The sequence below is a fragment of the Panthera uncia genome (genome assembly GCF_023721935.1).
Source record: "Panthera uncia isolate 11264 chromosome B3 unlocalized genomic scaffold, Puncia_PCG_1.0 HiC_scaffold_1, whole genome shotgun sequence".
NCBI lineage: Eukaryota > Metazoa > Chordata > Mammalia > Carnivora > Felidae > Panthera > Panthera uncia.
The window spans coordinates 99,493,580-99,599,746 of NW_026057582.1; the positions used below are offsets into that span (position 1 = coordinate 99,493,580).

At 42.1% G+C, this 106,167-nt stretch overlaps 1 protein-coding gene across 1 annotated transcript; it reads left to right on the forward strand.

The window, feature by feature from the left end:
- The first annotated feature begins 18,443 nt into the window (after positions 1–18,443).
- Positions 18,444–72,446, forward strand: FAM81A (family with sequence similarity 81 member A). Its single transcript, XM_049613718.1, has 8 exons — positions 18,444–18,550; positions 19,547–19,820; positions 42,197–42,315; positions 58,169–58,298; positions 59,798–59,904; positions 66,873–67,008; positions 68,589–68,784; positions 72,117–72,446. The coding sequence occupies exons 1-8, from the start codon at positions 18,531–18,533 to the stop codon at positions 72,239–72,241; spliced, it is 1,107 nt and encodes a 368-aa protein (XP_049469675.1). The 5' UTR covers positions 18,444–18,530; the 3' UTR covers positions 72,242–72,446.
- Positions 72,447–106,167: the final 33,721 nt, after the last annotated feature.

Below are 106,167 nucleotides of genomic sequence, written 5' to 3' on the forward strand. Positions count from 1 at the left end.
TGGGGGGCAGAGCGAGAGCTGCGCGTGGCCCATGTGACGTGTTGCCGGCGAGAGGGTTAACTGCATGCTGACGCGAGGGGATGAAGTTGGGCACAGAACGCAACTGGCATTGCATTTTTGCGGGGGCAGGGGGGGAGTTGCGTGCTAGCAAACCAACAGAAGCCGGGAGGGACTGTTGGTGGGAGCTGGGGTGGTGCACAGATTGCCAGGGGGTGGTGGTAAATCAGCCGTCCCACTAAGAGCTGAGTGACCTTGGACAGGTTAACCTCTCTGCCTCCCCCACCCCGCTCTCATTAAAACGGGCTTGGGCTCTTTGCAGTTCCACAGTGCTGTTGTGCCATTGTACTGTGAGCTGAGAAAGGGCCCCAAAGTATGGTTCTGCGGGTACAGGATGTACAGGACTTAATCATGTTTATTCTGTAAGAGATTTGCATTAATTGGCTCTCAAAGTGGCAAGGAATGTTATCGTTTTATGGAAGATTTTGGACAGAAAGCAGTGGGTGGTCCAGGGAGTGACTTGTCAGGATGCCCAGGTTAAAACCACTCGGGTGCGCTAAAAGTCATGAACAAAATCAGGGTTAATACTCCCAAGTTGTTCTTTCCTGTAGTTGATCTCATAGGAAACTTTGTATTTGAACAGGTAAAATCAAAACCCAATAGTGGCAGGCAGCAGCAAATTAAGTGAGTCATTTCTTCAGTGTGCACGAGGGGTGTGTGTGTGTGTGTGTGTGTGTGTGTGTGTGTGTGCGCGCGCGCGCGCGCGTGTGTGTGTGTGTGTGTGTGAGCGCGCGCGCGCGTCCCCGGCTGCGCTCGCGCTCTAATCTTAAAGTATGTCCGTGTTAGAAATTATTTCATAGGAGTAACCAGAAATAATGATAGAACCATTTGAATCCCCAAGAGTGCAGTTCCCTGGGAAGCACGGGCAAACATTTGCAGCTTGCTCTTTAAATAGGGAGTTGGGTTTGTGAAAGTAAATATGTTCTTTACTGAGGACCATCCCTAGGATTTGCACGTTGTGTCGGCCTTCGGGGCCCTGTCACGGAGTGTGTGTATGTGAGGAAGGTACTCCCGAGACCGAGTAGGCTGTGACATCTCTTCTATTTTTAGCATTGGCTGGTGCTAAAAAGATACTCAGGCTCTTTTTATATTCTCAGTCCATACACTTCCCTCTTCCAAAGGAGAGGGAAGGGAGGAAATGCCCTGTCCCTCTCATGGATCCTTGGGATTGCCCCTTCTGGCTTTCTGCTCCAAAGCTACCCTAAATATTCATTCCAGTCTGATTTCATCTGTATAAAAATGTGGCTTGGGAAGAAAAACATTTTTGGTGTTAATGAATAAGCTGCTGTGAGCTTGTTTACCTGACTGTTTAATAATCTTTAATGGTTTACATGTTAGAAATCTGATAGCATTCAGATAGAAAAATCCTTACTGCAAGAATTCAGCCACTAAGCCCTACAAATCCTTTCATGAATCACACTTCGTTACACTTGGAAATCTCATTAACAAACTATTCCACCTTCTCTGTCTGTAGGCCACTGACCTGTATGTCTCCAAAACCTGCCTTTCAGTCTCTTGTTTTCCACATCCTGCAGCCATACTCCTGTATTTTCGTTTTTCTGCAGCTGAGCCCATTTTCTGTCCCTCCCATAGCATCAGAGCCTGAGTGAACAATTTCTCTCAGAACAGCCCTCTCCTGTCACATCCGAGAGGGATTGGGTTTCCGGTTTCTCCGTGCCACTTCCAAACCATTAACCCATCACTAACAAAGTCTTCAGTTTAGGAGGCCGTTCTGTCTGCTTGTGCCCCGTGCCCTCCTTCTTCTGTTCTGGGTCAGTGCTTGCCAAACCCGGTGGTTCCCCAGAATCACCTGGAGTATGGTGAAAAATGTGGCTCTTTAGACTCCCTCAAACACACCAAATGAGAATCATCAAGACGGGCAAGACCTACAAATCCTTATTTTAAAAACAAACGCAGAAAGAAGAAGGAGGAGGAAGGAGGATGGGGAGAGAAAACAGAGTTCTGTGGGTGATTCTGATGTACACCCAGGTTTGGCAAGCCCTTCGCTTGATGCTACAAAAAAGTGACAGACAGACAAACATGAGCAACCAGCTTGGTTCTCTTCCCTACCTGTCTCTTGCCCGTGACTTTGGGGTTTATGTTGAGACTCTATTAATCCATTGACCTTGAAGTTCCTCAAGGTCTTCAACAGCAATTCCCCCGGCCTTAATTTCCACTTTATTTAAACCACTCACATTTTGCACTTGTCTAGTCTTGGGCATTTCTTCCTCCTTCAAAATCTGGACTTCAACTTGGACTTCAGCCCATTCAACTGATTCTTTCCACTTACTGCACAGGATTTTAGCCATTATTGAGGACTCTGGTTCCTTAATTGCTTGCTGTTCCAATTCCTTTATGGCTCCATTTCTCCAGTTGGAGTCTATATGTTGCCAGCCATTTCGGTTCTGTCTCGAATCCTGGAATCTTTATTCTTAACATATTGGGCTTCTCATATTCCCGTCCTCAGTCCAAAATCACCCTCATTATCTACTTTTTCTTCTCCCAGCCTGCCAAGTTATCCAGGAGAAAGTCACAAAGACCTATGGACCGGTTCCACTGCAAATTTATGCTGGCTCTAATTTCACCTAGGTCCTGCTTTTCTATGAAGAAAAAAAAAATCCATTTCTTATTAACTCTTGACCGCATTCCTTTAGAGGTTGTGCCAGATTTTCCCATTCCTTAAACTTCCAGTCAGTTTCCTTTCAGGAGATAGCCTTTTTTCACTAACAAGATCAACGATGTGCATACCCTGGGTTAGTGCCCTGTACCTCAATATAAGCTCCCACTGTACCCATCCTGCCACCCCAAACATTTTTCTTTACCCATCTTCGTTCTTCTTTATTTCCTCTTTCTCCGAGGGGGGAAAAATGTCTACAAGTCTCCTCCTCAAGATTAACTCACATACACTCCACACTCTGCATTTTCTGGACTTTTTTTCCCTTCCTTCTTGCCTCATGTGGAAACTTGCTCCATTTGTTACTCCCTTTCTTCAGTTTCTTGGGCCCCTCCTTGCTCTGCCCAACCCTCATCCGAGCATATAATCAGGTCATCCTCCTCATACCGAAAGAAACTGTGCTGGCGTCCCAGCTTTGTCCTAATAAAACTTTCTGTGATGATGGAAATATTTTGTATCTGTGTTGTCCAGGATGGTAGTCACTGAGCATATGAAATATGGCTAGTGTGACCGAGGAACTCAATTTCTAGTTTTTGTTAATTTTAAATTAATTTAAAGAGCACACGGGGCGATGGCTGCTGTATCTGGCAGGATAGTTGTGCGCCCTGCTGCTGTGTTAAACTATCCTAGGGGCTTCCCTCCTTTGACTGCCCGCTCACTGGTCTGGCCCCACCCTCACCTTTGTGCTGAAACTGCTTTGTCGTAGGGCTCCCGCAGAGGTGTCCTGGTTGCAGAGCTGAGGCCTTTACTCTGTCTTTCCCTCCTTGATCTGCCCTGCTGTCTGCTACCCAGATCTTTCTTTCTTTCCTTGTCTCCATGTCACTGGTTATCCACGAGCAACTCGAACCTCTTTTGTCTCCTGTTTCCTCCTGATTTCTGAATGTAGGATTTTTTTTTAATGTTTATTTTTGAGAGAGAGAGAGACAGCGCTAGCAGAGGAGGGGCAGAGGGAGAGACACACACACACAGAATCTGAAGCAGGGTCCAGGCTGTGAGCTGTCAGCACAGAGCCTGAGACAGGGCTCGAACCCACAGACTGCGAGATCATGACCTGAGCTGAAGTCAGAGGCTTAACCGACCGAGCCACCCAGGTGCCCCTGAATGTGAGATTCTGTCAGGTCCTGTTCTTGGTCGTTTTCTCTTCCTCTGCTGGCCTCCTGCCTTCTCTCTCTCCCAGAGTCAACTCCCCTCAGAGCCTATGTTAGTTGTCCATGGGTGGTTGACCTGTGCTTTACTGGGCACCACGATTCACTCGTATCCTGACTCGTATCCTGTCATTTTGTCCTCGCTCCGCCTCTGTGAGGCAGATACTCCTATCGTTCCTGTTAATATAGGTGGAGAACTTGAAGCAGAGAGAAATGAGAATAACCGAAGTAAGTGACTGGTTGTGAAGGAGCAGACCTGAGAGAGGAATTCTGGCAATCTGACCTTAGAGCCTGCTCTGACTGGGCTTTCCCAAGGCCCTCCAGCAGTCTTCAAATCTGCATTTCTAGTCTGCCTTCTCCCAAATTCCGTTCGGAATCTGATACCCAGAAGCCCGGCTATTTTGTCTGTAGCTTCCTTAACCATTTCCCCCTTTTTCACTTTTTATTTACAGAAAAGTTGCAAGAATAATTTGAATAATTCCCATCTTTAATTCAGATTCCATAAATATTAACTGTTGGCCACACTTGCTGTATCCTCCTCTTTCTCATTCTCTGTATATGCACATATGCACGCACGCACACATGCTCACTTACATATGTCATGTTTTTTTCAGAACCATTTCAGAGTTAAGTTGTAGACTTGATGCCCGTGTACCTACCTCCCCCAGTACTTCAGTGTATATTTCCAAAAAGAACAAGGACATTTTCTTGTACAATAAGCATAATACTCAATGATTATTAAGACATTATCATTGATTCTGTACTGTTATCTAATCTATAAACCTTACTCAAATGTCACCAATAGCTCTAATAATGTCTTTATAGTAAAAGAGGAGGGGAAAAAAATCTTTTCCTATGTTAGTTGTCATGCCTCTTTATTATTTTTTTAATTGTTTATTTTTGAGAGAGAGAGAAAGCAGGGGAAGAGCAGAGAGAGAGAGAGGAAGAGTATCCAAAGCAGACTCTGAGCTGACAGCACAGAGCCTGATATGGGGCTCGAACTCACAAACCGTGAGATCATGACCTGAGCCCAAGTCAGAAGCCTAACTGATTGAGTCACCTGGGTCCCCTGCCCCCCCACGCCTCTTTAATTTCCTTTCGTCCGGATGGTTCCTCACTTCTTTGTCTTTCATGACCTTGACCTTGACGCTTTGGAAGGGTACAGGCAGTTATTTTATAGAGTATCCTTTAACTTGGGTTTGCCTGGTGTTTCTCATGATGGATTTAGGGAGGCACCCATGAGACGACAGTGTGCCCCTCTCAGTGCATTCCTTCATGATCTCCATGCCTGTCACCATCCTCTGTAACCTGCTCTTGAGCGCTGGCGTTTTCCTAACTTTTCTCCCGTTCTGCACACTCCCACATCCAGGTGGTCATTGAGTGGTGAGGTGCTCCCTGCAGTCTCCCTCAGTTCATCACTTCCTTTCTGTTCCTACTGCCTCTCTCTTATTTTCGGAGTCGGCGCCTCTGCTCACCATCCCAGCGACCCTCCCAGCTTTTGCTTCCGCTGCGAACCAACAGAACCCACGTGCCAGGAGTTTTCAGTAGTCAGTGCTTCCTCTGCTTTGCCCTCCCTCTACCCTTGCCGATGCCGCCCTGTGTGTCCTTAACTCATCCCTTTGAGCGTCCGGCTCAAATGCTATACCTGACGGCCCGGGTCACATCCGTCCTGCCTTCTGCGTAGAAGCAACGCCTGGTGTGTACCACTTACGTGGCGTGTACCAGCTTCTCTCCTCTTGCGTGGCGGCCTGTTCTCTTTCCCTGTTGAATTGAAGCTTCTGAGTGTGGGGGCTGTGTCTTGCTCGGCACTGTGGAGGCTCAGTGAGTATTTGCTGACTGGATGAATTTCCTTGATTAAAATCATTTAGAAAAATGCTCAGGATGATCTTAGAGTTGTCTGCTAGCCTCTGGTACGTGCTGGCGGGTGTGAGCGAGACCCCATGCCTCACTCCAAGAGTCAGGTAGATGTGGGTTCAAAATCGGGCCTTTTACGAAGTGACGGGTGATTTGAAAAGGTGCTTCCATGTTGTAAGTGGAATAAGTAATTTTCCCCTGATGACACCTTAACTTTGGGTATATGTGTCAAGACAAAGACATGGCATATTTGATTTAAAAAAAAAAAAGAGTAGAGAAACCTAACATAGCATATTAAAAATGGCCCATCTAGTTCTTCACACCCCAAATGAGCAGCTGCGTGTGTGAGGAGTAGTTTCTCGGGCTCACATCCTGCCTTGGAGCCCTCGGACCACCTGTTTCTCTCCTCTTCATTGTCTAGCCGCCTCTCCTCCTCTGCTTACCCATTGGCACTGCCTCTCTGCCTTCACTCTTGCCCCTCTTCTCCCTTGTCTCTCTTCCTGCCTGTTCCCTTCTCTTAACAACTCTTCTGCTTTCTCATTCCTCTCTCTGTATGGATTATTCTTCTTTTTGGCTTATTGGATATGGTTTTATGTTCTATGCATTTTTAATATAAAAACAGGTGAGAAGAGATAAACAGGTTTTGTTTGTTTGTTTGTTTGTTTGTTTTACTACTTGCTGGTCTTCTATTGATCCCCCCTCACCCCCCATGGCTCAGTGGTTCTTGGTATTTTAAGAACATTGTTACCAGTTACAATAAAGCGGTTCATTGAGTCACTCATTGAGTTACCTTTTGGGTACACCAGGAGCGGTTACTGGGAATGTGCTGGTTGACAGACATCAAAAGGCCTGAATTTGTCAGTCTCTGTTAAGGCAGGATTGGCATTTGAAGTCAGTAATCAGATTTTATGGTGGTGAGTTGTTGGGATTGTTGGAAAGACATTATTCCTCCTCAAGGCGTGCCTGCGCTTGTTGGCTGGTGGTCAGCTTTTTTCTCATTCTTAAGAGAATGCTTTTGTGCAGATGACATCTTCTCTGGATAAAGTCGCTACAGAAGTGAAGGCAAGAGATTCTGTTGCTTAGCTGAGTGGGGCTTACATACAAAGCGTGTTTATGTGGGAGAGAATGTGTGGGGGTTGCTTTCACATTATGGAATTCTTAAAATTGTTTAACCGGGAAGATGTTATTCAGAAACCCCTGGTGCTTTCAGCTTGTTTTTTGTTTATTTCAGATTTCTTTTTTCCTCATTTTTAATTATCTCTGGAAGAGCTCAGGAGTCCTCCCCTGCCCTCTCTAAAATAGTTATAAAATTAATGCATTGAGCTCAAGTTGTTACTCCAAATAAAAGAGTCTCTCACAGACTCCTGTGTTCAGCAGATACGTCCAGCCCCCTCCCACCGTGTATGAGGAAAAGGGCAGAAGCTGGAGGCTGGATCTTTCTTCCGTGGCCAGATGCATAGCTTTTCGGTCAGAGATGCATATAGGCTAGAACCCAGAAGTCACAACTTGCATTCTGTCTACACAAGTGTACAAAGTCATGCCTTCCTCTCCATGGCCCTTGGTGCATCTGGGTGTGTAGGTAATTTAGTAGGTAGAAAGTTTACACCAGCTTTTAGTAATATTGTTTCTGTTCTAGCTGTTGCATTTGGCAGATTCCCTTTTTAACATTTGGTAATGTGTCTTCTCTAATGCTAAAAAGAAAAGTTGCCAAATATAGCTGTTGATCATAATAAAACACCCTAAAAGTAATATTAAGACACTTCTTTGTGGTGTAGGTACATGCATGTATGAGTGCCTGTGCACACTGTAGGGCAACCTACAGTGGAGTCAGCCAGGCTTACAGCTCGAAAGGGACCTTGAGTCAGCAATCGATATGTCATCGGGGCACAGCAACTCAATAATTGAAATGATGGGCCTTACCAAATTAGAAAAACAAACAAGTGAACAGATATTTATGAGTGTCTGTGAAGAGGTGCTGTGTTGGGCTTCCAGAATCTTTTGGCAGGATGTCCCTGCCAAAGTAGCTGCCCCAAAGTAGCTCAGTTGGGGAGACATAATCCCTGAAAAGTTCAACTAACAATAGAAGATTTAAATAGTATTTCAAAATAGCTGTTATTAATAGACGGGAACAGAAACCAATCTGTTTTTGCAATGTTTCTCCTAAAAACGTTCACATTGTTCTGAAGTATAGAGAATGGATTAAAGTCACGTTGGTGGCTATTCCTTGGGTTCTAGGGGTTCAGATGATTCCAGTCCATTTGTGAATCCATCTGGACCTGACAGAGGCCACATGTATGTTGCAGATTTACTGGATCTCTTCAGTTCTGTAGCAATCCCTGTCCTTGCTAGCAGCCACCATAAATGGTTTGAGCATTTTAAGGTTTTTTGTTTTGTTTTGTTTTGTTTTTGTTTTTTTATGGGTCAGAAATACAGCCATTCTTCACCTCTCTACGTTCAACAGAATTCTTCTTGTGAATTGTGCTAGAGTGGAAGGGAAAGAAAATAAGTCTTGCAAAGTGGAATCAAGGCCATTTCATAAAAGGCATTAGAAATAGTTGCCTTGGGACCTGCGGAGGTCCTCACGCTATCTCTGGAATCTAAGATTTTTGGAATGCTGTGCTGGTAGCTCCCACCAGTGGCAGCCACTGGACCTGGACACAATGCCTGATTGCCTACGTGAGGACAATCCAGGGCCTTGAGGAGGGCTTCAGTGAGGGCACTGGGCTCAGGCCTCATTATGTACACAGGAGAGAATGGGGCTTGGGTAACAATTCACAGCAAACTGGGAGTTGTTTGATGAGTGTAGAGTTTCAGTTCTGGAAGATGAAAAAGTTCTAGAGGACTGTTTTTTTTGTTTTTTAGTGTGTGTGTGCGCGTGTTTTACGTTTATTCATTCTAGAGAGAGAGAGAGAGAGAGAGAGCAGACAGGAAGACAGAGGATCCCAAGCAGGCTCTGCGCTCACACTCAGGGCTCTAACTCACAAACTGTGAGACCATGTCCTGAGCTGAAATCAAGAGTCGGACACTTAACCAGCTGAGCCACTCAGGTGCCCCTAGAGATCTGTTACACAACAGTGTGCATAAAGTTAACACTACGGTACTGCACATTTAAATTTTTTAAAGATGACAAATCTTGGGTTACGTGTTTTTAACCACAGTAAAAACAAAAAACAAAACAAAAAACCTCCAGCAAACTTATTTTTCTGAACCTTGGAATATCTGTTAAACCCAGAATCAGGCTTGTCTCTTGGTTTTGATGACTATAAATGGACAATTTCTGATTTTTTTGTTTTATTTTCTCTCTTTTGTTCATTCTTTTATTCCAGAAGTTGTTATTTAAATTTTTGTCACTGTGAAAATAGTGTACTTATTAAAGTGTTTTGAAAATAAGGAAAAGTGGAATATTATTTTGTATTTTAGAGAGAGAAAGGGTGCACAAACGTACCCAATGTCACTATTTATATTTTGGCTTGTTTCTTTACATTGTTTTAGAAAGTTTTTTTTTAATGTTTATTTTGAGAAAGAGAGAGAGAACACACGTGCTGGGTGTGGAGGGGCAGAGAGAGAGGGAGAGAGAGAATCCCCGACAGACTCTACATGGTCAGTGCAGAGCCCGATGCATTGCTTGAACCCACAAAGAGTGAGATCATGACCTGTGCCAAGATCAAGAGTCGGACACTCAACCAGGCACCCCTACATTGTTTTAAAAAATATTATTACTTTTAGTACTGAAGCCCTGCCACACTCCCCTCAGGACAGTTGAGGGATTTCTGGGTTGCTGGGGTAATGTAGAATTGGAAAGAAATGTGAAGGTATGTCAGGGAAGATTCACTTGCCCTTGACCTAAGGTATCCAGAAAGGCACATTTTGGTGGGAGGATGCCCAGTGTCTTAGGGGCTGTGTTGGGGGGTGGGGGGATGTTATAACATCCCCTTCTTTGGTGACTTACCCAAATTTCTCCCGGATGTATCTTATAACCATAATGCCATTTCCATCCCCCAAAGTGTTAGCCTAGTACATTTCTTGCAAGGATGGCTCATCTATCTGTTCTCCAAAACTCTGTCCAGTTTAGGGAGAGGGGAGCTGTCTACTAAGAAGAAGACAGGGCATGCTTACTTGTGTGGTTTCATTTTCTTTGCACATAACTTGGAGGCACTCCTTCAATCTGAGCCCTGTGGTTAATTTGTGGAAACCTCCTACCATTATCAGTGGTTTTTCTTTGGCTTTCTTTATCAATCTAATATTTTGGCTTTGAAATTAGTTGCACAACTCTCTTCCTCCTCTTTGTACTGAAAACAAATGATTTACCCAAACACCAGCTATTCACATCCCAGAACAATGCCAGCAACTTGGCACAGGGTGGATTGGGGCAGTGGTATTAAACGTAGCTGCAAGTCAAGGAAGTGCGCACTCATAGAAGCAGAGTCCCGTGGTCGGTCAGGTAGGAGAGGGCAGGAAGGCAGATAAGGATGGCCTCTGCACACAGTGGGGTGGTGGTTGTTGTGCCCTTGACTGCTCTACCCACCTCCACAGGCCCAGGGTCTGGTGAGCTCCTCATCTTGGGGAGGAGGAGGAGAAAGAGGGGTAGAACTTAAAAATATGAAAGTCCTCTAAACTCAAGTTAAAATGTTTGTACCATCTAAATTGTGGTGCAGTGGAGCCAACTTGTGGTTTCAGGCCCTGTTTATGGTTTTATATAGTATTATAAATCCTTTTTTCAAATCTTGTTCTTTTAACAAAAGTAACATTATAGCTAGCAAATAAATATTTTCCATGTTACTTCATAGTCTTTATAACCATTATTTTTTTATTTTTTAAAAGTCCAAGTTTTTTATTATTATTATTTATTTTAGAGAGAGAGAGGGCAGGCACACAAATGGGGGAGAGGGGCAGAGGGAGAGAGAGAGAGAATCCCAGGTAGGCTCCATGCTCAGTACAGAGACTGACACAGAGCTTGATCCCACGACCCTGGGACTGAGCCACCCAGGCGCCCTAAGCAACCATTATTTTAAATAACTATTGATATATTCTTGTGTGGATTTGCCATGTTTTAATTAACTACTGTTTTACTGTTGGACATTTAACCAATAGCCATCTATAGAAATACTAACATTTAGATACGATCACATACCAAGTATGGATAAAATGCTTTCGGGCTAGAGATTTGATAAAGATTAGTTACTGTTCTAATTTCATGGTCCTCAGAATGTCTAGGGCAAGATTGCATTCTGTGCATGCACTGAAGAGACTAACACTAGGACTTCCTTCTATCTCATGGTCTTTACATGTTTGTTTTTAAGCGGGGGTGGGAAGAAGTTATTTTCTTTTTTTAATGATGCAACGAAAAATTAAGTTTAAGAAGTAAAACATCAAAAACAATCATATATTTAAAGCCCTTTGTATCCCTGTGTCTGATCCCCTCTTTCTCTCACTCAGTGACAAATATGACTCTGACTTGGTGTCTGCCATTTCCATGCTCATTGTTAGATATAGATTCAGCATATTATTTGCAATATTTTAAATCTTAATAAAAAGGTCTTCATGGGGGCACCTGGGTGGCTCAGTCGGTTGAGCGTTGGACCAGCTCAGGTCATGATCTCGCAGTTTGTGGGTTCGAGCCCCGCGTTGGGCTTTGTGCTGACAGCTCAGAGCCTGGAGCCTGCTTCGGATTCTGTGTCTCCCCTTCTCTCTGCCCCTCCCATGCTCATGCTCTGTCTCTCTTTGTCTCTCAATAATAAATAAATGTTTACAAAAAAATTTTTTAATAAAAAAAAAAGGTCCTCATGCTGTCCATATCCTTCTTCAGCTGGTCTTTTTACTTAATATATTTGTGAGATTCATTCACACTGGGACGTGTAATTCAAACCCATTTATTTCCACAACTGGTGGTTCTTCCATTGCATGAATGTGTCATGGTTTATTCATCCACTTGCCTAATGATGGGTGTTCAATCCACTTCCCCCACCCCCACCACCTACTTTTTTGCTCTTAGAAACAATGCTACCTTAAGTAGTCTTGTTAGTGTCTCTTTGTGAACATGCTTGAGAAGTTTCTGAGGTATTTCTTAGCAGTGGAATCATCGGGTCATGGAGTTTGTGCATCGTCAGCTTTACTAGATGTTGAAGATTGCTTTCCAAAGTGGTGGTACTGATTCACACTCCCATTTGGTGTTCCTGTTTGTTTCGTATATATTCCTGTCAATCCTGGATCTTGCCACACTTGAGTTTTGCCAATATGATGGGGTGAAATGGTATCCCTTGTGATTTTATCTATTATGGCCAATTAGATTTATTTTATAATTTGCTTCCATTGGCCAGCACAGAGCCAATGTTATGAAAAAACTTGTTAAAGTTCTTATTCTTCATTGTTTTTTTGAGATTTTATGTATGTATGTATGTATGTATGTATGTATTTGTTTGTTTGTTTATTTATTTATTTATTTATTTATTTTTAAGTCTGCTCCATAGGCAGAGTGGAGCCCAACGTGGGGCTTGAACTGACAACCCTCAGATCAAGACCTGAGCTGAGATCAAGAGTCAGATGCTTAACAAACCGAGCCACCTAGGCGCCCCTTTTTGAGATTTTTTTTAAAGCAAAACAACCAGTTTGGAATTTGTTAAATGACTTAAAAGGTATATTATAAAATAAATAAATCTCTTCCCAGCGAGGAGAACCACACCCCGTGTGATTTGGTATCAGAATCCCAGGTGACTGCAGTTGCGGACTGAATACAGGTGACTGCCGCTTGACTGGTCTCCGCTGTGTTCTGTTCGTCAGGAGCAAGTCACAGGCCCCACCATACTCAAGGAGAGGGGATCACACAAATACGAACTTCAAGAGGCAGGGATCTTGGGGGCTACCTCACACATTAGTCTGTTCCCCACAATAGGTACCAGGTGGTGCTCATCATGTTTCGGGTTTAGATGTTCAGCTCTGCTACAGCAGTCAGAGACCATCCGATTTCAGGAGACAGACTTTGGTTCCCAGCGCCACGAGAAGAGTAGCTGACAGCGGGGCTCATGCTGCTTCCTGCACGTTCTCCTTTTACACACATCCACATGGGAAGCTAAATGATGTGTGTGGTTGAGTGTGGGCTCAGGGCAAGAAGAGTGAGCAGGAATATCTCAGTGGCTGATGTCGTTGGACCATGAGAACTTAAAACATCCCTCAGCGTTATAGAACTCTTCCTGCTGCTGCAGATTCTTAGGTTGTTGGGAACAGTGATGAATTTTGCCTCTTCACACTCTGCTTTTACTAGATATGCAATGTACACTATCCCCCTTTATGGTCGCACATTCATTCTCTAGTCAGGATATAATTCGGCTGATTAAATTCAACATTATGAAATGTCTTCATTTCTGTCATCTGACCTTGAGATTTGTCCGTCTAGCAAACAGTTCATCAGCCGTGTGCCAGGTGCTTGGGATACTGTGGACAATACAGCTCCTCATGGAGCCCACAGTATAGAGCCAAAGACTAACATTGAACTAGTAATCACAAGTGTGAGGACAGTTTGCCCTGTTTTAGTTGTGAGTTATCAGCAGTGTCTTGGATTGTTCTCACAGATCCACCGGTTTTTATCCCTTCTTGATTCTTTAGATTTTATTGTCTGAGTCTCACCTCAACCTGTTTTTAAAGTAGCTTGCACTCTGCCCCACTGACTTTTATACTACCTACATCATTTCATAAAACAAAGGAAAGGAAAATAAGAGACCAAAAAGTTGAACTGAATCATGATTTAAAATAACATTTCAAGGGCACCTGGGTGGCTCAGTTGGTTAAGCGTTGGACTCTTGGTTTCGGCTCAGGTCATGATTTCATGCTTTTGTGAGTTCGAGTCTGGCATTGGGCTCTGTACTGACTGCTCAGAGCCTGCTTGGGATTCTCTCTTTCCCTCCATCCCTCTCTCTCTGTGCCCCTACCCTGCTTATGTTGTCTCTGTCTCTCTCAAAAATAAATAAATAAATTAAAAAAAATATATAACTTTTCAGGGGTGCTTGGGTGGCTTAGTTTGTTCATGTCCAGCTCTTGATTTTGGTTCAGGTCATGATCCCAGAGTCACAGATCCAGCCCCATGTCTGGCTCTGCACTAAGTTTGGAGCCTGCTTAAGATTCTCTTTCTCTCTCTCTCTCTCTCTCTCTCTCTCTCTCTCTCTATCTCTCCCTCCCCCCGCCCCCCCCCGTGCCCCTCCCTGACTTGACTCACATGTGGGCAGTGAGTGCTGTCTCTAAAATTTTTTTAAAAAAATTAAAAAAAATAGTAAAGTGATACATTAACATCAGCACTTTCTGAGTGGTGGTTTTCACTTTATGCCTTTCTGTAGACCTTAAATTTTAATAGTCACAAAAAGCATTTTTCAGTTTAAGAAAAGGTGTTTCTTAAAATATTTCAAATTTCTCCATATGAAATATATGTATTGCAAACTGTTCTTTTCACATATGTGCCCTGGTTGAGAAAACACAAGTGACAGCATTGCTTCAGTCCAGCTGTAACCTCAGCACATGGTGAGGCCTGGAGGAATAGCATTGGCCAAATGAAAGAATTATAGCAGCTGCCTAATCATTTCCCCACTAGCCCCACATAGTAAACAATATCATATCTCCCTCCTTAAACAAATGAGTACTATTTGCTGAGCCATTTATATAAAGTTTTATTTTTAGCAATGGATGTATTTTCTATCAGATGTGCGTCAGCCAGGGAAGGGAAAGGAACCAGCCCTTACTGGAAGCGCATTCAGTGCCCTAAGGCCAGACAGCGTTCTGGATTCCCCATAATCCTTCAGTGGTTAATGCCTGGGGAGGAAGAGGAGGAGGCCCTAGGTTCCCTGCTCTGTTCTTTCCTGGCCACGTATGGTTGGGCCACTTGCTGAACATTTCTGTTTCCTTTGGTTAAATGGCGATAAGCGCAGCCCCTTCACGGACTCTGAGGATGAATTCAACTAATGCACATAAATGTGCTCCAGGAGTGCCTGATATGGGTAAACACTTGGTGAGAGTGAGCAGCTATTCTTTATGAGGTCTCTGGCCCAACAAGGTAAGGCCAGCCTGCTAAGATCGTATTGTTAGCGGAGAAGCCAGGATTCAAATAAGGGTTTTTCTGACCTCGGTGCCCGTGCTTTCCACGCTAGAGAATTTTGTCTGCGGTTGCACAAAGCAGAAGGAGGGAAGCACAGGCAGTAGGGGGAAGGAAAATGAGCAGCGAGAATGGGGAGTTAAGGAAAAGGAAAGGGCCAAGGAAATTGCAGGGAGAGCCCTGAGGGGTAAAAAAGGAAAAGAAAGTGGAGAAAGCCCAGGCAGAGCGGGGCCAGGAGAAGAGTGGGAATAGTAAGGAGGGAAGAAGCTCCTCCCCCAGGCCTCGCCCTTCCGGGCTGAGTTCTGGTCCAAGGGACCTCTCCCTTCTCTAGACCCTCCACCCCTCTGTAGCTTGCCTTTCCCCGTCCCAGCCCTCAGCCGCGCTGCCCGTCCCCACACTGCCCCCGGACAAAGTCTCAGGTCCTGAGGTGGGTTAGAGCTCTACTCCCTCCTACCCGTCTTTCTAGACACACCTTACGCTGTTCTCTGCTCTCTATCCTTTCCCTGTATTTTTAACTATAAGAAAATAGGCTTCCCCCCCTACCACCAGATTACAACCACTTTATTCATACATGCTTTGCCTATTTTTAAAAAAATTTCTGACACGCTGCACTTCAGTGCTGTATTTTAATAGTAAACTGAAAAACTAAATATTTTTATGATTAGAATTTAATTTTTCAGTAAAACCTGCCATTTTAACTTATAAAAATCATATATAATTTTACATTAAATGATACTGTAGGTATTTCTACCCAAAAAGAATCCTTGTAATCCCAAATAATTATTTTGGTTTAGATAATAGCGTTTCCCTTTACTCTTGTGTGAACAACCAAATGGTATAGGTATATTGCATATTTGGAGCGTTGCGATTTTACTTTTTCTTTTTTTTCTTGTTAATATTATTATTATTTTATTTTTAGAGAAAGAGTGTGAATTGGGGGAGAGGGGCAGAGGGAGGAGAGAGAGAGAGAGAGAGAGAGAGAGAGAATCTAAAGCAGGCTCCATGCTGAGCATGGAGCCTGATGTGGGGCTCGATCCCATGACCCTGGGATGACGATCTGAGCAGAAATCAAGAGTCAGATGCTCAACCGACTGAGCCCCTCAGGTGCCCCTGATTTTATGTTTTCTTATTTCTTTCACTTCTTTTTCTCTCTTGTTTATCTACCTGCCCCTTCCCCTAATTTCCCCAAGTTTTTTAAACTCATACTGGAGATTAATATTATTACAGCAAAACACAGCACAGTCAGAGCAGTATACAACCCGGATCTGCCCAATAATGTTGTAGACCCACTTGTGGTGCTAGAGTTCAGATTTATAAATGTGCAGAAACTGATGACCACAGGCAGATAAGCCAGAATTGACAATGGGAAGATCTGGAAATGATCTTTGGGAAGTTATTTAACCCTGTGACTTACTTATTTTTAATCTTTATTCATTTGCAATATAGATCCCATTGTTCTGGCAAAGGATCGTGATACTAACCAACCAAGAAAACTAACATAAACCAATTCCTACCATATGTCATGCAGAGGGCACCAGTTCTGAACGGACTCAGTGTGTGTTGTGAATTCATGCCATGTGACATTTCCCGTGGTAGAGAGTGCATAGTGCTTGGTAATAGGTTTATTCTGAAAAGCAATCTTAGACAATGAGTGGTGGATAGACTCTTTTTTTCAGAAATGTGGCTGGGTTTCTGTGGCTCAGGCAGGATAATTCCAGAGGGATGAAATGACCTTCAGAAAAGGAGATTCCAAAAGTCTCCATTTATTTGCAAATAATTATATGAAGTGGCTGTTTGGGATGCAGTCTCAGTAAAGAACTATGCTTTTTAACTAAAACATTCTCTAATGCCTTCATTGCTACAGTTTCTGACACTGGAATGCAAGTCATGCTCCCATTAACAGGCACGTATGGAATCTTCTAGGTCAGCTCTATGTCTATTATGATTTGAAATATGCCTTTAAGGAGCATGTAGTTTAAGGGAGATGAAATATTACATGGCTAAAAATAATAGGGTGTAATAAGTAGTATAAGACATACAGAATAAGTGCTGAAGAAATACAAACAAGGGAGCCATTTTATTGAATTGAGGGGCAGGCAGGTGAGGCCTAAAGGATGAATAGGAGTTTTCTAGGCAGGCAGGGATGAGAAGGGTGTTTGTGATATAGAGCTCATGGACAAAGGTATGAAGGCAGAAGAGTGCATGACATATTCACGGACCGTGGTGGGTGGCGTGGCATTGGGGGGGGCTGGCATTGGCTGGAGTGGCCCCATATGGAGCTGGGAGAGGGGCCTATGCCAGAGTGTTCCAAGAGCATAGAAAGTACGGGTGGTGTTGGAGTATTGAGGGAAGGTGTGGAACATTCTCTCTGTTCTCCACGTTGGGAAATCCTACTCATTTTCATTAGTTCCTCCCTGACCTGCTGCTACCCAGCAAACAGTAAGGCATCTTCTTTTTTCCTCCCTATGTGTTTTTCGTTCATAGCCATTTATCCCGTTGTTTCTCTGTAGGCTGTGAAACCCTTGAGGGGGAGGGTATTTTTGGTCTTACACATTTAGGTTACTCAGCTGCAAAACAGATGCCAAATAAATGTTTCGTAGGTTAGGCTATTCTGTAGATTAATATCTCAACTAAGGTATATTACAACTTTTAAATGGTAAAGATTCTATGATTCTAAATACTAACATCTTCCACACTGGCCTGATTTCATGTAATCTAAATGACAGATTATTATCTTGAGAACTGAAGAAGTCCTTTGGCATCATAACTTGTTTGGCATGAATCACTTTTTTCTTAAATGTAATTTCTTTAAATTCAAAGTTCTTTGTCTAGGAAAATGAATGTTCGCATTTTGAAACTCTAAAAATAACACACTGGGGAGATGATGCCAAAACAGTGGTTTCAATCACAAATGCTCTCTGAATCCAGCATCTAAATGAGAACTAATTACTGAATCAGATCATGGTTACTAGGCATTCATTGTGTTAAGGCAATTAACAGCAGTATTGAGAAACTCAAGTAAGAAAATATTTTAAAAACTCTCCAGTTTTGTTCAAATTTCTAATGTGCTGGGATGATCAACTGTTCCTTATATGCAAGGAATAATATGAATGATGATATCTTATTGTACAGTTTTAATAAATACCAGTCTTATTCTCTTAGTGGATAGATAGGTTCCCCAAGTCAGATCTGATTGATGTATTGTTTAAGATTGATTTAGAAATAAGTGCTTTTAATTTGCTATGGAGTTTACTAAATTTGCTGAGTTCACATTTACTAAGGTAGTTTCCTACCTTACATGATTGAAAAAGCCTGTTAAAGAAACTATCTTGTTTCCCTAAAAGGGGTTTCTCAAGCTTGACATGCAGGTACGGGATGAGGAAACTTCAGGAAAACCCACTTAACAGTCTTTGTTGATCTGTCTAGCAAGGCTTCGTAGTATTAATTTTGATTTTGCTTGATTCTTTTCTCCTTATTTAGAAGCATTTGCTGTTTATTCCGTATGTAAGATAGAAGACATTTAATAATACAACTGATTGGTGTGTTGGCATAATTTACGATCCACTTAGTAAGTTCATAATAAGCTTTAGACGTCATTTAAATTCCAGATATAAACTGTTAAATAATTTAATGCTTATTTTTTTCAACAGATGTGAATTATTAAAAAGAAAATGGCCCGATGGTGCCCTGTATTTCCTTCTCTCGTCACCGAGGAAAGGTATAATATATGGAAAATATGCATCTAAGGTATACTTTTCCTTTCCACCAATCCCATGAGGGCTGCTAGTGGGTGTGATGGTTATTATAAATGAAGGCTTGTGGCTGTTACATTACCCAAGGATGATTTTGTTCAAGGGCAATAGAAGTACAGTTGTGTTCCCTCTCCAGCTTCCGTATAGAATGCTGTTGGCTGCTCAGCGATAGTGAGACGTGAAGACCTCCTAATAGCCCTGCAGTACAGCTGTACTTCTGGTCACTGGTAAAACGCAACTGTGGAGGCCTGGAGACTAGTGTCCCACTAACCCTTTTAAATCAGAAGTTGCAGATTGGGGGGTCCATAGACCAGAACTGGCTCATGGAAGCGCATTGTTTGGCCTGCATTATCTTAAAATACTTTTTAAATGACTTGTTAACATTTAAAAGTCAGGTGATTTCACGTACAAGTCTGAATTTCCTGGCTATTCTTAAAATATGAGATGATCTGGAAAAATAGACCCACATCCCCAGATGGTTACTCATGGATGGGGCAGAACTGGGGCTGCCTTTAGTGGAGGAATGCCCTTTCCAGGTCTCCGCAGTCCTCTCCCTATCATATGTGATATGCATCATTCATTTATGTTACCTACTTAACCCTTGTAGGCCTTTGAGTTTGTTAGTATGTTAGAAAACTGCTGTAGGGGAATGGAGGAGGAGGGCATGTCAGGAGACTTGACTTCGATGATACAGCTTAGTCTTGATAACACACCTTCAACTGGGGAGACATCTCAGTGTGCCCAATTCCACCAGCCTCTTGATTTTGGTGGTCATGGAACCTACTACCAACACACTGAAGTGTCTGCGTATGATTGTTTAAAGTTTCCTGGCTCACAGGGAAAACTCTTTGGTGCAGAAACCCTCCCTCAAACCCTGTTTAGCTTGTAGGGATAACTAATTGGCATTTCCTTCTCTGGAAAGTCTTGAATCTGGCTTTGAAAATTACTTTTTCCCAATTAACAACCCTAGTAATATGGCTCCCTTGCACAGGCGAGTTAGAACCATGCCCCGACACAGCCAGTCCCTGACCATGGCACCCTACTCATCTGTAAGCCTAGTGGAACAACTGGAAGATAGAATCCTCTGCCACGAGAAAACAACCGCTGCCCTTGTGGAGCACGCCTTCCGGATTAAAGACGACATTGTCAGCAGTTTGCAGAAAATGCAAAACAAAGGGGGAGGTGACCGCCTGGCCAGGCTTTTCTTGGAGGAGCACATCAGAAACATCACTGCCATAGTGAAGCAACTCAATCGGGATATTGAGGTGAGTAAGGTGTGTGCAAGTCAGCGTGGCCGCGATCCTTCCCACAGACCTGCAGGGGCTCAGCAGGCGGAATTCTTGCCTGCCAGGCAGTAATGCATTCAGACCAAAGCTTTCGGGCTGTGTATTCTAGCGTTCGCCGAGGAAACCCGCTTGAGCAAATAGCCTAATTAAATTTATTTCAGTATTTGATAGCAGTTACTGTCAGTGTCATTTATGTTTAATCTAAATTTACCTTGCTGACTATGAAATCTCTTCGTTTTGTTCAGCTCTCAATGAAGAGACAGAAGAACTAGTCAAATAGTTTCCCTGTAAAACCCTTCATATTGTCAAAGACAGCTATTAAGTCAATTACTAGGCCAGTCTTTGCTGCTTCAGATTAAATGTTTCTAGGTCATAATGATTACATATAATTCAGTTTATTATTCATACAATTTATGCATTTGGATTGCTTCTCAGACTTCCCTTTTATTGCTTTATTTTTTTCTTTGAAATGAGCCCAATGAAAGGCCAGTAGTGGCTAAATTTTTAAAATTTGTAAATGTATTGCTATTTATTGAATAATCACAGGGACCACACAATTTAGTTCAGAAGCTTAAGATTGTTTAGGGCCTGAGTTTTCACATTGAACAGTGTTGCTATCCTTCACATGTAATTTTTAAATATATAAATAAAAGATATGTGGATAGATTAAGGAAAACCTTTGCTTCAAGTCATAGAGATTGTACCTGACTTATGCTTCCTGAAATTAAGCCTTATTTTTTTCCATGTCAGATTTGTGTTTATTTACTTTTTAATACTTTATTGATATATAATTTATAAGGCACAAAAATCCACCCAGTATGAGTGTACAATTCAGTATTTTTAGGAAATTTATACCGTTGTGCAACCATCAACCCAACTCAGTTGTAGAACATTTCCATCACCCTGAAAATTTCTTTTAAAAAAAATTTTTTTTAATGTTTATTTATTTTTAAGAGAGATACAGAGAGACTGAGTGCAAGCGAGGGAGGGGTGGAGAGAGAGGGAGACACAGAATCTGAAGCAGGCTCCAGGCTCCGAGCTGTCAGTATAGAGCCCAACGCAGGGCTCGAACTCACGAACCGAACCATGAGATCATGACCTGAGGCGAAGTCAGACGCTCAACCAAATGAGCCACCCAGGCGCCCCACCCTGAAAATTTTTATCAGTCTCTTTGCCGTCAATCCCTACTTGTACCCCAGGCCTGGGCAATCACTAAACTGTTTTCAGTCTCTATAAACGTGTCTCTTCTGGAAATTCCATATAAATGGAGTCTTATGATATGAAGTCTTTTGCAACTGGCTTTTTTCACTTAGCATAATCTTTCTGAGGTTCAGTCACGTTCTAGCATGTATCAGTGCAAGCATACATCAGAGATCTGGCAGGTGTGCTTCCAGATCACCGCAATAAAACGAATATAGCAATAAAGCAAGTCAAATGAATGTTTTGGTTTCCTAGTGCATACAAACGTTATGTTTACACTATCCTGTAATCTATTAAGTGTACAGTAGCATTATGTCAAGAAAATGTACATACCTTAATTTAAAAATGCTTTATCGTGGGGTGCCTGGGTGGCCCAGTCGGTTAAGCATCCGACTTCAGCTCGGGTCATGATCTCACAGTTCATGAGTTTGAACCCCGCATCAGGTTCTGCGCTGATAGCTCAGAGCCAGGAGCCTGCTTCGGATTCTGTGTCTCCCTCTCTCTCTGCCCCTCCCCCACTCGTGCTCTGCCTCTCCCTCTCTCAAAAATAAATAAACATTAAAAAAACATTAAAAATATTTTACTGCTAAAAAATGCCGACCGTCGTCTGAGCTTCCCATGAGTCGTAATCGTTTTGCCTCAGTGTTGATGGCTGCTGACTGATCAGGGTGGTGGTGGCTACAGTTGGGGTGCCTACAGCAATTTCTTAAAACAAGACAGTAATGAAGTTTGCTGCATTAATTGGCTCTTGTTTCATGAACAGTTTCTCTGTAGCATATGATGGTGTTTGATCCTCTTTTCCCCACAGTAGAACTTCTTTCAAAACTTTTATCAACTAGGTTTACGTAATATTCTAAATTTTTGTTGTCATTTTAACAATCTTCATAGCATCTTCACCAGGAGTAGATTCCATCTCAAGAAAAGACTTTCTTTGCTCACTCGTAAGAAGGAGCTCTTCACCTGTTGAAGTTTTATCATGAGATTGCAACAATTCAGTCCCATCTTCAGGCTCCACTTCAAATTCTCTTGCTATTTCCATATCTGTAGTTACCTTCTCCAATGCAGTCTTGAACCCCTCAAAGTCATCCACAAGGGTTAGAATCAACTTCTTCCAAGCTCCTGTTCTTGTTGATATTTTGATCTCTTCCCATGAATCACAAATGCTCTTAACAGCATGTAGAATGGTGAATGCTTTCCAGAGGGATTTCCAGAAGGAATCACTGTCTGTGGTAGCTCTAGCCTTATGAAATGTATTTCTTAAATAATGGAAGTACTCCTTGATCCTTTGGCTGCAGAACGGATTTTGTATGAGCAGGCATGAAAACAACATAAATCTCATTGTACATCTCCATCAGAGCTCTTGGATGACCAGATACACTGTCAATGAGCAGTAATATTTTGAGAGGAATCTTTTTTTTCTCAACAGCAGATCTCAACAATGGTCTCAAAATATTCAATAAACCATGTTGTGAACAGATGTGCTGTCATCCAGGCTTTGTTGTTCCATTTATAGAGCACAGACAGAGTAGACTTATAATTCTTAAGGGCCCGAGGATTTTCATAATGGTAAATGAGCATTGGCTTCGACTGAAAGTCACCAGCTGCATTACTAGCCCCTAACAGGGGGTGAAGCCTTGAAGCCAGGCACCGACTTCTCCTCTCCAGCTATGAAAATTTTAGATGGTGTCCTCTTTCAATATAAGGCTGTTTCATTTCCATTGAAAATCTGTTGTTCAGTATAGTCACCTTCATTCATTATCTTAGCTAGACCTTCTGGATAACCTGCTACAGCTTCTACATCAGTACTTGCTGCTTCACCTTGCACTTCTATGTTATGGAGACGGCTTCCTTCCTTAAACCTCATACACCAATCTCTGCTATCTTCAGACTCTTCTTCTGCAGCTTCCTCACCTCTCAGCCTTCACACAATTGGAGAGAGTTAGAGCCTTGCTCTGGGTTAGACTTTGGCTTAAGGGAATGCTGTGACTGGTTTGATCTTCTGTCCAGATGACTCACACTTTCTCCATATCAGTAACAAGCCCTTTGGCTTTCTTATCATTTGAGTGTTCATCGGAGTAGCACTTATAATTTCCTTCAAAAATTTCTCCTTTGCGTTCACAACCTGGCTAACCATTTGACACAAGAGGCCTAGCTTTTGGCCTGTCTTGGCTTTCCACATGCCTTCTTCACCAAGTTTCTTCATTTCTCCTTTTGATTTAATGTGAGAGACATGCGACTCTTCCTTTCACTTGAACACTTAGCGGCCATTGCAGGCTTATTCGTTGGTCTAATTTCAGTACTGTTGTGGCTCAAAGAATTGGGGGGCCCAAAGAGAGGGAGAGAGATGGAGGAATGGCTGGTTGGTGGAGCGGTCAGAACACACGCACATTTATCCGTTAAATTCACTGTCTTATATGGGTGCAGTTTGTGGCATGCCACAACAATTACTGTAGTAACGTCAAAGGTCGCCAGTCACGGATCACCATAAAAAGTATAATAATAATAATGACAAAGTTTGAAATATTGTGAGAATTACCAAAATATGACACAGAAGCATGAAGTGAGCAAATGCTGTTGGAGAAATGGCGCCAGTGGACTTGTTAAACACAGGGTTGCCACAAACCTTCAGTTTGTAGAAAACTGAAGTGTCTGGGAAGCACGATAAAACAAGGTATGCCTGTAGTTCATTTCCTTTTATGTCTGAGTGGTATCCTACTGTATGGATATGCCACATATTGCTTATCCATCCATTAATTGATGGACATTTGGATTGTCTCCAGGTTTTAGCTGCTGTGCACACTTGCTTATATAAGCCTGTGTGGACATGGTTTCATTTCTCTTGGGTAAATTACTAGGAGTAGAACTGCTGACTGACTCTTACAGTAAGCGTATATTTAACTTTTTAAAACATAGCCGAATAATTTTCCAAAGTGGCTCTACACATTTTACGATCTCATCAGCAATATATGAGACTTCTCGTTTCTCCAGATCCTTATCAACACTTGGTGTTCTCTCTCTCTTTGATTATAGTCATTATAATGGACGTGTAGCGGTGTCCCACTGTAGTTTTGATTTGCATTTCTTTAATGACTGAGGATGCTGAGCACCTTTTCAGGTGCTTATTGGTCATTTGTATGTCTTCTTTGGTGAAATGTCTCCTCGAGTCTTCTGCCCAGTCTTTAAAATTAATTTTTTTTAATTTTTTTTAACGTTTATTTTTATTTATTTTTTTTTATTTAAAAAAATTTTTTTAACGTTTATTTATTTTTGAGACAGAGAGAGAGACAGAGCATGAACGGGGGAGGGGCAGAGAGAGGGAGACACAGAATCGGAAACAGGCTCCAGGCTCTGAGCCATCAGCCCAGAGCCCGACGCGGGGCTTGAACTCACGGACCGTGAGATCGTGACCTGAGCTGAAGTCGGACGCTTAACCAACTGAGCCACCCAGGCGCCCCTTATTTTTATTTTTGAGACAGAGAGAGACAGAGCATGAACAGGGGAGGGGCAGAGAGAGAGAGAGACACAGAATTAGATACAGGCTCCAGGCTCTGAGCTGTCAGCACAAAGCCCGACGCGGGGCTCGAACTCACGGACCGTGAGATCGTGACCTGAGCCGAAGTTGGACACTTAACCGACCAAGCCCCTAAAATTAATTTTTTGATTGTGGTAAGATATTTACCATCTTAGCCATTAAGCATACAATTCGGTGGCATTAAGTACGTTCACTGTCTTGTATGCAATGATCGCCACTACCCATTTCCAAAACTTTTTAATCATCCCAAACAGAAACATCGTTTCCATGAAACAATAACTCCCAGTTCCACAGCCCTCTCGGCCACTGCTACCCTCTATTTTACTTTCTGTCTCTACGAATTTGCCTATCCTGGGTACACCATACAAGTGGGATCATACAGTATGTGTCCTTTTGTGTCTGGGTTATGTCACTTAGCTGAATGTTGTAGCAAATATTAGAAGCTATTTTTAAGTTGGGTTATTTGTCTAATTACTGAGTTGTAAGAAGTCTTAAGTTAGTCTAGCTTCAAGTCCCTTATCATACATGTGATTTGCAGAAATTTTCTCCCGTTCTCTGGCTTATGTTTTCATTTTCCTAATGGTGTCTTTTGAAGTGCAGCATTTTAAAAATTTTAATGAAGTCAGCTTACCAGTTTTTTTCTTTTATGGCTTGTAATTTTAGTGTTGTGTCTTAAGAACTGTCTTGCTTAACCCATGGTCACAAAGATTTTCTCCTATGTTTTCTTCTAAAGTTTTAGTTTTAATTCTTAACATTTAGGTCTGTGATCCATTTTGAGTTCATGTTTATGTAAAAAGTGAAATAAAGGTCTGAGTTAATTTTTTTCCCCATTTGGATGCTCAAGGAAAATTTTCCCATTTGTCCCTTTGTTGAAAATCAATTGACCATAAAACAAGGGTTTTTTCCTGGATTCTGTTGATCTCTATGTTTTTTGTATGCTAATACCACATTGCCCTAATTAATTTCTGGCTTTAGAATACATACTGAAATTAGATACTGGGGCACCTGAGTGGCTCAGTTGGTTAAGCATCTGACTCTGGATTTTGGCTCAGGTCATGATCTCATAGTTTGTGAGATCAAGCCCCATGCGGGGCTCTGCTCTGACAGCACAGAGCCTACTTGGGAGTCTCTCTCTCTCTCTCTCTCTCTCTCAAAAATAAATAAACATTTAAAAATATTTTTAAAATTTAAATATTTTAAAAAGTAGAAATCAGACACTATAAGTCCTCCAACTTTGTTTTCCTTTCCAAATCGTTTTGGCTTTTCTAGGTCCTTTGTGTTTTCATGTAAGTTTTAGGATCAGCTTGCTGTTTCTATAGAAAAGCCTACTGAGATTTTTTGGTAATTACATAATTATTGTAATTATTATATAATTATGAAAAAATTTAAATATGAAAGAGTTCTGTGTTACAAACTGATAAAAGTAAATCTCTAGGGGCACCTGGGTGGCTCAGTTCGTTGAGCATCCAACTCTTGATTTAGGCTCAGGTCATGATCCTAGAGTTGTGGGATCAAGCCCTATGTTGGGCTCTGTGTTGAGCGTGCAGCCTGCTTGGGATTCGCTCTCATTCTCCTTCTCTCTCTCTCTCTCTCTGTCTCTCTCTCTTTCTCTCCCCCTCCCCCATCCCTCTCTCCTGTTTGTGCTCTCTAAAATAAAACCAATAAAATAAAATAAAATAAAATGTAAACATCTGTCTTAGTTGCAAGCCTACTGAGACTTTGACAGAAGTTGCTTCGAATATATAGATCAATTTTGGGAGAATTGCCATCTTCACCATATTGAGTAATTCATTAATCATTTGAGAGAACCAACTCTTGGTTTTATTCATTTTTTTCTCTTCCTTTTCTGTTTTCTATTTAATTGATTTCAACTCTGTGTGATTTCCGTTTTTCCTGCTTGCTTTTATTAGGTTTGCTTTCCATTTTCTAGTTTCTTAAGGTGGATGCTTTGGTAATTGGTTTGAGATCTTTAGTCTTTTCTGATAATGGTGTTTAAAGTTATCCAGTGTCCTCCAGCTGCTTTAGCTGCTTCCCATGAATTTTGGTATGTTGTGTTTTTGTTTTCCTTCAGTTGAAAATTATTTTACTTTTAAGATTTTACTTTTAAGTAATCCCCACACCCAACATGGGGTTTGAACTCACAACCTCAGGACCAAGAGTCACGTGCTTTAACTGGCTGAGCCAGCCAGGCACCCCCAGTTGAAAATACTTAAAATTTTCACTTTATTTTTGTAACTTTATTTTTGGCTCATGTGTTACTTAGCAGTGTGTTGTTCAATTTCCAAATGTTTGGGGTTTCCCAAAATTTATTTCATGTGATGGAGCTCTTATTTAATTCCATGTGGGCAGAGAACATACTTTTTCTATCTTTGATCACTTTACATTTATTGAGACTCTTGTTCTATCAGTTATTTAAGTCTCCAACTCTTGTTGTTGAAAAATCTTTTTCTCCTTTCAACTCTGTTAGTTTTTGCTTCAAGTGTTTTGGGGTTCTGTTGCTCGGTACATATGCATTTATAATGATACATTGATCTTTTTATCTTTATAAAATGTTTCTCTCAACTTAACAGAAACCCATGGGGGAGGGGAAGGGAAAAAAAAAAAAAGAGGTTAGAGTGGGAGAGAGCCAAAGCATAAGAGACTCTTAAACTGAGAACAAACTGAGGGTTGATGGGGGATGGGAGGGAGGGAGGGTGGGTGATGGGTATTGAGGAGGGCACCTTTTGGGATGAGCACTGGGTGTTGTATGGAAACCAATTTGACAATAAATTTCATATATTGAAAAAAAATTTTTTTTAAATGTTTCTCTCTGTCTCTAGTAGTATTTCTCATCTTGAAGTCTGTTTTGTCTGATATTAGTATAACTATCTCAACTCTTTCATGGCTACTGTGTGCATATTTAATTTCGTTTTGTGATAATTCTCTCTTAGCTTATACCCAAGTAAGGTCCTGGTGTATCACATGGAAACCAACCTTCACTGTTCATTGAGATTCTCACATACCTATACTAAGGACAGGAATTCACTCAAAACTGTACCCTAATCAAAGTATATTTGTTTTCAGGGTTCTAAAATATCTACTCTTCTTATGATGTTTAAAGAAAAGGATTATGTATTTGTTATTCAGGGGATGTAGTGGATCTTTGCCGTTTTGGTGCGTGACGTCATCTGCTCCAATTTCTTCTGGTATACAGAAACTTGATTTCTTTCCGGTGTTTACCTTTCTTCCATCGGACACAGACTGGATGGCTGTTCATCAGTTGCCTTATCACCTTTTTTGCTAAAGAGCATTGGAACCAGTAACTCAGGCCAGAGAATTGAGTCTCTCACTCCCTGGAGCTTGAAACCTGAGCGGGGTGATTCAGAGTGGAAATGATTGGAGCGTCTTCCCCACAGCAGCTGTGTCTGCAGGATACTGGCCAGTGTTCCTGCTGCATGGACCCTAGGAAACACCTTTTATGTCCCCTTCAGTCTACGTCCCCAGCTGCCCTTTTGGTTGTCCTCTGTCCTCAGATCTCTCCTCTGATCCTTCCAGTAAATTCCATTTTTCCCCGAAGTTAAGCCAGAGGCAAGTTTCCATTGCCTGCAACCAAAGAACTCAAATGACATCAGAAGGGCATAGGAAGTTTAAAAGATCCATAGATGAATTTACATGTTTTTGGAAGGTGGTGTTTGTACTTAGAATGATCTTTCCAGTTTTATATTTGTGAGCTAAAGCAGTTTTATTCAACCCAGAAGCTGAATAACTTGCCAACCCCAAGTTGGTACCTTTACTAAATTGAAGAACCCCAACTTAAAGATTTCAACTTTGAAAAGGGTAGAGATCCATTAGGGGACTGATATCCCTGCTGTACCCAAATCTAGAGAGGGAGATAGATAAAATCAAAGTAATTGGGAATAAATGATTCTCACTGTTCCATCCCTTAACCAGTGGCAAAGAAGCATTTCATAAAAGAATACAAACACCCCTGTGTTTCATGTTAGAAAATATTATGACCTCTCCGTGCCTTTCCATGCCCAGCATGTCCCTGGAGGTACTCAGCTAGGTTCCCTTTGCCTGTGTGGGTAGTGGACAGACTGGAGCCTGGAGCCAACCTACTCTGGCGGTACTGTTCTCAGGAAAAGCATAGAGTGTAAGTAACTGTGCCCTTAGAAAACCCTGGACTTGGGGCGCCTGCCTGGCACAGTCAGTGGAGCATGTGTCTCTTGATCTCGCGGCTGTGAGTTCAAGCTCTATGTTGGGCATAGAGCTTACTTAAAAAAGTAAATAAAATTTAGGGGCGCCTGGGTGGCTCAGTTGGTTAAGCGGCCGACTTCAGCTCAGGTCACGATCTCGCGGTCCATGAGTTCGAGCCCCGCATCGGGCTCTGGGCTGATGGTTCAGATCCTGGAGCCTGCTTCCGATTCTGTGTCTCCCTCTCTCTCTGCCCCTCCCCCGTTCATGCTCTGTCTCTCTCTGTCTCAAAAATAAATAAAACGTTAAAAAAAAAAATTAAAAAAAAAAAAGTAAATAAAATTTAAACATTAAAAAAAAGAAAAGAAAGCCCTAGACTTAATTTTTGCCATCATGAAAGCTGATAGTGCTTTAGCTGCAACTATGGGGCCCAGGGAATAATTTCCTCTTTGGTAGCTGCTATGTACTAATCCAATGATCAGAACCACTTTAAAACATATAATTTCCAACCTCAGTGGAGCCCTCAGTCTTATTTAATAGTTTTTTTCTTGATAGGAAGACCTCCTTGCTACCTCCTCCTTTGCCTCTAATTTCCCTTCCCTTAGGTATCCTGAGCACCCAGCACTTACCAGCATTACCGCAGCATTTATGGAATAGGACTGGCATTGTTCCTTTACAAGTCTGTTTCCCCAATAGATTGTGAACTCCTCAAAAAGAAAGAAAGCTTGTCTTATTCATCTGTGCATTGTCCAGCACAGCGTGTGGAGCAAAATGCCATGAATGCTTATTAAGTGAACAAATGCCCAATTCATAGTGAAGCCGGTTGCAGATTTGCCGGTAGCATAAAGAGAAGAAGAGACCCTGAGGTCATCTGTACAGACTGCAACCTTCTCTGACGAGGGAGCCAAGGCTCAGGAAGTGAGGGGACTTTCAGATTTCAAGGCCAGTAAGTGGCAGCTCTGAGACTAAACTCAGATCGTTAAAATCCAAAAATACGCTCTTTTTCTTTTCTACTTCGCCTCTTGGAAGCTCTTCTAGAACTCTGGCCTTAGGTTGCCAACTCTCAAATGTGACAGGTCGTGCTTTTCAGCCATTCTTTGCTTTCTGAATATTTCTACCCTGTCAGGAAGAATTTCTTCATGAAAGTAGGTAATTCTAGCTTTAGTTCATACTGAGTTCTCTCCTGCCCCATCATTCCTTTGATGCAAGTTCATTAAACTGCTTAATTACAGTTATTAGCAAACATCCCTAGGAATCCAGTCATCATCAGTCATGTAGGATTTTGCTAATTGTTTTTAAGGTGTGTTTTTAAAATGTGATTTTTAACAATTTATAATGCAGTGAATTTTATTTTTTATTTATATATTTTAAACTATTTTATTTCTTTTTTTTTAATTTTTTAATGTTTATTTTTGAGAGAGAGAGAGAGAGAGAGAGAGAGAGACAGTGCGAGTGGGGGAGGGGCAGAGAGAGAGGGAGACACAGAATCTGAAACAGGCTCCAGGCTCTGAGCTGTCAACACAGAGTGTGACACAGGGCTCAAACCTACGGACCATGTGGCTCATGACCTGGGCCGAAGTTGGACGCTTAACCGACTAAGTCCCCCAGATGCTCAAACTATTTTTTTTTAATGTTTATTTATTTACTTAGAGAGTGAGAGAGACAGAGAGTGAGATTGGGGGAGAGTCAGAGAGGGGGAGAGAGATAGAATCCCAAGCAGGCTCCTGCTGTCAGCGCAGAGCCCAATGCAAGGCTGCTCGATCCCACGAACCATGAGATCATGACTCAAGCCAAAATTAAGAGTTGGATGCTCCATCAGCTGAGCCACCCAGGCTCCCTGCAATGCAATGAATTTTAAAGTAATTTCAATTTCGCTGCTTTTCCATCTGAAACACATTGTATATAATGATTATTCTTGCCTTAACCAGACAGCACTCTTTTCCATTTACATATATTTTTGGATTTGTGGTTTTGCAAATGAAAAGATGATTTCCGTTGTAGAGAGAAAGAACTGAATAAAATCTGATTCTGATAAAAATTTACTTTGCATGTATGAGCATTTACTTTTTATAACTGGTAATAACTATGTATCATTATAAAGTAACAGAAGGAAGTTTAGAAATTTAATAGACTCCAATATAAAACACTAATTACATGGTTTTACATATATTATGAGCCTGAGCGTGTTTACCCAAACACAACTAAAATTAGGATGCTTGATGAGATATCAGAATTGCCACATTGTAGCCAAAATTTGTTAAAGTAAAATCATGGTGTAGATTAAAATTTAAAAAGTACTAAAAAGAAGTCTTTATTTATAAGTACTATAAAATTGGGATGGTGGATATTATGCAAAGACAATATTTGCATATTTAAAGCAAAGAGGTGTGAAGATATTCAAAGTGTATTTAAATGATGTGAAGGATGTATTTTGGTTGTTTTTTTTTAAAGTAGGCTCTGTGCCCAATGTGGGGCTTGAACTCATGACCCCAAGATCAAGAGTCGCATGCTTTACTGACTGAGCCAGCTGGATACCCCTTGTCTGTAGGTTCTTAATGAATTTCTTCAGTGAATTGCCTGGTGTTAAAATTATTTGTATTACTGGTTTACGCTTGTTTTTCAGTTCAATAAATAAAAACTTACTGGGTATTCGTTTTATAAAAATCTGTCCCTGCAGATGATTTTGTGTCACAAAACTAAGGCTGTAGTAAAGTTCTCTCCAGGCTCCTGATAGAGCTAGTCAAATTGAGATACGTTAATACTATATCTTGGCAAATTTGCCTGGTTAAGTCTTTATGATTCTCTGTCATGTGGCTTTGAACACAGTATACAAAAAGAAAAGCAAAATGTGTTGTTAAACCTCTAGCCTGTGTGATCCTTAAGAGCTAGAACTAAGTCCTCATTTTTCTATTTTTAGCACCTACCACAGTGTCTGGCACAGAGTACAAGTTCAAAAAATGTTTCTTTTTAAAATTTTTTTATTTTAGAGAAAGAGAGAGTGTGAGTGGGGGAGAGGGGCAGAGGGAGAGAGAGAGAGAATCTCAGGCAGACTTCATGCTCAGCATGGAGCCCAACACAGGACCTGATCCCACAACCCCGGGATCCTGACCTGAGCCAAAATCAAGAGTTGGACGCTCAACAGGCTGAGCCACCCAGGTGTCCCTCAAAAAAAGTTTCATATTTAAAGGCTCTGGGGACCTTGACCCTTCCAGAACCCTGTAATTATTGCCCATATTTTATCAGTGGATTCTAATGTCAAAACAGATGACTCTTGTGTGCTGGTACATAGTAGGTGCTTGATAAATGTTGAAGGAAAGAATCTTTTGTTTTAATGTTTCCCCACCCATTGTCTCCACTGGCAATTTGCCTTACGATGTGGAGTATGTTATCAATTATTTATTCCACGGAAACATTCCACAAATAATCATCATCATTATAAATTTAGAAGAGGTAATGTGGTCAGTTATGAATTATACATGTCTGGATTATCTGTACTGTCTTTAAGCTTTTATCAATCCCTGGAGGCCAACTCCTGATAAGAAGTCCATGCCTTTTGTTGGTGGTAAGCTTCCCCTTCTATGACACTTTGATGGCTTGGGAAGTGGTTGAGACCCCCGTGTCCCCTAAGGGCTTTCACTGTGTCTTTGGCCTTTAGGGAGTCAGGCAGTGGGGTCTGCTACCTTGCTGGTTGGAATCTGCGGACCTACTCCTGGTTTCCATATGCTCAGGCTTCATGTCTGTCTGGCTTGGGGTGGCTCTGACCTAGTTAAGTTTTGGGAAACTGTATCAAGCCCTCACCTATTGACTCAATTACACATAATTTGCTAGTTTAATAATTTGCAAGTGGGGTATTGAAGAATTTTTTAAACTCAAGAGATGAGTGCAGAGTTGGGCCTTATCAGCATATCACAGCAGAGGTGAGGACAATCATGTTCATGTATACTTGGATGCACAAATGGGAACTTGGTTCAGTGTGCATCTAGCAGTGTCAGCAAAGAGAGTGTAGGCTGCCAGACTTCGTATATACATATCTTTAAAAGTTTATTTATTTATTTTGAGAGAGACAGACAGACAGAGAGAATCCCAAGTGGGCTTGGGAATCCCAAGTGTTAGTGCAGAGCCCAACACAGGGCTTGAACTCATGAACCGTGAGATCATGACCTGAGCCGACATCAAGAGTTGGCGCTCAACCAGCTGAGCCACCCAGATGCTCCAGACTTCATATATTTTATCTAAAAAGGGAATTCCAGCCTGAAGCTGAGTGATCTTGTCCAGTTGGAACAGGTGTCTCAGCAGAGGGACTTTGGTGATTATCATCTGTATTAGTCAGGGTTCTCCAGAAAAACAGAACCAACAGGATGTCCATCTATCTATCCATCCATCCATCCATCCATCCATCCATCTATTATAAGGTAATGGCTCACATGATTATGGAGGCTGAGAAGTCCTACCATCTGCCATCTGCAAGCTGAAGACCCAGGAAAGCCAGTGGTATAGTACTAAGTGCTGGGATCCAGAGAGCTGATAGTGTAGACTTTAGTTGAAGTCTGAAGGCTTGAGCACCAGCAGTGCTGAGGGCAGGAGAAGATGGACGTCCCAGCTCAGGCAGAATGTGAATGCCCTTTCTTCCTCCCTTTTTTTCCCCCTCCTTTCTATTCTACCATGGCTCTCAAGTTATGGGATAATGCCTACCCACTTTTGGGAGGGCATGTGCCAATTCAAATGCCTTTTGGAAACATCCTCACAGACACACCCAGAAATTATGTTTAACCAGCTATCTGGCTCAGTTAAGCTGACATATAATTAACCACCTCATTATCCATATTCATTTTGTTTTAAGTCTACCTGCCAGACGTGACTTGTCCTGTGTCTTGACTCTAGGGAGAGAAGACAGTGAATTGAATGCAATTTGAGTATTTGTTCAGTTCTGTTGATGGAGGTTTTTCAGTGTAAATTAACAAATTGGTGTTCTATTGTCTGCTCGTCTCTAATACATTTTAGCTTGTCTGGGTCCATCTTTGAGGACCTGATCACCTCTGGGCACTGGCTAAATCCAATCTCTAAGACTTGAATGTGAAAGACCAAATCCTGGAAAATGAAGCTAAATTAATTGGTCTCCAGTGGGATCCAGGCATTTTTAGAAGCACTGGGGCTACAGTAGTGACCCAGACATGCAAGGCCTTTACTCTTAGTTAGTCCTGCTGCACATTCTAGTAGGGTTTACAGCCAGTAAACACTAAGTAACCAAGGTAATTCCAGCCTCAGTCCAGTGTTCTGGTAAGATAAAATGAAGGAGAGTAATTGTAGGGCTATTTTAGGAAGAAGGTGGTTTAGGTGACATGTGAACTGAGACTTAAGTGACAGAAGGGGCCAGCTGATGGGGCGTCTGGGTGGCTCAGTCGGTTAGGTGTCCGACTCTTGATTTCGGCTCAGGTCATGATCTCTCTGTTTGTGGGATCAAGCCCTGCATCGGGCTGAATGCTGACAGCATGGAGCCTGCTTGGGACCCTGTCTCTCCTCCTTTCTGTGCCCCTTCCCTGCTCACATAAGCATGCGTTCTCTCACCCAAAATAAATAAATAAACCTTAAAAAAAAAAAAAAGAAGGGGCCAGCCGAACCAAGGTGGTGGTGTGGGAGGAGGAGACATACAGGGCAGAGAACATTACAGAGAGAGGAAGCTGCAGGTTCCAAAGTCACAAGCAGAAGGAAGCTTGGCATGTTTGAGGAGCAGAAAAAGGACCAGTGGGATTGGAGTGTCATGGAATGAGTGGGGGCAGGTGGGTGAGGTGTGTGGGAATAGGAACAGATTGTTAGCCTGGAAGGTTATGACGGGAAGTTTGGAGTTTAGAAATGGGTAACCATTATTTAATTTTAAGCAAAGGAATTTAATTCATACGCTTGGTGCTGGGGATACATCAGTGAATAAAACAGATACAAACCCTTGCCCTCCTGTTGCTTACAGACTGATTTGTGTTTCAAAATCACTCTGCTGCTACATGGGGAAGGGATTGTAGGGGAGCAAGAATGGAGGCAGGGAGATGGGTTCGTGGCTCCCATGGCAGTTCAGGGGCAAGGTGACTTGGATTTGGGGAGTCATGGTGGAGATGGGGAGAAGTAGATGGGTTGTGGATCTGTTCTGGAGGTAGACCCAACAGGACTTCCAGCACGTTGGAGGCAGAGAGACTTCGTGCATGACGTGGCAAGTTTCAGGGACCCATTGAATGTCCATATGGAAATGCCAAGAAGGCAGTTTGATATGAAGCTGGAACTCGGGGACGTTTTAAGTCCTAGTGTGCAGATGAAGCAGCCATGTAGAGAGATACTATCTTATGAGGCCCTGACCTGTTGCAGTTGGGCCCTTCTCCAGGTGATACTGGAGTTATACTTCGGTTTCCAAGTCCTCACAAATCTGGGAGGAGTTGGAGAAGGAGAAACAAGCAGAGCTGTTTCCGTCCTGGTTATTCCTGGCAATCCTAGCTTGTCTGGGGGGGCAAGGTCCAGGGGGCATGGGTCTCACCTTTGCAGACACAGCATGATACAGCACTGTGGGGCTTACACGGGGCACCATTTCCTACTATCTTTGGGAAGGGAGATTTTGTAAGCGTAGGCCATATTTTAGAAAAAATAAATGAAGACTTAGGACATCGCTTTTTCTTTCCTTTTTTTTTTTTTTTTTTTAAAGCTTTTTCTTAATTCTTTGAGAGAGAGAGAGAGAGACAGAATGCTGGGAAGGGACAGAAAGAGACAAAGACACAGAATCCAAAGCAGGCTCCAGGCTCTGAGCTGTCAGCACAGAGCCTAATGTGGGGCTTTAACCCACAAACTATGAGAGCCAAAGTCAGATGTCTAACTGACTGAGCCACCCAGGCACCCTGGGACATCACTTTTTCGAAGTGTCTCTTTGCTCTGTGAAACACGTTATTGTATGCTTTTAGGGCGTGCACTTGCCACCCTTTTTCTTGCTACTGCAGCTGAGCCTCCCTGAGGGCAGGCCTGGGGCACAGTATGTCGTGGCACACAGAAAAGAGTTTCTTGCATTGAATTGACAGTAATGGAGTGTCCATGATAGAGTGGGGGTGTAACCTTGTTAAAGTAAACATATCATTTTGCTACATTGTTCCGAAGTGACAATTAGGGAACATTACTGGCTGTACACAGGGTTTGCTTTTCTAAGACTTCATAGAATTCTCTAATACCCTCTGTTTTCTCATAACTTTTCAGTAGCATGAATTTTGCATTAAGTTTTGATGAAATGCTTTTCTGTATTATTCAAAGAAAGCACTTCTAATACAATCGCTTACCCATCTGCTTAAGAATTCTGAAAGTTAAATGGGCTTTTCTTACTTGTAAGCATTAAAACACACATACTCACACACACTTTTTTTGGTTATAAAAATAATGTAAGGCCTTTGTGGAAACTACAAAGAGGAAGCAAACATAATCCCACTCTAGAGAATAGCACAGCGTTAATATTCCAGTATTATTTTATATGTATCTTATACACAGCAGGAATCATGCTGTATATTTATTTTGTACCCTTTCTTTTTTCCATGATATTAAACTGTATACATTTTCTCTTATTTTTGTTTTATTATTTTTTAAATGTTTATTTATATTGAGAAAGAGAGAGAACCAGGGTGAGTGGGGGAGGGGCAGAGAGAGAGGGAGAGAGAATCCCAAGCAGGCTCTGCACTGCCAGCACAGAGCCTGACACGGGGCTTGATCCCACCTGCTGTGAGATCATGACCTGAGCTGAAATCAGTAGTCAGATGCTTAACCAACTGAGCCATCCAGGTGCCCCTTTTTCCCTTAGTTTTAGAAGCTCTCTGTGAACTTCTTCCTGGTTGTGTAATAATGTATAAAACCTTGGAAAATACTTGGTGTATCTTAATAGGAAGATATCTTTGTGAGTACATTGTTGCCATTTTTCTTATTTCCTTGATTAATTTTAATAGCTAGAGTTACTGGATCAAAGGTTATGAACATTGTGAATATATTTTGATGGATCGTGTTCCAGAAAGATGTATCAGGAAGGGTCAACTATGCCTTTTTAATTTTGAAATGCTATTTTAGTATTATAAATTTAATACATTTGCTTTTTTAATTGATGAAAATGGCATGACTTTTTAATTTTAAATAGACTTTATTAGAGGAAGTTTAAGTTCACAGCAAAATTGAGCAGAAAACACAGAGTTCCCAGATGCTCCCCTTCCCCAGGGTCTCCCATTATCAATATCCGTGCCATAGTATTGCATTATCATGGTATGACTTTTATTTTTCATTTCTTTGCTTACTAGAAAGACTGAACCTTTTAAAAATGGTGTGAATTATTTTTAGCACCTCTTTTGTGGGTTGCTCTTCATTTCATGTGCTTGGTAATGTCTTGATTGAGAGACAGCTCAGAGGAAATACGATTGGTTATAGCCTTTGTCATTTGTACAGCATCTGATGCAGTGTTTCTCCAGGAGTGCTCTGTGGACCTTGAACATCCGCTGTTCTGGGCCCATTCCCTAGCTTTGGCTCTCCGGGGGTGGGGCCCAGGGATCTGTGTATTTAACAAGCCACCTGGGGATTCTTATGCACCCTAAAGACGTTTAAGAACCCCTGGTCTTAAACCTTTTTATAAACAGAGGTTTGAAACATTACATAGAAAAATGGCCTACTCCTTTCTATAAACTATAACAAATAAGTGTTACTTCCTATTGAAAGAGAGAACACCAGCGCCTTTTCATCAGTGGGAGAGTGTCAGAACCAGATTAGTCAGATCTGAAGGTTTCTTACAAGAATGTGTTCAGATGACTAACATTTTGTCATTCACAGGTATTGTAACTGGTTTGCATTCTTCTTAACAGAGCGGGTTCATTCAGAAAAAGCTGGAAACTATAGCAGAGAACAGATAGGTCTAGCAGTTCCAAATTCCCTTCAGTGAAACATTCTTTTTACTGTCACTATCACTCCGTCTATAGTGGCTGCAACCAGGTTTCCAATGAGGAAAACACAAAATCCTATTTGCTAATTTCTCATTTTTACCAGGAAGTTTGAAAAATCCTAAAAAAATGTATGTAAGCTCAGTTGCCTGCATACTTGAAAAAGAATAGTTGAGAAAAGGCAGCACAAAAACAATTTATGTACATGTCTGTACACAAGCCTGTATGTTATGCTGTGCTCACTGCAAACGTGGCTCCCGTCTGTCACCGTGCAGTGCTATTACAGCATCATTGACTGTGTCCTTTTCTTCCTGTGACTTTTTCCATGACTGGAACCCTATACCTCCCACTCCCCTTCCCCTCGTTTTGCCCATCCTCCTGTCCCCTTCCACCGTGGCAGCCGTCCGTTTGTTCTTTATTTATGGGTCTATTTCTGCTTTTCGTTTGTTCATTTGTTTTGTTTTTCCACTGTAAAGGCTCAGTGAGAAGGAAGGCAGACAGCTATCTGCAAGCCAGGGAAAGGGCTCCCCTAGAACGTGACCGTGTTGGCACCCTGGTCCCGCACTTCCCAGCCTTAGAACTTCGAGAAATAGATGTTTGTTGTTTATAAGCTGCTCAGTCTGTGGCATTTTGTTCTTTTAGCCCCATCTGACTAAGACAGGACACTTAGGAGATCTGGGTGCAGCATAAAATTTCTTTCTTGAACTTAAACCAGAGGCAAGGATGGTTAACTTTTATGACTTGAATTAGTTGCCCACGAGACAAAGTAGAAGAGAGAGAAACATCAGAGCCAAATACGAAGAGAGAGAAACCGTGAGGGAAAAGATGGAAGACTCAGTGGGGACACAGATCTAGGGCACCCAGCATGTGAATAGTTGGAGTTCCAGAAGGAGACAAAGAAACAGATGGAGAACAAACAGTAGCTACATAGAAGAATCCTCTGAGACTACAGATTGAAAAATTCACTGAGTTCCAGGTAGAATTGAATTTTTTTTGAAGTCCACAGTTAGGTACATTCTGATAAAATTGAACTCCGACGTAGAAGAATAAAATCTTACAAGCTTCTAGGCATAAGGAGCCGAGAAACTTACAGAGGAAGAGGCACCAGACTTCCTATCAGCCTCGAAGTTCACTGGGAGGAGGGGCCTTGAGGTTAAGAATTCCATACCTTTCATTTGATCCCCAGCCTTTGGGGTAAGGGAAGGAGGGTTATCAACATGGCAGGGATTCAGAGAGTATGTTATCCAAGCGCCTGATCTGAGGAAAGTGTTAGAGAGTCTACACAGAGACCCTAAGATAGGGGGAAAGGAAAAGGAAGAAGGCAGAGGTCATCAATGATCCGTAGAAAAGACCTATGTTATTTCATGTAAGTAGAGGTTGAGGAATGCTTGAGACTGGGTAACAGAAGTACTGAAAAAAGGAGAAAAGATTATTGAAATAAAAGAGACATTTTACAAGCAAAAATTTTAGTTCCAGCCCAGTTAGAGGTACCAAGTTATTTTAGCAAAGCATAACTGGGGTGAGGGAAGGGCAAGAGGGGAGGAAAGTAAAATCCTTCCTGATAAACCACCTGCGTCGGAGGGTGAAGGAGGGTGGGCGTGAGGTGTGCTGAGTGTTTCATACCAAGGAGGGGGGAGCCGTGCAGGAACAGAGCCTGGAGTAGATGTGTGTGGTTATGGACATGGGGAAGGGAAGGGAGCCATTCATAGAATAGCGATGTCCAGGAACATTCCCCAGTCAACAAGGGGAGGGAGGACATTGGATGGTAACCTGGTTAAACCTATCAAAACAAGGAAAAGGAGCAAGGAAACAGCAACCAGAAGCAGCATAAATCATAAATATAAAGTGAGATGAAAGGTCAAATGTAAACACAAAGCAGTGTAGTGTCATGACAGAGAGAGCACAGTCTGTGGAGCCAGAGTTCCTAGTTCAGATCCCAGCTCAGTCACTTATTAACTGGCTTTGGACAAGCTACTTAATATCTCAGAGATTTCACCTCCTGTGAAATGGAGATAATAATAGTATCCACTTCGGAGGGTGTTGTGAGGATAAATGGGTTACTGTAGCTACAACACTCAGAACAGCGCGTGCTGTGCTAGACCAAGCAAGTATTTGCTTTATTATTTATAAAGTATAGTCACAGTGTTAATATTAGGTAAGATGAAACAACATTAAAAGCATTAAATCAGGGGCGCTTGGGTCGCTCAGTCGGTTAAGCGTCCGACTTCTGCTCAAGTCATGATCTCATGGTTCGTGAGTTTGAGCCCCACGTCGGGCTCTGTGCTGACAGCTCAGAGCCTGGAGCCTGCTTCAGATTCTGTGTCTTCTGCTCTCTCGGCCCCTCCCCCACTCATGTTCTGTCTGCCTGTCTGTCTCTCTCTCAAAAATAAATAAACATTTAAAAAAAGGCACTAAATCAGAAGCACTAAATTATTGTGTAATGGTTAAGGTCACTTGTATCACAAATCTGTATGTGTCAAATAAAATGGTGGCTAAATAAAATGAAAAGTGTTAAAAATGTAAGGAGAACTTGATGAAAATATTTTACAATGGAGGAATTCATAAAACCTCTTTCCCAGATGGAGCAATCTGCTAGACAAAAATAAATAAGATCTAGAGAAAATGAATACTGGAATCAGCAAACTCAATCTAACAGACGATATTGAACCTTTTGTTCCTTGAATAGTTTTTTTGCATGGAACATTTAGTAAACATGTGCTGCAAAGCATACCACAATACATTCAAAAAATTAAGTATATTCCAGACCATATTTTTGATCCCAAGCCAATAAAGTAGAAATAAATAATGAAAATGATGGGGCGCTTGCCTGGCTCAGTTGATAGAGCGTGCAACTCTTGATCTTAGGGTTGTGAGTTCAAGCCCCACATTGGGTGTAGAGATTACTTAGAAGTAAAATCTTAAAAAAGTAAATAAATAAATAAATAAATAAATAAATAAATAAATATGACCAAAACACTTAACTGCTTGAAAATGAGGAAACACAACTCTAAGTAATCCTTTAGATACCTAAATATCAAAAGATCAAAGAGGAACACAAAATGGAAATTAAAACTAATAAGGAAAGCACTTCACACTCAGTCTATGGACACAACAGATACTGTTCTAAAAAAAAAGTCTTTGTTATTGAGGAACTTAGTACTCCTATTTTAAAATTACTAAAAGAAAGAGTAAAACCAAAAGAAAAGCAAGAAAAATTAAAAAATACTTAAGCTGGCATTAAACAAATGAGAAATTTTAAATGGTTGAAAAGAAAAGGAGGTAAGGAATCAAGAGCTTTTTCTTTGCAAAGGGGAGAGAAGGTGGTGTTGGTGAGGGGAGTGTGAGGGACAGAATGACGGTGGAGGAAGGGAGGGCAGAAAGGAAGCCATGTGCGAAAGAATAAGGAAATATTCAGAAGGAACATTGGTCTCTTGCGACCTAGGACTCCGGTTCTCCTGTCTGTCTGTCTGTCTTTCTGACTGTCGTGCTTCAACTCATCTTCTTTGCAGAGTGGTTACAGGGAGGGTGGGTTTTGGGGCCAGGCTGCTCGGTCAGTCCTGACTGGTCACTTGCCGTCCGTGTGACTTTGGGTGCATCATTTCATCCTGAAACACCGGGGACCCCAAGAGTGTGGATTTGGTACATGCTCAGTAAACACCAGGGGTGTCCTCACCATCCCCACCGTTCCTTAGACCTTAGACTTGCCAGGATGGCTGCTCCGCCAGGCCACGCGGTGTTGGGGCACCTGCTCTCACTGAATGCCTTTCCACGAGACTCCGTTCTGCTATTCCAGCAGAAGTACTGTCATCAGATAAGTACCGTAAGAGGATCAGCATTTGCTGTCTTGGCTCTGTGCTAGGCATTGTAGGTGCTTTTTGCACACCGTGTCACGAAACATTTACTGTGCCCTTAAGAGTACAGTCACTTAACAGATGTAAGTTTCCTTAACAGAGAAGGAAAAGGAAGCTCAGAGGACTTGACACATTTGCCCAGGGTCATTCAGCTAGAGGAACTGAATTTGGACATGTTTGTCTGACACCCCCTGCCCAGCCCTGTCCTTGCTTGGTGTTGATTTATTACTTCCTGACCAATTTAGGGAGTCTTCGCCTAGAGCAATGACTATCAAAAAACAGCCTGGAGTGGTGGAAAGAGCTCTGAACTGTAAGAGCAAGAGTCCAGGGACCTAGTCCGAGCTTTGCCCTTTCTTGCAGCGTGGGGGGCCGGGGAGGTGGTGAGGGGCTCTGTCAAGTCATGTGGCATCCAAGTCTCAGTGCTTTTACTGGCAGATGAAGGGACTGTGTGTGTGTGTGTGTGTGTGTGTGTGTGTGTGTGTGTGAGATCTCTGAGGTCTCTCTAAGCATGTGTAAATACTTTCTGTACACGTGTATATATCAGGTGGCTGTCAAAAAGGAGCTCTTAGGAATGGAGTTAAATGTTCTTATTTTTATCAAAAATATAAAATGCTTTTGTGCCAGCATGTAAATTCTCAGAAGACCCTCTTAGTGGTTTTTTGTGTTGCCCAGGTACTCCAAGAGCAGATCCGGGCCCGGGACAACATCAGCTACGGAACTAATTCTGCCTTAAAGACTCTGGAGATGCGTCAGCTCTCCGGTTTGGGAGACCTTCGGGGGAGAGTGGCAAGGTAGGTGGTCAGGTGTTTGGGACTGTACTCACCGAAAGCTGTTTTTCATCAACTTCATTTTACAAAGTATATATTCACAAAGTCCCAAAGCAAATTCTTTGCGTTCTTCTAGTACATTCCCTCCTTTGCCCATAAAAATCTAAGGTAGAAGTTCCACCTGATTACGAGCATGCCACGATTTCTTATCTTGGAGTTGTGTTTGTGGAAGGAAATGATGGGAGGGCTCGGCTGACCTGTGTAATTTGGCCGGGTAATAATTATGTTTACTGTCTCCAGTAATACAAAGTTGAGACTTACATTTTGTATGTCTCTTTTAAAAATGTCATTTCCCTTGTAATTTATTTTTTTATTATCTTCTGAAAATTTTGGTCTGTGATAGATTGGAAATTTAGAGAAGATCTTTGACCTCAGGTAGTACAAAAGATGCTGTTCCGGCCCCTTTCTCCTGAAGGAGCGCTCCGTGCACCAGCACCATTGGAGTCACCCCAGAACTTGTTGGAAATGCACGATCTTTAAAATATTTATGGGCCTCTTCTGCCCTCTGCTGCTGTTAAGAGTCAAGCACAAGTCTACAAGGGGAGCTGTGGAGCCAGTAAACAATTCGAATCAGGCTGAGGTGAAAATGAGGCTGGTCTGTAAAGGGTGAGACGGAAGAAAGAACAGGAACACGGGATCCAAGACCTCTTTGGAGCAAAGGAGAGTAGTGTTGGGGGATCTGTGCAAGACCACACACGAAGGACCTTAGATGCTGGGCATGTGTGTTTCGGTCTGCTGGGTGAACATCAGTCTTATAGCAGATGGCCCCATAGAATGAATGGAGGCCTAGTTGCCACTCTTGTGTGGTTATCTCTTCTCATTCGGGTCAGCGCCAGTCTTCTTAGCGTGCCCTTTAGAGATGAACCCCCCACTGACCTCCTTATCTCTCTCGACCTTTGCACTGTACCTTTCGTCAGTAATCAGCTACTTGTTAGTCCCTGAATGGGTCATGCTCTGCCATCTCTGTGCCTTTGCACGTGCTTCTTCACCCACCATGCCTTTCCCCTTTCTTTTCTAACTTCTAATCAGACTTTCAAGTTCAGCTCAAATGTCACCTCCTCCAGGAAGTCTTCTCTGATACCCTACTCTCCTGAGCTCTCCAAGCATTCTGTTCTATTGAGTCTCTCTACTGTTTTCAGAGTACATTTTTATTTTTGTAACCTACATGCATAGAACAGTCTCTGGAGAGCAGTAGATTCTCAATACATATTTGTTTGGATGAATTAATGATCTAGAAAAATTACTGTAATAGGACTGAAAAACTTGACGTCTTTTTGTGGAGATTGGCTTAACAGAAAGCCCACTCTGTGAGACCTCCCAGAAGAGTGAGAAGTTAGAAGGGCTTCAGAGCTACAGGGCAGAATAGGGACTTGTGGAAGATTTTGAGGATCTGCCTATGCACTTTAGTTGCAGATGAAGATTACGTGAGGCCAGCTATGTACGAGGCTTAGCACAGGGCATGGCATGGAGTGAACACAGAGCAAGTGGGAGCGTTTGTGAATCTCAAGGGCAGTGGCAGCGACATTATCCTCATGAAACTGTTCTAATGACCAAATGGAGAAATGACTTTGAACTATTTTCAGGAATTTTACATTTTTCCTGTGCAGTTTCACATTCAGTTCTTTATGCAGTACGTTCCTTCCCTATAGCAAATACTTTTGCAATGAAACAATCACAAACGTTTGTTGTGAGCACCACCTATTTTCGCTTTGTTTTGTGGTTCTACTGGTCTTTCCCCTGGAATGCTAATAAGACTTTGTTGGAATAAACTTGTGTGGAAAAAAAAAAATCTTTGGCAAAGTTTTGGCTTTCTTGGATTGAATTGGAGGCGTATGAACGTGCTAAGTGATGGTCTTAAATTACTAGGTTGCTATATTATTTCAGGTTTTATTTTATAGTGTTTATGGATCCACCAGTGATGCCCTTGGTAGGAAGCTGGCCCTGATGCTCCCCCTTGTGCTTCTCTGTGGAGGTGGGGGGCACCCTCACCCCACTAAGAGTGGCATGCTCTGAACAGACTTTCTTAAAGAGTTTCCCATTTCTCCCTAAAGCAGAGCTCAGGGAGGCCAGCTTTCCTCTTCCTCCTGGAACAGTGGGTCCGTTATTTGGCCTGTCTTCTTCATTTTTCCCAGTGCTCAGCGGCCACTTCCATTCCTCCTTGAGGTCTGTTTTCATGGTGCCAGAGTTTTAAAGGAGAAATAGCTATATACTGATGCAGGTGTGCAAGTTCCCTCCAGGTAAGCAAGTCCAGGTGCAAAGGAAGAAAATGGATAAATTAGACATCATCAGCTTAAAAAATCTTTGGCTCTTTTAAATAATGCTGTTATGAACATTCACAGACAAATTTCTGTGTGGCCATATGTTTTCATTTCTCTTGGATATATATATATATACCTAGGAGTATAATTGTTGAGTAATGTGGTACTCTATATTTAACCTTTTGAGGAACAGAACAGCCAGACTGTTTTCCAAAGCGATTGCACCATTTACAACGCCACCGGCACTGCGCAAGGGCTCTGATCGCTCCACGTCCTCACCAACACTTACCTTTTTGATAGAGCCAACCTAATGGGTATGAAGTAACATCTTGTTTTTGATTTGCATTTCCCTAGTGACTAATGGTGCTGAACACCATTCAGTGGGCTTATTGGTCATTTGTAGATCTTTGGAGAGCTGTTTATGCAGATCCTTTGCCCATTTTTGATCTGGATTAATAGTCTTTTTATTATTGAGTTGCAGAAGATCTTTATATATTCTAGATTTAATTCACTACCAGATACCTGATTTGAAAAAGCTTTCCCCCGTTCTAAGGGTTTTCTTTTCATTTGACTGGGTCCAATTGGTTCTTTTAAAAAATGATTACTGTCTCTTTGTTGATATTCCCTATTTGATGAGACATTACCATTATACCTTCCTTTACTTTTTTTTACAGTTTTTATTTATTTATTTTGAGAGAGAAAGGCAGAGAGAATCCCAAGCATATCCGTGCTGTCAGCCCATAGCCCTGTGCGGGGCTCCAAGTCACAAACCATGAGATCATGACCTGAGCCGAAATCAAGAGTGAGAAGATCAATCACCTGAGCCACCCAGGCACCCCATACCTTCCTTTACTTTTTTAAATCATGTTTTCTCTATTTCTTTGGGCATCCAGTGTTTATAATGGCTGCCTTAAAGTCTGTGTCTTTTAAATCTGACATCTTTCCCTCTCACTGCCAGTTTCTTTTGCCTGCTTTTTTTCTGTGTTTAGTTCATATTTTCTGGTGTCTTTGCTGGATACTGGATACTGACAGCTCCTTCCCTCTGCTTGCTTTGGTTGGTTGTTTGTTCAGTGACTTGGCCGGATTGTTTAGAGATGTCTCTATCTCCGGCAGTATGAAGCATCTAGTGCACGGGTGCCCTGTGATGTCAGTGATCTTAGCAAGACTCTCTCTTTTCCCTGATCTTTTAAAAAATTTTTTTGACAGAGAGAGTGAGAGTGAGTGTGCTCACTTGCCAGGGAGGGGCAGAGGAAAAGAGGGAGAAAGGAGGCTCCACACCCAGCAGAACCTGACGTGGGGCTCGATCTCACAACTGTGAGACCATGACCTGAGCTGAAATCAAGCGTGGAACGCTTAACCGACTGCACCACCTGGGGGCCCCTCTTTCCTTGATCTTTTATTAAGCCGTCTGCCTCTACAGGTATCACGTCCAGATCTTCATCGCCATTAATTTCTGGCAGATTGCTGTACAGGGATTGTTTCTGACAATACCCTGGGACATAAATTGCTCTGGAGTCTGATTCAGTTAAATTATTGCCAGCCCTTAAAGGCTTAATTATGTATATATACAAGAATTATTATATGTATAGGTAATTATAACATGGAACATGAACAACTTAATGTTTTAAATGTCACTGCCTTTCTGGGAGCCTGGGTGTTAAGCAACCGACTCTTGATCTTGGCTCAGGTCATAACCTCGCGGTTCATGAGATCGAACCCCCCCTCAAGCTCTGTGTTGACAGTGTAGAGCTTGCTTGGGATTCTCTCTCTCTCTCTCTCTCTCTCTCTCTCTATCTCTCTCTCTCCCTCTCCCCCTCTCTTCCTCTCCCTCCCTCCCTCCCTCTCTCTCTCCCTCTCTGCCCCTTCCCCTTCTCATGCTCTCTTTCTCAATATAAACAAATAAACACTAACAAAATTTGTTTTTAAGATTTATTTTTGAGAGAGAGAGAGACAGAGACAGCATGACTGGGGGAGGGGGAGGAGCAGGAAGGGAGGGAGACATGGAATCTGAAGCAGGCTCCAGGCTCTGAACTATCAGCACAGAGCCCGACTCAGGGCTTGAACTCACAGATCGTGACCTGAGCCAAAGTCGGACACTTAATCAACTGAGGCACCCAGGTGCCCCTAGGTAAATATTTTTTTAAAATAATTAAAAAAAAATGTCACTGCCTTTGGTGTGCTATGCCACCATGTCATAAACTGTAAGAGATGTTTACTTTAAGCCTGTTGTCTGGTCAGGTCTGTGGCTAGACCTTTGGTACTCTGTTAATGAACTTCTGACCACCTCTTCGCCACTGATCTGGTAACCAGATGAAAAGTTATTCTGCCACACAATGGCTACAACCAAGAACTGCACCTGGGAGATAACAGTTATCCAAAGACCTGAAAAGGGAAATTTTGAAACGACTACATTATTGGTTCATTTATAACATAACAGGATAAAATAGGGCAACTTGTCAGATTGATTGCAAATTCTCGTTTAACTAAAGCTGTTGAGCCATGCACACAGCTATATTTAGAACTCTGAGGCTGTCTTTTATGAGTGTTTTTTTTTGAAAAGACAGGAACAGTGTCGTTGATTCAATATTAGCTGAGGTAGCAATATAGCTTCCCCCTTTTTTCTTATTTATTTATTTAGAAATAATTTGCAGGGTGCCTGGGTTTCTCAGTAGGTTAATCTGACTCGATTTTGGTTCTGGTCATGATCTCACAGTTCGTGAGATCAAGTCCTGTGTGGGGCTCTGTGCCAAAAGTGCAAAGTCTGCTTGGGATTTTCTCTGTCCCTCTCTCTCTGCCCCTCCCCCCTCTCAAAACAAACAAACAAACAATTTGAAACTTACAGAAAGTTTGCATGATTCACCAAGTGTTAACATTTCGTTCCATTTACTCAATTCTTTCTTTTTTTTTTTGTTTTTATTTATTTTTGAGAGATAGAGAACAGAGCATGAGGTGGGGAGGGACAGAGAGAGAGAGGGAGATACAGAATCCAAAGCAGGCTTCAAGCTCTGAGCTGTCAGCACAGAGCCCAACATGGGGCCTGAACCCGTGAACCAGCGAGATCATGACCTGAGCCAAAGTTGGGCACTTAATCAGCTGAGCCACCCAGGTGTCCCAGTTCTGTTCTTTCATATGTAATATTTTTATGCAGCATTTGAGAATAAGGATAACTTTGTTTTTAACATAAGAAAACCAGAGTTGATTTCTTTGTGTATGCTTTCTGATGGCAGGCTTTGGTATCTTACCTTGCAGGCCTCCCTGCCCTCCCCACCTGCTTTGTCCCCTAACTTATAAAGGTACGAAGATGAAGTGTGTGGTATTAAACAGTCAGAAACATTATGAAATATGTAAAGTAGAGAAAAAAATTAAGTTCACCAGCCCCTTGCTCTGTTTTATTCCTTACAGGTAACTAATATTAACAGCTTGATGTCTGTCCTTTCAGACTTTTTCATACATAGTTTTGAGGTAATAATTTATCATTGTAGTAACATGATGATTTGCAGCCTCACAATCAATTAACAATCACAACAGTCTGATTTTGATTTTACAAAGTATTACATATATTATTCTGCAACTGAAGTGTTCGCACATAACAGTACATTGTGGGCTTTCTTTGAGTATATGCATAGTTCTAGTATACTGCTTACTTGGGTATGGAGTATCCTGCTACAACTGTGTGCCATAATTTATTGTATTTAACTACTAGTTGATGTTAATGGAAATTTATGTTGTAGTATTTGTGTTTCCAAGTGAGAAATAATACTGAAGCCAAGCCAAAGCTAGGGAAAATCAGTGAGCCATGAACTTCAGGATAATTTCAAGATCTTTCTAAATAACTTTTTCAAACAGAGTCCATCCCTCAAACAGCTTTTCAAAGATAATGAAACTGGTCGGATGTAGTGATACCTGACAGTTCCTACCCAGTAAAAGCTGTGTTTGGACTGGAAAATAAAGCTTTTGTATAATATTTTTGTATTTCATGGTATGTTAAAACCCATGATATCCCCAAATAAGATTTAAATAATATTTTGCTAAACAGTTATGAACTCAAAAAAGAAAGGTCTTTATTTGGTGTTGGTTTTACCATCATTTGTGAAGTGAGGGATGATTTAAGACTAAAGGAAGTAGTATGAATCAAGTACTTTGCACTGTACAGTAATTTTCTGTGTATTCATCCATTCACAAATACATTCATCCGTTCACAATATCTGTTGGGCCTCTTCTACATGTAAGGCAATGAACGGGGCACTAGGGTTTTCGTGATGAAAAAGGCAAATGTCGTCCCTCTGTCTTGCTGTTTATATTCTGTCTAGGAGGGGACACAGATGTCAAACAACTTAATGCCAAATAGTTATTTAATTTCACTTGTTATTTGAATAATTTATTTGTAGATGTTTGGAGTTTTATTTTTTTAATATTTTTAAAGTTTATTTATTTCGAGAGAGAGAGAGCACGCGCGTGCACACACACAAGTGGGGGAGGGGCAGAGAAAGAGGAGGAGAGAGAATCCCAAGCAGATCAGGACAGTGCAGCACCCTATATGGAGTTTGAACTCATAAACCATGAGATCATGACCTTAGCTGAAGTCAAGAGTCAGGTTCTTAACTGACAGAGCCACCCAGGTGCCCTGATATTTGGGGTTTTCTATAGAAATCATATCATTTGCAAATAATGATAATTTTATTTCTTCTTTTCTGATCCTTGTATCCTTAGTCTCTCTTTCTTGTCATCTTACAATGGCAAACCCCTCCAATACCGTGTTAAGTAGATGTGATTGGCGGCATCTTTCTCTTGTTTTTTACTTCAATGAAATTATTCCATTGTTTTTCCATTTTGAATGATAATTGCTCGTGTTATTTTTTTTAACATAGATTTATCAGATTAAGTTTTCTTCAATTCCTAATTTACTAAGATTCTATGAATTTGTATTGGGTTTTCTCAAGTATTTTTTGCATCTGTTCAAATCTTTTGGTATCCTTCCCTTTTGATCTGTTAATGCATACTTAGCAAAATGGCTAGATATATTAATATACAAAAGTCAGTTTCCTTACTATTAAACAAAACATACCAAAATGAAGATACCATTTAAAATAAAAGCAGAGAATATAAAATAACTAGGCAGAAATCTAACAAAAATTGCTCAAGACCTCTAAAGGGAAATTTTTTTTTAAATTTGATTAAGAAATGATAAGAGGGGCACCTGGGTGGCTCAGTTGGTTAAGCATCCGACTTCGGTTCAGGTCACGATCTCATGGTCTGTGGGTTCGAGCCCCACGTTGGGCTCTGTGCTGACAGCTCAGAGCCTGGAGCCTGCTTCAGATTTTGTGTCTCCCTCTCTCTCTGACCCTCCCCCGTTCATGCTCTGTCTCTCTCTGTCTCAAAAATAAATAAACATTAAAAAAAATAATAAGAAGAAAACATAAGTAGAGATAGATATTATATTCAAGGGTAGGAAGTCTTAATATTTCTGAAGATATCAATTCTTTCAAATTAATTTTTAGAGTTAATGAAATTCCAGTTAATATCCTAACAGAGTTTTACATTGAACTTGATAAAATGACCTTAATGTTTATATGTAAGGGTTAAGAGTGAAAAATATCCGGTACACTTCTGAGGATGACCAGAGAGGGGAGAATTGCCCTACCCGATAGCAAGACTTGTTGTGAAACTCTATGTTATTGGCTTAGGGGTAGAGAAAGTGAAAATGGAATAAAATAGAGCATGCACAAATTGGACTGTGACCACATATGTGTGGGACCTTGGCACATGTCATAGATGGCATAGCAGATCAGTGGAGAAAGGAGGGATTGCTCATAAGTAAAGCTGAAAAATATATATTATACATATCAAAAAAGAGTAATTTCTTTTTACCTCCTACCAGATACAAAATCAGCTCTGGACGGGTAGAGGGCTTAAGTGCTAAAAATAAGACTTAAAAATTTTTAATAGAAAAATATAGATGAATATCTTTTAGATCTTTCGGTAGGGTAGAATTTCTTCTTGACATAAAAAGCATTGATGGATTTGGTTATATTATAATTTAAAACATTGCTCATCAAAAGACCCTTTAAAGAAGAAAATTAAATGTTACAAACTGAGGACGATATTGGCTGGTAAAGGGTTAGTGCTAAGAGCATTTAAAGATTTCCTGCAAGTTAATAAGAATAATGCAAACAACCCAGTGTAACAATGGGTGAGAGATATGAATGACATTTTACCAAAGCAGAAACATATGTGGTCAACAAACATGTAAAGAGATTTAACTTCAGTGGTTGATGTTGAAATGAAAATTCAAAACACAAAATATTTTTTTTTCACCCAGTTGATTGGCATCTGAAATGTCTGAAAATAAGCGTTAGAGAGGATGTGGCTTCTTACAGTCTCTTATTCCTTGCTAGTGGGAGTATAAATTAGTAGAATCTGATCTTACCTCCCAGTGCTGAACATTCACATACTCCATGATCCATCAGTTTCTGCCTGAGAGAAATTCTTGTATAAGGGGTCTTGTTAATAGCAGCATCATTCACAATAGAAAATACTGAAATAACCCAAAGTGCCCATCAATGATAGCATGAACAAATAAATTGTAACAAACAACAGAATATTATTCTATTGTCAAAATGAACCTCAGTGCTGTATGGCAATATGGATGAATCTTAGCAATATAATAGGTGGAAAAAATAAATACCAAAATATTGCATATGACATAATGTCTTTTTTTTATAAGTTTGTTTATTTAATTTGAGAGAGACAGAGAGCCAGTGGGGTAGGTGCAGAGAGAGGGAGAGAGAGAGAATCCCAAGCAGGCTCCACACTATCAGTGGTAGAGCCCGATATGGGGCTTGAACCCAAGAAACGTGAGATCATGACCCAAGCTGAAACCAAGAGTCAGACACTTAACCAACTGAGCCACCCAGGCGCCCCTGATATAATGTCTTTTGTAAAAGTTAAATTCAACTAAAACATGCATACATATACTTTTAAGAAATGCATGCTAAGGTTGTCTGGGTAGCTCAGTTGGTTAAGCATCTGGCTTTTGATTTTGGCTCAGGTCATGATCTCACAGTTGCAGAGATTGAGCCCCTTCCACGCTTTGCTCTGACAATGCAGATAGAGCCTGCTTAGGGTTCTCTCTCTCTCCCTCTCTTCTGTTCTGCCACATTCGCATTCCCCCTCTCTCTCTTGCTCAAAATAGACTTAAAATTAAAAAAAAGAAATAGCATGCCATCATATATATACACACGTATTTGCATATATATGTACTTACATACATGCATGTGTATATGCAATTAACTGTCTTTTAACATTTTATTTTATTTTATCTTAATTCCAGTACAGTTAACATACAGTGTTATTTAAGTTTCAAGTGTCAATATACTGATTCAACACTTCCAAACATCACCCAGGGCAAGTGCACTCCTTAATCCCCATCACCTATTTCATGCATCCCTCCACCCACCTCCCCTCTGGCAACCACCAGTTAAGAGTCTGTTTCTTGGCTTGCCATTAATCAATCGTCTTAATAGGAAAACAAGGGAATGATGACACAGGATTCAAAATGCTTACTTTCATGGGAGCCATTACTCAAAATAATTAACTGAACAAAGTGAGCCATGCTTGGGCCAGTGATGAGAGTATATTATGAAACAAGAGTATATTATGGAAGATATCCAAAATAATAACAATAATAAGTTTTAATCGCAAGTCAGTGAAAGATTTATGTGAAGATATCCAAAATAATAACAATAATAAATTTTAATCGCAAGTCAGTGAAAGATTTATGTGGGGCGTTCTCCAAGTATGTAACTGGTGTGTCTCATCTGGGTGCTCTGGGAAGGCTTCCTTAAGGATGTGACTTGCGTGCTTAGCTCTGAGGGTGGAATGGTAAGTACCCATGTGAAGAGGTCAGGGAAGAACATTCCAGACAGGAAACAACATGGGTCAGGCTTGAAGTGGGAAGGAGTGAGGTAAGTTCGAAGCCCTGGAATATAATCAGTGTGACTAGATGAAGAGGGGAAAAGGGACTGAGGTGTGTGAGATGTGGCTGAAAGTTAGATGGATAGGGAGCAACCCTTGGGGGGCATTTTAAAGGATTTTGGCCAGTATTCTAAAATAGTAGCAAGTTAAACAGCAGGCATTTATACAGATAAAGAATTGTACTTAGTTTGTTTTTTTTTTTTTTTGTTTTTTCTTTCCTGAAACTTTGTTTCTTTGGGGCTAATACCTAGATTGAAAGGCACATAGAAATATATTTATGTTTCAAAATTTGGGGCATATACTGCCAGGTTGCCCTCTAGAAAGCTTGTAAAATGTATTTTTCCACCAGTAGTATGTGATATAGCTTGATTCTACAAACTTTCTCCAACATTGGGCATTCACATTCAAAAAAGATTTCCAATACAGAAGAACAATGGCATAATTATTGCTTAATTGTATATATCGTACTATGAATATTGAAAATATTTAAATGCATATATGCAGTTTTGTCAGATTATTTAAAATATTTTTTAAAAATATTTTAAGTATTTAAGTCAATATTAAAAAAAAATTGTTCCATTAATTTTTTTCCTGTTACTTCTGAAAAGGATTATAGCATTTTAACAACATGACTGAGCTAAACAAGTTGTTCAGCCTCAAGTAAATGTGAGTTAGTACCAAGAAATGACTTTTATTTTTATTTTCTTGTTTTTAAAGAGGATGTTTATTTCTTTATTTTTTTAATGTTCATTTAATTTTGAGAGAGGGAGAGATAGAGCACAAGTGGAGGAGGGACAGAGAGAGAGAGAGAGAGAGAGAGAGAGAGGGAGACACAGAATCTAAAGCAGGCTCCAGGCTCCGAGCTCTCAGCATAGAGCCTGACACGGGGCTCAAGCCCACGAACCAGGAGATCATGACCTGAGCTGAAGTTGGACACTTAACTTACTGAGCCACCCAGGCGCCTCCCAAGAAATGATTTTTAAAAGACTGGAATAATTGATCTGGTAGCTTACTTTCTTCAGAGTCGACAATAACTTAAATTTACCAATAATTTTCTCAGTTTGCTCACCATTGTTTCTTGCATCCCACTCCTTCCTGTGGGTGCTCTTTTTTTCTAAAGATTTTATTTTATTTTTTAATGTTTATTTATTTTTGAGGAAGAGGGAGAACATATGCACAAAGGAGGCAGAGAAAGAATGGGAGACACAGAATCTGAAGCAGGCTGTAGGCTCTGAGCTGTCAGCACAGAGCCCAACGTGGGGCTTGAACTCACAAACTGAGATCATGACCTGAGCCAAAGTCAGACACTTAACCAACTAAGCCACCCAGGCACCCCTAAAGATTTTATTTTTAAGTAATCTCTACACCCATCGTGAGGCTCAAACTTACAAGATCAAGTGTCATGGTCTCTATTGACTGAGCCAGCCAGATGTCCCTGGGTGCTCTTTTCTTTTTGCTGAAGTACATGATTTAGTGACTCTTTCAGTATGGGTTTGTGGTCAATACATGTCTTTATCCTTGCATGTTTAAATCTGTGTCTGTCTTTATTTTGCCTTTATCCTGGGATGATAAGTTATTTTTCCTCACTCCTAAGATGTTTCTCCACCCTTCTGTCTCCTTGTTTTGGGGACTTCTCAATTCCTCTTTCACTGATGTTGGCATCTCTTTATTTGTCCTCCTTGTCTCTTACCTGTTTTTTCATGTTTCGCATCACTGTCTTTGCTTCCTTCTGTGTGAGCTCTTTGCTACTGTCTTCAAACTAACTGACCATCTTCAGTCAGGTCCAGTCTAGAATTTGTCAGGTCTGTGAAGACACTGTGTAGTTTACTTCCAGGATTTTCCATTTTTCTCTCATCCACTTGTTCTTCTTTTCCCTCTGCCTGTTTTTGTTTAATAATTCAGAGTTCTCGTTATAGATATTAATCTGTCTTCGATTTTTTTCAGTATCTTAAACATATTTATTTAAGAACTCATTTGGTCCAAGTTTTTAAAAATGTTTATTTATTTTTGAGAAAGAGGGTGGGGTGGGGCAGAGAGAGGGGAACAGAGGATCCGAAGCAGGCTCTGCGCTGACAGCAGAGAACATGAGACAGGGCTCGAACTCATGAACTGTGAGATCATGACCGGAGCTGAAGTCAACTGCTTAACCCGCTGAGCCACCCAGGTGCCCCTCATCCAGATTTTTGTTTGTTTTTTTTTTTGGTTTGTTTGTTTTTTGAGCTTTCCATAGCTGGTAGGGCCCCACACAGACCTCTGGTTTCAGTTACCCTGGTTCCTGTGTTCTGTCATGAGTGTGCTCCTGCGTGCTTCCTGAGTGGAGCCGGTTCTTGCCCCTCTTGCCGCGTGGGAACTAAAGCTTCTTCTCGCTTCTGCTGGTTTTCAGATATAGAGCCCTTCAAGCTCCCAGCACCGGCCGTAGCAAAATATACGCTTTGCTCCATCTCCTGCACCATCTGTCTGCTTTCTACTTTCCCCCATACTTTTTTTTCCCTCCCATTATTTTTTGTCCTTGTGGATTTATACCTTTTTAAAATTCATCTGGAGTCATCTTGATAGGTTTTCAGGAGGGAGCCAAAATAAGGGCACGTGTTCAGTCCACCATGTGTAACCGACAGACCAGGTAGTAGTTTTAATTTGCAACATTTTCGTGCAAAATGATTAGTAAATCAGTTAAATCTTATTGCTTATTAGAAAGCCTACAAAGCACTGGAATGCTCTTTAATCTTTATTCATGGCTTATATACTCTAGATCAATATTTTGTTTTTTAAGCTTGTTGCAAATATTTTGTATGACTTAGTCAGTGAGATTCTTTTCAGTGTCTGAGTCACTTAGGGAACAATTTAGAAAGCTCGTTGAGGCCTAAATGCAGATCTACATCTTAAAGAATTCATTTCTGGTGCTTTTAGGAAGATTGCAGACCGCTGATTTACTGAAACTGGGACCTGTCACTGGCTCTGTCTTCAGTCTATGTATTTATAATGACTTGTTCAGCAAGTTCCCAATCTTCTGAGCTGATTTGTCTGATTTGAGGGATAATGAACAAGAACAAAATGTCAGATAAAATCTCCACCAATAACAGAAGAAAATATACATGTAAGCTGAATAGGCTTTTTATAGTGGTGGCATAAGAATCTGTTTTTAAATTTCTGGATTGTATGGTATGTGTACTGAAGAAAAAAGTTCCCACTATGTCTTCATTTTGTATAATTAGTATGTGACACATAGTGGCCATTCTACAAATACTTATTGACTGAAAGAGTAAATTATGGAGTGGGGTTCCCACTGTCGCCTCTCTGCTTCTGCTACCTCTTGCCTTGAACCTGACCTAACTTTCATGACAGTGACTCTAACCCACATTTCTCTAGCTCTGGATTCCTTGTAGTCCAGCCTCATTTCTGCTTCATGGGGACCCCAGAGAAAGATGGTAGGATAGTGCATATTCCATAAAATTGGAACCCATTCCTTGTACATGGCCGTTGATGAAAATATTTTCCTTGTGTAATTATTTTTCTGATCAGAAAAATTATACATACTTATTGCGGGGAAGTTATACAATTTAGAAAAGAATGAAAAGTAAAATAAAAATCACACATGATCCAAAGATAGCTGGTTAATATTTTGCATGCTTCCTTGTAAAATTTTATATGGATATATGACTATATGCATCAAGGTTCGGTCAAGAAGACAGAAACCACTCTAAGTATTTTAGCAGGAAGGTATTTAATCCAGGAGGTTAGAGCTTGCATAGCCTTTGGCAGATTTAAGCAAGCAAAGTGAAGGAAACTGCTGTTGGCTTTCAGGAAAGTGGGATGTGCAAGAATCACAGAAAGGAGCCATTGAAAACATCAGCTGCCTATAACATGGGAGTGAGTGATTTGCAGGAGTGTGCCTAGAAGTGGCTGTAAACCTCACGTGTGCAGTTTATCCCATGTCTGCCCATCCCTTCCAGGGGAACATAAGGGCTTCTCTTCCACCTCTCTGTATAAGTAATTTACAGTTATTTACAACCAGCTGCCAAGGTTGTTTGGGAAGTAACAATTTTTGGGCCTCTGCTCCCTTGATACAGAGAACATTCACAAGGAGCACAAATGCTCTGTCAGTTTTGTTTCATTTTTTAATTTTTTTTAAATGTCTCTTTATTTTTGAGAGAGAGAGAGACAGAGCGTGAGCAGGGGAGGGGCAGAGAAAGAGGGAGACAGAATCTGAAGCAGGTTCTAGCCTCTGAGCTGTCAGCACAGAGCCCGACATGGGGCTCAAACTCACAAACCATGAGATCGTGACCTGAGCTGAAATCAGACGCCCAACCAACTGAGCCACTCAGGCACCCCAAAAATGCTGTGTCAGTTCTGAGCAATCCAAATATATGACTCGTTTCCTGTTGTCACCAATCCTCCAATATGTTTCTTCTGTGTCTCTCGCCATTAATCATGAACATCTGGCTATTTTTTATTCTAGGCAGATACATTGTTTGAACTTCTGCCAACTGTGGGGGTTTCCCTTCCTTAACACCCTTGAGATCCACTCCCTAGTGGGCTTTTAAGTGTCAGTAGTCTACTTCTGGAAGGTGTCGGCATATTGACACCTTTCGTAAACCAGGTCTGGCTTTTCCTCCGCTGGTCCACCTGGTCATCAGGAGCTCCTCAAGAGGCTGTATGTGTGAGTTAAAGGAAAGTTGGCAGAAGCAAGAGTATATGCCACAGGAGTGTGGGCTCATGCAGTGTACTTATGCCTTTGGGACCTATTTAAGCGTGATGTCTATGCTTTTCTTCCCCATGAAGATGGAGCACTGCTCATATGCCTCCCTTTATGGCTTGGTGCTCAGGATGGACTGGCCAGATTGCTTGGTCACTTAATGTCCCGTGCTCAGGAACGAATTTGCCACCAGGGCCCAGCAGCAAGCCAATGGCTACTTTTCAGAGCGGGATGATTGGGTTGGAACGGGGCTGACTTAGTTTCGTATTCCTAGGGAGCTATTCTGTGAATTTCCTACTAGGGCTCGACAGAGGCTTCGCACACGGCTTCTCTGCCACAGATACTTTGAGCACCATTGGCACTGCCAAGCTGTGAGGTCCAAGGGACTGAGCAGCCTACACTGCAGCTCAGACCCGCTGCACAGCCTTTTCGAGCTCTGGACCCCACTCAAAGCTGACTGTCTTGAGGCGATTTGGTAAAAGGTTAGGAGTAGTACTTTCAAATGTAGAAGGAATTGCCTTCACGATCCAAAGAAGGCCCAGAGAACTTAGAGGCGTGGAGGTGGCACTGAAGAGTGACAGACCCCGTCTGGCACACTGTATAGGCCTTCTGTAATTGGGCTCTTACTGCATGTACAGTTTTATACTCATGAGCATTGTAAAGCCTTTGCTCCTTTGATGGTGACATCCCTACTCTTATTAAGCAGCATCCCTGTGGTTTAACTTAAAACCCATAACGAGGGCAGCTCTCTATATTCATTTGAACCTCTGTGGAAAAGAATGAGTCAAAGTACAGTTTCTTTGAGTGGGGTTGTGTGTTTGAGTATGTCAAGGAGCTTCAGTGCTTGTTTTTAAACTTCACTCAGAGTTAGCTTTGTCGTTTGCCTGGACAGGTGTGACGCCAGCATAGCCAGACTCTCTGCAGAGCACAAAACGACTTATGAGGGGCTCCAGCACCTGAACAAAGAACAGCAAGCTGCCAAACTTATCTTGGAAACAAAAATCAAAGACGCAGAGGGGCAGGTATGGCCTACTTCAGGTAGCCTTTTAAAAGGAGGTAATTTGTTCTTAGCTAAGTAAGAATAACATGGTGATGAGAAACCAGCCGGGACGCCTAGCACATGCATATCTTTTCCTCACTTCTTCTTTCCCCCTGTTTCAGTGCAGTGGCCCTTCACGGGTACGGCAACCAAAGCGCCAAATTTTTTGGTAGAGTCCTAATTTTAAAGGTTCTTTTCCCTCATTCCTAAAACAATTAGTATATTCCAGAAATTCTAAATTATGGCTCCAAAACTACTTCGTGCATAGGTAAATGATCAGGCATTCTGTTATATGCCATGTCCCCATTTTTGGTTCAGGAAATAGTTACTGTCCTGGGACTCATGTTACGTGCTACCTCATCACATAGTCTTTGGTGGGAAAGGATTCAGACAAAGGTAGAGGTAGGCTGGCCGGTGAATTTTAGAGTACTCCACCTTGAAACACAGATCAGTTTTATAAAGCATAACTTTTGGCATTTCACCATTTGCTTTTTGGCCACTTAAAAGCTTCCCTTTGCCATCAAGGGGCCTGTCTTCTAGGATTTGCCCCACAGTATCTGCCCTACTTGCTGTTCTTCATGCAAAGAGGGACCATTCCAGTAAAAAGGGGCACCTGGTCAATTTGCTGGAGTAAAAATACTTGTGTTCAAAATACGTTCAGTAAAGATCTAAATCTGCTTATGTGAAGGACACAGATATTCTAAAGCCACCAAAAAACCCCCACAATAAAACAAAATTCCAATAGTTTTTTTTTTCGGTAATTCCAACAGAATTACCACAACAGAAAATAAATGCTCAGCAGATACTAAGCTTCTTGGTGGCCGAGCCAAGTCGGATGCATATAGAAATCTATAGAAGGAGACATACTTTTTTTTGTTCTGGATCTAATAAATACTTGTCCCATGAATCTGTGAGTGAGGAATATCGAACACCGTAATTCCTGAAGAAACTAAAGACATTTCATATAGGACGAGTTTCTATTAACTTTTAGTAGAAAGACCAGGGAAAGGGGTGGGTGGTGGGAACAAGGAGTAGGAGGGATGGAATTTACAAATTATATTTTCTGGTGACTTGACTTGATACGGAGGTAAATCTGGGACCTCAAAGGATTTTGCAAGTGATAAGAATTCCATTCTCTATGTCTAGCAGCCACATTAATGGTAGAAATCCCAAAGTAAACATAACTGTATTTTGTGCCAGCAGGTGGAAGTAGTGGTCCTGGGCAGAAACTAGGCTTGCTCATCAGAGAACTATAAAGTTAAGTACTCAGAGCGTCATGGATTTTGGCATCACTCCTGGTCTTGATTTCTGATGAGTGTGTATGATAGAAAATGGAAGTGGAAAGATGAAGTGAACTGCTAAAAGAATATATTAAATTATATTGAATCTTAATGTCATCGACTAGAATATAGCTTACCAGATGTTATCTGAAACTACCTCTAAAGATCATATGTGATATTACAAGCAAGGTTTCTTTCCCAGATTTCTCAGCTTTTGAACAGAGTGGACTTGTCGATATCAGAGCAAAGCACCAAACTGAAGATGTCCCACAGAGACAGTAACCACCAGCTGCAGCTTTTGGATACGAAGTAAGTAGTCAGCTTATAAACATTTTTTTTGGTTCGAGTTCTTGATAACCCTATTCACTAGGACAGTTTTTTTCCTTTTCATTTTTATTTATCACATAAAACAAACTGAAAACAATAATGGAAGTTAAGAGGAAAAGTTTCCTTGTAGCATGTTGCCACTTTACATTCCTTCTTATGGTTTTTAGTAGTTGGATAATTATCTATTCATCCAGTAGATATATAGTGAGCACTGGCCTAGTTGCTAAGGATCCAGAAATAAAGAAAAACAGACTCTGTTCCTATCCTTGTGGAGTTTATAGTCTAAGGAGTTGATGAGCATTAATCAAATAGTGACTTGAGTGAGTGTATGCCTTATTATTACTAATGGTTGCAATTGCTTTGAAGAAAAGGTGCATGGTTGTGGTAGGCTGAATGATGGTCCCCCAAAGATCACCATGGCCCAAGCCCTGTGAATATGTTACCTTATATGGCAAAAAGGGACTTTGCAGATGTGATTAAGGATTTTAAGATGGGTAGGTTACCTTGGATTACCTCGTAGACCCCATGTAATCCCTAGAGTGTCTGTAAGAGGGAGACAGGAGGGTCAGAGTCATGAGAGAAGGTCACGTGATAATGGAAAAAGAGACTGGAGCCTCAGAGATGCACTCTAAGGATGAGGAAGGGGCCACAGACCATGAAATACAGGTGGCCACTAGAAGCTGAAAGAGGCAAAGCAATGATTCTCCTCTGAGAGCTTCCGGAAGGAACCACTTCTGCTCACACTTCAATTTTAGCGCAGTGAAACTGATTTTAGACCTCTGACCTCCAGAACTATGAAAGAATAAACGCATTGTTTTAAGCCATCAAGTCTGTGGCAATTTGTCACCACAGCCACAGGAAACTAATACAACGAATGGTGCTATGAGGCCTGGTTGTGGGGCCTCCTTCCTGAGGAGGTGATGTTTGAAGTAAGAGCTGAAGAAGAAATGGGATTCACTAGGTGAAGAGTGAGGTAAGAACGTATAGGATGGAGGAGTATGGCATACAAGAAGCTGCAAGATGGCGAGGGTGGCTGGAAGAGAGATGGAGGGGAAGTGAGGCCTGGGGAGGAGGCAAGCCGGCAGCAGGGCCTTGTAGACCATACGCGGGGTTGTTGTCTCTGGCTGTAGTGCAGTAAGGACAGCCACTGAAGGGCTTGAGGCAGATGGGGTGATATAATAAGATTTATAGTTATTTTTAAATGGCCTTGGTGGCAATCAGAAAACAGTGGGGCACCACAGTAGCTCAGTTGGTTGAGTGTCGGACGTTGGCTCAGGTCACGATCGTGAGGTTCAGGAGTTCGAGCCTCACATTGGGCTTTTTGCTGTCAGCGCAGAGCCGGCTTCTGATCCTCTGTCCCTCTGTCTCTCTGCCTGTCCCTTGCTCATGTGTTCCTTCCCTCCCCCCCCCAAATAACTAAAAACATTAAAAAAAGAAAGAAAAAAAAAGAAAGTGAATCAAAAGGGACCAAAGCGTGGGGCGCCTGGGTGGCTCAGCTGGTTAAGCGTCCGACTTCAGCTCAGATCATGATCTAGCGCTCAGTGAGCTTAAGCCCTGTGTCAGGCTCTGTGTGGACAGCTCAGAGCCTGGAGCCTGTTTCAGATTCTGTGTCTCCAGAGACTCTCTCTCTGCCCCTCCCCTACTCACACTGTGTCTCTCTCTCTCTCAAAAATAAATAAAGATTAAAAATTTTTTAAAAAGTGGGGGGCAAAGCAGAGATGGGAACATCATCAGGTGGGGGCATTGCTGCAGTAGTGTAGGTGGGAGAGGTGTGCACTAGGGTGATTGTAAACTATCTAGTCAGCACCCTATGATGTGTTATACTTTCCCATTTTGTTATAGTAACACTTTGAACTGTACTTGCCCACAGTGAAACTCATCATCTGCCCTTCTACTCAGTCACAAAACCATACATCTTCTCCCATCATGAATCTTCATGAGCTTGGCATTTTCCTGCCTAAGCAGAGCCAGTCATCACTATATATGTTTGTGTGTGTGTGTGTGTGTGTGTGTGTGTGTATTTGACTTAATATATTGTTTAACAATGATTTTAGTGTGGAACTTTGTTAGAGACTTGTGGAGATTTTAAATTAATCATTCTCCTGGTTCTTATATCTTATCATCACCATATTTAATGTTGTGTCAAGGTTGTTGCTGAGTTAACAGGAATTCTCTTATGACAAGCATGTTTCTTTTTTCACTAATTGTCTGTATTATATAATCGTTGAGTTATGTCACCACTTCTCATAGATCCTACACGCTTGCCAAGTACAGAAAAATCTCTTCAATCCTCTTCCTTCCATCACAGAGGAAAAAATAAACATGTTGGTATTTTTTCCTATGTAAATTACTTCGTTAGGAGATATTACTAGTCAGCAGACACGAACATCTTTATTTTCCTTCCTACAGTTTCAAGTCTAGAAGTCTAGACACAAACGCTCTTCACAGAGGAGAGGGGACAAAGCCTGGGGCAGAAGGTCAGATTGATTACCCAAAGGGAAAACCCTGGTTGGGTGAACTAGGGAAAATGCCCTTTCCACAAAGAGAGCCTAAGGAAACTCACCTGTCTAAATCTTGGCTCTGGGTAGAGGGATAGAAGATATTCCTTGAAAATTCAGGACCATAATATAGCCTTTATTTATTTTACTTATTTATTTTCAGTAAGCTCTATACCCAACATGGAGCTTGAACCCATGACCCTGAGATCTACCAACTGAACCAGCCATGTGCCCCCACAATACAGCCTTCATATAAATTTAGAGCTAGAATTCACATTACCCAAGCAGCTTGAAGAAAACCACAGTGGACAGTTTAATCTTAGAATGATCCTGTTTTGGTGGTGGCTTAAGAAGCTGGAAGAAACAGATGTAAATACCCAGTCCTGAAGGCTTCCCAGATCTTCCCAGAACAGATCAAGTTCTAAGGAGCATGAATGTATAATCAAAAATTGTAAAACAATACAAACAAAAAAGTCACACATGTGGTAGAGTCAGGAGAAACAGAGAAAAGAGGAATTTGATGTCCAAATACTGCATATATAGGAATTATTGGATAAAATAAGTATACACGTACGTACATACATTTGTAAGTGATGTATATGTATGTGTGAGTATACACACACACACGCGCGTGCGCGCACACACATTTTGAAAGTATGACTAAGGAATGAGAGATTATTAAAAATGATCAGTCAGAATTGAAAACAACGAACTAGAACTTCCAGAAAATATAATAATCAAAAATAAAAGCTGTAACCTGTAGCCCTACCTGACTGGGGAGCCTGCATAGTGACCCCAGGTGACCTTGGAGCCCCCCTACATTACCTGGCTGTGGAGCCCAGCTTACAGCCTTGCTTAGCAAGTGGAGCCCAGACTGCTCCCACTTATTTGTTGAACACTGCCGGTAGCCTTGCCCAAGCAGAGAACCCAGCCAGTAACCCCTCCCCCAAACAGAAGCCCAGACAATGATTCCGCCTGATCTCAAAACCCAGCCACCAGCTTCACCCAACTGTGAGGTATAGCAGCTGGCGCCACCTGACCAGGAAGCCTGGCCAGGAACCTCACTCAACAGTGTGGCACAACCAGCAGCTTGCCCAGTCCTGGAGCAAGCCTGAGGCCCTGTCTGATGATGAAGCCAGCTGAACTTGGAGGCTAGCCAGTAGTAACACTTGGCTGGGAAGCATAGCTTGGGGGTCCCACTTGATTGGGTGCAATTGTGGAGCCCAGCCTGCAGCCCTTAATCATGGAGTCCAAACAGCAGCGAACTGCCCAGCCAGCGAACACAGTCTGAGACCTCAGCCGGCCAGAGGTAATTGCCCAGTGCAGTTAGTGGCTCTGTTTGATCGTGTAGTCTAGCCTAGCAGCCCCACTTGGCCAGGGCGCCCAGCCAGCGGCCCTGCTTGAATGCAGAGCCCAGCTTGTAGGCCCATCTGACTGGGGAGCCCAGGCAGCTGTTCCTCCCATCCCCTGACCTCAGAGCATAGGCAGAAGCCCTGCCCAACTAGAAACCTAACAGACATGTACAGAACTTTCCATCCAACAGTAGCAGAATACAAATTTCTCTTAAGTGCAAACAGAGTATTCTCCAGGATAGATCATATGTTAGGTTACAAAACAAGTCTTAATAAATTAAAGAAGATCAAAATCATATCAAGTACCTTTTGTGACCACAATAGCATGAAACTAGAAATCAATAATAGGAGGAAAATTGGAAAATTCACAAATATATGGAAATTAAACCACACATTCCTGAACAACAGATGGGCCAACGAAGATCAAAAGGGAAATTTAGAAAATCTTTAAATAAATGAAAATGGAAACACAAAGTATCAAAACTTATGGAATGCAGCCAAAGCAGTTTTATGAGGAAAGTTTACAATACTAAATGCCTACATTAAGAAAACAGAAAGATCTTGAATAAACAATCTAACTTTGTATCTCAAGGAATATGAGATACTCTTGAAATATATGAGATATCTTGAAAGATATGTTCTTTCTTTTAGAAAAAGAAGAACAGACAAAGCATAAAGACAGCAGAAGGAAGGAAATAAAAAAGATTGGACCAAAAATAAATAGAATCTAGAAAACAATAGAAAAACAACAACGGAAGGGGCATCTGGGTGGCACAGTAGGTTAAGTGTCTGTCTCTTGATTTCGGCTCAGGTCATGATCTCACAGTTTGTGAGTTCAAGCCCTGCATTGGGCTCTGCACTGATGGTGCAGAACCTGCTTGGGATTCTGTCTCCCTCTCTCTGCCCCTCCCTAGTTTGTGCGTGCTGTCTCTCTCAAAATAAATAAATAAACTTTTAAAAATGTTTAATAACAAGAAAGAAAAACAATGGGAAAAATTAATGAAACTAATTGTTGGGGATTTTTTGAAAGATAAACCACATTGACAAAACTTTAGGTAGACTAACCAAGAAAAAAAAGAAAGAACACTCAAATAAATAAAATTATAAATGAAATAGGAGTCATTATAACTGGTACCACAGAAATACAAAGAATCATAAAAGATTATTATAAACCATTAAATGCCAACAAATTCAATAACCCCCACCCCAAACCCCATTCTCAAACCCCTCCAAAGATTAAAGAGGAGGGAACACTTCCAAAATCATTTTATGAATCCAGCATCACCCAGATACCAAGGACAGGCCAACATCCCTGATAAACATAGATGTAAAAATTCTTAACAAAATGGTAGCAAACCAAATGCAACAGCAAGTTTAAAGGATCATACACCATGAGGGAATGGGATTTATCCCTGGGATGCAGGGATGGTTCAATATATGTAAATTAACAAATGTGATACACCACACTAACAGAATGAAGGATAAAAAAATCATATGATTATCTCAGTGTGGAAAAAAGCATTTGACAAAATTTGATACCTTTTTCTTGATACAGACTCAACAAATTGGGTATAAAATGTATCTCAACATAATAAAAGTCATATATGACAAACCCACAGCTAACATCTACTCAGCAGTAAAAAGCTGAAAGTTTCTCCTCTAAAATCAGGAACAAGGTGGGGGTGTTTACTCTCCCCACTTCTATTCAACACAGTGTTGGAGGTCCTGGCCAGGGCACTTAGGCAAGAAAAAGGAATAAAAGCACTCCAAATCAGAAAAAAAGAAGTAAATCTATTCCTCTTTGCAGATGGTATGATCTTATATGGAGAAACTCTAAAGACTACATCAGAATACTGCTAGAATAAGTGAATGCATTAAGCTGCAGCCTCTGTGGTCAGTCTTCCTGGTCAGGCAGGGCTGTAGGCTGAGCTCCACAGCTGGGAGGGGCTGCTGGCTTGCATTTCCTGCCCAGGAAGCTTTTTTAATAGTGGCAAGACACGGGCAGTTGTGATCCATTGCCCGACCTGGTCATATGGCCATACCTAGCTGCGAGAGAGGCTGGGAAATGTAGTCTCTGGCCAGGCAGCCATGTACCAAGTTCACATTTGAGGATTTCTTTCTTTCTTTTTTTTTAAATAATTTTTTATTATTTTATTTTATTTTATTTGAGAGAGAGAATGAGCAGGGGAGAGGGACAGGGGGGGGGGGGGGGGACAGGGAGAGAGAGAGAGAGAGAGAGAGAGAGAGAGAATGAACCTCAAGCAGGCTCCATGCTCAGCACGGAGCATGACATGGGGCTTGATACCACGACTCTGGGATCATGACTTGAGCTGAAATCAAGAGCCAAATGCTCAACTGATTGAGCCACCCAGGTGCGCCTCTCTGAGGATTTCTTAATAGGAAAGAAGAGGAAAACATGTAGCAGATGATTTAGGGTCTTCTACCACAGTGTCCATTTTATTATTACTATTATTTAAGTCATATGTTCTCTTCTGCTTTTATTCTATTTCATAATAAAACTAATACAAAAGTAATGAGATAGCAAGTGTGGAGTGAATTTTAATGTATTTGGAAAGGACAAGGACTGGAGGAATGGAGGTTAGGGTTTTTTTCTGTCGGTTTTCTTTTAGGAAATATCTGTATCCGGCAAGAGCAATTTGGAGAACATTTGAGAGAAGGGGCGCCAGGCTCCAGTCCTGGGAGATAACAGGGAGAGGGAGGAAGAGCCCAGGAAAAGAGAGGAGACTGGAAGGGTGCCAACATACTGTGTCCTCTGAGCCAGGAGCACTGGGGGCCTTATGAAGGCAAAGATGAGCACCGGGCGTGGCTGTGTGTCACTGTGTGACACCTCAACACCCACACCATCCGCCCTACACCAGTAGGAAGTGTTAGCAGGTGCTTATCTGTTGTGTCATCCTTCCTGGCACCCCATCCCCAATTTAGTGCTAAGGACAATTCTAAGGGAAGGTAAGCTTGTAATTCCGAGGGAGCCGAGGTTAATGCTGACATATTTGTGAGAAATTTGATAGCCAGAGACTGAGGTTATATGATGTAATTCAAAAATTTTTTTACATCTAACTTACTAACTTTCTTATTTTAGATTTAAAGGTACGATTGAGGAGCTCAGTAATGAGATTTTATCTGCACGGAATTGGTTGCAACAGGAACAAGAACGGATAGAAAAAGAACTTTTACAGAAAATCGATCAGCTTTCCTTGGTTGTTAAGGAAAACAGTGTAGGTATTGGTGTTTAGCACAATATAGTGAAGTTATTCAGTGGGGGCCTGCAATGTTTATGAATAATCCCTTGCAACTTAGTATTGACTTACGTAGCACCACATTAAGTTGTTCAGTTGTTTCTTGCCTTAGAATCCTTTCTTTGTACTCCTTATAAAGAGAGCACTTGGACTTGTTTTGGTTAATAAAGGCTAAATAGAAAATTTTAGTACTTTCAGCTAAGATGAATTTAAGTCAAGGCCTTAGTGAACCAAATTGTCCACCTGCATTTCTAAATAAAACTAACAGCTACGAACTTCATCCTATTTGGTTTAATTTCGTCTTCTGGAAAACACGACGTTGGCCGGGTTTCTCCCACCAGGCCCCGCCATCACACTACAACCACAGTATGCACACTCACGGTGCAACACGTCAACAAAATCTACTGTTTTCTTCTCCATTTTCCTTCTCTTTTTAGCCCATTCTCCCACAGAACTAAGGTTTGCAGAACTGCTCCATAAAACCATCAAGAAAGCCTTGCATGTAGAGTCTTCAAAGTCAGTAGGCTCTGAAACTGGTATTTGGCAGGCAAATCTTTTTGTGTTTTGGTCGTTTAGCCTGACCCTCTTCCTCTCCCTTCTCTTCTCTTGCACTGCTTCCTCCTATTGGACTTTGATGGAGCAGAAGCATCCGGTGCACTCTGCATCTCTGGCTCTGCTGGCTCTCAGTGTTGATCTGCTGAATTGCAGACCACATTGTATAACATCAAGAGAGCTAGGCTCATGCAATAGCCAACTGAAAGCTCAGTGTTTGTAGTCTTGGCCTCCAAGGCTCACCTGCAGATTCAGGTTCCCATAAAAACCAAGCACGCTGGAAAGAAAAGGAAAGACAATATTTAATATATCAAATACTTCTTTAAGTGTTCTCACATATATTATCAGATCTACTGATTGATTTGCTTAATTTCATACTACTACATTTGTAGGCTTCTGTGTCTTTGGATCACTATTTTTACACATGGATTGGTTAATAACTAATAGCAAACCTCAGGATAACGGTGGCTTTGATAGATGGCATCTTATTTCTCTTTCACATAAAAGATGTCTGGGTGTAGGGAGTGCAGCGCTGATGCGGTAGCTAATCAGTCCTCAGCAGCCTAGGATTCTTCTGGCTTACCTCTGCCAATTCTAGAGAGTGACCCTTGTTCTCATAGTTCAAGATGATGGCTAGTGCTCAAGCCATTACGTCTGAATTGCAGGAACAGAAGGAAAAAGGAAGGGGTGAGGCCATGTCTCAGCTGCCTTTTAGCTTTTCCTAGAAGCTGCCACATACATCTTGTTGGCCAGAACTTAATCTTATGGCTGCACTGAACTCAGGGGACTATATAAAATGTAGCCTTAATTCTGGGTGAGCTTACACCATGCTGAAAATTGGGGGTCTGTTAAGGAAACAGGGGAGAATGGATGTTTGAGTGAGCAACAAGCCACCTTTGCGATTCTGTTCCCTGCAGATTGTTGTTAAATGATACTAGGACTGATGCGAGTGCAGTACAGACTTTCCTTTTGGAGTAATCAGGTGCAATTCTTATCACGGATCTCAGGGAGCCAGTGAAAGGGACATGGAGAAGAAGCTGAGCCAGATGTCAGCCAGACTTGACAAAATAGAAGAGAGTCAGAAGAAGAATATGGAGGTGCAGAGAACAAAACAGGAAGAGGAGAAGGTTCATGGGCGCATCAGCAAGCTGGAGTTACAGATGAATGAGGACATGAAGGAAATGAAGGCAGAAGTTGACGCTGGTAGGCCAAAAAGAAAACAGCTCTCATGGTTTATTTTCACTATGATCTGAAAACCAGCTAATGCAACTACTGTGACCCCGGCTGATGGTAATAACGGTAAAATGTCCTTAGGTGATTTTCTGAGTAGCTGTGCTGTAGTGAACTAAAATGTTGTGTCACTTCCAAGTACATGGAAAGCCACCATGATGGACAGGCAAACCAACCAAAATTGCTCAGCTTGCAAATGTGCATTTTCTTTTCTTTCTTTCTTTCTTTCTTTCTTTCTTTCTTTCTTTTTTTTTTAATATTTATTCATTTTTGGGAGACAGAATGTGAGCAGGGGAGGGGCAGAGAGAGAGGGAGACACAGAATCTGAAGCAGACTCCAGGCTCCGAGGTGTCAGCACGGAGCCTGACGCGCAGCTCAAACTCAAGGACCGTGAGATCATGACCTGACCTGAAGTCAGACGCTTAACCGACTGAGCCACCCAGGCGTCCCTTGTGTGCGTTTTCTTTAATGCCATCTGAGGGCTCTTTTCTGTTTATAGCCACTGTCGGTGTGTCTCAGAAATAAACACATATCTTTGCGGGACTTTTGAAGGCTTCTTTTATTACTGCTGGCAGTATGCTACCACAGCAGCGAATGATTTTCTTCTGCTCACAAGTCAACAGGGCCCATTAATTCACACTTGTTCGGAAGAAACTGTTAAAGCTATATTCCACGTCTGAAGTATTATTGCATATAAAGGAGGGGCTAGACTTAGTTACTCTGTGAATTCAGGAATACAGACCTGGAACCAGTAAGTGAATTGGAAGTTACCTGAAGACAGATTTTAACTTAACACAGGGCAGAAATATCCTCAGGTAATGGGTTCTTTTTAAAAAAAGACACTGGTGGCTTGTGAGCCTGAGGGTTCTTTGCTGTTGAAAGTATTCAAGTGGAAGCTGGTTGGGTGTGGTTGGGAAAAAGAAGACAGTCTTACAATGCGATGAGGGGGGACTACATTATCTCCCAGCTGCCTCCAATTCCATGATTCCATAATTTTCCCCTGCGGAATCGTTCTACTTTGGCCACATGGGAATAAAAGTAGTTATCCCAAGAATAGTTTTGTTGTTACCACCAGAAGTTTTATCATTTTTTTTAAGTAGAAATCACAAATAAATTTATGAATTCAAGAACTTGTGAAGATAACAATGAATTTTCTTTCTTTTGTCTTTGGGGCTATTAGAATATGGTATTTGAATATTTCATCAGTGATTTTTTTATGTTTATTTATTTATTTTAAGAGTGAGAGAAAGCATGAGTGCAGGAGGGGCAAAGAGAGAGGGAAAGAGGGAGACTCTCAAGCAGGCTCTGTGCTGTCAGCGCAGAGCCCGACATGGGGCTCAAACTCACGAACTGTGAGATCATGACCTGAGCCGAAACCAAGAGTCAGATGCTTAACCAGCTGAGCCACCCAGGCGCCCCTCATCAGTGTTTACCTTTGCATCATTCTCTGGGTGGGTTTGTTATTATATATTCAACATGCCTCTGAGGTTGTTAAGATTTAGTAACTACTACTAAGAAAGGCATATGAGCTTTTTAAAAATAAAAATAATTTACTTTTTCTTATTCTAAAAACAATATGTTTCTTAATGGAAAATAAGAAAGTGCAAAATATTTTTTTAAATACTCATAACTTCTCTCACTCAGCTGTCATCTTTATATAAATCTTTCTATACATATGTGATATATATATGTGCTTTTTCAAATGGAAGCTCATGCTGATTTGTAACCTACTCTTTCATATGTTGTATCTTTCTAATAAGAACATTTTTAAAATAAGTAATATTTATTCCTTATATGACATTAATTGTAATATAGAGAAAATTTTTTGAGAAAATTCTAAACTTACTAATGAAAACAGGAGCTGTTAAACATTTATCTTAAAAACCCACATAAATATAGAATAATATGAAATGTGTTTTTGATGGAGAATTTTTTTCTTTTTTTTGCTTTTTCTTTTGAAATTATTTCAAATTTAGAAAAACAGTAAGAGTAGCCCAAAAACTCTATATAACCAGTTGTTAACATTTTGCAAATTTGCTTAATCTTATTGTGTGATATGAGTGTGTGTGTGTGTGTGTGTGTGTGTGTGTGTAAATATAATTTTTTTCCCTAAATAATTTGGGAGTAAGTTGCAGAAGTCATGATGCCTTTTTGCTCCTGTATTATTTCATTCTATATATCCTAAGAACAAGGACATTCTCTTAAATAACTATAATATAGTGTAATATGTTGTAGATTTTTTCAATATTCAGTTTTCAACTTTAACCATTGTTTCCTTTATAGAAGACCTTCCCTGGTCTAAGTTCTATTCCAGAATCATACAGCATAGTTAGTTATCATTTTTCTGTATTTACTGTCTTGAAGTGGATCAGTTTCTCAGTGATGTTGACATCATTAAAGAATACAGGCCAGTATTTTGTGGAATGTCAGTTTGAGTCTGTTTGCTTCCTCTTAATTAGATTCAGGTTGTGCATTTTATTATTTATTTATTTATGTATGTATGTGCATTTTAAAAAATGTTTATTTTTTTATTTTGAGAGAGTGCGTGTGCACATGCACGCAAGTGGGAAAACGGCAGAGAGAGAGGGAGAGAATCCCAAGCTCAACCCCATGAACCATTAGATCATGACCTGAGCTGAAATCGGTAGTTGGATAGTTAACCATCTGAGCCACCAAGGTGCCCCTCAGGTTGTGCCTTTTGGACAGATGATGCCACAGAAGCGGTGTGTCCTTCACTTCTCAGGGAACCTTATCAGGGGTACCTGGTGTTGGTTTCTCCCGGCATTGGTGACATTAGCTTTGATCCCTTGGTTATAGTGGTATCTGCCAGATTTCTCCACTATAATAGTTCCTTTCCCCCTTTGTAATTAAAAAGTAACCTGTAAGGGAGCGCCTGGGTGGCTCAGTCGGTTAAGCGTCCGACTTCAGCTCAGGTCACGATCTCGCGGTCCATGAGTTCGAGCCCCGCGTCGGGCTCTGGGCTGATGGCTCAGAGCCTGGAGCCTGTTTCTGATTCTGTGTCTCCCTCTCTCCCTGCCCCTCCCCCATTCGTGCTCTGTCTCTCTCTGTCCCAAAAATAAATAAACGTTAAAAAAAAATTAAAAAAATAAAAATAAAAAAAAAAGTAACCTGTAGGGAGATGCTCCCAAGCTATGTAACTGTCTTGTTTCCTATCAAACGTTTACTTCATTAGTTTTAGCATCTGTTGATAGCTTTTGCCCAAATCAACTATTACTATATGTTGTAGAACTTGACACACATGGTTTTTTAATATTAACTCTTGTGAAATTTACCTCTTCTTAAAGGGTTTACAGCCATCTATGAAAGTATAGGATCCCTCAGGCAAGTTCTTGAAGCCAAGATGAAGTTGGACAAGGACCAGCTGCAGAAGCAAATCCAACAGATGCAGAAGCCAGAAGGTCCCATGTGAAGGGGGCTGGGACAAGGACCTCAAATGTGGTTTTGCTCGTGGGGCTAGAGCTAGATACCTGTGTAGCCAGGCTGTCACTGCATTCGGGATTGTTCTATTCATGGCGTGCATGTGCCAAGAAATGTATTTTCATGGGTCTAAACGTTTACCTTGAATCTCAAAAACACTTTTTTTAAAAGTATGAAATACAACTTTTACCACTTTATTCCACTTCTCTAAATTCAATGGAATATCCTCCCTGCCCCTGGATTTTGAAAGGCTTTTATCCCCTTCATTTTATGAATGAAAAGACTTAACTTTCCTTCAATGCTTGATGCTCTAGCCAAGACTTTACTATTTTCAAAAATGTCATGGTGATTTTTTTAAAATTAAGAAACTAATGAATTATCACAGGAATGTTTCTCCTTACCCTAAATTAAGAGAATGTCCTGGTAGATTAGAATTCAACCTTTTAGTCCATATTTGGATTTTATGATTGTTATCTGTGCATTTCTTATAAGGTTATCTTCTTGTAAATCTTCTGTCTTTTGTAGAGACAAGGGATTTAACATTTGGAAACCCCCTTCATCATTTACATGATGAAAAAAGCTTAAAAATTGATAACTGCCATATACATTGCAGATTAAAATGGAAACTTAAGACAATTATCTAGATAATGCAAGGCACAATATCTACAGTGACCACCTAATTAAGCCAGGTTTTAATATTGAAAACTTTTTTCAGTTATCCACAGCCTGTATAGTGATAGCCATATATTTAATAATGGAATGGTGGTTGATAGTCTGTTTATTGCACAATTAATCGTTTGTTAATCATAATAGGATGTGAGAATTTTTCAGGCTTTATGATCTCCTCTCTAAATGTTTCCAAAATTGGCACAAAGTGCTAAGGTTTATATACACTTATTGTAACTGTATTCTTGTGCCTTGGTTTTACCACGTCAATGCACTGTATCCTATAAAAGTTTTACAGACAAAATAGAAGGCATGATAATACATCAGAATTATGATGTAAAAATGGGATCCTATGTAATTTTTAAATGTTCTGAAAATTTTATCACTGTTAAGACATTAGTCATTCAGTATTATTAATGGAATAGAAATTCATACTTTTGTATGGACAGAGAATCAAATTGATATTGCATTTATAACACTGTCAAGAACCTTTCATTTTGAGCAGCTTTGTAGAGGATGGGTGTTTTATCTTCAATCTCCATATTTGACTAGTCATTGAAAATTGGTGCCAGTGAAGTTGTTGACCCGTGGATGTAAAACCTGATGGTGAGACACACACTGTCCTAAACTGTGAGGGTGCCCAGGAAAAGGAAGACCATTCTTGAAAATTAAAAAAAAAAAAAATTGTGTTTTGTTGTTTGCCAAGGACTCAGGAAAATTAAAGCATTTTCTATTTTTAGGATAACTCATAAATGAATTATATAACTGGCTATTACTGTTTACCCATATAAAATATGCTGCTACACTACACAGTATTTTACCTTCTTTGGCTTGACAAAAAAATGTTTTTTTAATTGGACCTGAGGAATCATCTAAGGAATGTGTCATCCAACACGTATTTCCTTATTTTGTCACAAATCTTTGCATCTCTCTCTATAGGAAGACTATTTCCACTTGACAATGAAAAAAAAAAGGTTAGTGCTCATTTGCAACCAGAAAGTGAATTTCTTTCTGCGATAGAATAACCATATTTAGTACAGTTTCCCCTGTTTACGCACAAGCCACAACACAGAGAGTCACGTGTCCTCCAGTGTCTCTCTCCTCTGCGGTCTCTGAGGAGGAAGAGTCAGCACATGTGACACTTGGGAAGAGGGACGGGGGGCCAGCTGGACTCGGGTTGTGGGGTGACGTGAGCAGGCGACGGTTGGATGTCCGCTGGAATTGCTTGGGTGCTCCTGATGCTGCCAAGCTCAGGCCATGAGCTCCAGCAGGGTCCCCCACCCTGGCCACATGTTGGAATCACCCGCGGAGTTCAAAAAGCTATTGATGCCTGGGCTGCCCCCCGAGACCAATTAAGCCAGAACCTCTGGGACGAGGGAGGCAGACATCAGTAAGGTGTCAAAGGCCCCCGGGTGATTCAAAGGCCGCTGAGGTTGTAAGCCACTGAACTACAGTGTGCTCTTATGACCAAAGTTTAAATGAGGATCAGCTTCCGTGTTCTTTCCTTTACCAGAAATTTGCAATAAAAAGAATAAAATTTCCAAATAAATGTGGTGTATGATTTTTAAACTTAAAAGTTTTTTTAGAGTGAGGCAACCTACTGGGAACTGGAAAGTCACGGGGAGCTGCTCCGTCTGTGGGTCTTCAAGGCTGGAGTAATGCCAGCTGGCAGTTCCTACTGTGCATGTGTGCCTGTGCCGTGAACTTGGTGTGTGTTCACTCAGTTCATTATGGTGATGAGTTAAGGACTACTCACTTCCCCATTTTACAGATGAGAAAAATGGGTCACCTAAAGGTTGGGCAACTTGCCCCAAGTCCTGCAGCTGGTAAGTGGGATCCTCGATTTAAACCAGGCAGCCTCCTTCCACTCTCTGGGCACCTAACAAGTATACCACTGTCCCATCTCTAAAGATACAGCCTTGCTTCCCACATAGCTGACTTGCCAGCCCACCGACAGCAGCCCCATCTCTACATGACCTTACAGCTCCACCATCTGAGGCCCTTTGCTCTTTAATGCCCTAGTTCCAAGCACCCGAGAGAGGCACCTTACTAGCTTCACTTGGGTCCACTGGCTTCCTCTGGTTTATCAGTGGAAGCAACAGAGGCGGGGCCATTTGGTGCCATAGGACGGTAGGGTCCCAGACACTTCGTCCCCTGTGCTTGGGCCGTCCTAGGCAGTGGACTGTGGTTCTCTGCATTGGGAGATGAGTTATGTTGGGTGGCTGCTGAACAGAAGAACGATTCCCTTTAAACTGTGGTTATCCCACTCAGCTTTCAGCCTGGAAAAAAAAACCCACAAACCACTCATGACATCCTGGAAACTCAATGATAACTATATGGGGTTCTGTCACTGCCCTCTTCTCGCTCTGTGACCTTGGGCAGTTCGCTTCACCTTTCTGAATCTCAGTTTTCTCATCTGCAGAGTGGAGATTATAATTATATAAAAGAAGTGGCTCACTTATAATTTTTGAAATGCTGAAATAGTTCATGCAAAATTGGGTATTAAGTGGTGAAATATGGGATATGGGCAGGGAGATGGTGGTGGTGGGACATAGCAGGTAAATAGAGGGTCCATGTTTTGGTTGAGAGCATCCCATTACCTGCTGGGATCATTTATGGGAAATGACTCTAACCTCCAAAGATAAGTGATATCCCCGCCTGAAACACAGAAGAGCAGCTTGGATGCAGAGATAAGTAGACAGGACCAGACTGGGTCAGTCCCTGAATCTGGGGAAGCGCTGGGCAGAACCACAGGCTAGTTAGTCTCATCCTTGGGGCAGGCGTGACTTCTCCAGGACTCAGCCTGGGAGGAGCCACATCCACTGAGGGGCCAGTGTTGAGAGGGCTGGGAAGGTGGGGTAAGACCCAGAAGGTGGCAGCAACTCAAGTGTACATTGATGAATGAATAAGCAAATGTGGTATATACCTACAATGGAATACTATGCAGCCATAACAAGAAATTCTGACACATTAACAGCACGGATGAATCTTGAGGAGGTTTTGTTGAGTGAAATAAGCAAGTCACAAAAGGACAAACCTTGTAGATTTCCACTTGGATGAGGTACATAGAAGAGTCCAATTCATAGAAACAGAGTAGCCTGATAGCTGCCAGGGGCTCAGGGGTGGGGTGGGGAATGGGAAGCCAGTACCAAATGGGTCCAGAGTTTGAGTTGGAGAAAATGAAAAACTTCTCAGATGGATACTGGTGATGGTTGCAATCAATGTGAATGTACTCAATGACACAGAACTGTAGATTTAAAAATGGTTAAATTACTAAAATGTACACATATCTTATCACAACAAAAAATAGGAAGTGGATTCCTTAGCCCTCCAGTTGAGCCTTCAGGTGAGACTGCAGCCCTGGCAGCTTTAATGCAACCTCATGAGAGATGTTAAACCAGAGGTTACCCAGCTAAGCCATGTCCACACGTCTGACCCACAGATGCCGCGAGATGATAAATTTTTGTTGTTTTAAATTGCTATGTTTTGGGTTAATTTGTTATATGCAGCCATAGATCACTGATGCACTGGCACTGTGTAATCTTGACAGAGCTATTTTGTGGAATTGCTCATTGCTTGTGCTACAAATTACATGTTTACATATATAATCTCATACACTTTCTGAGCAAGACATGATCTTTAAAAACTTATACTGAATGGCATATATACTTTATCCCATTTAATCTTTGTAATTACCCTACTTGGTGTGTACTATTATTTCCATTTTGTGGATGGAGCAGAGAGAGAGGTTAAATATTGACTAATATTGCAGTTGACTCTTGACCAACACAGATTTGAACTACGCAATCCACTTACATGTGGATTTTTTAATACAGTACAGTACTGTAAATGTATTTTCTCTTCTTTATGGTTTTCTTAATAAAATTTTTTTTCTAGCACACTTTGTTGTAAGAATACAGTATATAATACATATAACTTGCAAAATATGTGTTACTTGACTATGTTATTGGTAAGGCTTCTGTCAACAGTAGGCTATTCGTAGTTAAGTTTTGGGGGAGTCAAAAGTTATACGCAGACTTCTGACTGTGTAGAGGAGGTGGGGGAGGGTTGTCAATGTCCCTAATCCCCTACATTGTTCAAGGGTCAACTGTATATAGAAGTTGAAAATGAAACAAAGGACATAGAACTAATTGATGGAGGAGCAGGGATTTCAATCCATACCTGTCTTCTAAGTCTAGGCTGCCATTTTGCTTCAAGAAAGCCCATACCTACATATAAGGTGATTTGTTCAATATCTAACAATTGTTTGGAATGAGAATACTGTTTAGCTTGGTGGTTCTCAAAGTATCCCCAGACCAGAAGCATCAGACTCACCCGGGAACTGTTAGAAATGTAAGCTCTCAGCTCCATCCCAGACCTCCTGAATCAGGAACTCTGAGATGGGCTCAGCAACCTGCTTTAACAAGTCCTGCTAATGATTCTAATGCAAGTTAAATTTGAGACTCGCTGATATAGAACTGTGCTGTAATTCACTAGTCCTTAGCCCATTTACATTTAAATATACATTAATCAGAATTAAATACATTTAACAACTTAGTTCCTTGGTTGCGCTGGCCACATTTCAAATGCTCAATAGCCACCTGTGGTGAGTGGTTGCGGTATTGTCCCATGCAAACGTAGAACATTTCTGTTATTGCAGAAAGTTCTATCAGACAGCCCTGGTCTAGAGTAGTAAGTTCCTTTCTCTTTCAACTGACCACTCTGTCCAAACGCTGTACCTTCATCTGTCAGCCTAGAATGGGATTTGGACCCAGAACTTTCCTTCTGTCTCATCTGTACAATTTTTTTTTCAGTTTATTTATTTATTTTGAGAGAGAGAGAGAAGAGGGGAGGGGCAGAGAGACAGAGAGAGAGAGAGAGAGAGAGAGAGAGAGAGAATCCCAAGCAGAGAATCTGCACTGACAGCGCAGAGCCCAATGCAGGGCTCAGTCTCACCAACCACGAGATCATGACCTGAGCTGAAACCAAGAGTTTCGACACTTGCCCAACTGAGCCACCCAGGTGCCCCTCATCTCTACAATCTTATGTCAGTTGTCCCTATTAGAGATCATTTCGCAGGTCTTTATTTATAAGGTTTTGTCCCACTTGCTGGTTCTGATCAGTAGATGCTACTGTTGGGGGTGTTGTATAGAGAAGGATGGGGAGGCTGGTGCGAGACTCAAGGGGAAGAGCCAAAGTATGTCAGCCAAGGGGCGGGGCTGTGTAGTAGGTTTGTACCAGGACATTTAAGGCATGTGCCTGGCAAGGGGATGTCAGCCAGGGGACTGTTGAGTGATGCAGAGGCTCCCTAGGGAGAGGGACCCATCTCTCTAGGGGATTAGGGTGAGGCAAAGTGAGGCATTCACCTTGGAAAATTTAAATACATATATATTTTAATTTTTTAACATTTATTTAGCTTTGAGAGACAGAGACAGAGTGCAAACAGGGGAGGGACAGAGAGAGAGGAAGACACAGAATGTGAAGCAGGCTCCAGGCTCTGAGCTGTCAGCACAAAGCCCAATCATGGGGCTTGAACCCACAAACTGTGAGATCATGACCTGAACTGAAGTCAGGCTCTTAACCAATTCAGCCACTCAGGCTCCCTTCACCTTGGGAAATTCTAAGGGACAGCAAAAACTTTAATCAAGATAATGTGTTAATGAGGACTTTAAGACACAGAACAGATGAACATAAGGGAAGGTAAGCAAAAATAATATAAAAACAGGGAGGGGAAAAAAAATAAAAACAGGGAGGGGAAAAACATAAGAGACTCTTAAATATGGAGAATAAACAGAGAGTTACTGGAGGGGTTGTGGGAGGGGGGATGGGCTAAATGGGTAAGGGGCATTAAGGAATCTACTCCAGAAATCAATGTTGCACTATATGCTAACTAATTTGGATGTAAATTAAAAAAAAAAAATGATAATGTGTTAACACATTATTTTTAAAGATCAAAATTAATGCCAAAAATGCACGATGAGCAACATTTCAAGCCTGAAAGACTAGATTCAACCACATTGCCCAGAACCATTTTGGAAATGAGGCAAAACAGAAAACTCTGCTCCCCTAAATACATGTTGCATGTAATTTTAAATTTTTGACATTTTGTTTATTGCGGACTTTGTTGTTGTTTATGTAGATTTTTAGAAACATTGTACTAACATTTATCTTGATGACAGGATTCTGGCTTCTCCTTACATTTATCATTTGAAGAGTGTGCCTCACTCACCTCACCCTAATCGCTGCCCTGCCTAGATGTCTGGAAAGTTGGAGCTAAATTCAGCGCTCAGTTACCATAATTAGCTTATCTCCTGCGTGTCCGATTGCTTTAGATAGTCTCTGGTCTGTTTTTTTTCCCTAATTGCCACGCTTTGTTTCATTTTCAGACCTGTGACTTAATTCTTCCTGGAACTAGGTTGGGCCACACATTAAGAAGAGATCTGACTCTTCTTTGAGACTCGAGGAAGAATGGCAGGGGAGTGGGGAACCTCTCTTGCCACCGGGCCAGCCCTGGGGATTTGCTGTCCTTTGCTGCCCCTGTGTGGTCATTGGGAACTCTGAGGAAATCTGGTTCTGTAGGAAGAACCACAACCAAGGAGTGCCTCAGTGGGAAGGCCCTTGGAGATCACTGACCTCAATTCCCTCATTTTCTGGAACAGGAAACAGAGTGCCAGAGAAGTTAGAAGTGGGTTTGTAGGGGCGTAAGTAGTGTGCTAGTATGATAAGCTGTAACCATAATAGTGATTTAGTACCTACTCTGCACTGGCTGGGCCATGGCAGTGGATAAAACGGACCAAAATTTCTGCGTCCATGGAGTTTTAATTCTAGCATGAGGTAGAGGTGGGGAGAGAAAATAAGCAAACAGGAAATACCAGTATGTCAGATGATCATAAGAGCTTTGGGGGAAGATACAGCGGGTCCTCAGGGAGGGGAGTGCCATGAGGGGAGCTACACGTGGAAACAGGATGGCAGGGAAAGGCTTGCTGCGAAGCAAACACCTGATGAAGATAAGAGGGAGCCAGGCAGTGGAAGAATTTCATACCCGGTGGAATAAGTTACCTACATCTTATTGCTAGCAGATAAAACTACGTATAATTCAAGCATTCAGTGTCCATCCAGTGGCTCTTTGTTCTTCCAGGTACGGGTTAGTAGGGGCTTTCTGCTGCTATAACCTCTGAACATCTCACCGTCCCCTCTTGCCTTCTCATTTCCACACTTTGGGTGACCAACTCCCTGTATTAAATTTCCTGTTTGAAATACTTGGTGAGGGCTCTGCTTTCCTGAATGGTCCCAAGCAAGGAGAGCCAATGGTATCTGTGATTATCATGGTTTCTCCACACCTGTGCCTGGATCTGTGTAGCTCCTTGCAAGTTCCCGGCTTGGGCTCTCCGATAAACCAATACCACCTCGGGGCACCTGGGTGGCTCAGTTGGTTGAGCGTTCGACTTCGGCTCAGGTCACGATCTCACTGTCCGTGAGTTCGAGCCCCGCGTCGGGCTCTGTGCTGACTGCTCAGAGCCTGGAGCCTGCTTCGGATTCTGTGCCTCTCTCTCTCTCTCTCTCTCTCTCTCTGACCCTCCCTGTTCATGCTCTGTCTCTCTCTGTCTCAAAAATAAGTAAAAAATAAAAAAAAAACCAGTACCACCTCTACTACTGGCTAACATTTTTTGAGTGTGGGCTATCACCGATCCCCACATCTACCAAGAAGCGCCAGGCTGAGCAGCCCCTTTGTCCTTGCCCCAGGCTCCTGCTGGTCCCTTAGCAACTCCCAGGCCCTCAGTTGGGCCCTCCAGAATCTGGCCAGGATACTAGTGGATCAGGAAAACGTCCAGGAGTTCTAGCATCAATGTTAAGAACAGCAACTAACCATTGCTGAGCACTTCTGTGGTGCTGGGGCCACGCTAAGAACTGTATATACTTTTTCTCATTTAATGCGCCCCTCACCGTGACTTTAGGAGGTAGTTACTATCTTGGCTCCACTGTGCACACAAAGAAATGAGGCACAGAGAAATTAGGTAACTTTTCTGAGATCATGCAGCTAGTAAGTATTGGAATCAGAATTCGAATCGGGATCTACCTGATTCCAGAATAGAGCTCCTAACCACTACTCTGTGTTGCCTCAAAAGGAGTTAGCATTGCAGATGGTTGTCTAGAGCAAAGAGGACCTCAGGCCATGACCGGAGGAGCTAAAGATGACAACATGTCCTTGCCCTTCTCTGGCAAAAGTCTCAAGGGTAGGCCTACACTTTAAATTTTCTTTTAATGTTTATTTATTTTTGAGAAAGAGACAGAGTGTGAGTGAAAGAGGTAAAGAAAGAGGGAGACACAGAATCTGAAGCGGGCCCCAGGCCCTGAGCTGTCAGTATAGAGCCCAACACAGGGCTCGAACTCATGTACCATAGGATCATGCCCTGATCTGAAGTCAGACACTTGCCGATGAAGCCACCCAGGTGCCCCATACGCTTTAAGTGCTCTCTGGCAGGGTTCACAACACTGGCTGCACATTGCAATCACCTGGGGAGCTTTAAAACTGCTGATGCCTGAATCCCATCCTCTGATATCATTGGTCTGGGGTGCTGCTGGGCCATGGGATTGTTTGCCAATTTCCCAGGTGATTCTAATATGCAGCCATGGTTGCCAGCTTGTTTTTCTAACTTTCAAGGGGATACTATAAACCTGTGGATCTTGTTAAAATGCAGATTCTGATTCAGGACATCTGGATGGGGCCCCAGAGTCATGCTTCTTTTTCTTTTTTTAAAGTTGTATTTATTTATTTTGAGAGAGACAGCATGTGTTGGGGAGGGCCGGAGACAGAAGGGAAGAGAGAGAATCCCAAGAAGGCTCTGCACCTTCCTCAGCGCAGAGCCCAACGCGGGCTGGATCCCACAGACGGTGAGATCATGACCTGAGCTGAAACCAAGAATCAGACGCTTCAGCCGACTGAGCCACCCAGGTTGCCCTGAGAGTCATGTTTCTAACAAGAGATGATTCCGAGGAGAAAGTCCATCCCAAGTGGGAAGTCTTACTAGTCAAAGTGGTGGCCAGCAGCATCAGTATCATCTGAAGCTTGTTAGAGACTTGGACTCCTTGGGCCCCACCCAGACCTGAGAGGGAAGGAAGAGAGCCCAGGTGATTTTTATGCACCTTAGGGTGTGAAAAGATCAGAGAGCCCAGTGCATATGTAAAGGAGTGCAGGTAGGGTGGTCAGGGGATTCCAAACTAAGCATCCAAGCAGCATGGATAGATTGGAGATGTTTAGCCAGAAGAACAACAACAAGGAGGCAGGTAAGTGTCTTGACCCTCAGATGGCTACTCCAAGAAAGAGGGAGGGGGCTGGCTTTCTGTGTCCCAAAGAATAAGCCGGGCACTCAGGAGGACTCCTTCCTGAACAGTGTGGTGGCTTGTACCTCTGGGCTATGTTTCTTGTCAAGGAGGACACACTGCCCTAATTACAGTAGAGGGATTCAGGCTTCATAAAGAGTCTGTGACTTGTAAGCTCCCTTGTTACGCTGAAATTTAGCGGCTGTATAGTTGAAGTGGCAAAAATGTCGGGTCACCTGGGAACATAGCACCTGTGGAGCTGAGATGGAACATATTTTGAGGTCAGGACGAGTACATAGTCTTGGATTGAAAGACATAATATGGGGAGATGCCCACAAACGGGAGACCTATATGTTACACAAAGCTATATGGGAGGAGTTTTGGGAGCCCATGAGTCTGGACATGCAACCCCGAAATTCTCAGGTTCCAAAGTTCCCTTGGGTGTCACGCTGTAATCTGATAGGAGGTAATAAGGTGTGACCAGGCGAGCGATGGGCTGTGAGGGGCAAGAAAGCCAGGGCTGAGGCTGAGAATGGGGGTGGGAGTGGGAGTGGGAGTGGGGGTGGGGGAGGGCGTTTATCCTGCACCAAGCAGACAGGAGGGGTTTGGATTCGGGTGTCCTGGTGCTGGTCCTTCAGGCAGAAACAGTTCTGGTAAGGGCAGGGGGAACAGTAACACCTTGACTTCCTTGCATGGAAGGACCAGGGTCCAATTATGTCAAGCAAGGTACGCTGGTTGTGAGGACGCATGCCTGGGAATTTAGGGGAAACTGAATGGACTCCACCCAGGGAGGACTGAGATGGAGAGATCTGGGCCCCAGGTGGCTCCACAGGTCAGCAGCATGACTTTCTAGATTGTCCTTCTCGAGCTTCCTTTTGCACAATTCCCTTCCTGTGTACGTGTCTTCAATGTCAGTTGGCTCCCCAGACTCTTTGCAGCTTCCTCCATGCCGCAGCATGTCCAGACTCTCTGTCTAGGGCCCGTGGCCTCATGACTGGCTCTCCTAGACCAGATGGAGGCCTGGGGCAGGTCCTATCCTTGCAACCTGAACAGAATTTTCTTATGTATCAAGCACCTGGGAAGACTCTTCTCTTCCACAAAGGAATGTGCTTTTTTTTTTTGGTCTTTCTTGAAACACAAAGCCCTCTTAAGCGATCTTGCATTTTATTTGGTAGAGCAAGACATTCAGAATAACAGGCTGGGTTTCTAGGAGCCAGTTCTTGTGAGAGCTTAGGTGGGCTGGTCCTCCGGAGCTTTCCTTGCCCCCCATCATGGAGGATTGCCTAGGGCATTCTCCCTTTTCTGTGTTTTGGGGGGTAAGGGACATGTGTGGAGGGGTGTGAAGGGTGGGGGCAGATTTCTCGGGTCTTACTCCTCAGGGGAGCTTCAGACCCCTTTAGCCAGGACCTGGAAAAGGCAAATCAGGTGGAAAAGTAGTCCGGGACCTTGCATTGGTTTTCTTATTTTGGGGGAACTGACGGGAGGCAAAAGGAGCTAACATAGATTGAGTGAATCCCTAGTATGAACTGTGCTATGTTCCTATTAGCTTTTAACCCTCTGAAAACTCCCAATTTAGAGGTGAGACCCTGGCTCCCAGAGGAACCAGTTTGGCTCTCAGTTACCCACCCAGTGAGAGGCAGAGTTGGGGTGTTGGGAGGTCTCCTCCACTTGGTACTGGTGCCGTCACAGAGCTTTGGGCCCTTGTGGGGGGCACTTCCTGTTCAGGTGCTTTACTGCTGGGATACAAGGAAATAGATACTCCCTTTTGGACCAGACAAAAGGGTTATTGTTCTCTAGGACCATAGCCCATGCAGAGTTCTCTGGCTTTTAATTGTTTTTTGAGCTGGTTCTTCTAATCCCAGGAAGCCAATCTTTGATTTCAGTTACCTTCCAGTTTGTTTTACTGCTCATTTGTCTTGGAGGGCTCACCGGGAAGTAATTGTGCTCAAAGCAAAGTGTTTGAAAAGGGTGTGTGTGTGTGTGTGTGTCTGCGTGTGTGTGAGTGATGCATGCCTGAGATGAAAGTTCTATTGTACCTGCCTGTTGAATATTTTCCAGCCAACAATTACTTGGTGTAGCTCTGCTCCAGGCGATGTGAGTCCCCTTTAGGTGAATCAGACTGGCTTCCTCAGCTCCCCTCTGAAGGGGAGGAATCCCTGCCTCTTCAGGGACCATTCCCACGTCTCCCCCCAACTGATCACACCACTGCTGCTTGCCAGGGATGCCACCACAGCGTTCAGAAAATAATCCTATCTATAGGGAACTTCTTGAAGAATCTACAATTACTGTTTTTCTAAATCAGGGGATGATTGTAATAGTCTGTGAGCTGATCTCCAGCAGATCCGAGTAGTCCTAATACTTTGTCAGGTGATGTCACTTCTCCCCTTAAAACCCGCCGATGGCCTCCTCTCAAGTACCTAGAATGATCTAACAGGTCCTATATTCTCTTTTCTCCCTTTAGAGCTTCTTAGCTCATCCGTGCTTTTTGCTCTGTTCACATTAGCTTGGGTGCTGGTCCTCCAAGGCAAGTGCCTCCCTACCTCAGGACCTTTGAACTTGCTGTTCCCCTAGATAGCTCCAGCTTCCTCACTTGTCCTTAATTAAATGCGATCTTTGTCTGGACTTTCCTGGTAATCCCGTATATTTTTCCTTTGATAAACCACCTATTATCTATTTTCTGTTCATTTCCATGAGGATTTAAGCTTCCTGAGGCAGGATGGGTTGTTTGCTTACTTGCAGAGAACAGTGCCAAACGATAAAAGGTACTGAAAAATATCTATTGAAGGAGTAAATGAATGACCGAGTCTCTAAGGCAATGTTTTCGGGGCCAGTTAGGCAACATAAGTGTATAAGCTACTGGAAGAAGAATAGAGAGTGGGGAAATGAGGCAGCGTGCCCCTCCTAAAGGCATTAACTTTAAAACAACAGCAATAACAATCACAAAACAGTCCCAGCTGCACCAAGCCTATCTCCAGGTTTCAAATTTAAGACTGGGTCTGCTACATTAGATGTCTGGAGCCCAGACATCCTAGAATTGATATCAACAAGTGGCTCTTTGGAGCGATGCCCGTGGTTATTGTGGAATCTTCTAAGTATTTCTGTGAAGCTATAGTTTGGTCCATTCTAAAGACCTCATTCATTCATTACATACCTGTAAAACTGTTCTGACTGGCAGGTAGGTGTTTCTCAAGCCATTTTATTTTTTGAATCAGACCCTAGAATTTGTGTTACTCTTATTTTGTGAGTTTTTTTTCCTTCCAGCTAGCAAATTGAGAATTGGATTTATAACCTTATTAAAGGGATGTAAGTCTTGCTGCTATGCGTTGTGTATTTGCTGCCTTGTATGACCTGTCCTTTCTATTACTTCACTGCTTCCTCCTCATTCCTAACTTTTAAAGTATATTTTATATATATTGTAGTTCTTTTTAGGATAAGTATGGGTATAAGGAAAGGAAATGAAGGGGTACCTGGGTGGCTCAGTCAGTTGAGTATCCAACTCTTGATTTCAGATCAGGTTATGATCTCAAAGTTGATGAGATTGAGCCCTGTACTGGGCTCTGCACGATCGTGCTGAGTCTGCTTGAGATTATCTCTCTCACTCCCCCCTCTTTCTGCCCCTCTTTCCCTCCTCTACTCAGGAGTGCGTGCATGTTCTCTCTCTCTTTCAAAATAAATGTTTAAAACAAGAAATGACATGAACATGAACTTAGGCTTCCTTGAATTAAACACCTCTAGAAGAAAGAAGATAGTTTGTTTTCCTCCCACCCCAACCAGCACCTTCCAATTCCTAGGTGTCAGTTCTGTGACAGTCATTAGAGAGGGGGAGAGAAATACATTTGGGATCTAATAGAGGAAATAAGCTACAGGGAAGGTTTGGAAAGAGGTGGTGAGAGCAGGGCAGAGCTCTTCCCTGAGGCAGAATGAAATTGCTCTTGACGCACTAGATTCCCTCTCTTCGTACAGAAGATCAGACCTCAAGCACTACAAAGCGCATCCCACACTTAGCTGGCCAAACATCAGCCACTACGTACAGGTGTGTCAAAAGAACTGTGGCCTCTCCTGTTGGGCCGTCCAGGGTGTCTGAGGGTCCTTTCTCCTCAGCTTTGGGCCCTTCCGGTTTGCCCATGACTCAGGTAAGCATGGGGTCCTGCCCAGCAGTGATCAACTACACTACCTCAATAGGACAGTCCCCCCTACACTGCCCTTCTCCAAGACTTCATATTTGTGGTCTCAACAGCTGAAACCACATGCCTGAGCCTCAGGCTGAATGAGCACAGCTGTGAAGCTGCCAGCACCCCTAACACCGGGGAAGGAACTGCAGTGGAGTTAGCAGACAGGCAATAACCACTTCTAATCGGATTCCCTTGACCCAGGGAATGTCTTCATGTCTCACAGCCTCGATAAGCGGCAAGTGTATTTACCACGAGAGCATAGAGTCAGTGTTTAACTTTGCTCGCTTTATCCTAATACCCATTCTAATACCTATATTAATTCTGTGTTCACTTGTTGGAAGAGTGTTTTCCCATCTTCCCCTGGGAAGGCTGTAATCCTACACTTTGCCTGACAGCTAGAAGCCTTTTATGACAAATAGTGACGGTATGATTGCTGTCTACCTATAAACTCTTGTCGGTTTAAGGGAATGATTCTCTCTCTCAATGAGTCTCTTCCTGCTTTCATCACACACACAACACCCCCTTCAATACTAAAACGCACCTTCAAAAAGTGGGTGGCCTACCTCATGTGCGGCTATGAGCAAACAGTCAAGAAAGAAGTCTTAAAGACCTTTATCATGCAAAAAGGTGCTTTTTATTGTAGCACAGGGACAGGACCCAGGGGCAAGAAGAGCTGCACTGGGATCGTGAGGGGTGACTATATACTTAGTTAGCCGGGGTCAGGGATAGTGTAAGTCTCTAAGGAACTTGGAAGCAAGGCTTCTAGGACCTTGGGGGGCTAGCTGCTGTTAAGGCTGTTGACTACTGTCAAATAAAACCTAAGTCTTGAGCCTCTTGAGATGTTTATCAGCGAGCAGTAAGTTTGAAAGATGATTGCTAACCTGTATTTCATCAGAGGGAAGTAACCTTACCCAGAGCAAAGCTATAGTGGTAAAACATTAAAGGATGTCCTTGAGGGAGCTGGAGGAATGTTAGAATCTCTACAAGCCACAAGGAAGTCTGGCCTTTGTTCCTTCTTGTCCACCATGCTCCACCCTGAGTAACTTTGACCCTCAAATCTTGAAGGTTGCTGCGGCTGAGAGCTCTTACCTTCTGTAACTTCCTGCTGCCTTGGGACATAGGCCCATACCTATGGGTCAAAGTTCATTGGTTGAGTCATGAAAGGCTGAGGCAGCTGTATCTGGGACTGATAACATGTGGGGGTCTCTTGAGCAGAAAGGAACACCTGTGTGAACGAAGGAACGGCACTGTAGGAGCGTCAGCACCAGGCACAAAGGCCTCAAATGCCTCAGAAAACAGCAAAACATGAGGAAAATAACAAGAGAGGGGCGCCTGCCTGGCTCAGTCAGAAGACTGTGACTCTTGATCTTAGGGTCATGAGTTGGAGCCCCACACTGGGTGCAGGCGTTATTTGAAAATAATAAAAAGTTCTTTTCATTAGTCTCCTTGAAGACAAAACACATTTTGCAAGAACATCAGAACAATAACTGTAAATGACAAAAGACTCAAAAAAAAATGGCCACAGTTAACATCTGATGGGAGAAAAAAAAATCTGATTAGAGTTATTACAGTAGGCCTGGCAAGGAAATCTAGTCATTTCTGTGACACAGAACCATTCAGTAATCAGAATATTCAGTGATGGCTTTATACTAGGACCTATCAAACTTTAGGAATTTTATCTGTTTTCCAGAACAGTTAGAGCATTTACCCATACAATACAACCGAAAGCTTATTTGACAGTGCTTTCCAAGTAACATACAAAATAAGTCTAATTAGTCAAAAAAATTTCATTTACAAACCAAATCTCTGAAGTTTGTTAAAATCCTCAGTTTTAAAGCACATGCCTAAGTAGGATTATAGATCATCATAAGATAAAAATGATTTAACGAAGGAAACAAGATCCCAAAGGCAAATGTGTCATATTAAACGTTTAATTACATTTATTAGAATTTTAATGCTAGTTTTTGGTAGAGACTAAGGTTTTTTTTTTTTTAATTATTACTTAAATATTTTTGAGAGAGAGAAAGAGAGCACCAGCAGGGGAGGGGCAGAGAGAGAGGGAGACACAGAATTTGAAGCAGGCTCCAGGCTCTGAGCTGTCATCAGAGTCCAGTGTGGGGCTTGAACCCACAGACCATGAGATCATGACCTGAGCCGATGCCGGATGCTTAACTGACCCACTCAGATGCTCCGAGTCTAAAGTTTCTAAAGAGTAACCAATTGTGAAGTGTTCTATCAGAATTTAGATTGACAAACTTAAAACTTTATAATTTCTAAAAACTGGTTTTTTCATAGTGCAGTCAAAACACAAAGCATGTATCCTCAGCTTCTCTGCAATGGGAAACCAAAAGCAGATAAGCCTTTTATATTTAGTAATTAGTGTTTTAGTATCCTCTCTTATTTGGAAAAGACTTAGATATCCAATGAATCCAATCTTGCCCATCATTTAAGTAAAACTTGAAAGTTTCAGGCCACCAAAGATTTTGACAGCTGTTTTAACAATTATCCATTAAATCTTTGAGACAGACAAAATTAACCATCACTTGAAGCCATCTTTTGTTGACAAATTGCAAGAGCTAACCAAAGCCAGTTTGACCATCAGTAAACCTTGGTAGAATAAAAGTTTTATATTGTTGACAACTCCACAGACATGTCCATCTTAATAAAACTGACAAGCCCAAAAAATAAAAATCTACAAACTCTAATTAGCTTTCATACAGAATACGTTGCACCTATGTCTGCCTAAAAGTGAATCAGTTTGGGGGCGCCTGGGTGGCGCAGTCGGTTAAGCCTCCGACTTCAGCTCAGGTCACGATCTCGCAGTCCGTGAGTTCAATCCCCGCGTCAGGCTCTGGGCTGATGGTTCAGAGCCTGGAGCCTGCTTCCGATTCTGTGTCTCCTTCTCTCTCTGCCCCTCCCCCCTTCATGCTCTGTTTCTGTCTTAAAAATAAATAAACGTTAAAAACAAATTTAAAAAAAAGTATTAAAAAAAAAAAAAGTGAATCAGTTTGTTCCCCATTGTCCATTTTTGCCTGGGGGACCAATGGAGAAATCTGAAATGGGTGGTTTAGGCCCAGGAAGGGATAATCTTTGTTCCTTGATTGCTCCTTGTAGGAGGAGGAGGAGCTGATGGTGTTGGAGTCCCAAAGATGCTATAGGAGCTGGTGACGTGGGCCACACCCTTAGTGGTGCAGAAACGGGGCAGGGGTGGGGCTAAGGTGCTGCCAGCAAGTCTGGAGGTAGGTAAAAGTCCAGACACAAGAAAGAGGACTTCTGGTCCTCAAACTTGTCAGCTTATGGGGTGACTGGGTGACTCAGTCGGTGAAAGAGTCTGATTTGGCTCAGGTCATGATCTCACATTTTGTGAGTTCGAGCCCTGCATCATGCTCTGTGCTGACCTCTCAGAGCCTGGAGCCTGCTTCAGATTCTGTGTCTCCCTCTCTGTCTCTCTGCCCTTCCCCTGCCCACACTGTCTCTCTCCATCTCTCTCTCTCTCTTTCTCTCTCTCTCAAAAGTAAACAATTAAAAGAAAAAACTAATAAAACTTGTCAGCTTGGACAGATGAACAGACACGTATTCTTTTCCCAACAAGAAGTGAAAATAGGAAGTCCATGTCATGTTGGGGAAGATGGGGAATTTCCTAGAAACAAAAGGACTTTTGGCAGCTGCTTGGCAATATTCCTTGAAGTTCCTCCCCATCGTGAGGTAGACTAACCACAGACAACAGACTCTGATTATCATAGGCCTGGAGGAGGGGTGCTGGCGTCCCTCCCCACTGCATTCTAGACTCTATATGGGTGCTGGTGTATGGGCCAAAATGCTGTGTCCTCATGCTGAGAAGAACCCACTGTTTTTAACCTGTGGAAAACACCAGAAAAGTGGAACAAAGGAAAATTACCCAATGTTGTAATTTAAGTAGTTAGTAGGGATCAGTGATGAAAAATAGTAAAGGTAGAAATCCATCATGGTCTAAACATTCTAACATGTGTAGTCTTTGCAGTTGACTTCCCTAGGAAATTGTCCCTGGTTGGGTTTTAATTCAATCAGGCATTGGTTTCGGCCAGCTCTGAGCAGAGGTCTCGCAACCAGAAGTAGTTAGACTAGGGATGTGTGGAAGGGATCATGTTAGATCAATGAGCAGGAAACCTCACATGGGAGTCTGAAGATGGGCATCTGTCCTAGTGATTTAAGTGGTGGTGCCAGGCCCAGGAAAGAGTGCTTTTTATAAGAATAGGAATAGAGCGGGCATCAAGTTTGTGGTTCTCCTTACCATTTTGGCCAGGGTACTAGCTTCCAGTTAAAAGGCAGGCTTTTATTCCTCAGTGTAGAGTAGCCACAGACGAGAGGATTGTATCCTGAGCCACTGACATGAAAGTGTTTGAGTAAGACCACACTCCTGGAAAAGCCCCTGAAATGAAAGAGAGGGAGTAATTCATCAAGTCTGTACCGACACTCGAGGTCCACATGAGGACTCTGGCCCCGTGTTGGGTGCCAAAATGATATGTAGTCACAAGTGAATGATCAAGAATTCTTGAGAGCTTTTTAGTGCCAAAAGGTGCTTTTATTACAGCACGGGGATAGGACCCATGGGCAGAAAGAGCTACACTGGGATTGTGAGGAGTGACTGATGATACACTTCTCAGTTAGTGGGCATTAGAGATAGTGTAAGTCTTTAAGGAATTTGGAAGCAAGGCTTCCAGGACCTTGAGGCACCAGCTGCTGTTAAGATAGCAATGGGCTTGGGGCTCCTGGGTGGCTCGGTTGGTTGAGCGTCCGACTTCACCCAGGTCATGATCTCACAGTCTGTGAGTTTGAGCCCAGCGTCAGCGTCTGTGCTGACAGCTTGGAGCCTGGAGCCTGCTTCAGATTCGGTGCCTCCCTCTGTCTTTGCCCCTTACCCACTCACACTCTGTCTCTGTGTCTCAAAAATAAATAAACATTTAAAAAAAAAAGATAACAGTGGGCCATATGTTTGAAAGATGATTGCTAACCTATGTCCTGGGTGGGGTGGGGTGGGGTGGTGTGTGTGGGGGATGTTTATGGTTGTCAGAGGGAAGCAACCCTAACCAGAGCAAAGCTATAGTGGTAAAACATTAAAGGATGCCCTTGAGGGAGCTGTAGGAATGTTGGAATCTCTATGCCTCAGCAATCCTTCTGGGAGAATATGAGTCACAGCCAAGTCTGGCCATTGTCACTTTTTCTTCCATCACACCTACCTACCCTTTCTTTGGGCAGGGCAGGTACTCAAAGATACCTTAAAGAACCTTAAATAAACTAGTTCAACTCAATAATCCATCTCCTTGTGGCCAGAATTCAGTGAATATTTATCCAGGACCTTCTATGTGCCACATACTATTGTAGGGCCTGGGGATACAGCTGTGAATAAACCAAACTCCCTGTTCCCGTGGAGCAAATTTTGCAGTGGGGAGAGATGGGCAAGAAGTAAGATCTAGTGTAAGAAGTACTATATGGAGGTAAATAAACCAGGGAAGTGTGTGTGTGTGTGTGTGTGTGTGTGTGTGTGTGTGTGTGCGTGTACGTATGTAAGGCGGTGATTTGAAAGTAGGGGAAGCAGCAAAGGTTTCCCTGAAAGGGTGACATTTGAGTAATGACTCATAGTGGGGAGCCATGCAGATAAGCGAGGTTGGGGTTCAGGTCCTGCAGTGAGCACGTATGGAGGGCCTGGGGAAGGGAGGGGTTGGTGTTCCAGGAAAGGCCAAGAGGGGCAAGTGAAGTGTGCTGAAAGGCAGATGGTGAGGCAGGTTTTGTGAGGCCTTCCTGGGCTTTGTGAGGACCTTGGCTTTGGCTTAGGTGGCAGCAATTAGACGGGGAGCAGAGGAATGACTTATCTGGTTTAGATTTTTTTCCTTGTTACCTGTAACTGCCATATTGAGATAGCAAGGGTCAAGGCCAGAATCAGGGAGCCCCGTTAGATGGTGGTGTGGATTATGGGTGGTAGTGCAGATGGGTCCGCCAAGTTCCTGTGGCCTGCATGGCACCCTTGGATGGAGGCTGGTCTGCTGTTTCAAACCATCAAAAATATTAAAGATGAAAGTTCTAAATTGGGGGGGGTTCTCATTTAATTTTAGAACAGAAGTCAATAAATGGATATTTGGTCCTATTTAGAATACTAAAAGTACAGTTGGCAAATTGTGTTCTATTCTGCGGAAGGGTTTTATACATCTTCATTTTCAAATAATTCATGAGGTAGATAACATTGCCCATTTTAAATTATAAGAAAAGTAATGCACAAGATAAACTAGAAATCAGGCAGAACCGACTGGTACACAAAGGTGAGACAAGACCCCTTGGTCCTCTCTGCCTTGTCTTTGAGTCCTCTTTTGGTCCATGGATATATCCTTTAGCACCTAGAGCATGAATTCCTATCCACCACCCAAGCGGGGTCAACGCAGAACATTTTCTTCTGTGCCTGTATTTCCTCATTTACTAATCAATTCTTGGTGCCTTTTCCATGGGTCCTACATAGGACCCATCTGGCGATTGCAAGGTATGGATGTATCCTATTTTATTTTTTTTAAAGATTTTATTTTTAAGTGATCTCTACATCCGACATGGGGCTCGAACTCCTGACCCCGAGATCAAGAGTCTCACATTCCACTGACAGACAGCCAGGCGCCCCTGGATGTATTCTATTTTAAATAAGATCTGCATCTTGGGAGATAGGCAGAGTCAGTGTCATTTTATAAATGAGAAAACTCCAGTTTGGAGAGCATAGCCCCATGGTTGGCAATTAAATGAAAGTACTAAGTGACTCCAGGTCTTCTGACTCTGTTCTTATTTCTACATGAACCAAGAGAGCAGTAGTAGTGAGAGGAACAGAAAGTTCTCTTCTCAAACTGGTGTGGGATTGGCTCTCAGTCTACCAACGGGCCACACAGGAAAGTCTCCTCAGGCCCTTCCTGATTGCCATCCCCAGGTGCCTCTCAGTAAATCTGCTTTTATCTGTTCTGGTTGCTAAGAGTTTAAAGGGAAGCTCTTAAATCTGGGAAGCAATTAAACTGTAAGGTTTGGGATCCTTAGCAGAGTGATGGCAGCAGTCACAATCGTGAGACACTCCCCTGTTTGCTTTTGTATTGGTCATTTCCTCTGGAGGGTAGGTTGTGGCCTTTTGACTGGACTCTGCAAAAGTGAGGGTCATGCCTGGCAAAGTTCTTTCCTCTTCTCAGACATGTTGTATTTTCAAAATTGGATCCTAACTTTTTTCTGAGTATAAAAATAGTGTGTGTTCATTTTAACACCTGCATATACACACTACATGTGTATATAAAATTTTCCTCCTAATTTTGCCAGTGCATTGATGCACCATTAACCATTTAGATCTGTCTTTCCAAGCTTTTTTGTGTGTCTGCAGGCATAAGTATGTATAGCAGTGTTTCTGTTTTCTACAGATTAATTGTTCATATTACCCTATACCTATTTTCATTGATGAACCACATGTCATGACTATTATGTTGTTTCATTCTTTCTATGCTCTAATTCATTTTTTAGACTTCAGATTACTATTAAAATGTTTTCATGACTTCATAATCTTTTATAGTTTGGAAGTACCATAATATATTCATGGTTATTTTGGCTTTTAATTGTTTACTCTTAAAATGGAATCCCAACAAATGCATACATTTTAAATGCTCAATTCTGTAACTCCTCCCTGGGACAGAAATTGATCAAACTTCTAGCCTAGAAGTCCTAGGAGCCAGGCTTCTTTTCCAGCTCTGAACTCTTAGCTGTGTCCTTGATCTGCCATTGATATTAGGCCATTCCCTTCACTTCTCTTGACCTTTTTACCCAACTGCACAAAAAACCTCTAAACTTAAAAACACAATGTCTGTAGTCAATCCTTTGCTATGTGGGTGGAGTCTCATCGCAGAGCATCATGAGGACGGAGAAGAGCAGAACATGTACCTAGTCTCCAAAAGCATTATAATCCTAGTGACCTGGCATGTGCAGGTGGAGTCCTTCCTGCCATCCTCCCGCCCCAAAGACAGGGTCTCGATGATAATGGGGAAAGGATGGCAATTCAGGAACAGCACAAATGCATGAAGGTGGAAAAGTGGCAGGAGTATTTGGGGATGGTATGGAGCACAGTAGACTAACAATAAGAAGTTCAAGTGAGTTAGTGTAAAATTAGAAAGGCAGTTTGGTAATATCTTTAGTGTCAAGAAGAGGAATTTGGGCTTGACTTGATCCAAAGAAGATGAGAAGCCCACTCACTGCGGGTGAGAGTTCCTATAACCAATGTGCCTGTTCTGTGGCCTGTGGTTAGTGCAATAAGTAAAAGGTGTGTGTGTGTGTGGGGGGGGGTGAGATGGGGAAGGTGGGGAAAGAGGGGAGGGAGAAAATGAGAGAATATTTGCATTGACAGAACACCCTGGAGTATAATTGATAGAAGGACACATAGAGTCCATTCAGCCCAACTCCTTTGACCAACTAGCCTGGAGGGAAGGAGGGTCTTGACCCAGGGCACACAGTTGGTGGCACTCACTGCTGTGGACACACACCTGGGCTTAATGGTAGAGTGATGCTTTAGCCTCACTGTCCTGTCACCTTGCCGATGGCCTGTATTGTCATGCCAAGTTTGCTGATGGAGCTTTTGGAAAAAGCACTAAGCTTGGCATCAGGAGGTGAGTGTTCTGATTCCACCTGTGCCCCTGGCCGAGGCTTTCAGACCCTCCTATGTTGGCCATTTCCATATAGTAACATGATGACGTTCAATTAAAGCCTGTGGTTTTTTTTCTTTCCCAACCTTGACAGTCTGAATCATCCTTTTTTGTGTTTTGAAAAGCCCTTTTGCACCAATTAGCTCATTTAATTAGTTTTTTAAAGTTTATTTATTTTGAGAGGGAGAGAGAAAGCATGAATGGTGGAGGGGCAGAGAGACAGGGGAGAGCAAGAATCTCAAGCAGACTCCACACTGCCAGCGTGGAGCCTGATACAGGACTTGAACTCATGAACCGTGAAATCATGACCTGAGCTGAAATCGAACGCCTAACTGACTGAGCTGCCCAGGCACCCCTCATTTAATTTTTAACCCAATTGTGAGTGTAGATAGAAGAGTTGTTCCTTGGTGTTGCAGATGAGGAAATGAGAATTTGGACCGGGATTAAGTGACTTATCCTAGGTTATTCCCAAGTTTCATACCCTCCTTCCAGTGCCCTTTCCACTACACCAGAGGACTGAAAGAAATAATTTCCCTTTAATTATCTGTTTGTTCAGACTTCCTCCAAAGGAGATATACCCACAGCTCAGCAGGATTTAGCTTGGGTTTGCCCTATAGGAAGTACTCAACATTGTGGGTCAAATGAGAGAAAAAGAAATTGGGGGGAAAAAAGACTTTTTTTTTTGGAAAAAATAAACCACCTGGTTCTCTGTCCTCTTTACAGTTTATGTTCCTTAATTCCTTTCTGATATGTACATCAATGCTATCAATATGCCTTTGTTACTCTGCTCTTGTCCACTAAACTCAATGGGAATAAGTATTTGCAATGTCATCACAACCTTGTTTAATAACCTGTATTTTCAGTTGAGATATGCTGCCGTTGTATTTTCATGGGTCAAAGTAATGCAGTGGGGGAAAACTAGGAATGCAACACACAGTTTACTTGAGTGAGTTCTTTAGTGTTACTTTCAAAACAGCTTCTTGGATAATATAGTCTTAGAAAGAATTTAGAACTGGACAACCAGGACTTTTTGGAACGGAAGATGCGACCTTAGTTGACTAATCTGGAACCTCGGAACCCAGCACTGACCTGCCACCTTAAGGGCTTTGGAGGTTAGTCTATCACTCAAGCTACCTCTTCCCTGATATTAAACAGAGTAACTGATGTGGATCCACATCACACATTGTTGACTAAGGTGATAAATTCCAAGCGGACTGAAGATTTTTTTAAGTTTACTTATTTTGAGAGAGAGAGAGAGAGTATGCATATATGTGAATCAGGGAGGGGCAGAGAGAAGGAGAGAGAGAGAATCCCAAGTAGGCTCCACACTGTTGGCACAGCCCAACAAGGGGTTCCAACTCCCAAACCACGAGATCGTGACTTGAGTCAAAATTAAGAGTTGGATGCTTAACCAACTGTGCCACCCAGGTGCCCCAATGGATTGAAGATTTAAATAGAAAAATACAGAAGACCTAAAAGAACTAGAAGAAAACGTGAAAGCATTCATTTATAGGCTTAGAGTGGGGCATGCCTTTCAAAATAGGACTCAAGGTTCAGAATCCCAAAAGAGAAGGCATATAAGTTTGACCACACTTAAAACCCCCACAGAACCCTCCAACTAGCAAAACAAAACCTATACCATAAGAAAAGGAAAAAAAAAAGGCAATCTGAGGAAAAGAACGGCAATACTTACCACAGACTATGAGTAAGGGGCTAATAATGTCTCCAATATGGAAAGAACTTCTGGCAACTGAGAACAATAAAACTTGAAAGACGTGCAAAGAACATGAACAAACAGTTCACAGAAAGGAAACAAAAATGGCTCTTACACATAGGGGAAGTTGGGGCTCAACTTTACACATGATAAAAGTAAATTAACACTCTGCTGAGATGTCAGATTTGCGCCAAAAAAAAAAAAAAAAAAGTTGAACACCTGTCAACAAGGCTGTGGGGAAAGAGGCATTTTCATACGTGGCTGGAGGAAGTACAGATTGGTTCCGTGTTGAAAACATCAAAGTTACAAATGCCCATGCTCTTGGGTGCAGCAATTCAATTTCTGGGGCTTTAACTTGTGGGGTACACGTGTACTTCTATGAAACTATGTGAAGCCATTCATTGTAGCCTTCTTTGCACTAGTGAAAGATGAGAAACGATCCGAATATTCCTCAGCAGAGGATTAGCCACGGTGCAGAGATCCAGTGGAAAAGCACACACCTTTAGATTTTTGTGTGAAGATCGACTTTGAACTAAAAGCAAACAAAATTCAACAAACATTAAGGTGGAGAACAATATACTTAGATCTTGTGTAAAAGGGGGGGTAGGAAAGAATATATATTATGTCCTTTTATATGTACTTTTTAATATTTGTTTATTTTTTAGCAAGAGAGAGAAAGACTGAGCATGAGCAGGGAGGGGGAGAGAGAGAGAGGGAGACACAGAATCTGAAGCAGGCTCCAGGCTCTGAGCTGTCAGAACAGAGCCGGATGCGGGGCTCAAACTCACAAACTGCGAGATCATGACCTGAGCCAAAGTCGGACGCTTAACTGACTGAGCCACCCAGGTGCCCCAGGTATATAATATTTTTAAGAAAATTTCCAATTGTTCTCCAAAGTAGTCCTACTAAGTTTCATTTCTACCAGCAGAGTATAACAATACTTGGTATGGCCAATCTTCTTTGGTCATTTAAATAGGCGTGTAATGGTGTCTTGTGGTTTTAATTTACGTTTCTCTAATGACTAATGATGTTGATCATCTTCTCATATGCTTTTTTTGCCTGTTGAAGATGTTCATTGCTGAAGTGTGCATCTGAACCTTTGGCGCATCTTAAGAGTTGGTTTTTCTTATTGCTGAGTTCTGAGGGTTCTTTATATTTTCTGACTCCAAGCTCTTTTCAAATAGAGTATTGGCGAAGGTCTCCCTCCAGTCCGTGGCTTGTCTTCTCATCCTCTTCACAGGGTCTTGGAGGGGGTGCCTGGGTGGCTCAGTCACCCCGTAGGAGCTTCTTCTTAGACTAAGAACTTAAACATGATTGGGCAGTGGCAGCAGACAGGGGGGAGAGGAAGAGGGATGAAAGAAACCTTACCTTTCATTATAGATAAAGGAGAATGTGCCAGCTTAAAAATTGATATGATATGCTGAGCTGGTAAGGAATTTCATGATAATAAAAATCCAAGTATTACCGTGATATCACTGATGCCAAATGAACTTTGGTTCAGCGATTTACTGGAGGTTGAAAAATAACCCACCTTTTTTCTGTATTGGACACATTTTTAAATTATATATTTATTTAGGGGCGCCTGGGTGGCGCAGTCGGTTAAGCGTCCGACTTCAGCCAGGTCACGATCTCACGGTCCGTGAGTTCGAGCCCCGCGTCAGGCTCTGGGCTAATGGCTCGGAGCCTGGAGCCTGTTTCCGATTCTGTGTCTCCCTCTCTCTCTGCCCCTCCCCCGTTCATGCTCTGTCTCTCTCTGTCCCAAAAATAAAAATAAAAAACGTTGGAAAAAAAAATTTTTTTTTTAAATTATATATTTATTTATTTTGAGAGAGAGTGCATGAGAGCGCACACGCAGGGAAGCGGCAGAGAGGGGAAGAGAGAATCCCAAGTAGTCTCTACCATGTTGGCACAGAGCCTGATGTGGCATTGGATCTCCTGAACCGTGAGGTCATGACCTGAGCTGAAATCAGGAGTCTGATGTTTAAATGACTGAGCCACCCAGGCGTCCCTCTACATTGGACACATTTTAATTTAAAAAAAAATTTTTTTTTAAGTTTATTTATTTTTGAGACAGAGAGAGACAGAGCATGAATGGGGGAGGGGCAGAGAGAGAGGGAGACACAGAATCGGAAGCAGGCTCCAGGCTCTGAGCCATTAGCCCAGAGCCCGACGCGGGGCTCGAACTCACGGACCGCGAGATCATGACCTGAGCTGAAATCAGTCGCTTAACCGACTGAGCCACCCAGGCGCCCCTACATTGGACACATTTTAAATGACTACCTTTAGGGAACTAAACTTTCTAGTTCAATGAAGACAGCCATGGGCGTTTTTTTTTTTTTTTTTTTTTTTTTTCCACTTTTCGTTGTTCTCGAAGGACTTGTAATTGTCTAACACTTGATTGGCAAAAGTGCCAAGCTTATATAAAAATATTACTATTTGTTAAAGTAAAAAATCACTCCTGTCACTTGCCGTTCTATAGTAATGTTTTGTTTCTCCTGATCAAGTATATGTATGAATGTGCTTTGTGCATAAGAACATGATGCAATACTTGCCTTGGCATCAGGGCTTGCACATTAAATGTACCAATTCTGTTTTTTCAAATGTACCAATTCTAAATTAATGGGCAGTAACATTACACCTATTCATAGAATTACAACTATTTATTTAAATATCACAAAGTCTGAGTTTGAGGTTTGCAGACACTCAGAGCCTAAAGCTATTTCTGAATCCCTTTCAGCTGTTAACAGCTCAAGGTGTCCCCCACCCCACTGCCCACCATCCCTTACCCCAAATACTTTTGCTTGCAATCTCCATCTCTTAACCACATTTATGAATTGAAAGTATAATTTTAAGGGAGTGAAAGTCTATCTGTATTTTCTATTTGACATAACTCCTAGATTTTTATTCTTAATTGAATTCTATAGTGTTACAAATTAAACAGCTTCTCTTGAAAGTCACCAGGATCCTTATATAGACCTTCAGCCCTGAGTGACAGTCCTTCAAGAACTTCCTAACTCCTCCAGTCGGAAAGGAACAGGGTAATTTCTATCTGCATTGCTAGGTCATCTTCGGTGTGTGCAATAAACTTCCATTGTGAAGGTGTATCAGTACCAAGAAGAACACAGGTGGCTAAGGTGGACGCAATCATGAGGGAACCTCGGACAAAGCCAAGGTGAGGGAACTTCTACAAAATAACTGGCCTGCATTCTTCCAACATGTCATTAAGCATTTCCCTAGTCTTTGCATTTAAGATGAAAGAGCTATGACAACCAAATGCAGTGCATGATCCAGAATTTTCTTCTAAGGACTCAATATAATTAGCAAAATGTGAGTAAGATCTGTAGATAATTTTTTAAAAACGTAAGTATTGCTATATCCCATTTTAAGCTGAGAAATGGCGGTTCAGTTTTCAGATTGGCTGGGAGGGGTGGGGTTTTGCCTGAGCATACTCAGACCCGGCCCCTGCCTCCACGCTGAGCCTGTCTCCAGGCCTGGGCCTCAGCCACTTCAGACCCTGTTCTGGGAGGGGCTGGACCAGGCCACAGCCAGGGTTTTTGTTTTTGTTTTTAATTTTTTCTTACATTTATTTATTTTTGAGAAACAGAGTGAGACAAAGCGTGAGCGGGGGAGGGGCAGAGAGGGAGATAAAGAATCGGAAGCAGGCACCAGGCCCCGAGCTGTCAGCACAGAGCCCGACACGGGGCTCGAACCCACAAACTGTGAGATCATGACCTGAGCCGATGTCAGACGCTCAACCGACTGAGCCTCCCAGGTGCCCCCACAGCCAAGGTTTTATGTGCGGTAACTTGTCCACCCCTGAGGCTTGTTTCCTTGAGCCAGTGACACACTGGCCTCCTTTCCACCGTGGGTGTCAATAGCAGAACATTCTGTTTAGCCTCAAACTGACAGCATTGCAACTGATGGCAACACAAGATGAGGGACTACAGGAAGGGAGGCTGGCCACAAACTTCGGACTCCCTTCTGGCAGCGAGGGCAGAGTCCTGGCTCAACGCACCCCCTTGCCTCCACCACAGGAGCTCTGTATGTATCCATGTTAGTCTTCAGATTGCGGCTATTGGACAGTGGTACTTTAAGAGAAAATTCTTATTTTTTAAAAAACACAAACCGAAGTTTTTAGGTATAAACAGGCACCATGTCTGTAACTGACCTTTTATTTTATTTTATTTTTTAATGCTTTTATTTATTTTGGAGAGAGAGGCAGAGTGCAAGCAGGGGAGGGGCAGAGAGAGAAGGAGACACAGAATCTGAAGCAGGCTCTGAGGTGTCAGCACAGAGCCCCATGTGGGGCTTGAACCCACAAACTCCAAGATCATGACCTGAGCCGAACTTGGACACTTAACTGACTGAGCCGCCCAGGTGCCCCTGTAACTGACCTTTTAATAGTTCAGAAAGCAAACAATATTTGGGGAATCTCCGAAGGATATAAGGGAACTTTTTGTATTCTCCCCCCCCACGTTATTTATTTTTAAAAAATATTTAATTTTTTTATTCTCAACATACAATATAGTCATGGCTTTAGGAGTAGAACACAGTGATGTATCTTTTACATATGATATCCAGTGCTCATCCCAACAGGTGACCCCCTTAAGGCCCGTCACCCATTTATCCCACCCACTCCCCCAACCCCATCAACCCTCAGATCTCTGTATTTAAGAATCTCGTATGGTTTGCCTCTCTCTCTCTCTCTTTATCTTATTTCACTCATTTACCCCACCTCCCCAACCCCATCAACCCTCAGTTCTCTAAGAATCTCTTCTGGCTTGCCTCCCTCTCTCATTTTATCCTCCCTCACTATTTTTGCAACTTTTCTGTAAGTTAAAGTAGGCCAAAGTTAAAGGGAAAACTGCGTTATGATGCAGTCTCCTTGAAGATATTTTAGGAAAGAACAAAGAACCCAGATTAAAACAAAAGGTCCACTGTGAGGAGTCCCACCAGTGGGTGAAAAAGATCTAGGAATACCTGTCCAGCCAAGTTGACACACACAGAACAGTGACCGCTGTCTGTGCCACAACCCATCTCTTGGCTGAATGGCCCCTTGATGTAGGTTGTAAGAAGACAATACCAGATGCGGAGCACCTGCTTCATGCCAAGCAATTTCTCTATTGCTTTGGAGAATATGTAAGTGTCTTAGAATTAAGGAAATAGGGCAGTGATATTGATACAACCTGATGATCCAACGGCAGGGGGGAGAAGTTGGTGCCAAGAAGAACAACTGGGTTTCTCATGAAAGCCACCAGTGCCATTTACTGAAGGGACCACCTGGAAGAGAAGGGGATTTCGTTGGGGGAGGCAGCACCGGTTAACGGAGAGGATATCAGGGGCCTAACTTTAGACATTTGAAGTGTAGGAGAAACGTGAGGAGAGGAATATACAGATCTGAGTTCCGGAGGAGAGGGGCTGGAATTGAAGAAACGTGTCCCTCATGCAATTCCACAACACTTGGGTCGTGTGTATGTGTGTGTTAGGCAACAGAGTGGGAAACGCCAGTAAGTGTCCCTTGTCCCACATGTGGGTTTTCAGGGATTCAGTACTAGGGCTGAGGTCCTGTGGGGGGCCTAGTCCTCGCTTCCACCCTTGGCTCTGTACTGAAGCCTAGAATGAGCTTTGTCAGGGCTGCAGGGAGATGGTCATAGGAGCAATTCTGCTGGGCAGGTTTCTGGAAATTACCAGGGATCTGGATTTTGAAGGATGACCTTGTCATAGAGGGCAGGATCTCAGTCCCTATCGGGCATGGAGGTCACTGAATACTGTCCCAGCCTAAATGTATGCAAGTGTTGAAAGACTTTCCAAAAGGGGTTATAAAGGCATCTAGTAAGAATTTCTGTTCATTTAGAAAGTAAGTTAATAAATGACGATGACCTTTGCTCTTACCTTATTCTTGCTGCTTCCAGTTAACTCCAGGTCAGTCTATTTGATGATACCTGCAATTACCAGGGACAGATGGGACTATAAAACAGGTGCACCCATGTACAAACACACACACACCCCAACCTATGAAACTACTTTTTTTTTTTTTTTTTACTTAATCTGGATTAAATATCCTACCACTAGAAATGAGTAGAGCAAGAACTAAATCCAAAAGAAATGACCTTTTATTCACTTCCAGGTAAAAAGTTGTAAAAAAGTGTCAAGAGTTCATGTTGGGATTCCAGGTCTCCTCTCCCGGTGGCATGGAAGTCACTTAGGGAAGTCACTTCTGCTTCAGTGCTAAGAAGCCTCCAGGGCCTCTGCTGTATCTGTGTGTTCCAACCCCCACCCCCACCCCTGCCATTTCCCAGCTCCTTGCTGTTATGTAGGCCATGGCACCCATTCTCCCATTCTGGCTAATGAACTCCTTAAGTAACAGCTTAATCACTTAAGAACAGTGAGGTGATCCTACAGTTCCCCCTTTCCTGCCACAGAAGTATCAACCAAATTGATCTGATCACAGAATACCCTTGCTAACAGCATAATACACATTGGTAAGTGGACGTAAAATATCAAGATAGGCCATATTCTGGACTATAAAACCATTCTCAATTTAAAGGAATTCAAATGTTAAGGTATATCTTATCACAGTGAAATTAGAAATCAACAATAGCTGGGCACTTGGCTGGCTCTCTGAGCATGCAACTCTTAATCTCGGGGTTATAATTTTGAGCCTCATGTTGGGTGTAGGGATTGCTTAAACAAATTAACTTTCTATTGATGTGTTTTTAAAGTTCAACATTTGCAAATCCTTGAACACTTCTGAATAACCCAAAGAGGAAGTCAAAAGTAGAATTAGAAAAATTTGAGGCAAATGAAAACAGGAAATTGGTGTATTTGGAATGTAACTAAAGCAGTACCTAGAGGAAATTTGTAACACAAAACATCTGTAGTAGGAAAAAGGTCTTAAATCAGCTTTCGCTTTGGACTACAAGAGGAGCAGTAAATGAAACTCAAAATATGCATCAAGATGGAAGTAATACCAGAACAAAAATCAAATAAATAGAAACACTAGAGAAAAATCAAAAGCCAAAACCTGTCTCTTTGTGAAGGTACAATTGATGAACTTTTAGACTGATGAGGAAGAAAGAGACCTAAATTACCAATATCAGAAATGGAAAATATAGCATCAGCACAGATTCTGCAGGTAGTAGTCAAATGACACCATAGGAATATCATGAACTTGATGCCAAAGAGTTTGACAGCTTGGACTAAATAACATGCTTGAGAAACACAAACTAAAGCTTGCATGAGAAGACCGATAACCTGAATAGCCCTACATCTATCAAAACAAATTTGTAGTTAAAAAACACCCATAAAAGCAATCTTGGAGCCAGATGATTTCACTGGTGAATTCTACCAGATATTTAAGAGATAGCGTCTCTACAAAAACTTTCAGAAATTGAAAAGGAGGCAACATTTGTCATTTCTTTACGGCTGGCATTTCTGTGCTACCAAAGCAAGACAAAGACATTACAAGAAAATACTATACCGCAAATATCTCACGTGAATATAGATGTCAAAATTTTAACAGGTTAGCAAAACAAATTCAAGAGTATATAACAAGGGTACTGCCCTGAGATTTATCAAGGAATTAAAGGTTTAACATACAAATATCCGTGCATTTCACCATATTAAAAGACAAAGGAAAAAGCATCATCATCTCAATAGATGCTGAAAATGCATTTGACAAGATCCAAGGTCCATTTCTGCTTTAAAAAAAACAAAACAACTTTGTACACTAGGAGTCTTCAATCTGACAAATGACATCTTTAAAAAAATAAATGAACAGCTTCTACCTGACATCATATATGTGGTGGAAGATTGAATGCTTTCCTCCCCAAATTAAGAACAAGTCAAGGGTATGTCCTCGTACCAGTTTTACTCAACATTATACCGGAGAGCAATGTTGAGACCATTGCTCTTTTAGAAAGGAGCCTTTGTGTCTGAGCAGCATGGAGGGTGAACTAAATGCTAAATGGTGGCCAGTCCAAAGGCAATGAAAATTAGGCAGCAGGCAATTGTGGTAGAACTTCTAGATCTTAGTCGTAAGGACAAATGGGGTGACCTGTTTGACTCTTGTATCCAATGGAGAAAGCTATCGATAGAGAATCTATTTTTGGTTTCCTCCTTGCTTATGAAAGATTTTGTATCTGAAATGTCTATGAATAGATTAATGCAACCCTAGAGAAGTGAGCATTTGTTCAATAGACCTTCTGAGGATATACATGTGATATGTATAACACTTCATTACTAATAATGTTGACGTTAATGTGGTTAATGTAGGTAATAATGCCTAACAGCTCCCATATGCCAGGTTCTGGAAACTGTACTTATTAGTCACAGAATCTTATATGAAGTAAATAGTATTATCTTGGAAGTGCAGGTACTGAAGCTGATAGAAATGATACAAGGTTATCAAGAGTGGGGAGAGGCAGAGGTAGGACTGGAACACAATTGCCTCTGAGACCAAAACTGATGTTTGTCAATGCTCCTCAGCATGGACCCCTGGTAGCGCCTTAAGTGTGATGAACTTCAGCCTCTTACGGCCATGCAGAGAGGCAGGGGGAGGGAGAACAGAAGACTGAGGTGCTTGAGAACCATTGGTTCTTTCTTAGATTCTTTCCTGGCCAGGCTTTTCCTTCACCAACATTTCCTTGTTTGTGGTTAACTTAAGAATTCTTGTCCATTACAGGGCAGCTGTTATTACTTTGAAAATGTAAAAAAAAAAAAAAAAACCTGTTATTTTGCCCCAGAAAGTGCTGGGGGTCCTTTGGGCAGGGAGCCTGCTAACTCAGAATCCTTAACTTGAGGAAAGTTTGTAGAAATCCTATGATGTAAAGGAAATTGCAGTGAGCTAGCTAAGTGTTGGAGGTGGCAGGAGGGAAGGCTCTGGAAGCTCAGGGGTGTTTAAGGAAAGGGACTTCATGGAATGTGCTGGTCCCCTGACCCTCCCACTCTTGCCTTGAGAAGCCCTGCTGTTGTCATTACCCTCATTCTTCCCTGTGGGCTCAGCTCTCTTTTTTTTTTTTTTTTTTTTGTAACTTTTTAATAGTACTTCCCACAACCTCGTAGTCCCAGGAGCATACTGGAGCCAGGACTGTATCACCTGTGACCTTCATTTCTACCTTCAGGCCATGATTTGATCATCTCCTCTGAAGCCACTAGCAGTGGCCACGGTGCTTTCTGCCTCTACCTCCAGGTCTCCTCCAGGTGCCTTAATCCTCTTGGGTTAACCCAGAACTCAGGGCCTGATGATCATCCAGGGCATCCCCAGTGTCCAGAGGACTGCCTCATCCTGTATCTGGCCTCCCTGTGTCTTCCTCTTCTCCACCTTAGCAGCTCTGTTAGGCCCCCTTGCAGAATGTGAAATTACACA

Excerpts from the sequence above, each read along its gene's own strand:
- FAM81A (XM_049613718.1), top strand. The coding sequence starts at position 18,531 with ATGGAAAATATGCATCTAAG. Across the intron at positions 18,551-19,546 it reads ATGGAAAATATGCATCTAAG|GCGAGTTAGAACCATGCCCC; the intron begins GTATACTTTTCC and ends TCCCTTGCACAG. Across the intron at positions 58,299-59,797 it reads TCAAAGACGCAGAGGGGCAG|ATTTCTCAGCTTTTGAACAG; the intron begins GTATGGCCTACT and ends TTTCTTTCCCAG.